The sequence below is a fragment of the Strongylocentrotus purpuratus genome, unplaced genomic scaffold, assembly GCF_000002235.5.
Source record: "Strongylocentrotus purpuratus isolate Spur 01 unplaced genomic scaffold, Spur_5.0 spur5_scaffold_3, whole genome shotgun sequence".
NCBI classification, from domain to species: Eukaryota; Metazoa; Echinodermata; class Echinoidea; order Camarodonta; family Strongylocentrotidae; genus Strongylocentrotus; species Strongylocentrotus purpuratus.
This window is the reverse complement of record NW_022145609.1, coordinates 5,723,371-5,866,838: the sequence shown is the minus strand read 5'-3', so window position 1 is coordinate 5,866,838 and position 143,468 is coordinate 5,723,371. Positions and strand designations below refer to the sequence as shown.

Below are 143,468 nucleotides of genomic sequence, written 5' to 3'. Positions count from 1 at the left end.
ATTTCAAGTTGGGCCCCCCTAAGAAATCCTGAATCCGCGCCGATACCCACCCCCCCCAAAAAAAAAAAAAAATCCCAAGGCTCCCCTGTAGTTTTTTCTACATTGCTCCCCCCCCCCCGCAAAAGGTCCCTATTTTCTCATTGTTTTACATCAACAACAACAACAACAATAATATTTATTTTAAAACTCCAAAATTGGTTGTTTTTATAAATAATAATATCTGCCCGGCAAAATATTTGAAGTATGTAGATTAAGATCATCAGACTTTATACACTGATGAGGTGTATTGGGTTCTCTTCACTTGTCTCTTTCTGGCTCTCTTCTCTTTCTTCTCTCTCTCTCTCTCTCTCATTGGGACTGAAAAAGTATTGAATGTAATAATGTTTGATAAATAGATAAACAGGATTCCTGTCCTTCTTTTACTTCGTAAATAATACTTTACCTGCTTACAAGTTAATTGCAAGCTCATTGTATAGATCAATTAAGAGAATAGCAATAAATATGGACTTTGAGTGAGATCAAAATGGGTTTGACATCAGTTTTCTTTTCAAGATTAAAAAAAAAGCAACAGCTGGGTGTCGAACCCGATACCTTCCAGTTACCAGGCGATTGCCTACCACTAGACTAAAGTGTCACATTGCTAATCTCCATGTTTTTTTTCTTCATACTTATACTTATTGTTGTAGATGTAGCAAAAGAAAAAAAACGCAACAGCTGGGGGTTCGAACCCAATACCTTCCAGTTACCAGCGATTGCCTACCCACTAGACTAAAGTGTCACATTGCTAATCTCCATGTTTTTTTTTCATACTATACTTATTGTTGTAGATGTAGCAAAAGAAAAAAACGCAACAGCTGGGGGTCGAACCCGATACCTTCCAGTTATCAGACGATTGCCTACCACTAGACTAAAGTGTCACATTGCTAATCTTCATGTATTCTTCATACTTACACTAATTGTTGTAGATGTAGCAAAAGATGTTTTCTGACTAATTCAGAGAGTCGCTTGTTAAAGAAAGAGTATTACATGCTATTTTTTCTTGTTGAGGGGGGGGGGTGTCCCCCTTAAAAAAGAGATGACAAGTCAATATTATAGAGTGAAGAAAAAAAATAACATGGGTTATATAAGGAGAAACTGAGACTCGAACCGAGTACATTGCATTGTGAAGTGATCACTTTATCCACAAGACCATTTGGCCTCACCGTGATAACTGTTCGCTTTTGTTGTAACACTTTCTGCATGCTAATGACTTTACAAAATGAGCCGATTTACTGATTTGACGCTTTCGGGATGCATTATTATCATCATTTTTGTAGTCCGATGTTGTCAAGATTGCCCGTATTTTTTTTCTTTCAGTTACTGATATTACTGATATAATAGTGAGGTTTTATGTTTATTTCATTTAATTTGCAACCTGCTGACTTAAACTTAAAGTGATATGACAAGAGGCCACTGCCCTCACATAGTATAATGAATAGAACACGGGTCTATTCAATTCAGTATATGCTACGAATTCTATAACAGGGCACCAATGAATAGGAAGCTTGGCTATTCGATTCTGTTTTCAATAGCTTGCACCTGCAATTTTTGAATAGTTACGTAACAAACTACTCAGCTCTTTCTGACATGGCATCAATAATATTAGTGAATTGAAAACAACCTGACCCTCCCTTCATTGAGTGACTTTTGTTTGGTCAAATGCGAGGATTACCAAAGAGGTGGTAATAATAGCATTCCTGACATTGCAACAATGACCGCGTTATTTTGATGCATTGTCCCTAACCTACCGAAGAGGCTCTTTGTCCTTGTCTGGGAGGACAAGCACTTTAGACTGGGCTGTAGTCTCATTTAAAGAAAGGAAAACAATTCGGGACAGTTCAAAATAATGCTTGGAAATGGAAATTCAAATGATACCGTTTTAAAAACCAGAAAGATATGGTTTGAGGACAAGAAGCAGGATGTAATTCATTGCTCGGCAATCTTGACTGTATTTAAAACAGAGCATCCAATATACCTGATATTTAATAGTACGTACAATGTCAATTAAATAAAATAACTAAATAAACAAACAAATAATGACCTCTTTAGCCAAGACTGTGGATTTTTATGTTGAGCACTAAATGATCTGCTCGGTCATACAGGCTAGGTGGGGGAATGCTTTCAATAGACTAAATTTGAAAGGCCCTTTGTATCACTTCGTGCAAAATGACATAGGGCGCTTCTAATAAATTTATACGAGAAGTAAACCCTGTTCATCATTGTTTTCGTGTTGCAAAGTTGTTTACAGACTGAAAATGGGATAGTACGGGACTGTAGAGAGTGAATATAGCTAGGAAATTATAATTGCAAATGTAAAACAACGTTGTAAACCTAGCAATAAGAGGCTCTGAATGCAGTTTTTAAATGGACATGGCTTTGGGGCTACCCGCTACGCCGCCAGGCTACGCTGTCGATTGCCAGCTAGCTGTCGATTGCCAGCTAGCTGTCGATTGCCAGCTAGCTGTCGATTGCCAGCTAGCTGTCGATTGCCAGCTAGCTGTCGATTGCCAGCTAGCTGTCGATTGCCAGCTAGCTGTCGATTGCCAGCTAGCTGTCGATTGCCAGCTAGCTGTCGATTGCCAGCTAGCTGTCGATTGCCAGCTAGCTGTCGATTGCCAGCTAGCTGTCGATTGCCAGCTAGCTGTCGATTGCGGGGGGGGGGGGGGGGGGGGTGATTTTTCAAATTTCGAGGGCCAAACAAAAAAATAGTGCTCTCTACCCCCCCCCCCCCCCACCCCCCCCCCTCACCCTTCCCTCTACATGACTTGAGTGAAATATCGGCCGGCACGATTTTTTTTTATTTCAGCACATTAAATTTCAAATTAATTTCAAGTTTGGGCCCCCCTAAGAAATCCTGAATCCGCGCCGATACCACCCCCCCCCCCCAAAAAAAAAAAAAAAATCCCAAGGGTCCCCTGTAGTTTTTTTCTACATTGCTCCCCCCCCCCCCCGCAAAAGGTCCCTATTTTCTCATTGTTTTACATCAACAACAACAACAACAATAATATTATTTAAACTCCAAAATTGGTTTGTTTTTATAAATAATAATATCTGCCCGGCAAAATATTTGAAAGTATGTAGATTAAGATCATCAGACTTTATTACACTGATGAGGTGTATTGGGTCTCTTCACTTGTCTCTTTCTGGCTCTCTTTCTCTTTCTCTCTTCTCTCTCTCTCTCTCATGGGACTGAAAAAGTATTGAATGTAATAATGTTTGATAAATAGATAAAAACAGGATTCCTGTCCTTCTTGTACTTCGTAAATATAATACTTTACCTTGCTTACAAGTTAATTGCAAGCTCATTGTATAGATCAATTAAGAGAATAGCAATAAATATGGACTTTGAGTGAGATCAAAATGGGTTTGACATCAGTTTTTCTTTTTCAAAGATTAAAAAAAAAGCAACAGCTGGGTGTCGAAAACCGATACCTTCCAGTTACCAGGCGATTGCCTACCACTAGACTAAAGTGTCACATTGCTAATCTCCATGTTTTTTTTTCTTCATACTTATACTTATTGTTTGTAGATGTAGCAAAAGAAAAAAACGCAACAGCTGGGGGTCGAACCCAACCTTCCAGTTACCAGGCGATTGCCTACCCACTAGACTAAAGTGTCACATTGCTAATCTCCATGTTTTTTTTCATACTTATACTTATTGTTGTAGATGTAGCAAAAGAAAAAAACGCAACAGCTGGGGGTCGAACCCGATACCTTCCAGTTATCAGACGATTGCCTACCCACTAGACTAAAGTGTCACATTGCTAATCTTCATGTATTCTTCATACTTACACTAATTGTTGTAGATGTAGCAAAAGATGTTTTTCTGACTAATTCAGAGAGTCGCTTGTTAAAGAAAGAGTATTACATGCTATTTTCTTTGTTGAGGGGGGGGGGGGTGTCCCCTTTAAAAAAGAGATGACAAGTCAATATTATAGAGTGAAGAAAAAAAAATAACATGGGTTTATATAAAGGAGAAACTGAGACTCGAACCGAGTACATTGCATTGTGAAGTGATCACTTTTATCCACAAGACCATTTTGCCTCACCGTGATAACTGGTTCGCTTTTTGTTGTTAACACTTTCTGCATGCTAATGACTTTACAAAATGAGCCGATTTACTGATTTGACGCTTTCGGGATGCATTATTATCATCATTTTTGTAGTCCGATGTTGTCAAGATTGCCCGTATTTTTTTTCTTTCAGTTACTGATATTACTGATATAATAGTGAGGTTTTATGTTTATTTCATTTAATTTGCAAACTGCTGACTTAAACTTAAAGTGATATGACAAGAGGCCACTGCCCTCACATAGTATAATGAATAGAACACGGGTCTTTCAATTCAGTATATGCTACGAATTCTATAACAGGGCACCAATGAATAGGGAAGCTTGGCTATTCGATTCTGTTTTCAATAGCTTGCACCTGCAATTTTGAATAGTTACGTAACAAACTACTCAGCTCTTTCTGACATGGCATCAATAATATTAGTGAATTGAAAACAAACCTGACCCTCCCTTCATTGAGTGACTTTTGTTTGGTCAAATGCGAGGATTACCAAAGAGGTGGTAATAATAGCATTCCTGACATTGCAACAATGACCGCGTTATTTTGATGCATTGTCCCTAAACCTACCGAAGAGGCTCTTTGTCCTTGTCTGGGAGGACAAGCACTTTAGACTGGGGCTGTAGTCTGATTTAAAGAAAGGAAAACAATTTCGGGACAGTTCAAAATAATGCTTGGAAATGGAAATTCAAATGATACCGTTTAAAAACCAGAAAGATATGGTTTGAGGACAAGAAGCAGGATGTAATTCATTGCTCGGCAATCTTGACTGTATTTAAAACAGAGCATCCAATATACCTGATATTTAATAGTACTGTACAATGTCAATTAAATAAAATAACTAAATAAACAAACAAATAATGGACCTCTTTAGCCAAGACTGTGGATTTTTATTGTTGAGCACTAAATGATTCTGCTCGGTCATACAGGCTAGGTGGGGGAATGCTTTCAATAGACTTAAATTTGAAAGGCCCTTTGTATCACTTCGTGCAAAATGACATAGGGCGTTCTAATAAATTTATACGAGAAGTAAAACCCTGTTCATCATTGTTTTGTGTTGCAAAGTTGTTTACAGACTGAAAAAGGGATAGTACGGGACTGTAGAGAGTGAATATAGTAGGAAATTATAATTGCAAATGTAAAACAACGTTGTAAACCTAGCAATAAGAGGCTCTTGAATGCAGTTTTTAAATGGACATGGCTTTGGGGCTACCCGCTACCGCCGCCGGCTACGCTGTCGATTGCCAGCTAGCTGTCGATTGCCAGCTAGCTGTCGATTGCCAGCTAGCTGTCGATGCCAGCTAGCTGTCGATTGCCAGCTAGCTGTCGATTGCCAGCTAGAGCTGTCGATTGCCAGCTAGCTGTCGATTGCCAGCTAGCTGTCGATTGCCAGCTAGCTGTCGATTGCCAGCTAGCTGTCGATTGCCAGCTAGCTGTCGATTGCCAGCTAGCTGTCGATTGCCAGCTAGCTGTCGATTGCCAGCTAGCTGTCGATTGCCAGCTAGCTGTCGATTGAGGGGGGGGGGGGGGGGGGGGGGTGATTTTTCAAATTTTCGAGGGCCAAACAAAAAAATAGTGCTCTCTACCCCCCCCCCCCCCCCCCCCCCCCCCTCACCCTTCCCCTCTACCACTGAGTGAAATATCGGCCGGCACGATTTTTTTTTATTTCAGCACATTAAATTTCAAATTAATTTCAAGTTGGGCCCCCCTAAGAAATCCTGAATCCGCGCCGATACCACCCCCCCCCCCCCAAAAAAAAAAAAAAATCCCAAGGCTCCCCTGTAGTTTTTTTCTACATTGCTCCCCCCCCCCCGCAAAAGGTCCTATTTTCTCATTGTTTTACATCAACAACAACAACAACAATAATATTATTTTAAAACTCCAAAATTGGTTTGTTTTTATAAATAATAATATCTGCCCGGCAAAATATTTGAAGTATGTAGATTAAGATCATCAGACTTTATTACACTGATGAGGTGTATTGGGTCTCTTCACTTGTCTCTTTCTGGCTCTCTTTCTCTTTCTCTCTCTCTCTCTCTCTCTCATTGGGACTGAAAAAGTATTGAATGTAATAATGTTTGATAAATAGATAAAACAGGATTCCTGTCCTTCTTGTACTTCGTAAATATAATACTTTACCTTGCTTACAAGTTAATTGCAAGCTCATTGTATAGATCAATTAAGAGAATAGCAATAAATATGGACTTTGAGTGAGATCAAAATGGGTTTGACATCAGTTTTCTTTTTCAAAGATTAAAAAAAAAGCAACAGCTGGGTGTCGAACCCGATACCTTCCAGTTACCAGGCGATTGCCTACCCACTAGACTAAAGTGTCACATTGCTAATCTCCATTTTTTTTTCTTCATACTTATACTTATTGTTGTAGATGTAGCAAAAGAAAAAAACGCAACAGCTGGGGGTCGAACCCAATACCTTCCAGTTACCAGGCGATTGCCTACCCACTAGACTAAAGTGTCACATTGCTAATCTCCATGTTTTTTTTCATACTTATACTTATTGTTGTAGATGTAGCAAAAGAAAAAAACGCAACAGCTGGGGGTCGAACCCGATACCTTCCAGTTATCAGACGATTGCCTACCCACTAGACTAAAGTGTCACATTGCTAATCTTCATGTATTCTTCATACTTACACTAATTGTTGTAGATGTAGCAAAAGATGTTTTCTGACTAATTCAGAGAGTCGCTTGTTAAAGAAAGAGTATTACATGCTATTTTTTCTTTGTTGAGGGGGGGGGGGGTGTCCCCTTTAAAAAGAGATGACAAGTCAATATTATGGAGTGAAGAAAAAAAATAACATGGGTTTATATAAAGGAGAAACTGAGACTCGAACCGAGTACATTGCATTGTGAAGTGATCACTTTATCCACAAGACCATTTTGCCTCACCGTGATAACTGGTTCGCTTTTTGTTGTTAACACTTTCTGCATGCTAATGACTTTACAAAATGTGCCGATTTACTGATTTGACGCTTTCGGGATGCATTATTATCATCATTTTTGTAGTCCGATGTTGTCAAGATTGCCCGTATTTTTTTTCTTTCAGTTACTGATATTACTGATATAATAGTGAGGTTTTATGTTTATTTCATTTAATTTGCAAACTGCTGACTTAAACTTAAAGTGATATGACAAGAGGCCACTGCCCTCACATAGTATAATGAATAGAACACGGGTCTATTCAATTCAGTATATGCTACGAATTCTATAACAGGGCACCAATGAATAGGGAAGCTTGGCTATTCGATTCTGTTTTCAATAGCTTGCACCTGCAATTTTTGAATAGTTACGTAACAAACTACTCAGCTCTTTCTGACATGGCATCAATAATATTAGTGAATTGAAAACAAACCTGACCCTCCCTTCATTGAGTGACTTTTGTTTGGTCAAATGCGAGGATTACCAAAGAGGTGGTAATAATAGCATTCCTGACATTGCAACAATGACCGCGTTATTTTGATGCATTGTCCCTAAACCTACCGAAGAGGCTCTTTGTCCTTGTCTGGGAGGACAAGCACTTTAGACTGGGGCTGTAGTCTGATTTAAAGAAAGGAAAACAATTTCGGGACAGTTCAAAATAATGCTTGGAAATGGAAATTCAAATGATACCGTTTTAAAAACCAGAAAGATATGGTTTGAGGACAAGAAGCAGGATGTAATTCATTGCTCGGCAATCTTGACTGTATTTAAAACAGAGCATCCAATATACCTGATATTTAATAGTACTGTACAATGTCAATTAAATAAAATAACTAAATAAACAAACAAATAATGGACCTCTTTAGCCAAGACTGTGGATTTTTATTGTTGAGCACTAAATGATTCTGCTCGGTCATACAGGCTAGGTGGGGGAATGCTTTCAATAGACTTAAATTTGAAAGGCCCTTTGTATCACTTCGTGCAAAATGACATAGGGCTTCTAATAAATTTATACGAGAAGTAAAACCCTGTTCATCATTGTTTTCGTGTTGCAAAGTTGTTTACAGACTGAAAAAGGGATAGTACGGACTGTAGAGAGTGAATATAACTAGGAAATTATAATTGCAAATGTAAAACAACGTTGTAAACCTAGCAATAAGAGGCTCTTGAATGCAGTTTTTTAATGGACATGGCTTTGGGGCTACCGCTACGCCGCCAGGCTACGCTGTCGATTGCCAGCTAGCTGTCGATTGCCAGCTAGCTGTCGATTGCCAGCTAGCTGTCGATTGCCAGTAGCTGTCGATTGCCAGCTAGCTGTCGATTGCCAGCTAGCTGTCGATTGCCAGCTAGCTGTCGATTGCCAGCTAGCTGTCGATTGCCAGCTAGCTGTCGATTGCCAGCTAGCTGTCGATTGCCAGCTAGCTGTCGATTGCCAGCTAGCTGTCGATTGCCAGCTAGCTGTCGATTGCCAGCTAGCTGTCGATTGCCAGCTAGCTGTCGATTGCCAGCTAGCTGTCGATTGCCAGCTAGCTGTCGATGCCAGCTAGCTGTCGATTGCGGGGGGGGGGGGTGATTTTTCAAATTTTCGAGGGCCAAACACAAAAAAATAGTGCTCTCTACCCCCCCCCCACCCCCCCCCCCCCCCTCACCCTTCCCCCTCTACCACTGAGTGAAATATCGGCGGCACGATTTTTTTTTATTTCAGCACATTAAATTTCAAATTGATTTCAAGTTTGGGCCCCCCTAAGAAATCCTGAATCCGCGCCGATACACACCCCCCCCCCCAAAAAAAAAAAAAAAAAAATCCCAAGGCTCCCCTGTAGTTTTTTTCTACATTGCTCCCCCCCCCCCCCGCAAAAGGTCCCTATTTTCTCATTGTTTTACATCAACAACAACAACAACAATAATATTTATTTAAAACTCCAAAATTGGTTTGTTTTTATAAATAATAATATCTGCCCGGCAAAATATTTGAAGTATGTAGATTAAGATCATCAGACTTTATTACACTGATGAGGTGTATTGGGTTCTCTTCACTTGTCTCTTTCTGGCTCTCTTTCTCTTTCTCTCTCTCTCTCTCTCTCTCATTGGGACTGAAAAAGTATTGAATGTAATAATGTTTGATAAATAGATAAAACAGGATTCCTGTCCTTCTTGTACTTCGTAAATATAATACTTTACCTTGCTTACAAGTTAATTGCAAGCTCATTGTATAGATCAATTAAGAGAATAGCAATAAATATGGACTTTGAGTGAGATCAAAATGGGTTTGACATCAGTTTTTCTTTTTCAAAGATTAAAAAAAAAGCAACAGCTGGGTGTCGAACCCGATACCTTCCAGTTACCAGGCGATTGCCTACCCACTAGACTAAAGTGTCACATTGCTAATCTCCATGTTTTTTTTCTTCATACTTATACTTATTGTTGTAGATGTAGCAAAAGAAAAAAACGCAACAGCTGGGGTCGAACCCAATACCTTCCAGTTACCAGGCGATTGCCTACCCACTAGACTAAAGTGTCACATTGCTAATCTCCATGTTTTTTTTCATACTTATACTTATTGTTGTAGATGTAGCAAAAGAAAAAAACGCAACAGCTGGGGGTCGAACCCGATACCTTCCAGTTATCAGACGATTGCCTACCCACTAGACTAAAGTGTCACATTGCTAATCTTCATGTATTCTTCATACTTACACTAATTGTTGTAGATGTAGCAAAAGATGTTTTCTGACTAATTCAGAGAGTCGCTTGTTAAAGAAAGAGTATTACATGCTATTTTTTCTTTGTTGAGGGGGGGGGGTGTCCCCTTTAAAAAAGAGATGACAAGTCAATATTATAGAGTGAAGAAAAAAAAATAACATGGGTTTATATAAAGGAGAAACTGAGACTCGAACCGAGTACATTGCATTGTGAAGTGATCACTTTTATCCACAAGACCATTTTGCCTCACCGTGATAACTGGTTCGCTTTTTGTTGTTAACACTTTCTGCATGCTAATGACTTTACAAAATGTGCCGATTTACTGATTTGACGCTTTCGGGATGCATTATTATCATCATTTTTGTAGTCCGATGTTGTCAAGATTGCCCGTATTTTTTTTCTTTCAGTTACTGATATTACTGATATAATAGTGAGGTTTTATGTTTATTTCATTTAATTTGCAAACTGCTGACTTAAACTTAAAGTGATATGACAAGAGGCCACTGCCCTCACATAGTATAATGAATAGAACACGGGTCTATTCAATTCAGTATATGCTACGAATTCTATAACAGGGCACCAATGAATAGGGAAGCTTGGCTATTCGATTCTGTTTTCAATAGCTTGCACCTGCAATTTTTGAATAGTTACGTAACAAACTACTCAGCTCTTTCTGACATGGCATCAATAATATTAGTGAATTGAAAACAAACCTGACCCTCCCTTCATTGAGTGACTTTTGTTTGGTCAAATGCGAGGATTACCAAAGAGGTGGTAATAATAGCATTCCTGACATTGCAACAATGACCGCGTTATTTTGATGCATTGTCCCTAAACCTACCGAAGAGGCTCTTTGTCCTTGTCTGGGAGGACAAGCACTTTAGACTGGGGCTGTAGTCTCATTTAAAGAAAGGAAAACAATTTCGGGACAGTTCAAAATAATGCTTGGAAATGGAAATTCAAATGATACCGTTTTAAAAACCAGAAAGATATGGTTTGAGGACAAGAAGCAGGATGTAATTCATTGCTCGGCAATCTTGACTGTATTTAAAACAGAGCATCCAATATACCTGATATTTAATAGTACTGTACAATGTCAATTAAATAAAATAACTAAATAAACAAACAAATAATGGACCTCTTTAGCCAAGACTGTGGATTTTTATTGTTGAGCACTAAATGATTCTGCTCGGTCATACAGGCTAGGTGGGGGAATGCTTTCAATAGACTTAAATTTGAAAGGCCCTTTGTATCACTTCGTGCAAAATGACATAGGGCACTTCTAATAAATTTATACGAGAAGTAAAACCCTGTTCATCATTGTTTTCGTGTTGCAAAGTTGTTTACAGACTGAAAAAGGGATAGTACGGGACTGTAGAGAGTGAATATAGCTAGGAAATTATAATTGCAAATGTAAAACAACGTTGTAAACCTAGCAATAAGAGGCTCTTGAATGCAGTTTTTAAATGGACATGGCTTTGGGCTACCCGCTACCGCCGCCAGGCTACGCTGTCGATTGCCAGCTAGCTGTCGATTGCCAGCTAGCTGTCGATTGCCAGCTAGCTGTCTGATTGCCAGCTAGCTGTCGATTGCCAGCTAGCTGTCGATTGCCAGCTAGCTGTCGATTGCCAGCTAGCTGTCGATTGCCAGCTAGCTGTCGATTGCCAGCTAGCTGTCGATTGCCAGCTAGCTGTCGATTGCCAGCTAGCTGTCGATTGCCAGCTAGCTGTCGATTGCCAGCTAGCTGTCGATTGCCAGCTAGCTGTCGATTGCCAGCTAGCTGTCGATTGCCAGCTAGCTGTCGATTGCCAGCTAGCTGTCGATTGCCAGCTAGCTGTCGATTGCCAGCTAGCTGTCGATTGCCAGCTAGCTGTCGATTGCGGGGGGGGGGGGGGTGATTTTTCAAATTTTCGAGGGCCAAACAAAAAAATAGTGCTCTCTACCCCCCCCCCCCACCCCCCCCCCCCCCTCACCCTTCCCCCTCTACCACTGAGTGAAATATCGGCCGGCACGATTTTTTTTATTTCAGCACATTAAATTTCAAATTGATTTCAAGTTTGGGCCCCCCTAAGAAATCCTGAATCCGCGCCGATACCCACCCCCCCCCCCAAAAAAAAAAAAAAAAATCCCAAGGCTCCCCTGTAGTTTTTTTCTACATTGCTCCCCCCCCCCCGCAAAAGGTCCCTATTTTCTCATTGTTTTACATCAACAACAACAACAACAATAATATTTATTTTAAAACTCCAAAATTGGTTTGTTTTTATAAATAATAATATCTGCCCGGCAAAATATTTGAAGTATGTAGATTAAGATCATCAGACTTTATTACACTGATGAGGTGTATTGGGTTCTCTTCACTTGTCTCTTTCTGGCTCTCTTTCTCTTTCTCTCTCTCTCTCTCTCTCTCATTGGGACTGAAAAAGTATTGAATGTAATAATGTTTGATAAATAGATAAAACAGGATTCCTGTCCTTCTTGTACTTCGTAAATATAATACTTTACCTTGCTTACAAGTTAATTGCAAGCTCATTGTATAGATCAATTAAGAGAATAGCAATAAATATGGACTTTGAGTGAGATCAAAATGGGTTTGACATCAGTTTTCTTTTTCAAAGATTAAAAAAAAAGCAACAGCTGGGTGTCGAACCCGATACCTTCCAGTTACCAGGCGATTGCCTACCCACTAGACTAAAGTGTCACATTGCTAATCTCCATGTTTTTTTTCTTCATACTTATACTTATTGTTGTAGATGTAGCAAAGAAAAAAAACGCAACAGCTGGGGGTCGAACCCAATACCTTCCAGTTACCAGGCGATTGCCTACCCACTAGACTAAAGTGTCGCATTGCTAATCTCCATGTTTTTTTTTCATACTTATACTTATTGTTGTAGATGTAGCAAAAGAAAAAAACGCAACAGCTGGGGGTCGAACCCGATACCTTCCAGTTATCAGACGATTGCCTACCCACTAGACTAAAGTGTCACATTGCTAATCTTCATGTATTCTTCATACTTACACTAATTGTTGTAGATGTAGCAAAAGATGTTTTCTGACTAATTCAGAGAGTCGCTTGTTAAAGAAAGAGTATTACATGCTATTTTTTCTTTGTTGAGGGGGGGGGGGTGTCCCCTTTAAAAAAGAGATGACAAGTCAATATTATAGAGTGAAGAAAAAAAAATAACATGGGTTTATATAAAGGAGAAACTGAGACTCGAACCGAGTACATTGCATTGTGAAGTGATCACTTTTATCCACAAGACCATTTTGCCTCACCGTGATAACTGGTTCGCTTTTTGTTGTTAACACTTTCTGCATGCTAATGACTTTACAAAATGAGCCGATTTACTGATTTGACGCTTTCGGGATGCATTATTATCATCATTTTTGTAGTCCGATGTTGTCAAGATTGCCCGTATTTTTTTTCTTTCAGTTACTGATATTACTGATATAATAGTGAGGTTTTATGTTTATTTCATTTAATTTGCAAACTGCTGACTTAAACTTAAAGTGATATGACAAGAGGCCACTGCCCTCACATAGTATAATGAATAGAACACGGGTCTATTCAATTCAGTATATGCTACGAATTCTATAACAGGGCACCAATGAATAGGGAAGCTTGGCTATTCGATTCTGTTTTCAATAGCTTGCACCTGCAATTTTTGAATAGTTACGTAACAAACTACTCAGCTCTTTCTGACATGGCATCAATAATATTAGTGAATTGAAAACAAACCTGACCCTCCCTTCATTGAGTGACTTTTGTTTGGTCAAATGCGAGGATTACCAAAGAGGTGGTAATAATAGCATTCCTGACATTGCAACAATGACCGCGTTATTTTGATGCATTGTCCCTAAACCTACCGAAGAGGCTCTTTGTCCTTGTCTGGGAGGACAAGCACTTTAGACTGGGGCTGTAGTCTCATTTAAGAAAGGAAAACAATTTCGGGACAGTTCAAAATAATGCTTGGAAATGGAAATTCAAATGATACCGTTTTAAAAACCAGAAAGATATGGTTTGAGGACAAGAAGCAGGATGTAATTCATTGCTCGGCAATCTTGACTGTATTTAAAACAGAGCATCCAATATACCTGATATTTAATAGTACTGTACAATGTCAATTAAATAAAATAACTAAATAAACAAACAAATAATGGACCTCTTTAGCCAAGACTGTGGATTTTTATTGTTGAGCACTAAATGATTCTGCTCGGTCATACAGGCTAGGTGGGGGAATGCTTTCAATAGACTTAAATTTGAAAGGCCCTTTGTATCACTTCGTGCAAAATGACATAGGGCGCTTCTAATAAATTTATACGAGAAGTAAAACCCTGTTCATCATTGTTTTCGTGTTGCAAAGTTGTTTACAGACTGAAAAAGGGATAGTACGGGACTGTAGAGAGTGAATATAGCTAGGAAATTATAATTGCAAATGTAAAACATCGTTGTAAACCTAGCAATAAGAGGCTCTTGAATGCAGTTTTTAAATGGACATGGCTTTGGGCTACCCGCTACCGCCGCCAGGCTACGCTGTCGATTGCCAGCTAGCTGTCGATTGCCAGCTAGCTGTCGATTGCCAGCTAGCTGTCGATTGCCAGCTAGCTGTCGATTGCCAGCTAGCTGTCGATTGCCAGCTAGCTGTCGATTGCCAGCTAGCTGTCGATTGCCAGCTAGCTGTCGATTGCCAGCTAGCTGTCGATTGCCAGCTAGCTGTCGATTGCCAGCTAGCTGTCGATTGCCAGCTAGCTGTCGATTGCCAGCTAGCTGTCGATTGCCAGCTAGCTGTCGATTGCCAGCTAGCTGTCGATTGCCAGCTAGCTGTCGATTGCCAGCTAGCTGTCGATTGCGGGGGGGGGGGGGGGTGATTTTTCAAATTTTCGAGGGCCAAACAAAAAAATAGTGCTCTCTACCCCCCCCCCCCCCCCCCCACCCCCCTCACCCTTCCCCCTCTACCACTGAGTGAAATATCGGCCGGCACGATTTTTTTTTATTTCAGCACATTAAATTTCAAATTAATTTCAAGTTTGGGCCCCCCTAAGAAATCCTGAATCCGCGCCGATACCCACCCCCCCCCCAAAAAAAAAAAAAAAATCCCAAGGCTCCCCTGTAGTTTTTTTTCTACATTGCTCCCCCCCCCCCCCGCAAAAGGTCCCTATTTTCTCATTGTTTTACATCAACAACAACAACAACAATAATATTTATTTAAAACTCCAAAATTGGTTTGTTTTTATAAATAATAATATCTGCCCGGCAAAATATTTGAAGTATGTAGATTAAGATCATCAGACTTTATTACACTGATGAGGTGTATTGGGTTCTCTTCACTTGTCTCTTTCTGGCTCTCTTTCTCTTTCTCTCTCTCTCTCTCTCTCTCATTGGGACTGAAAAAGTATTGAATGTAATAATGTTTGATAAATAGATAAAACAGGATTCCTGTCCTTCTTGTACTTCGTAAATATAATACTTTACCTTGCTTACAAGTTAATTGCAAGCTCATTGTATAGATCAATTAAGAGAATAGCAATAAATATGGACTTTGAGTGAGATCAAAATGGGTTTGACATCAGTTTTTCTTTTTCAAAGATTAAAAAAAAAGCAACAGCTGGGTGTCGAACCCGATACCTTCCAGTTACCAGGCGATTGCCTACCCACTAGACTAAAGTGTCACATTGCTAATCTCCATGTTTTTTTTCTTCATACTTATACTTATTGTTGTAGATGTAGCAAAAGAAAAAAACGCAACAGCTGGGGGTCGAACCCAATACCTTCCAGTTACCAGGCGATTGCCTACCCACTAGACTAAAGTGTCACATTGCTAATCTCCATGTTTTTTTTTCATACTTATACTTATTGTTGTAGATGTAGCAAAAGAAAAAAACGCAACAGCTGGGGGTCGAACCCGATACCTTCCAGTTATCAGACGATTGCCTACCCACTAGACTAAAGTGTCACATTGCTAATCTTCATGTATTCTTCATACTTACACTAATTGTTGTAGATGTAGCAAAAGATGTTTTCTGACTAATTCAGAGAGTCGCTTGTTAAAGAAAGAGTATTACATGCTATTTTTTCTTTGTTGAGGGGGGGGGGTGTCCCCTTTAAAAAAGAGATGACAAGTCAATATTATAGAGTGAAGAAAAAAAATAACATGGGTTTATATAAAGGAGAAACTGAGACTCGAACCGAGTACATTGCATTGTGAAGTGATCACTTTTATCCACAAGACCATTTTGCCTCACCGTGATAACTGGTTCGCTTTTTGTTGTTAACACTTTCTGCATGCTAATGACTTTACAAAATGAGCCGATTTACTGATTTGACGCTTTCGGGATGCATTATTATCATCATTTTTGTAGTCCGATGTTGTCAAGATTGCCCGTATTTTTTTTCTTTCAGTTACTGATATTACTGATATAATAGTGAGGTTTTATGTTTATTTCATTTAATTTGCAAACTGCTGACTTAAACTTAAAGTGATATGACAAGAGGCCACTGCCCTCACATAGTATAATGAATAGAACACGGGTCTATTCAATTCAGTATATGCTACGAATTCTATAACAGGGCACCAATGAATAGGGAAGCTTGGCTATTCGATTCTGTTTTCAATAGCTTGCACCTGCAATTTTTGAATAGTTACGTAACAAACTACTCAGCTCTTTCTGACATGGCATCAATAATATTAGTGAATTGAAAACAAACCTGACCCTCCCTTCATTGAGTGACTTTTGTTTGGTCAAATGCGAGGATTACCAAAGAGGTGGTAATAATAGCATTCCTGACATTGCAACAATGACCGCGTTATTTTGATGCATTGTCCCTAAACCTACCGAAGAGGCTCTTTGTCCTTGTCTGGGAGGACAAGCACTTTAGACTGGGGCTGTAGTCTCATTTAAAGAAAGGAAAACAATTTCGGGACAGTTCAAAATAATGCTTGGAAATGGAAATTCAAATGATACCGTTTTAAAAACCAGAAAGATATGGTTTGAGGACAAGAAGCAGGATGTAATTCATTGCTCGGCAATCTTGACTGTATTTAAAACAGAGCATCCAATATACCTGATATTTAATAGTACTGTACAATGTCAATTAAATAAAATAACTAAATAAACAAACAAATAATGGACCTCTTTAGCCAAGACTGTGGATTTTTATTGTTGAGCACTAAATGATTCTGCTCGGTCATACAGGCTAGGTGGGGAATGCTTTCAATAGACTTAAATTTGAAAGGCCCTTTGTATCACTTCGTGCAAAATGACATAGGGCGCTTCTAATAAATTTATACGAGAAGTAAAACCCTGTTCATCATTGTTTTCGTGTTGCAAAGTTGTTTACAGACTGAAAAAGGGATAGTACGGGACTGTAGAGAGTGAATATAGCTAGGAAATTATAATTGCAAATGTAAAACAACGTTGTAAACCTAGCAATAAGAGGCTCTTGAATGCAGTTTTTAAATGGACATGGCTTTGGGGCTACCCGCTACCGCCGCCAGCTAGCTGTCGATTGCCAGCTAGCTGTCGATTGCCAGCTAGCTGTCGATTGCCAGCTAGCTGTCGATTGCGGGGGGGGGGGGTGATTTTTCAAATTTTCGAGGGCCAAACAAAAAAAATAGTGCTCTCTCCCCCCCCCCCCCCCCCCCCCACCCCCCCCCCCCTCACCCTTCCCCCTCTACCACTGAGTGAAATATCGGCCGGCACGATTTTTTTTTATTTCAGCACATTAAATTTCAAATTAATTTCAAGTTTGGGCCCCCCTAAGAAATCCTGAATCCGCGCCGATACCCACCCCCCCCCCCCCCAAAAAAAAAAAAATCCCAAGGCTCCCCTGTAGTTTTTTTCTACATTGCTCCCCCCCCCCCCGCAAAAGGTCCCTATTTTCTCATTGTTTTACATCAACAACAACAACAACAATAATATTTATTTTAAAACTCCAAAATTGGTTTGTTTTTATAAATAATAATATCTGCCCGGCAAAATATTTGAAGTATGTAGATTAAGATCATCAGACTTTATTACACTGATGAGGTGTATTGGGTTCTCTTCACTTGTCTCTTTCTGGCTCTCTTTCTCTTTCTCTCTCTCTCTCTCTCTCTCATTGGGACTGAAAAAGTATTGAATGTAATAATGTTTGATAAATAGATAAAACAGGATTCCTGTCCTTCTTGTACTTCGTAAATATAATACTTTACCTTGCTTACAAGTTAATTGCAAGCTCATTGTATAGATCAATTAAGAGAATAGCAATAAATATGGACTTTGAGTGAGATCAAAATGGGTTTGACATCAGTTTTTCTTTTTCAAAGATTAAAAAAAAGCAACAGCTGGGTGTCGAACCCGATACCTTCCAGTTACCAGGCGATTGCCTACCCACTAGACTAAAGTGTCACATTGCTAATCTCCATGTTTTTTTTCTTCATACTTATACTTATTGTTGTAGATGTAGCAAAAGAAAAAAACGCAACAGCTGGGGGTCGAACCAATACCTTCCAGTTACCAGGCGATTGCCTACCCACTAGACTAAAGTGTCACATTGCTAATCTCCATGTTTTTTTTTCATACTTATACTTATTGTTGTAGATGTAGCAAAAGAAAAAAACGCAACAGCTGGGGGTCGAACCCGATACCTTCCAGTTATCAGACGATTGCCTACCCACTAGACTAAAGTGTCACATTGCTAATCTTCATGTATTCTTCATACTTACACTAATTGTTGTAGATGTAGCAAAAGATGTTTTCTGACTAATTCAGAGAGTCGCTTGTTAAAGAAAGAGTATTACATGCTATTTTTTCTTTGTTGAGGGGGGGGGGTGTCCCTTTAAAAAAGAGATGACAAGTCAATATTATAGAGTGAAGAAAAAAAAATAACATGGGTTTATATAAAGGAGAAACTGAGACTCGAACCGAGTACATTGCATTGTGAAGTGATCACTTTTATCCACAAGACCATTTTGCCTCACCGTGATAACTGGTTCGCTTTTTGTTGTTAACACTTTCTGCATGCTAATGACTTTACAAAATGAGCCGATTTACTGATTTGACGCTTTCGGGATGCATTATTATCATCATTTTTGTAGTCCGATGTTGTCAAGATTGCCCGTATTTTTTTTCTTTCAGTTACTGATATTACTGATATAATAGTGAGGTTTTATGTTTATTTCATTTAATTTGCAAACTGCTGACTTAAACTTAAAGTGATATGACAAGAGGCCACTGCCCTCACATAGTATAATGAATAGAACACGGGTCTATTCAATTCAGTATATGCTACGAATTCTATAACAGGGCACCAATGAATAGGGAAGCTTGGCTATTCGATTCTGTTTTCAATAGCTTGCACCTGCAATTTTTGAATAGTTACGTAACAAACTACTCAGCTCTTTCTGACATGGCATCAATAATATTAGTGAATTGAAAACAAACCTGACCCTCCCTTCATTGAGTGACTTTTGTTTGGTCAAATGCGAGGATTACCAAAGAGGTGGTAATAATAGCATTCCTGACATTGCAACAATGACCGCGTTATTTTGATGCATTGTCCCTAAACCTACCGAAGAGGCTCTTTGTCCTTGTCTGGGAGGACAAGCACTTTAGACTGGGGCTGTAGTCTCATTTAAAGAAAGGAAAACAATTTCGGGACAGTTCAAAATAATGCTTGGAAATGGAAATTCAAATGATACCGTTTTAAAAACCAGAAAGATATGGTTTGAGGACAAGAAGCAGGATGTAATTCATTGCTCGGCAATCTTGACTGTATTTAAAACAGAGCATCCAATATACCTGATATTTAATAGTACTGTACAATGTCAATTAAATAAAATAACTAAATAAACAAACAAATAATGGACCTCTTTAGCCAAGACTGTGGATTTTTATTGTTGAGCACTAAATGATTCTGCTCGGTCATACAGGCTAGGTGGGGGAATGCTTTCAATAGACTTAAATTTGAAAGGCCCTTTGTATCACTTCGTGCAAAATGACATAGGGCGCTTCTAATAAATTTATACGAGAAGTAAAACCCTGTTCATCATTGTTTTCGTGTTGCAAAGTTGTTTACAGACTGAAAAAGGGATAGTACGGGACTGTAGAGAGTGAATATAGCTAGGAAATTATAATTTCAAATGTAAAACAACGTTGTAAACCTAGCAATAAGAGGCTCTTGAATGCAGTTTTTAAATGGACATGGCTTTGGGATTGCCAGCTAGCTGTCGATTGCCAGCTAGCTGTCGATTGCGGGGGGGGGGGGGGGTGATTTTTCAAATTTTCGAGGGCCAAACAAAAAAAATAGTGCTCTCTACCCCCCCCCCCCCCCCCCCCCCCCCCCCCACCCTTCCCCCTCTACCACTGAGTGAAATATCGGCCGGCACGATTTTTTTTTATTTCAGCACATTAAATTTCAAATTGATTTCAAGTTTGGGCCCCCCTAAGAAATCCTGAATCCGCGCCGATACCCACCCCCCCCCCAAAAAAAAAAAAAAAATCCCAAGGCTCCCCTGTAGTTTTTTTCTACATTGCTCCCCCCCCCCCCCCCCGCGAAAGGTCCCTATTTTCTCATTGTTTTACATCAACAACAACAACAACAATAATATTTATTATAAAACTCCAAAATTGGTTTGTTTTATAAATAATAATATCTGCCCGGCAAAATATTTGAAGTAAGTATGTAGATTAAGATCATCAGACTTTATTACACTGATGAGGTGTATTGGGTTCTCTTCACTTGTCTCTTTCTGGCTCTCTTTCTCTTTCTCTCTCTCTCTCCCTCTCTCATTGGGACTGAAAAAGTATTGAATGTAATAATGTTTGATAAATAGATAAAACAGGATTCCTGTCCTTCTTGTACTTCGTAAATATAATACTTTACCTTGCTTACAAGTTAATTGCAAGCTCATTGTATAGATCAATTAAGAGAATAGCAATAAATATGGACTTTGAGTGAGATCAAAATGGGTTTGACATCAGTTTTTCTTTTTCAAAGATTAAAAAAAAAACAACAGCTGGGTGTCGAACCCGATACCTTCCAGTTACCAGGCGATTGCCTACCCACTAGACTAAAGTGTCACATTGCTAATCTCCATGTTTTTTTTCTTCATACTTATACTTATTGTTGTAGATGTAGCAAAAGAAAAAAACGCAACAGCTGGGGGTCGAACCCAATACCTTCCAGTTACCAGGCGATTGCCTACCCACTAGACTAAAGTGTCACATTGCTAATCTCCATGTTTTTTTTTCATACTTATACTTATTGTTGTAGATGTAGCAAAAGAAAAAAACGCAACAGCTGGGGGTCGAACCCGATACCTTCCAGTTATCAGACGATTGCCTACCCACTAGACTAAAGTGTCACATTGCTAATCTTCATGTATTCTTCATACTTACACTAATTGTTGTAGATGTAGCAAAAGATGTTTTCTGACTAATTCAGAGAGTCGCTTGTTAAAGAAAGAGTATTACATGCTATTTTTTCTTTGTTGAGGGGGGGGGTGTCCCCTTTAAAAAAGGAGATGGACACGTCAATATTATGGGTAAAGAAAAAAAATAAAAAAAATAACATGAGGTATAAAGAAAAAGCTGGGAGTCGAACCTGAGTACATACATACATTGCGTTGTGAAGCGATCAGTCTTATCCACAAGACCACTTTGCCTCACTGCTACTAACTGGTTCGCTTCTTGGTCTTATAGCACTTTTTGCATGTTAATGACTTTAATATGTTGATTTACTGATTTAACGATTTCGGGATGCATAATTATTCATACTTTTGCAGTCCGATGTTGTCAAGATTGCCCGTAAATGTTTTTTTTTCAGTTACTGATATTTCTGATATAATAGTGAGGTTTTATGTTATTTTCATTTATTTTGCAAACTGCTGACTTAAACTTCAAGTGATATGAAAATAGGCCACTGCCCTGACATAGCATAATGACCAGAACACGGATCTATTCCATTTAGGATATGCTACGAATTCTATAACAGGGCACCAATGAATAGGGAAGCTTGGCTATTCGATTCCGTGTTCAATAGCTTGCACCGGCAATGTTTGAATAGTTACGTAACAAATTATTCAGCTCTTTCTGACATGGCATCAATTAATGAATTGAAGAAAGAAAAAAAAACCCGACCCTCCCTTCATTGACGGAATATTTTTGTCAATTGCGAGGATTACATAAGAGGTAATAATAGCAGTCCTGACATTGCAACAGTGACCGCATTATGTTGATGTATTGTCCATAAAGGTACTGAGGAGGTCTTTCTCCTTGTCTGCATGGAGGACACGCACTTTGAATATCCCCATAGAAAGATGACGTAATGGTATCGAAATATAAGAAAGGAAAACAACTTCAGTTCAAGACAGTTCAAAATAATGCTGGGAAATGGAAATTAAAATGATACCGTTTTAAAAACCAGTTAGATATGGTTTTGAACAAGAAGCATGAGATAATTCATTGCTCGGCAATCTGGACTGTATTTGAAACAGAGCATCCAATATTCCTGATATTTAATAGTATACTGTAAATGAAAAATATAACTAAAAAAAATAATAATAATGGACCTCTTTACCCAAGGCTGTGTGTCTTTGTCGAGCACAAAATGATTCTGCTCGGGTATGCAGGCCAGTTGTTACCCATATTGGGCTTGAATAGACTTGATTATTGAAAGACCCTTTGTTTCACCTCGCGAAGTTTGGGCACTTTAATATAAGAAGTAAAACCTTGCCCATCATTGAATTCATGTTGTAAAGTTGTTTACAGACTGGAAAAGGATAGCATGGGAGTGTAGAGAGTGAATAAAAGGAAGAAAGTAGTACTGAAAATGTAAAAAACTTGTTTACCCTGGCAATAAGGGACTCTTGAATGTAGTTTAAAAATTGGACATGGCTTTGGGGCTAACGCTACCGGCCGCCGGCTACGCTGACGACCGCCGGCTACGCTGACGACCGCCGGCTACGCTGACGACCGCCAGCTAGCTGACGACCCCCCCCCCCCTACAAAAAAAAAAAACCCAAAGGGGCTCCCTATTATTTTTTTCTACACTGATCCCCCTCAACATAGGCCCTTTTTTTTTTCTTTTTCTTAAAAAAATATACTAGCTGGGGATTGAACCTGATACTTCTCACTTACTAGGCGGTCGCCTATCCATGAGACCACTATGGCTCACTGCGATTACCTGGTTCACTTTTAGTTGTTATCACTGTGCTTTTAGTTGGTAGTACTTTTAGCTATCCGACGACAGGCGCAGCTACCCCTTAAAGGCAGGCGCGGATCCAGGGGGGCCGAGGGGGCTTTGCCCCCTCCCCACCCCCCGCAAAAAAAACAAAAAAGAGGTAGAAAGAGAGAGAAAAGGAAAAGAAGGGAAAGAGGAGAGAAAGGGAAAGAAAGAAGAAGAAGAAGACGAAAAAGGGGGAAAAGAAGCAGATCGGGGGGGGGGGGGAAGGGCCTTGCCTCCCATTTGTAAACTCCCCCCCCCCCCTCCCCCGCTAAAAAAATAAAAGAGAAGGACGGAAAGGGAAAGAAAAAAGGAAAAGAGGAGATAAAGGGAAGGATAGAAAAAAAAGGACGAAGAAAAGAAAAGAGCGGGATATCAGTTGCAATTTTCCCGCCAACAAGTTGTAGTTCGGGGGCGGCCAAAAGGCCCTTGCCCCCCCCCCCCCCTCACCCACGCCCCCCCCCCACCCCGAAAGGGGGTAAGGAAGGACAAGGGAAAAGGGAGAGCTAAAAGGGAACAAAAAAGAGGAAGAAGGAAAGAAAAAGGGTTTAAAGAAGGGAGAACACCTGCGAATAATCCCGCCAACAACGTGTAGAACGGGGGGGGGGGGGGCGAAGGGGAAGGCCTCCTCCAGCAAACTTAAAACAGATAGGTAAAGATCAGTGTCGATTTTTTACGCCAACAAGGTGTAGATCGGGTTAAGAAAAGAAAAGGGGCCCTTTTTTTCCTCTCTCTCTCTCATGATCTTGTTTTTGCGGGGGGGGGGGGTCATTTATTAAGGCCCCTTATGATTTAGTTACCTACATTTGAGCAAGTGTAGGAGGGGAGTGGTGCCTTGGTTGTATCTATACTGTTAAGAGGCCCTATATAAGTTTGAATGAGGCTGACGTTGGACATGGGTCCCGGTAAGAGGACACTATTTTTTTTTTTTTTTTTTTGGGGGGGGGGGGGGTCAAGAAATTTTTCAATTTGACATTTTCCTCCGTTGGGGGGGGGGGGGATAAAGTCACCTTTTTATGTCAGCCATTGGCATATTTTTTTTTTTTTTTTTTTTTTTTTTTAAACATCATTTTTAATATTTTTTTGTTGCCGGGGGCACGTTCCTGTTTTTAAGTACATTTTGGGCGAATTAAGGCCTGATTTTAACATATTTTTTTGGCCGGGGGGGGGGGGCACGTGCCCCCTGTGCCCCCTCCTGGATCCGCCACTGTTAAAAACCTTATCCATGTGCAACGCACTTGGTCTTAAGCTACTACCACACAAGTTATTTTGTATTTACATTTTTCTTTCATTTTGAAAAAATGGACATACAAAAATATAATGAAATTCATCACCAATATCTGTTGGTGTACAGAGTGGGCATTGCAAATCATCTACTACATTTGCATCAAATCTACCTTTATAATAATAATAATAATAAATTACATTTATATAGCGCTTAATACAAAGTTATTAAATGGTAATCTATGTGTTCTGCATCTAAATTTACTTAAAGTTATTGCTTCCTTCTGACATAATATCTGCAGGTACTATTCATAAACCAACTCATTCTTAAACATCCTATAGTTCGTGCAAATACGATTTGACCAGGTAGCTGCGCTCCATTCCTGAATAGACATGTCAGAAAGCCTGGTTTTCATAGTATTCATAATCCAGGCAGCACTATATCCTTCTCCTTGAGCTCGCCAGACGTTCCCAAGTCCTGCATAGTCAAAACTGTCTGCAAGAAACTCGACCCATTGTGACTTTATATTAACTAAACTTTGTCCTTCACTTTGCAACTGCAACAGAAACTTAAAAAGAATCAATGAATACTTTGATTGCTTTCCTTTAACTAATCTAACCCAATATCCAATCATCCTGCACTTAATTTTATCGAGTATTTTACCACGTCCAGTTTCACCATAAACCATGCAGTCAGGTGTACACTTATTTACAAACAATATCGTTCTCAAAAATTTTCTTTGGAAAACTTCAAGTTGATCTATACACTCATAGCCCCAGACCTCAGCACCATATAATAGAATTGGCAAAACTAAGTGATCAAATAAATGACATTGTGTATCAACAGATAAATGCAACCTTTTTGCCTTTACTAACATACTATACATTGCCTTTCGAGCTTGTGTGACCTGTTTAGCAATTGCTTTTTTAAAGTTACCATTATAACAAACACCGCGGACACGGCGGACTAGAGTCCTAAATATACAAAGTCATAAACAACTTCCACCATCATAAACAAATTCTGGAATTCTTATCAGCGAAAATTTACCGTCAGGATGTACGCCCTCTAGAGTCCTTATATAGATCTCTATTAGGGTTCAGTTTTACTAGATCCTAGTTTTTAGTTGCCGTGGCCGAGAAATTAATCTAGGAGGATCCGGGAGCATATTCCTCGTTTCAGGTAAGAAAATCACTTTGTCATTTTTTAAACGATGAGAAATAACGTCATGTGGAACCATGAGCTCCTTTGAAACTATCTTCCCTTTTTCTTAGTTTGCTCGATCGAGTTATGGTCGGCCACCTCGGCAGGATTCCCGGGCCAGCGCCGCTCCGCGCCGGAGCTGGGCTCCACGCCACGGCCACGGCAGTCTCTGCTGCTTACCTTATTAACTTTACTCTTTACTTTAGTGACGGCTTTACTGCTTTGAATTGAAGGCTTTACTGCTTTGAATTGACGGCTTTACTGCTTTGAATTGACCTAGGCCTAAGTTACGCTTGACAAGCACAAAGTACGATAATACGCCAACGGCGGACTAGAGTAAAGGAGCCGGTAATCGGCCAGCTCCAGTTTTCGGCCGATTGGTTGGATGCAAGGTAAAATCCCTCTAAAATACATCGCATAATAGCATAACACATATCCCACACATACCATACGATGCCAGTGTCACTGAAGAACCACATTTGCAATGAAAAATATATCCTAAAATATCACATTTTAGCGATGTAATCGGCGGTCCCGCTACCCAAATCTGAAAATCGAGTAGTCTATCTTACGCGTGTCTGTAAGAAATATGGGTACCATAAAATGAGCTTTATTTCAAGTATTTTTCAGATTTAGAGCCCGATTTTGTGCTAGTTGCAAGCTCAAAAGTATCTCATCGCATGTATTAAATCAATGCAGCCGCGCACCGCAACGCGCACACGATATCTCTGTCTAATTCAGATTCCAATATCCGATCACCGCAGTACTAGTTTTCGGCCTGGCGAGCTCCGGGGAGCTCCGGCGTGGGATATCTGCTCCGCCCGCTAGTGCTATAGATTAGCGCGGAAACGCACGGCGCGTGCGCGCGCTTCCTATTGACTTTGTACATGCTGCCGAAAACTGGTATGCTATGCCGAAAACTGACTCCGAAACAGTGAAAATTGAAAGGAATATTGTCATGGCAATTCGTGATTTTTTTCTGGGATTCTTGTTTTGTTTAAATAATAATAATATTTGCTTCATGATTTGAACAAAAAATGATAATAAATAGGAAGTAAAGTGTCCAAAAAATAGGATTTTGTCTTAAGTGGCCGAAAACCGGCTCCTTTACTCTACTGGAAGAAGAAGAAGAAGAAGAGAAATTGCTTGGTGATTTATGAAATATGATGGCATATGATTATTGATTGCATTTGCGTTTGGTGGAGAGCCATGTTAAAAAAAAAACAGTATTATTGTCGTGATGTAGACTCTACTTACTTGTGCCTGCGTCGCGCCTACGCTCTGGGTTTATTTCTTAGCCCGCTCTTCTTAGTCTTGCCTTGGTTTGGTCCCTGGCCTTTCCAATTAAGACTCGGTCAGTAAGTTAACCCAAAATTTGCCATCCATGTGTTCTTGATGATTAATGAACTAGATCTAGATCTAAGTCTGACTCTGAGATGTGATATCCATCAGAAAAAAAATTCACTCTGGCTCTCTTACGAGAATTTGCTTTGTTGATAATCATGATCCGATAGACTAGATCTAGAAATCTATATACGAAAAAGGCTGGGTTTTTTACATCACATTCTCGAGTGACATGTATGAATCTCAAATCTTGAATGTTGACAGGGTAAGATATTAACAACCATTACTGTTCTTTTACCATTACACAGTGCACCATAGTTTGCATCCATCCAAATACAAGTTGCTCATATCAAACATGGTCATGAGAGGAAGGACATTCATCCTCATTACCTGTGTCCTTGGAGAGTTATTTGGCTTGGCTCTCTTCCTCAAAGGATTCTTCCCCTTGAAGGCTGCAATCCCTGGACATGCCACTTTCAGGAACCTCCCCGGCGAGCCAACGGCTGCAAGTGACAATTGGAAGAGGAAGGACTACGACACCGAGAGCTTCGGGGAGGACTTCCTCCAGGCTGCAGTGGACTTGAACGAAGCAGAAGAAGATGGAGAAGACCTCAATATTGAATTGGCACCACCAGTCCGTCCAACGTTTGGCAAGATAGTCATTATGCTGATCGATGGCTTGAGAGCTGATTTTGTCATAGGAGAAAGAGGTCCTGATTTGATGCCTTACACAAGAGGTTTGATAGACAAAGGAGAGACAAAGAGCTTTGTAGCCAAGGCCCATGTTCCTACTGTGACCATGCCTAGGATTAAGGTATGCACAGTATCATATTTTAAACCTGATGATACAAATGTTGTTTTGGAAGTGAAAACTCTTTTTGCCAAATCTTATGTCGACACCTACATGTAGACATTTTATTTAAAATCAGTATGTGTGTGCATAATTGGGTTTTTACAGTTGTGTATCGATCAGATATGATTATTAACATCTGGGGACCGACCTTTAACATCACCATCTGAAAGATGTGACTCAGTCTCTAATCAGGGTCCGTCTGAGTCGGTTTGTAGGTAAAGACAGAGAGCTGTCCATACCATGGCATTACTGCTAGACCAACACACATCTCCTTATCTCCCTAGTGATTTTCTAAACCAGTTTTCAAATTTAGATCACAGATATTCAGAGGCAATTATAACTATGCTTGTTAGGTATATGAAGCATTCATTTGTAGAAGGAAAGGTCCTAGGTTCAATCCATCTTTTTTAATAATTCAAAATCAGATGAAGGAATATAGTTACTTCATTCAATATCTATGTGGTGTGCCTTATTGCTTATCCAACAGGGCATCACGACTGGGACCGTTCCTGGGTTTATTGACTTTGTGATCAACCTGGATTCCAAAGCTCTTCAAGAGGACAACATTATCCTTCAGATGTACCTGAGTCAGAAGAGGATTCATCTCTATGGCGATGATACATGGATGAGAATGTTCCCGGGCCAGTTTCACAAGACGGACGGAACCACATCCTTCTTTGTGACTGATTACACTGAGGTAACATGGAGAAATTGTTAGCGTGAGAGTGAGAATTGGAATAAGATGGTCGGACAGAGAAAGGTATATCATATTTTAAAAAAACGTTGAGAGATTTATAGGAAGATTCATAGAGAGAAAAAGGGACAGACAGAGATTTAGGGGGCAGAAATTAAGGATTCAATTCAATTCAAAGTAGCAATTAGTATTTCTTCAAAAATATTTGTCATATTTGACAAACTGCTCAAATTGTTTGTAGTTAATAACCCAAACATTATTTTGGAAAGAAGAAGGCTTGAATTCTTTTAAGCATCAATTTGCGTTGTGTATACCAGAATGGAAGAGAGGAAAGGGTGAGAAAGGGATAAAGAACTTGAAATAAAGAGATAGGAAGTGTATGATGAAGACCTGTTTACTTTGTATAAAGAAATCTTTGAAATATATAGTTATGTTAGATATGTATTGAATGTTGTAATGATGTTTTACGATTTCAGAATAGATTTTAAAATTTCTCTGTTATGGTTTAAATGTCAATACTGTGTTCTTTGTATTATAAAAAATATAGAAAATACTTCATTTTACTATTTTACAAATAGTCTAGATTATCAAAATGCACTGCTTTGACATGACATGTATATGTATATCTCCCAAGGTTGACAATAATGTGACCCGCAACGTGGAGCCTGCCCTCAAGAACTCCTCTGACTGGGATGCCATCATCCTTCACTACCTTGGTCTGGATCACATTGGTCATCTGGGTGGACCTTACAGTCCTCTGGTCAAGCCAAAGCTACGAGAGATGGACAACATTCTCAAGAAAATTCATCAAACTTTGCTGAAGCAGGTGGGGTGACTATATATAATCAGTTGTCTTTTATTTATTGTTTGAGATAGCAAAACTCATTGTATGCCATTAAGTTGTATTTAAGCCATGCTGATGTTTGTTCACTATGGTTGGGGAGATAACTTTTATCATTATATTGAATCAGAAAATTATGTAGGTAGCAAAATGAAGTAGCAAGTAAAGGCTCACTTGGACTACAAGAAGCATCATTTGAAAACCATTGTTTTGAACATACATGTATGTAGGACCATAATAATTAAGGCCTTTAGCTATTACACATCCATTGACTAGGCTACATGACATTGCAATGTTAGCGAGAAGTGGGATAACACTTTGAAATGTATAAACATTGGAAGTTCTGCCATTTGCATACAAAGCTTTTTTTCATGCAACTTCAGTCTACTTATTACTTTTAATACTGCCACACTATTTTGTACATTGACAAACACTTATGACAAGGGTTGAAATACTTCAGAAGCACAAACAGGTGCTTCCAGCCAATACAAAGTGCAATTAGTATTACAATTTCTTTATTATTGCAGTTATTGGTAATGACTTCTGTTCTTGTACCTGACTCTTTCACAATTTCTATTCTCGCCGATCATTTTTACAGGATGATGAGAATTCCCTGCCCTCGTTGCTCGTCCTCTGTGGTGACCATGGAATGAGTGAAGCAGGTAGCCATGGAGGAGCATCAAGGGGCGAAGTTCTCACCCCCTTGGTCTTCATCAGCTCTGCATACTCTGGAGGCAAAGGTACAATCAGTCAAAACATACACAGAAAGATGGGAGGCATTTAGTTGTACATGGAAAGTTGGAAATAAAGCCAAACCTGTGTACAAAAACAATCAAATAATACAATTAGTGGTCTTTAACCAGAAGAATTTTATTTACTGGACCCTTTTAGCTCCTTTAATGCAGTACTACAGTTGTCAAAGAGATTCACCACTCAAGGAAAACAAAATTTAATCTTTGTAGACAGGTAGCCCTTGTATGAAGCTGGTTCGGTTTAAACAGGTTTGAATAACAAATTGAATTTTGCTCCGAGATTCAGAACTTTGCATTCTTCTGGAAAATAATGCTAATAGAGGTTCCCTAAACATTTTAATTTTGAAAGGAACATTATGATAGAAAAAAATGAATTCTTAAGGCGAACAAAAGTGAAGAAGAAGGAAAGCTCTTTGTGACTTGTTTGAGCATTTCATGTAATGAAAATTTATGAAAGAGCAATGCATATTACAAGGTGATCCACAATCCAGATCTATGATCCTATCTGGATTTTCAGTTGGAAGAGTACAAATTTTGGTGTCTTTTTTATTTTACTTGAAAAGTAGATGTTTTAAGCATCTTATGCACATCAGTATCGTGCGCAACTGGCAATGAAATCTTCTTGAAGGGTAACATATTTTTTCTCGTAAATTGTCTTCTCTCTCTCTCTACTTCAGGTATGAAGGCAACTATTCTCGATGTCCTGCAAATAGACATGGCGCCGACCCTCTCCCTCCTCCTGGGCCATCCCATCCCTCAGAACAGCCTTGGTTGCGCAATACCACAGGTCCTCAATGGTAGCCTGGCCATGCGTGAACAACTGAGGGCGCTGCAGCTCAATGGATACCAGCTCATGGCCGTACATCAGAAAAACGCAGGCAAAAGTGATGAAGGTGAGGATAGGAATAGGAACAAGGGCAGTTTTTATAAAAGTGTTCAGGTTTAATCCTAACGAAGTGGGTAGAGTTCTTTTAGGCCACCGATTTACGGAGCACTAAATGTTGACCATAATTGTCTAACTTAATGAACAAATTAAAAATGTGTCTTGGAATAATTTTCTCATTTTCATCATCAAGTAGATCTGCTGCATCTTGCACCTCATGAATAACCTTATCAATTAAATATTATTATTATTATTATTATCAAAATGAAATATTTGAACACTAAAGACTTACCATGTAATAAGTTTGTAATTTTCATTCAAAAGCTCTTTTTTGTAATTTTGAATACAAGAGTTGTGACTTAAGCCAATACAATGTTAGATTATGTGCCATTTGACTGAATTTCTTTACATTTTTTATGCACAGATGCCAAACTAAAGCTGATGCAGGCTGTGAGACTCCACAGTAGGTGGCTGAATACAGAGACATCTCTCACTTCTCAGAATCAGTTGAACATAGGTGAGAGGGCCGTGGAGCAGTATGTGGTAGCTCTGCATACCATGAGAGATAGGATCACCAGCACGCTCTCTCAGTATGACATGCATGCTATGGCATCAGGAATGCTGCTACTCTGGATGGTAAGAATGGTGATCATTTTCTAGGATTAAGGATTACTGATACATAGCACAAGTTATAAATTAGATGGGATATACCACCCCACCCATTGATATATGGACATTACCTTGGTCCTATTATGACAAATTCTTTGGTGTAAAGAATTAAGTTTAGATTGGAGAGGGTAGAATCACACTTTTTACAGTGACAGGAATTTTGTATTATCCTTCCCAATAGCCTGTTGCTAGATTCAACCTAGTCTCTCCCAGCAATTCTCTAGGGCAGTTAAGTTAAGTGAGAAGTGCCTTCCAGAAATGTTTGACCCATCATCTTATCAGCTAACTGAATCTCTCTCAAAAAAAGACCAAATATAATTTAAAGGAATTTAATACCCACCCTCTTTGCAGGTCTTCATTTTGCTTGTTCTTGAGATGGGCTCCTCCCAAGCCAACCGGCCCAGCTCCCATCTCACCAACGCAGCCGCAGCCATCCTCGTCTGTTGCCTAGTAACAAGTGTCATCCAGATCGGGATGTGTAGTGGCCTTGGTGGAGAGAACAGGGATGTCCTCTGCTCAGGATCCAGCACATCTCTATTTCTTTTCTTGATGTTTGTGATGATCTGTGGATTCTGCATGATGGTGTTGGCATTAACTCCTCTCAACGCTTACGCCCATTTCATTGAAACAATCAAGGTAGGTTTTTGTGTGATGTCCAGTCTAAATGTCTGATGGTTCGTTTATATATGATGTGGGAAATTGGGGTGGTGTTAATGGTCTACCTTAGCATTTTTTATGCCTCTGCTGAGTCTGCCTCAAAGGTGGTGCTGGAGGCATTGTTTTACACTGAAACAAATGACAAGTGGGGATAAAAAAAGTTGCTGCGTGCAACAAAGCTCCTGCGCTTACTGACTATCTGTGTGTTATAAGATACAGTAATGCGAAGGGGATTATGTTTAATACGTCATAAAAAACACACACACAGTGGTTTACCTCGTCATATTGAATGAGCCTATAGTGACTTTGATATAAAGGGTACCTGTCTATAAAGGTCACTCACATGGACTCATCTGAGAAGAATTGGTATTGTATAATTTGTCTTCGTAAACGACCTTTTAACAGTGACCACTTCTGCTTTCCTTAGTGGACAAATTCATCTCTACCTGTGTTCAGATTATTCACATATGGGTCAAACGTTCAAAATATCACTCAGAAACTATGGCATTTATTGGTGATTGCACACTTGTAACATCACATATGTTTGGTCTGTTTCATTTTACCAGAACCCTGCTTTAACCATCACAGAAGTAAGCCTGATAGGAGGCAGTCTTCTCCACACCTACAGCCTTGCCTCCAGCAGTTTTGTCGAGGAGGAGCACCAGACTTGGTACTTCAACACCATGACCCTAATGCTGGGCGTGTGTCTGTCCTGCTGTCTGTCCTGTAACATGAGACTAAGCAGCATTGCCTTCCTGTGCACATGTCTGATGAGGGTGCTGAGAGCATGGAATCAGACTGGTGTGGAGTGGGCCAATCTAACAGACATAGGAGACTGGTTTGTCAGGTAGGCTATGTGATAGTGGTATAAAGATGGTAGCATACGATTGGTATAGATATCAACAAATTGTATACATCATAAAATGTCTCGCCGCCTTCAGGCTGTTGAAAAGAAGTTATAATTATTTGAAAGGAGCATTGAAATAAGTTTTTTGTCTCTCTCTTCTTTAACCTAAGATAAGAATGAAGAACTATTGTTATATCAATTGAATTTGGAATTCTACCCAGAGCTTGAATTCATTTTCCCTCATGTTTTGTATTTAGTGGGTCGGAGTAAACCATATATCCAGTAACAATTCTGTTGTTCCCTTTTCAGCATGTTTAAAAAAATTTGATTTTTAAAGTCTATTTACAATTCCAAACATTGAGCTCATGTAATTTCAGGTCAGGGCCCCATTTCATAAAACTTGCAATCAATAACAAATGCTAGATTTCCATGACAAATTTGCTCTTAACCAATCAAATGCCACAATTTCAGTAGCTTATAACAGTTATTGAAACTTGTCAGTGATAACAAATTTTATGAAACAGAGCCTATGTCTTTGTCTTTATTTAAAGCGATTGTTTGATTTTTCTCCTAGGCCTGAAAATATATCCTACCTCTCAGCTCTGCTACCAGTGTGCCTGGCCATCATCTATGTCACAATGGTTCTGGATAGAAGAAAGCATATACCCTTCATGATTGTATCATTCATTGGTACAGTGCTGTACAGGAATGCAATAGGAGCCATCGTCCTACCAGTCACTATTCCATCGTCTCCCAAGTAAGCTGTTTTCTATACTCCTCCACCTCTAAATATGAGAGAAATAACAATACCGAGATGAATATGGAATATAATAAAACCTTAACAGGGGGATGAGAAAAAGTGATTGATTTTCATACTTGTATCTTGTGAAGTTTCAGCCCAATTAAATTTAGACAAATTCATTTAGAAGGGAGGAGTCTATAAAGTTAACCTTGAATTAATGTAATGGAATAGCATTTAATGAGAAGCAAACAATCTGAATAGTTTACCCTGCTCTACATGTACAGCATCAACAAACTAACATATAAAGAAAAAAATTGAATTTAAAAAATAAGTTGAATCGTGTACACTGAAGAGCACACCTCAGATTTCCTCTAGATACATTTATCTGAATGGGAAGTAGACATATACACCGTACAAATACATTGAGATGGACAAATAATTCCATTAATTATCAGAGATTTGTGAATGTTCTTCATGTTTCACTCGTGTCTTACCAGGGGAATCCTAGAAGCCTGGTTCACCTATGCTACCATCATCATCTCCCTCCTTGCCACAGCATTCAAGTGCGTCCGGGCCATCAGAGCAGGCCCATCATCTCTCCCTTTCCCAGATGGGACCATGGAGAATGGGACTGCATCACCCCATCATCACCCTGGAGGCGTTGCAGGCATCATCTTGGAGGACTTCCACTCTTCCCTGCTGATGCTGGTCGCTCTCATCCTGAGGCCTCATAACGGTGCAGTGGTGGCCATCTTGGTATTGCTGCAGTACTGTCTTCATAGGCATCTGTTACCATGGTTACAGTGGAAGGTGTGGGTCGTGACCCTGGTGCATGTGTGGATGGGACAGGCTGCTTTTTATGCTCAGGTACTTTTTTGCTGTAACAAATATTGTAACCCTTTTATTTATGACTTGCACGTATTTGTGAATTTCTGTGACATGTGTTATATGACAAGTGAAAGCAGACACGATGGCACAAGTGTAAACATTGCTTACAGAGTTAGGGAAGAACTTAAGCCCCAATTTTCGTAAAATATAATGTGAATGAACTTTGATTGTATTTTATTATCAAACCTCATCAATTCTTAATAATGATTACGATTTATATTTTTTTGTAGGGATTCTTTATTATCAAACCTCATCAATTCTTAATGATGAATTACAATTTATATTTTTCTGTAGGGATTCTTTATTGCATCATGCCATAGTTGGACATTTCGAATACATAGTTATTTGTCACGCAGTATGCTTCATGAAATTATCTTGTTTATGTTTTGTCTGTAGGGTAATTCTAACAATGCAGCTAGCATGGATATATCAGCTGGCTATGTTGGTTTGGATGGGTATAACCTCATCCTAGCTGGATCTCTCACTCTCATCTCAACCTATGCTGGTCCATTGCTCTGGTTCACCAAGCTAGCTGGTTATCTTACTACACATCATATACAGAGGTCAGTAAACTGATGGAGGCTAGAACTCAGGCATAAGATTGCCCTAGCGATCTGGGAATAGTTGGATATTTTTTTTTTTTTTAAAGGGGGGGGGGGGGGGGGGGTTGGAGGGCACCAAGCTCTGCCAGCAACTTGTGCAACCACAATTTTTGAACTGTAGAAACAAAAATCATTTATTCAAGAAAAAAAAGCAGCCAGCCTGCTCGTTGAATGATGTACCTAAAATATACAGGCCTGTGTATAGGAATCATAGACTTACAAACTTGATAGATATTGCAAATTAGCTGGTTTCTTAACCACTTTTAATATATAGTTTACTGAAAAAACAGGAAGATTGGTTGTTCAACCTTTTCAAGCCCACTGTATTTTGAAGGGGTATGTTGATAGAGCAGACGATATCTCCCTCCTCCTCCCCTCACTTTGATTGTATTCAAATTGCGTGCATCAAGCAGAATGGAAAGACCTTTGGTTGGGTCACTTGTAATTATGATTCATGTAAGTTGTAAAATTGTTATTTGACATAAAATATTTCCACTGGTAATAAAACCCCTTACTTTCCCCGTCATTTCAAAACAGATTCTCCAGTGCCGTCGAGGAGTCTTGCTTTACTCTGGCCCTCAGCCGTGGCCTACCCATCGCAGCCTACACAGTCCTTGCCACCATTCAGCGCTACCATCTCTTTGTATGGAGTGTATTCTCCCCCAAGCTTCTCTACGATGGGGTCCATACAAGCTTGGTGTGTGGTCTGATCCTACTTGTGTTGGCTCTCAGCTGGACCTACGACCGGGTGTCTAGACCACAGAAAGAGGAGCTTTATTCCAGATAACAAAGTTATTCAGAAGATTCTATTTATTGAAAATTTATCATTCAAAAAGATTGTTATTCAGCGCTATCATCTGTCCATATGGAGTGTATTCTCTTCCAAGCTTCTCTACCATAGGGTCCATACAAGCTTGGTATGTGGTCTGCTCCTACTGGCTCTAGCCGTCAGCTGGATCTACGTCAGGGTGGGTGTGTTGAGACAACGTCAAGAGGAGCTTTATTCCAGATAACAAAGTTATTCAGAATACGCTATTTATTTAAAATTTATCATTCCGAAAGATTCAAATGTAAATATTAGAATGATATGCATATATTTAAAAATTCTAAGAATCTTTGGTGCTTAAAATTGTTTTAAGACTTTCCTTTTTCTTGTTCTGTGCAGTCAGCTCTTTGCAAATGCAGACGCATGTACATTAGGTGAACAGAGAGAAAAACCTCTACAAGGTTTCTAGATGTGTGAGAAGTCTCGTGAATTGATATTACACCATGACATGGTGAGTCTATTGTGCAATATATGACTGAAATGGAGGAAACTGTTGGCCCATTCATACGTACCTCGACTTGAAAAGAATCTTACAATGAAAGAGATTGAATAAAGAAACAGAAAAGAGACTGTGGCACTTAATATCCAATGATTTATCAGCTCATTCACCACATCAAATACTCATCTGTTTTCTCTCCATTTAATTTCTGGTATCCATGAATCAGTAGTGGAGTCATGATTTCGCTTGTTTTTCCTTGTTAATATGAAAACTTTAAAATCTCCTCTTTGCTCTTGTTAATATGTTTTTTATGGTTTTATATTTTCTGTAAACATTTAATGAACCTTTACTCAAACTCTGTTTTTTTTTAAATCACCGTACAATCTCATTCATATACAACAATTAGTGGTTAGGGGATAAAGGACTTGCCAAACAGTAAACACCATTGTCAACATCAATTGGATGTTAAGCAGTAACCATAGTTTTTTATTCACCCACAATCACATGGTATCTTTTATGTGGCAAAAAGTTCCATTATCCATTATTTTGAATTCCTTTCCAAAACAATACTTGCCACTGTTATTCACATCTATGTTATTTGTACTTTTCTACAACGATACCATCTTGAAGGTCATATGTGTATGTTGAGTGTTTTAATTCAGAATGAAGTGCCTTGATGATATTTACAATTTATTTATTGGTGCTGCAATCATAATATGCCATTTACCGGTATGTCTTTTCACCAATAATTACCTTTCAATATTGCTGGGCTTTCTGTGGAAGATTTTAGTTGCAATAGTATTCCATGTTACAGAATTTGATTTGTTTTGCTATTATTGTCTACTGGTAAGTAAGTGCATATATTTGTTTACTGTTATTTGTATACAAGTTTAATACTGATGGAAATCGCAGTCACATTTTTATATGCTCCTCAGACTTATGATAAATAAATTTGATTTTATGTATTTATGTTTTATACTAGTTCGATTTGATTTTGAAATGTCATGGTTCATACTATAAGATAGAAAGGTTTGTAGAGGGACCGTTCTCCGTCCTGGAGAATCATTCTGAATTAGTGGTCAAAACTGCTAATTGATCCTAGTCCATGCTTTTAACCTCTGCAAATTCCTTCTTTTTTTTTTTTTACTTCTTCTCCTTCTGTTAGTTTTTCCTTCATCAATTAGACATTTCTACTCACCATTCCCACTATTTTATCATGTGGCTCATGATTAAGGGTTAGCTTCAATTATTTTGTCAAAATGCAGATGGTGCATATAGATTTTTTTGCTCACTTCTTTGTACTGCAATATGACTGAAATTGTGTATACAGTCTATATGTGATGATAGAATTTATTATCCTTTGAAATAATGATTTTAAATAAAAAGGTTATGATGACATTTATTGAGTATCTTCTTGTTCATTTAATGTATTGAAAATCAAGGCTCAAGATCTTAAAAATGAGATTGAGGGTGGGGGGGGGGGGGGGGTGATTAGAGTTTGATTGAAAGAGATGAAAGAATAAGTGGATGGAACATACAACAGAGGAAAACTAATGAAACAAAGTATGGCATTGTAGAAAAATTGAGAGGATTGCACATTAAAAGGAGAATTGAGGAGAGTAGGAGAGATGAATAGGAGGGGGATAGACAGTTTACAGGAATTGAGACAGTGGAAAGAGAATGTGGAGGGGTATTGTAATAGTAAAAAAAGAAAAATGATTGAGGGTAGTAATTGGAGGAATTAGAGACGGGCAGATGAGAAAATCACAACTTGAAAATGTACATTATCAATGGCATTTCTGTCTCCTATCTGTATGAAAGTATAACTCTTTGCTGTATCTTACTTTCTCTGTTTCTCCCACATATTCTCTTCCTTTCCTCTCTTAACCTCTGTTTCACCCTAGTATCTGTTAATACCTGTGATGCACGTTCACTTTATATGCACTCTCTCATCTAAAGCATTTGGATGTGTTGCAGTGAAGAATATCATTACATTATACGAGACAAAGGTGTATATTTTGCACGTATATGGTTTTATTACACCTCTTGTACAATATATCAGCATCACTAATACACACTTTAAGATGTACAAATGACAAGTTCTGCCAACAAAATAAATACGAATCAATTAGATTGTTTTAAAAAATCCTCAGCTCTACATATAAGCACCTTACACAGTAATCTGAAAATGAGACATGAACACACATAATTCTCTTCTGAACATTGTATTTGTGAAAAGAACCATGACGAGTTTTCTTTTGCAGTTGGTATTAAAATACTATGGAACTCTTTCACTCAAGGACTCTTTAACTATCTGAAGATTTTTTTTACCGATCGTATTACAGCCCATGCCAAGAATTACAATAAAAAGGAAATAAAGTGATTTATATTCATCCTTGGATATACAAGTAGAAGATACCAACAAAGCTGGTATTACGTTTCTGGGAGTTGCTCAACGGTTTTTATAAATATTGTGGATTTGTGCATGTTAGTAATCTACCTTTAATAACAAATATGAGCCAGTTTGAAGCTAAAGATTATCAGAATTTAAAAGAGAGCATGTTAACCTTTCTCTATTTGTTTCTTGTTTGCATAAGGGGGATGCAAAAGATACCTGCAAAGTCAAATACTTTTATAAACCCTTTCTCACCGTATTTTTATTGTAATGTTTCCAATGCTTTCTTCATAGCCTCAATAAGATAAATGGTACTTTAGACAGGGAATGTGAAACAAGGAGAATGTAGAATAATTATATCAATTTTTCCTTTCAATACTCATGTTACATTCAACATAATGTAGACCAAGAGGGAAATTAACAAAAAGGACTTAGTATACTGAATAGCCTTAACAATATTATATATTTAAGACACAAAGAATTGCCCTAACATAGCATGACATACATGTACATACTAAGATGTGGAATTCTTGAATACACAAGCATTTCAGTACAGACATTTTTAATAAGGGTCTCATGATCCTTTTAGAAAGAAACTAAAGACATGAACTAAAAGAGATAACAAATAATAAAACCTGTCTGTTTGCAGGCTCAGTGATCAATACAAGGCCATCAACAGTGTACTATAAACTATGCCATTAATCTCATCACTAAGAATTGGTATATATTGCAGGAGAGAGGATTCTCAAATTTGAGAATTATCAGGTATTCCCCATAAAAAGTCCTCCTTTCTCAACATTAATCATATTTGAAAATAAATAAATCTATGAATGTGTCACATCATCACATGTCCATTTTTTGTATTCATGTGTATAAATAAAAAGAGAAAATGAAGTGCAAGAAGTTTCCTTGTTAATTACAAGTCACTATTTATGTCACACAAACATATTTTGTTCCAGATTGTTTTGTATGATTTTGAGATGTGACCATGCCATCAGCTTTCACAATACACATTATTAGCAGAGAGCAAGACGGACATTGACTCATATCCTTTATCTTCATCACCTTGAAGCAGCACTTACACTGGAAGAAGAAAGGAGAATTTACGCCCTTCAAAGATGCAGCACTAGCCCACCAGTCCACCCTTATAGTGCAAGCATGTTACAGCCCTAATAAATGGAGCACGAATTGATCCGTCCAAGATCCTGGGCAGATTGACAAAATGGACCAACTGGGTAGTGTTCTCAATGAGATTTAGTCACTGGCGCTTGGCAGGGAAACCATCCTCTCGTCCCACATACTCATTTCTGTGTCCAGTTGACCTGATGCCATCTCACTCATCCCAAGGGCTCATGTCAGTGTCAATAGCAACGCAGTTATACGCAGCATACCTCAGCTTCTCCTCTGTGATTTTTGCACTGTAAAAACAGAAAAAAAGGATAAATAAAGGGAAGATGTGTCAACATCCAACACCTCACCCATAAACAAAATGGAATCACTTGACAATAGAACCATTTTCCTATCAAATCATCCTTTATCAAGCTGGCTGTCAATTTTGTCCACATAACAATATTGTAACTTTCAACAATAAGCGAGTTCGTAAATAGCTCTCGAACGCATGACCCCAAAATATCCACAGATCTTTTACACGATGGATATACGTCTCATGTGTGTATTTTAGAATAATCACTGCCAAAGGGATGGAGGTGCTTCATGAATGCCTTTTGTTTGCCTCTTGAGAAGAATACTTCCACCTGTGTATCAGATAAATGTACTGTTGGAGCATAAATGAATACTGATTACATAACTTTCATGAGCACGATCCGAGTATTCGTCTCAATGGTTTTACAATTTGGGTACGAATGACCTTTATCTGCCCATGCGCAAATCCTAATTACGAACTCGCTTATAGGATAAGCAACAGTGTAGAATACCCTTCCTCGGATTCGAGAAATAATGTGCCAGTAAGTCTTGATAATATTTGTAAATAAACTTTATAATGATGACACTAATATGATTCAAACATAGAGAGATAAAGAAAGGGAGAGGGAGAGGGAGAAAGAGAGAGAGGGAGGGAGGGAGAGAGAGAGAGAGAGAGAGAGAGAGAGAGAGAGAGAGAGAGAGAGGGGGGGGTTTAGAGAGGAAGCATGGTAAAGGCAGATACAAAATATAAAATGAGAGTACCTACAACATTTGCATACCGGAATACCTTTCTAGACAATGTATGTTATGATCATGATGAGGAGAGAAAACTTACCTGGAATACACTGGTAAGAACAATGTGTTGGAACATGTGGATGACTCTGGCAGGGCATCAACTTTGTCTCTGAAAAAAATTAACAAAAAAAATACCAGATGGTAGTTCAATAGTTACACTTTACGATTTGGCAGAGAGAGAAAGGGAGAGAGAGAACGATGGCAGGGAGAGAGAAAAAAATGTTTTTGTCTTTATCAAATGCCACTTTCTCATCCTGATCTAACCATGCACGATACACATATCATTACAGACTAATAGAATTAGAGAAAAGGAAGGCACTGTACTAAATACTCACCCTCTATCTGGGCAGATGTAGAGAGGAGCAGGAAGGCGTCTCCTACCAGTCACAAACCTCAGAAAACGACTTCTATCCTCTGTGCAGGTCAAAGGTCAAAGGTAAAGGACAAGAATTTAAATGAAAACAAAAAATTATGATATAAGAATGTTTGACTTGTAGCGAGACTGCGCTACTTATAGCTACTTGGGCCCTCTATTAAGCCAACAATGCCTAAGCGGTCCCTGTTGATCCCCCATGATCCCCTTTTTCATATGTTAAATGAGAGCAGATTTCATGAGATAACCACCTGCCAGTGATCTTACGGGGCGATCTAATCCCTCCTGGCCAAACTAGTACAGATAGGCATTAAGTTAATTCTGCATATTGCAATGCAGTTCAATGCAAAAGAATTCAAACTTGCTCATAATCTTAGTATTCATATCATCTGAGCAATTTAAGCAATTTGAGCAATTTTGCTGACAGAAAATTGCGAGTAGCCCTCTTTCCGTTACACATGTGTGCTAGAAAAAGTGCAGCAATAGCTTTGTCACTTACCATGGGTGAATTTAGTGAGTGCTTCCCAAAGGTACTTGACTCTGATGTCAGACTCCTCGATGTCTTCATAGAATGCTGGAGAAAAAGGGGAAAAAATTCTTGATTTATATAAATTCTGAAGTTCTGAAGTTCTGAATACTAATTACTCTGAAAATACAATATAGAATGATTACACTTTGCACTTGATGAAGATTACCATATTATTATTATCATTAAGTATTTGGCGCCACCTGTGCCTGGGGGCAAAAAGTGAACTGAATCACTGTCACCCTCTGGTCTCTCCTCTCCTCTCCTCTTTAGACTGCATAGAGCTATACTAACATCACAGTTGCTATCTAAAATAATAACTCAAGGACATTCAATCGTTTTTAAGATAGGGATTACACATTATTGAACAAAGTTGCAAAATCATGTTAGAAATGTTTATTCTTTAGTATAGCTTGATACACAGATATGGCTCGTTTGTTACCTTTACATTTCCTTGTCCTCCTTGGAGTAAAAGTTTGAGAGAGACAGCACCACACAAATGCCTATTAACAATTATAAACAATCCAACTGATTACTTACTTGTTTTCTTCAAGTCCTCCACGGTGATCATAGGGTCACCACAGATCTTCCTCTCAAGCTCCTGCCAGGTCAAGAGGTCAAGGACAGCTTGAGGGATGACCTTCAGAAGTCCTTGTCTCAGAGACTCTACCTACACAGATATATACAGAACACAGAGCCATATACATGGTATAAGAATAATTATCAGGCATGCATGCATACCTATGATATGTAGAAGATATGCATAGTAAAATACCATAGTCACGCCCACCACCAATTAAAATTAAAACTGATTTCGAACCAGCCAATATTTGGCCATTCAAGGTAATGTAATGTTTTATTTGGTTGGTTGTAAGTTTGAAATGGGAAGGACAGTCCATGATGACATGATAATGTTTTTTTCCTCCAGTTTTAGCATTCACCTTCTCTTGATATGAATTTGGACTTTACAAATTCATAATAAGAACCCAGTAATTAAAAACTAGATAAACATTTTGTTAAAATAATCTACCAACGTGAGTGTTGAACAGGCACCAAAAATAGATTTTTATTACTCTGTACCTGCTCTGTGCATTCAGCCATTCTAGCCTTCTTCACCAGCCTGCAGTACTCCTGCCTGTCATCATAGAGTACATGTGTATCAGTGCAGCCATCCTTGAGTGGTACAATAGTCTGGTCACTAAGACTAGTGGTGTAAGTCAGCTCACCGGCGAATGAAGCCTCAAAGGTTTCTCTGTCCATAGATTCAATTAGTTCTATCATCTTCACCTATGTTTAAAAAAACAAAAATATGTATAGTACATGTATATCTTTAAAGTGACTCAGTAACATTGTTGAAAGTTATGCAAAATAAAAAATTGCATAATTTTTGTAAGAAATGTTACTTTTTATATTCCTTCTACTGTACTAACCCTCTGACATGCAAACGACCCTGAAAAAATTCTCAAACCACAAAGATATCTATGGTTTTCTTTGAAGGTGTCACTGTGCAACACCCTCTAACAGTAATTAACAGTAAATTCTCCCAACCATTTTTTAATTTTCCCATCGGTTTTCAATGAAAAAAAGGACATAAAACAGGCTATTAAAAAAATCTGTCAACACTGAAATGTCTGGAATGGTATACAGAGCCAATTCATTGCTTTGTGACAATTTACATTCACCTAAAATGTAATTAAATTGTAATAACATAGTTGGGAGAATTAAGGAATCGATCAGATCAGTCTTTACCAATTTATATCATTAATAATGGTCCGTTTCCACTCAAACTTTCAGATTATCTTTAATTGTACATCTAGCAATGAAGTCACTACCTTAGCACTACTTTCTCTCATCTGAACAATGTTACCAAGTCCCTTTAATCATCATACATGTACATGGACATGCTATAACAGAGGGCAATAATATACACTGTACAACTATTCACTGCTTTGAGGAGTGATGGTTAAAACTATCGCTCCAAGGTGATCCTGATACCAGGGCCCCGTCTTATAAAAAGTTTATATTAATCGCAACTTATTTACGATTGATTTCAATCGCAACTATGTACATGAGAGATAGTAGACCGCAAACTTGAGATTGATAGGAGGACTTATGATTGATCTTTATAAGACAGGGCCAAGAAAACCTATGCTATCAATAGAAAATATAGCAGAACATTCAAATTCTCAAAAATCAAAGAGGAAATCTCCTCCAAAAGCATGGAAATAGTAACAGGGCTTAAATTAATCCAAGGCCATGGCCGTGGATGTCCTTTGATTGGCCCTAAAGCCCCTCTCATTGGCCTTGGAGATTTTTTTGTGCGCTTTTCAATTCTTCCTATTTGTGCTGTAATATAGGAATGTGCCCTACAGAAAAGTGGCCTTGCCCTCAACATATTGAAATTTAAGGCCTGTAGTAAGATGTGTGAGAAGGACAAATGCTGATGTCCACAATATTAGCTGAAAAGGATTAAATCTGTCCATTTGTTTGCGTTTCACAATGTCAAAATCTATTGATTAACAAGATGTCTATCAAGTGTGATATATTAAACTGATATGATAGATGATGACTTACACAAGCTGCATCCACAGTCTTGAAGTCTCTAGACCAGGTCACATGTTCATAACCCATCAGCTTCCATACAAATGCTGGTAGAGACAGAACCTGATAGAGTCAAACAAAATATGTATCTTTAATTAGTTTCTAGTGGTAAAAAGGCAGTTCAGTTGCCCACTAAAGATGTAATTCTAGCCATTTCTGTATAAGTTATTATTAATGTCACATAAAAACAAGACCACAGCTGTTTAGTCTAGACAGAACTTTTTTTATGTCGCTTCTATCTTATTTCTTTCCATATTTAATATATGATCTGTCAATAACTGATACATATCACACATCTAGACTTCTAATATGGTCACATGACAATGATCAAGTCAATATTATATGTTATATCAATTGATATCAAAAGCAACTATTACAGAAGAGAAAGGAGACTGCAAACTTGCGATTGACAAGAGCTGCAATCGATTTTGATTAATCCAACTCTTTATTAGATGGTGCCCTGATCAACAATTCAGATTAAGACAAATTTAACTTCTACAGAGCCACAAAGCTCTGCAAGAAAAATGGGGGGGGGGGGGGGGAGGGCAATGGGGAGTTTGATACAATTAAAAAAATCCTTACCAGATGTTCTCTACTTCTGAGACAAGCTCCCATCAACATCCCAATCCACTCATACTTGGCAAACTGCCGGCAGGATGGGTTTGGTAAGTACACATCTCGGTTGATGTTGGAATCATCATTGTTCTGCATCCAAATAGAATTAAGAAAATGTGAAAATTATACATCTATAAATATTTCTCTCTTTTAATGACGGAGATGAGTGATACTGAGGGTCTATGAATGTAAATCTAATCACAAAACAGAGTATGTGATATAAAGTCCAATATTTTAATACTATTACTGAGGAAGAGGCAGCAAATAAATGTGAAATATAATTATAGGGGCTGAGTTTTATCCTTAAAGTTTCGAACTGGCATACATGCAGCTCTTCCTCTAATATAAATTAAGTACTATCAAAAAGAAAATTTTGCAGCCAGATATTTTGGGAGCTGTAGATGATGGCTGTCTTGCGGGCAGAAATGGTTGTTATCCAACTGTCTTAAAGTATGAAACTCTCAATGAATCGTCATATATATTACTCTACGGATTCATCAGTTTAAAATTACGTAGATGACATTCTGCATTGGTTGTATGAGCTGTAATGAACACGATGCCCAAAAGATACATGAAAAATAAAATAAAAAGCCATTGACACATACCTGATTGGGTGATCTGATAAAGAATGGTAGAGGGATAGGATCATCTTTCCCTGTTGGACAAAGCTCTTCTGCTAAATCAGCAAGGCTGTCACGGAATCCTCCTCCTAGATACACAGACATAACAAGAAAAGAATAATATCTGTGAGGTAACATGATAGGAATATAGCAAAAATCTTGCTTTCTTTATTCAGATATTTATTATTATGATACTTCATCTTGTCTGTGTGGAGCCAGAAGGGCATTAATTATGTGTAAAAGTATACACCCTTCTAACTTCGAACAATACACTTTTCAAATACACCTTGCTGCAAATATTCACACTGATGATATATAGAACATCTCCCCCCCCCCCAAGTATCAATTCACAAACTTTCTTCTTAACTCTTATCGTGCCAAGAACACTGTTCTGTGCATGCGCTGGCGTGCCACGCACACATAATCGGGTTTCTGTTGACTTGCCATGCACACATAAACTCTCATTCGCTCGCGTGCCACGGACACATTTTCGTGCATAAGTACACAAGCTAATTGTTTATGCCTATTGTGCGATGCGCATTGCGTGCACGCATGAATGCTTACTGTATTTGTGGAGGGGGTTATTGTTGATTTGATTTTGCGTGCTTCACATATACCGTTACATTGAATTTTCCTGAGAAAATTGCGATATTTTATCATCAAATTTGTCAGTTTTGATCATGGCCCCTCAGATTGTGTGCGGGAAATGAGACAACGGATTGGTTTGACAACTCACTGATAGTGCTTATTTACTTTACCAAAATTACAGACTCATGAAATGATATTGGTATCAACAGAAAGAGGGTTAAATTTCTTACAACTTTAACGTACAGTTCTTTTTTATACAATATACAGATGAGATGTTATAGTGGATCAAACATAGTAACAATTTAAACTACACGCACTTGAACCAACCCTAAATTAACTTGGCACACAGGAGATTAGTAGCGGGCACAATAGGGATTAGCACTGTGGCACTGGGTGAATTGCATAGGGGCAGCTTAAGAGTTAAAGTAAAACCAGCTGTTAAAAAAATAAACTTCCTGTTGCAAGTGTAACAATAAATGCAACACATAGGCTATTGGCTGCAAGTGCTCACAGTGCCACTTACATTTCTTAGTAATTGGCCACGTTCCCGATGTTTTTTCCTGCGTTACATTTCTAAGAAAAAAGGTGGAAACCAGTGGGAATGTAGAATTTTGTTCATGCCTGCAAAAAAAAAGAAATCTGAAAACAAGTTTTTGGCCCTACCACAACCATATTAAAATAGGCTCTAATGTTCTATTTAAAACCTTACCTTGGTCGATGATCCCTTCTGATAGAAACTTGCACTCCCACCATTGATCATACTGCTGAGGCCATCTGAAATCTAAAGGCTTCTCAAACTTGTCCTTCGGTTTCAGTCCTTCATACATCTGTTAGAAAATATAAAAGGGGCATAAATAGTCTCTCTACTCCCATTGTTTAAAATCTAAGCAAAACATGTGACATGAATAACAGAAGGGTCAATCCAGCAATCTTCTAAAAACAGGCAAATGGTGATAATTTGTATCATAAAGGGAATGTTTGATTACTGGTACCTTGAAATATATAAATGTATTCATGGTTATGTCTGATCTACTGAGATCTTCCAATTGTTAATAGCATCTTGGATGGGGAAGAAGGAGTTCAACTCTGGGATATGAGCTCCCAAGACAACTGCTTATAGAAGAAGTGGTAATGATAAAATTTGTGGGCCATACCTCAAAAAGATTTGTAATTGATCCAAACTAATTGATATTCACTTTAATCTAATATCAATCATATCTACAAACATAAAAAACAGGAGACTATGATTTTGGAACTGATTGGATGACTTGACTGATTTTGATCAAAAGCAGCTCTTTGTATGACTGGACATATGCATTTACATCAGAAAGATTTCCTTGGATTTGAGGTTTTAAACTTGGTTTCTTGTTTCATGTTGGTTCAAAGACCCTCATCCTAACCTCTTTGCTTTGGTGATAAGTAAAGCATACCTGAGAGAAGATAGAATTCTTGCCGGAGGGGTCCTTAAAGGGGTCTATCCTATGATCAGCAGCACTGCGTCGGTTGATGTATAGCCTTGGCATCCGAGAGGGTCTCCTGTACATGTATGACGAGTATGAGAAAGAAAAGGTTAACCCATTGCCTAAGGAACTGGATGGCTCCTGTATTAAACCTTTGGTAATGAGAGTACTTCAGTACTTAATGGGTTAAAGTATGAGATAGGAAGTGGTCACATAATAAAGGGGTTGAAAAGGAGCCATGGCTGTCTACAGAGTACATATTTTATGATGGCAATAATATCAAAATGTGGACAAGCTCTCCAAAGGCAAAATAAGTAATATGGCCATTCTGTACATATGAAAAGAATGGATAGGAAGTTCAGCACATTTCTGAGCTGAAGTTATGGATGACAGATACACATGTTTATCTTTCATAAAGGTTTCATATGGAAAAAAAATTCACAGGAAAAATTCCAAAGGGCTGCAGAAGAAAGATCGACTGCCTCCATAGAAATTTCATTTCCTCTACCGGTAAACAAAATCTGAAACAAAATTCTTTGATAAACGGATATTTCACACAGAACAATTTACATTTATACTATTGAGAAAAAGAAAAAAACATTTACAAAGTCTAGACGGGAATTTGAACTTTGTTTAATATTTCATGATTACACAAATCATACATGTATGTCATTCATGAAGTCTGGTATTTAGAAGGTAAAATAATACCATTGCCTACCCTGTTTCTGATTGGCTAAGGAAGTGATGGATGAGACCATTTCGTTTCTTAGAGAGTGGCAAGAACTGACGAACGACCTCTAGAGAACGGAAAGACCCCACGGAATACTCCCAAGCTGGTACGATGAAATGAACCGCACTGTCCAGCAACTTGATGAACCTGAAAGGAAATCAAATCATACACATATGATTATAATCTAGAAGCACAAAACTAATGCATCTATGCAAACTTTGGATCCATATCTTTTAATTTGATAAATTGATAATTTTTATACATTGATAAAACTAGAAAGAAAATATATGAATGAATTAGAATTTATGCTCAATATCAAAGCTGATAAGAATTAAACAAAAAATGAATAAATAATCTAACTCTCAAGCGTTCAAAGGTCTTAGAGGAAATGACATTGCTTCAGTGACTTTGCGCACAAATAAATCCCAAATTAATACAGAAAATTGAAAAAATTACATTCAACAGAACTGATATTGACTCTGTCTATTATGTGTTTTATTTCTACATTTTGTTTGGGTATAATTAATATCAGGAAATATACAGATATTAATCATAACAGGTACTAGAATATAAAATAGCATTTGAATAAGAGATATTGGAATCATGTACAGCTCGTAGACAAGTGAGAATGTTATCGTATTCTTACCTTTGCAAGATGAGTGCCCTCTGGTATAACTTCTCCTTATCTACATGTTCTAACCTTGGATACCTAAATGGAAATGAGTATAGAGATGTAAGAATTACTTTGTAATGGACCGGATGGCATAGGATCACTCAGAAAAGACTCTTACTACTGCCAATATACCAACTTTATAACACATGTTACTTTCCATTTCGTATGATGACATTAAGTTGCTTATCAGATGCATTGAGGAGGCAGCAGTATTGAGCAATTTGTGTTCATGATAGATTTTCATGACAAGTTTGCCATGGTGATCTTTGTTTTAACAATTCTCCATATAATTGTTGTTGCTGTTGTTGTTTGGTTTGTACTTCTACAATGTATATATATCTTATGCTACGGTCACAAAGGTTTGTACGAACGATAATTTCGTACGAATCTCCCTGGTTTTCCATTGTCTTCCCGAGTTTCCATTGTCTGAAAATCGTTTGTACGGTTGTTCGTAGCAGTTCGTAATGGCATTTGTGACCGAGGCTTTAATAACAAAAGAAAACTAGATGGAATTTTGACTGCGCGCAGTCGAAAATGATGCCTCCGCCATAGAGCAATTTAAACAAGTTTGGAGTTTAAATCTCCAGTGGTTCTTGAGATATCATGATAACAATCTCAATGTATGGAATTTCATAAGTTGACCTCTGTGACCCTTGACCTTTGACCTACGTGCTCCAAAATCTAATCAGATTGTCTTCCTATGGTGATACACACTATCTTTAAGTTTGAAGTTTAAATCTCCAGTGGTTCTTGAGATATTATGATATGGTGATACATACTATCATTAAATTTGAAGTGAAAATTCTCCAGTGGTTCTTGAGATATCGCGATAACGATCTCAATGTATGGAATTTCATAAGTTGACCTCTGTGACCCTTGACCTTTGACCTACGTGCTCCAAAATCTAATCAGATTGTCTTCCTATGGTGATACACACTATCATTAAGTTTGAAGTTTAAATCTCCAGTGGTTCTTGAGATATTATGATAACAATCTCAATGTATGGAATTTCATAAGTTGACCTCTGTGACCCTTAACCTTTGACCTACGTGCTCCAAAATCTAATCAGATCGTCTTCCTATGGTGATACATACTATCCTTAAGTTTGAAGTTTTTACATCTCCAGTGGTTCTTGAGATATCATGATAACAATCTCAATGTATGGAATTTCATAAGTTGACCTCTATGACCCTTGACCTTTGACCTACGTGCTCCAAAATGTAATCAGATTGTTTTCCTATAGTGATACACACTATCACTAAGTTTGAAGTTTAAATCTCCAGTGGTTCTTGAGATATCATGATAACAATCTCAATGTATGGAATTTCATAAGTTGACCTCTGTGACCCTTGACCTTTGACATACGTGCTCCAAAATCTAATCAGATCGTCTTCCTATGGTGATACATACTATCCTTAAGTTTGAAGTTTAAATCTCAAATGGTTCTTGAGATATCAAGCTAACAAACTCAATACAAGGAATTTCATAAGTTGACCTCTGTGACCTGTGACCTTTGACCTACGTACTCCAAAATCTAATCAGATCGTCTTCCTATGGTGATAAATACTATTCCCGAGTCTTAAGTTTAAATCTTAACTGGTTCTTGAGATATTGTGATAACGGTCAAACGGGACGGACGTACGGACGGACGTACGGACGGACAACCCGAAAACATGATGCCTCCGGCACCACCTTCGGTGGCGGAGGCATAAAAATGTTTTATTGAACAAAACTTACAAGGATAAAAATGGATTACCTAACAATATACATCATACCTGAATGGACAATTGATACAATTCAACCACTGCATCTATAAAAGTGAAAAGGGGTATTAATTACCTTACAAGTTCTTTCTTGTCAAACAGGTCTATATTGAGTCCTAGATCTCTCTCTTTGAGGGATTTGATCTTGATTCCATGTATCCTCGTATCAACACCATCATCTATTTGTAAAGAAGAAGAGTAATTCATAGAGACATCTTGTCCCAAATAACCATAACATATATCACAGATTAGATTATGATTCTGTACTGAAATAAAAGCAATCTTTTCTTATCAGGGATGAGACAGAAATTCCCCAAAAGAAGGAAGATTAAATAGGGGTCCGGGGGCAATGCCCCTGGAGGGGGTTACGGGTTAGGGTTAGAGTTAGGGTAAGGGTTAGGGCTAGGGTTAGAAGGAAGAAAAAAAAGTTCTTGAAATCTTACAAATCAGTGGATATCCGCCATCCGCTAATGGGCGGAGGAATCTCATCCCTGCTTATAGTCAGACAAATATTCTGGTATTAAATAGTGGAATACTGTTTCTACACATTTCAAGTCTTTCATCAAATGAAAATCTGCCAAGTAATTAAAGAAAATAAAATTTAAGTAAACAAATGAAAAATTTACCACTTGATCAATAAAGTAATTATCCAGGAAGAGAATAGACCACTCACCCTTGCACGTCTTTATCCTAATTTCCACGGTGGAGTAGAACTGTGTCATGTCCTCTAGAATACAGATGTCTCCTGAATACGTCCTGTAAGGTAAATGAGGATAAAAAGGTATGTTTGATATAAATGCACTCCAATGAAAGTGCTCGTATCATATATCGATTCAAGTAGCCTACTTGCATCTGTGTTATCATTTTTCAATAATGTTTTTAATTTCAATCACAATCATGGAAAAATGTGGTCCAATGATCACAGATTATCAATTTCAAATGGAGGAATTTCAAGTGGAGGAGAGTAGAATACAAGAGATTTGGAAGGAGTTCATACGTGTAGTCTGTACCTCTTCTCAGCTTTGATGAACTCAGATGCAGATACAGTATATCAAAGTATAAATGCATTGCTAGATAATTTGATTGACTTACTGTTCAATGGTATGGTCACTGAGCTTGACGAGATGCTCTCTATCCCCAGCCATCACTACTACATGGGTAGGCATGTAGTTATCATCATGGGCATTCACTGTGATGAACAGCTTCCTGAAACGAATCAAAGCACGGACAGTAAGCGACAGATTTAATAACAATTAACCCCTTCCTCTGTTTACTTCATTATTACAGTAATAAAACCAGAGAAAATGTAGATGTCACCTGTATCTTATTCATGTTTGAAATGATCGATAGACAGTCAATGTAACAAAAAGAATATGCACAGGTGCAAAATGTTCAGGCTTAAACAATGTCAGCCATTGGACTGTTATTTGTTGAACAAGGAAAAAACAAACAAACAGAAATCAAGAAATGTTATTATTTCTTCGTCTTTCTTGTACAGTTGCTACATTCTAGGTCAATACTTAAGAACAGAAGCTGTAGTTATTCCATTACATTCAATCTTGTCTTTACATATATCTACAATGGTGAGTTTGAACTAAAAACTACCAATTACTGAAAGTAAGAGCATTATCTTACTTGATAATGGTGCCTCTCCTCATACCCAGTCGAATCCAATGTTGACCTTGCCTACCATCACTCTCCCAGTACGTGGTAGTATCACCGTCTGTCAGGCACGATGCACTCTCATCATCCTGGGGGCGGCAAACAGGAGTAATATCAATATTTCTCAGGATTCATTTAGGTCCAAAGTGTTATGTCTTATACAATACCGACTGCATCAAAGATTTTAGTATGTCTGATTATTGTATGAAGTTAACAGCCCAGTAAAGATTGAATCAGATGAAATATCACCAATAGAGATTACTTCTTACATTTTTTTTTAATTGTTTTAAATATTTCAGAATACTTGGAAAAATATGGGGGAAAATGACCAATACCTTGGACTTGACATAAAAACACAACATAACAAGAGTCTTTACAACCGAGAGAGGTATGACACTTTTCTAATAGTAATAGAAATGGAGAATTCAAGTCTCTTCTGAAACAGTCATGCAAGATTGTTTCCCATCATTATACACACATCAAGTTACATAGAATTCTTTATCCAGCTAATTGCGAATTTGTTCACATAATCATGCACATTCTTGGCCGACTTAACCTCATGAAATTTACAGTACCCATTTTAGGGAAATAACCCCTTCAGATAACACCAACATCATTACATGAACAACTACCCTTGGAACCTTACCACCAGACCAAGATCTCTTCTTTACCTTTCACATGATATTGAATTATTTACAATAGTCTGGTCATCAATATGTGTGAGACTGTTAGGAGATAGCTGTCTAGGGACCAACTGCCCTAGTTTGATGACTCTTTTGGGTAATAGGTGTCCTTGACTCCTTCTAGCCACTCACCCAGCTTGATGATACATCCACAGACTCCACATACTGCTTCACACTTCCCAGCTTCTCGTTCTCATGATCCGTGTGTTCCCCAAGGAACTTTGCTAGCTCCTCATCACATTCAAGGCTCCAGTTAGGAGGGACGCTCCTTAGGTCCTCCACACCTTCCCTATGGGCTGGTCTCACCTCGGGTAGCTTCCCAATACGCAGGCTATAGCTCACTTCTATTACCTCCTCCCAGCTAAAATACAGACAAAAGAAAATGTTATTTCATTTCTACTCAGATTTATTTCAATTATATTTATGCAACATCCTCATAGGAAGTGGGTATTGATAATGTCATGATTTCAAAAACAGCGACAGTACCGATTTAAATAATGATTTGAGCACAAGTTTTGCTTTAAAAATGGTGACTGGTTTAACATGTGACCTGTACCATATTGAACATCTACATGTATCCATAACAGATTTGGTAAATGTTTGGGTTACAGGCCTTTTGAGTCAGATTTATAGTTATGGTTACAGTGAGTCCAAATAAACAACTTTTTGTTGTTGTTGCTATAATGTACCATCTTCAGCATGAGATTGTGAATTAAGAGAACCTTCATTTCTACTTATCAATTACATGTACATGTACCGGTATATAGTTTGAATCTGACTCCCCTCCTTATACTTTGCTAATTAATTTTAAAAAATATCAAATTTGTCTATTCATTTTTCAAAGGGCTCATTAACTTCTGTAACCCTCCCCACTATTTTTCTCCTCTCTTTTCCTTTGTACTTACTCATCAATTCGTTTGACAGTCTTTCCGAAAAGACTCGATGGACTAGCTATGTTTGATTCCACTGGTTGGAGTGACGGAGGATCGTCTTGGCTTGCCTTACTGTCATACAGCAGCACCCAACCTTCAACTGGACTCTGTAAAGAATGTTGGAGAAAACAAAAAAGTACAGAATTTTCCAAAAGTCTGGGACATTCAGATTTTTCTTTCGCAAAGGGCACCAATTACAGGTTTCTTTAATTCTTAAAGTGAGAAGGTAAATAAAAAGTATCTCAATGAACCTGTTAAAGGTAAAGACCAGTTTTGGAAACGCCCCCCCCCCCCCCTCAAAAAATGAAATGGAAGTTCTTATTACCAACCATGTGAAAGAATATGTTTTGACTAATACGTGATACAAATTTTGCTGAAAAACCGCCTACTAATTGATATATTTGGTAAATTATTATATATATCTGGACCAGATAGATATCGCGCACGTGTCAGGTAATTCCACATACATCTTTCTGTGTACAGTGCTTGTAACTTACGAAGCTAAGACTGGGCCAAATTTCTTATCATTTTGATGATTCCAGAACCTTGCAGTAGACCTACACACAAATACTTATATGCTAGATGATCAACCTTTTCTGATCGATTCCACGTTTCTTTCACAATGCAATCGCATGAACAGAACTGGTCTTTATCTTTAAAGTAAAAATTACAATACACAACTAAAATTTCAAATAAGTCTACGAGTAAGTACATGTAGACTAGTAGTACTAGTAGACCTAAGCACTAATTATATATATTTTTTGGCTCAACCGAGAGGGGGGGGGGGGGGGGGGGGAGGGATGAACACTCCTTTTTTTTTTATCCTCAACAACCACCTCCTCCCCCTTGAGAAAAAACAACATTTTACTCTTTTTTTTCTTGCTGGGGGGGGGGGGGGGGAGGGGCGGCCATATAAAAAACACAGATAAAGGGTGTCTTTAAAATTCTAAAACAAATACCTTTTAAATGGCGCTTGTTCAGAAGCCTATCAAAAATTTGACCCGTAACTCCGTGAGATACCCTACTAAAACATACCCCAAATAAAGTAAATATTCATTAAATGTCCAAATAAAGATCCCAAGTTAAAATTTTATTTTTATTTTGGCATAAAAAGTGTCCTCTTACCCCCCCCCCCCCCTGCTTATTCAGCGGCTGGCTGAGTCGATGCGAAATTTTCGGCCCGATTTAAAAATGTTAAAACCCCCCCCCCCCTTGAAAAAATCCTGCGTACGCGCCTGCAAGTGCATACCGATTGTGGGTTTGCCTGTGTGAAGTTATCCACCGTTATGTCTCTGATCCTCATTACGGTAGATAACTTTACACAGGCGCCCGCAACCCACCATCGGTATGCACTTGTATTGTGCAGCGGTTTGCCGTGAAACCTGTGAAAAAGTGTAGGCCTAATCAACGTTTTTCCGAAAAATAGTCTAGATTCTAGATCTAGATCTAGAGTCTAGACCCTAGGCCTACTCCAAAAATAACAAGAATATTGACACGAAACAGGCAATAAACACAAGGAGTTTTAACTCATTATCTTTATTTGGACATTTAATGAATATTTATTCATTTTGGGTATGTATATGTTTTAGTAAGTTTTCTCGGAGATCATTATCTCCACACCGGAGTTACGGGTCAAATTTTGGATAGGCTTATAGACTAAACAAGCGCCCCTTAAGGCTTAAATTCGCCCTTGTCCCCCTTACCTTAGGCCCTAGACTATTCAATTCCTTAATCCATTTTTGCTTATTTAATGTGTGAAATACCATCTAGGGGTCTATGTTTTACCTCGAATTTTAGCCATTGTCCTTGAGAATTGCACATGGCCAATCCAGCAACATACAGCTTGTTTTCATTTTCATTTTCTGCTGTTAAGGTGGTGATGCATTCACCCTGCCTGTCTGGATTTTTGTAAACATTTAATCGCGTCGACGTCTGGGAAAGTTTGAACTCGAGTCCACTCGGCACGTAACACAGTGCTTCTGGAAGCCGTTTTGCGTCACGGAAGCATTCAATACACTCTTGGAGACATCTTATCCGAGCTAATGTTGCCCTGGTTTGTGTATATACCGGAGAAAACATCCTAAAATCCCAAGTCAAAAGACAAAACAGTGATCTTTCAAGACGCTTCCCAGGCCCAGATCCCAGTCACTTGACGTCAGGCCAGCGCCAGGCCAAATGATCAAATGAATTTTACACTAAAACTAGAGACTAAATTTTAGTTGAAAGTGTCTACCTAGGGCCTATGGTGTATTCAAAGTTGAACCATTGTGCTCATGCTGTAAAACTTGGCTGTATGTACAGTACACCACGGTTAAATTAAACCATAGTCTTCATTATCCAATCTATTCGAAATAAAACATAAGTAAAATAGTAAGTCATATGTGCTTTAAAATAGATTTATTGTTAAGCTCGTCAATACTTTGTGAGCTTGTCAAATCAAAGTAAGTTAAAACGTACTTAAAGGATCAAGATCTATTGGAAAAGGTCCAGCAACGTGCTACGCGACTCATCCCAGATGTGAAGCATCTAAGCTATGAAGAAAGACTTAAGACACTCAAACTACCATCACTAGAGTACCGTAGACAGAGGGCTGATCTTCTTCAAATATACAAGATCATGCATGGATTGGAGGCAGTAGAGAGGAATGACATATTTGAAATCATCAAAGAATCCAGAACAAGGGGACACAGGCTCAAAATAAGGAAGCCCCGCTGCAAATCTAAGATGAGGCAGATGTCATTTTCAGTGCGGAGCATTAATAACTGGAATAACCTTCCTGAAATTGCCATAAATGCCTCATCAATCAATAAATTCAAGTCAGAACTTGAAAATCATTGGAAGCACCATCCGCTGAAATACCACCCATACCAACGCGAATCCAATGCAGTAAAGAGGGGCACATAAGCTGAAGCTTCAAGCCTCGACACCAAAGTAAACCAAAGTAAGTAAGTAAAACAATTACGTATAAACAGAGTCACCTAGCAAGTAGCAGATATATGTGGTTCATGTTATTATTATCATTTTATTTCATTTCTTTATTTAATCCGGGATTTAATCATTTGAACGCAATTACAGATGATTTCCCGAGCTACTTGAATAGTTTGTATGTCAAAATCTACAGTACATTGCATGTTTTTCTTTTCTTAGGGTGAAAATGAAGGGGGGGGGGAGATCTACCAATTTGTCCCTATACTTCATTGATTTAATACCAATCTCAGATTTGAGAAAGCAATTAAATCTGTTATGTGTTATTGGGCTTTCAAGTTCAAAAGGGGGGGGGGGGTAGTGAGTACTAATTTTTTTTCCTTCATTTTGCCCTGAAAATATAACAAACGCGCCGACCGATATTTGTGTGTATACTACTTATTTAAACACCCCCCTCTAAATTTTTCTGTTTTTTGTTTTTAGCCAGGGCCAGGGGGGGGGGGGGTCGGGTGTGGGGGCGGGGCCAATATTTTTTTTTTTTGTACAAAAGGAAAGTAACATTACCATCTTTTTTTTAATCTGTTTTTTGCCAGGGGGTCCGGGCCCGTCGGGCCGCACCCTGCGCCCCCCCCCCCCCCCCCACCTCACCGTGGATCCGTGCCTGCTAAATATGGGAGTATTAGTTTTCGGAATAGAGAGAGAAACTCGACAGAGATTTTTATTAATGACAAAAGATACTCAAAGATACCATACTATTAGAATACAAGATAGTCGGAATCTTCTACAAGGGTCTGGTGGGGAATGGAAAAGCCTAATTAATTTGCAATAGTTTCCAATATTTTGGTTTCATAATGAGTAATATATACATCCAAGAGCCCCCAACGAATGGAAAGGTAATATCATAAACATTAAGAATATATTTTGAATTCATTTTGAGCATTTGTATGAAATTGGGTCTGTTCTGAGCTGTGTGATGGATATTGATGTGTAGTCCCATACCTGTCTAATTGTGTAACGCCGACTAACGTCGGTATACAATGCGTCCCAGAAAAAACGAAACCGAGAATTATCGATGTTTTATCATAACTTAATCACAATTATAATTAATAAATGACACATATTTGTTAAGCTTAGATCCTCCTCTTTCATTTGATGCAACTTATATGATGCATATTTCACGCATGACATGAGTGATTAAAAACAATTTGAAGAGGGCACCCAAAAGTCATTTGGCGGGCGGTATCTGAATTTCAAAGAGAAAATCACATTTCTAGAAAGTTCTTCTTTTGCCCTTTCATATGACAACTCAATCAGGAAAAATGAATCAGGAATAACAAAGTTCTGTTTGTTTAAGTAATGCTTGCATTTCCATAATTTGATTAAACAAATTCGTTTTCACTGGCTGCCTGCTGTAGCAAGAAACAGAGTTGACTGTCACTTAACTCCGTTTCGTTGCCGATCAGCCATGCATCAAGTCTTTCTTTGAGCAGAGCACGGCTGATCGTCAACGAAAGGGAGTTAAGTGTTTTGTCAACTCTGTTCATTGCACTCCAGCAAAGCATAGAGAGTCATAATCATAGACCAATAGGGATAATAATACAAAAAAAAATTGGAAGAGCCACTTTATTCCTTGTGTTATCTATTGTTTTTAATAATTTCTCATGTTATGTATGGATTTCTTTGTTTTTTTAACTTGTGTATTTTATTGTTTTTGTTGTTGTATTTGATTTCTTACTATATTTTGAATCCCAAAATAAACACCTTCACTTTAAACAAGACCAAATCGGTCTAACCAATGTTTGATCTCTTTTTTTGAAAAATGAGATTTCCATATGTTTTGCACACAAATCAAGATAATGATTGATTTTTGGGCTGACATGCAAAGACAAAAGGTCATGTGACTTTGTAACGGTAGGTCCGATTTTCAAAGAAAAAGAATCAAAAGATGCGCAAGACTCAAAAGAAAAAAAGTCTGCGCAAGATTCTTTTGCATAAAAAAATGATCACAAAAAATGTACAGGGGGCTTCTAAAGCCCCCCCCCCCCCCCCCTCCCCGGCTATATAGGGTTAAGTGGCAACAAAAAGCACTCCCTTAATACACGACACATCTAAAGGAGTTTGATTTTTAAAAAGTTCAATTTTGAAACACAACTGATTATTCTAAGCTCTGCTTAGCATTTCGCTGCAAACATTTTTTCTCCAATACTGTTTGATCAGGTTCTCCTGAAGACATCATGTGGGGATTTGGACATAGAGCTGTGGACCAAGGAGGCGCCCAAGGCATGCAGGAACTTTATCCAGCTCTGCATGGAGGGCTACTACGATGGCACCATCTTCCATCGCATCATCAGGAACTTCATGGCTCAGGGAGGGGACCCTACAGGGACAGGTGAAGGAGGAGAGTCAATCTATGGTCACCCTTTCAGAGTGAGTTACAAAAAGTAGTGGTGGTGGTGGTGATAGTAGTGGTAGCGATAGAGGTGGTGGTAGTGGTGGTGGTGTTGGTGTTGGTGTTGGTGGTGGTGGTGATGGTGGTATTGGTAGTATTGGTAGTAGTAGTAGTAATAGAAGTAGTAGTAGTTGTTGTAGTAGTAGTAGTAGTAGTAGTAGTAGTTGTAGTGGTTGTGGTGGTAGTGAGAGGTAGTGGTAGTGGTGGTAGTGGTAGTATTAGTAGTAGTAGTAGTAGTATAAGTAGCAGTAGTAATCATCATCTGCATCATCATCTTCATCATAATCATAATAATGATAAAATGATAACCACAACAACAAAAACAATAAGAATAGTAATAATAATATTATTTATAAGTGCTTTACATGTTACAAGTAATAACATTTATCTATCATATTTATTTTCATATACGGTAGATGCACACTACTTTTTTTTCAAATGATCAAAATCCAAAGAGGTCAAATTAAAATTTCAATCAAGCTTTGATTTATTCACCCTTTTCTTTTACCCACCCTTTTCTTTTACCCATAGGATGAATTTCACTCCAGGTTGAGATTTGTGAGGAGGGGCCTAATTGCTATGGCTAATGCTGGTCCCCATGACAACAGCAGCCAATTCTTCATTACTCTCGGTCCCTGCGAGCATATACAGGGCAAGCACACCATATTTGGCAAGGTATGGGGACATGAGTTTTTATTTTTAGCAGATTTTGTTGCTTCCATTGATCATATTTCTTGACTGAAACAGAGATGAAATATTTTCATTAATGCCTACATAAGTTTAGGTAGCAGTTTCATTGATTAAATTTGAAGGATAAAAAATTGGAGTTTTGATGCTATGGTTCTTTGTCAACTCATTGCCTACAGGAACCGGGCGGTTATTTTATTAAGCCTATGGAAATTAAGCTTAAGTGTGAATTCAGTAGGTTGCATTTTTTGATTGGGCATAGCTATCTTCCATTTTAGTAAACTGCAAATGCATATATCTGCTTTACTTTCAGGAGTATTACGCATGCGGTACGCTATTCCAATTCGTGGCTGGGTTTAATATTCATGACAAAAAATTGAGGTTAAGAATACCCGGTACACAACACAAAGTTTTTAAAAAAACATTTATTTTAGATTTCAATTTTAGAAAACAATTCTGAAATCCATTTGGTAGTTGTCGTCACTTCAGTTATTATATGTATCTAGCCTATTATTATAAAGTCTTGCAGCGGTTGACGAAAATAAACAAGTGAAAAAGAAATAATGAAACAACCGTAGGAGATACAAAACATATGAATATCATGAATAACGAATATCATGAATATCAGTATCATCCATTGATCTGATTAGCAAGTCTTTGAATTAATTTGTTTCTTTGCTTTACTGGGATATTGCAGCATACTGTCAAAAGAAACTTAATAACGAAATAAAAGAACGAATGATCTAATTATTTTTCATACAAGATTTGCTGTTCTTTCATTCTACTTTATTAGATTGAAGGCAATACCCTATACAATGCTGTCAAGCTAGGTGAAGTAGACATTGGAGCAGATGACAGACCAGTCTATCCACCCAAGATTAAATCCACCCAGGTAAACAAAACATTTTTTTAAATAATTATATTTGCTTACGTCTAACACTTACTTTATCAGAAGTCTCTAAGTGCTCTACAATAAGGCAGCATAATTACCCTCAGCAGTGCAGCTGTTACGCGCGCTGCGTTTCAAGGAATAAATTCCTCCAAGGTACCCATTTACTTCACCTGGGTGGAGTGTGGCAAATGTAGATCAATGTCTTGTCAAAGGAAATTTGTGCCGCGGCGGGACTCGAACCGTGGACCTTGTGATCGACAGTCTGGTGACGTATCCACTCGACCACGACACCTCTAGAGAGAATACTTCCCTTTACCGGTACATTCATTCTCATCACCATTATTTAGTTCAGTCGGCATTTTCCTCTTTCGAGGAGTTACTGATATTTATTATGCTTAAATACTTTCAGGCATTTTATTAATTCCCAATCATGCATATATGTTCATTAATTACTGGATGCCCTAGGAATGTTTTATGTGAGGACACTTTTTTCAAAAAGTGCGCCATTGATCGGATATTTTACTGTAATTACTGAGACTTTTATATCCACTCTTTTAGTTTAGGCAACATCCCTCACCATAATTGAAATGAGAGCTTGAAAAGGACGAAAAGGTTTGTTTACTCTTGATTTTATTTTGTCAGGTCCTTGCCAATCCATTTGATGACATCATTCCTCGTCAGCTGAAGAAGAAACAAGAGAAGGAAGAAAAGAAGTCTAAAAGTAAATCAAAGGCAACAAAGTAAGTCTGGAGAATATATAATTTCTGTCCTGTGTTTACATTTTCAAAAAGATGTAATAGGAAAAAATAAATTGGTATAATTATTGCTTCAGTACTCACTATTTGATGTTTTTCTCAGGCCATTGAGTAAAAAGGTTGACAATTAGCATTATATTGCCCTATTTGTATTATGACGACCATATGTGGTCATTAATTAGAATTGTGAGCCTGCTTTTATTTGAGGACATAGAGTATGGTTAGTAGAGGATGATAACAAAGCAGAATGCTTGAACACTTTGATAATCTGGAACTGAAACTATTCATTCCTTCTGACTGTTATTGGAATTCTATAATGTTCTCATTTGGGAAGGAAGCTGAGGAGAATGAGGATACCGGTTTAAAAAAGAGTAACCACAAAGTGATTTTGTTTGAAAGCAACACAAATTTCTACAAATTTCTTCCTTCTGTCCATTATCAGAAACTTCACCCTACTATCGTTTGCAGACAAAGCAGAAGATTGTGAAGAAGATGAAGTTGTAGCTAGCCAGTCTCTAATATAGACGCAATTCAATTCTTCTGTCTATCATCATTTGGAGAAGAGCTGATGAAAAAGTTTCATTGTGTGAAAATGAAACCATTTATTCCTTCTGTCTGTCATCAGAAAGTTCTTTCAATTAATCCTTCTCTCTATCATCAGATACCTCAGTTTCCTCCCAACTGGAGTAGAAGCAAAGGAGGATAACCAGGCAGAACATATGAAAAAAACCATTCATCTTGTGAAAATGAAACCCTTTATTTCTTCTGTCTATCATCAGAAACTTCAGCCTACTTTCATTTGGAGAAGAGGCGGAGGAGGATGAGGAGGAAACTGTGATCGCCAGCTCGTCTATGAAGAACAAGAGCAAGAGTATGCATGACTTGGTCAAGGATCCCAAGCTTAGCTCAACCCCAGCTGTAGAGATAGAGAAGTAAGTATCAACAGGAATATAGGAGTTGTAAAGTAGTTGTGTTGTATTTATATTTATTAGAAAATGTAATTCACATGGTACACAAATATTTTGTTTTACAATATAGGCATAATAATTATTACAAATATGGAGGGGAAAAAATTATTTGAAAGATACTTGGAAACAATATAAATAATTGAATATGTATGTTTTTATGCATAACTTCAAATTAGATTAAATGTTCAGAAAATGACAAACGGTAATTCATATAAAGTCTTTTGTGTTGATAATTAACTTATGTATTGCATTAATTATGGCAAATGATATATGGGTAAATCTAGTAGCAATAATTATTCAGAAATTACAATGTAACTTTTTGGGGGTCCAGTTTGAATTGTCAAAAATTCATTCTCTGGTTGTTGCTATATTCATTTTATATCCCCTATTAATATCACAAGGTTGGGGTTTAGAAATTGCTTCTTTGCATTGTTTTGAAGCAAGAAGACCATTGATGCGCATTAAAGCTCAAACGTGAATCCATAAGTTTCTTGTATCTGTAATAATAATAATAATAGTGTTCAATTCTTATATAGCGCATATTACAAAATTGTCTCTATGCGCTTAGATACGAGAGAGAGAGAGAGAGAGAGAGAGAGAGAGAAGAGAGAAAAGACATGAAGAATATTGAGCTTTCACTGTTTAGCAATTACAATTATCAAATCAATTACAAAATTCACATGTTTACTATATAAATTTAAATTTAAAACTGGCATGATCGAAACAGACATGTTTTTAAGTCGGATTTAAACTGATGTAGTGAAGGACAACGTTTTAGAGACTCTGGAAGATTGTTCCATAGTTCTGGTATGGCATACTGGAAAGCACGGACTATCCCGATTAAAGAAATGTTGTCGTCAGTCATAAATTTGAAAGTACATATAAATGAAGTGTTACGTACCACATTTTTGCACCAGTTATCTTTATGGTATCCATCAAGAAGAAAAAATGTCATACTCACCCTCTGAGGTATTAGACCTGTGCCATCATTTCTCTTGATTTAACCATTCCCAGAAATGTCTGTTTATTTCTCATAATTATCCCCATTTTATATTTCTTTTACTACTGACATTTTCAGAGAGGAGAAACCGTCAGATGAGGAGAATGATGAAGATGACGAGGAGGGTGAAGAAGAGGAGTATGAGAGGAATATAAGAGAGAAGAAGAAAGAAATGGCGGACAAGATTCGATCCAAACTCATTAAGGAGACAAAGAAGTCAAAGGAGACGGTAAAGGACTCACCGAAGGAAGAGAAACCATTGTCAAGAAAGCAAGTCAGATTCTTTTGTGTTTGTAGTAAATAATGATAATAAAAATTTGGATTATATAGCGCTTTAAAGCCCATCTGTACTCGTGTACAGGAGGGGATTAGACGACCCTGCAAGGTCACTGGACAGGTGGTTATCTCATCAAATCAACTCTCAATTAACATAAGAAAAAGAGGATCATAGGGGACCAATGGTCACTGATTATGCATTGTTTGTTATATAGAGGGCGCAAGTAGCTATAAGTAGTGCAGTGGGGCTTTAATACGGAATACCGTCTTTAAGTGCTTTACAGATATTATTACCCTGGTCATCGTATGCATTCACACACAATGTGCACCATCTCCACTCCCTGGGGAGTATTCCTACCATATGGTCACTGTGAGGGCATAGGCAATTACTAACAAAAATGCTTTTGTCATCCTACCTGGTCTTCATTTCTCTCCTGGGTATTGAGTGGCAAATGTAGATTAATGCCTTGCCAAAGGACATAAGTGCCGTGTCGGCGATCGAACCCACGACCTTTTGAATTTTAAGTCAAGTGCTTAAATCACTCGACTACGAAACTTCTAAATAGGTACCTGGTAGGAATTTATTTCTGGAATACTTGTAATGCTTTAGGACAGCTGGGCTGAAGCCAGGGTAATAATAGTCATTTGTCGGCTCTTTGATTTATCCCTCTGGGATGTATATTTGATAATGATAATAATTAGGATATTGTATCATATAACTTCTATTTCAAATCACACAAGGAAGAAAAATGTAGATAAATAAAGTATAAAAAATGAAATTCTCAGAGCCAGACTTGCATTAAACTTGTGTCTTAAAAGAGTTTATTTTTAGATGCATTTTCTTAATTTGAATGAAATGAAATGATAGCATGTTTTGGTCTTATTTTGCTTTCTGCAGGGAAGAGCTGCAAGAAGAGTCGAGAAAACTGAAGGAAGAATTAAGAGAAGGGAGAAAACGGAAGCTAAAACAGGAATCACAGCAAGAACAGGCAAAAGTAGAACAGGAAGAAGAAACCAAAGAAGGTAGGATTTGGAAGTCATTGATAGCATCATCAATGCATTGACAGTAATCATTTTGTCCATCCAGTCTGTGGTGTTTGGGTTGATGTAGTAGTTTAGGGCGATGCGGGTTATGTTATATTACTTGTATAGACTGCATATGATTTGCTTTTGTTTTATCATGAGGAAAAATTAGGTTCTCACATTTCCGCTTTTCTTATCAGGTTGGGATCTGCATGTAATGTATGAGTCAATTATATGATATGTATGATGCTGGAAGTCTTCCAAGAGCCGGAAACTAATTTTCATATTGAATTTAGCTTTTTAAGTGTTTTTCAACTGCATCTCTGTGTGTTAAATCAACAGAAAGCTATTAAGTTTCAAATTACACAGTGGGAAGTATATGTTTTTCTAATCATGTGAAAAGATAATATATCTATTTGAACAAACTAGAGATACTTTCTTTTTCATGTATTTTGAAATTCTTCAATTTATTTTTACCTAAATATTATCAGACCTAGTCATTTGTTTTTGTAATCTCAAGTCAATTTGTGAAGTGACTTATATTTGATATATTAATCAGAGAACAGAATGATATTAACAAAGAACATTAGGTCAAAGAAAAGCAAGGATTGACTCTACTTAAGGTATTATCTGATATTGTAGAGGTGTCGTGGTCAAGTGGATACGTCACTGGACTGTGGATCACAAAGTCACTAATGTCCTTTGGCCCAGGTGATATAAACGGGTAAATTGAAATGCTAGAGCGCCGTAATGCTACAGCTGGGGTAATAATTGCGGAGTGCCAGGAGTGTCAAGTCTGATAGACATGAGAGCTATACAAGAACCTATTATTATTATTTATATAACCCTACCGTTTAGTTGGTGTATTCATTAAATGTTAGATAAATCATTTATCTTTTTTCCCCTTCAAATTGCTCTATACTCAATTGATAGATGGTACGTTTTAGGATTTAGAGAAAGCAGAGTTAAATATCAAAGTAAATAAGACATTCAGAGCTGGGAAGTTATACTGATTGTAAGTACAGTCAAACCTGCTTTAGTGACCACCTGTCTACAAAGACCACATTTTTTGTTTCCCTTGAAAATGGTTTCTCATTGAAACATGTACTAAAGGAACCTGTCTAAAAGACCACTTTTTTGGTTTCCCTTGGGCAGTCACTATAGACAGGTTTGACTGTATTTCATACTCAAAAATTCATACTAAACCTGGGTAAGGAGGGGCATACTTTGATGGGATACCTAGGGTAAAGATCGCTTCATTTGATTATTATTTTCAGAGGAAACTTCAGGCCAGGGAGATGAACTGGAAGAGTTTCATGCTCAGAAGAAGAAGTTTAAGGCCAAGAAGAAGACGATGACCAAGAAAGGCTCTACAAGGGAACAAGAGGCGAGTGTAGAGAAAAATTGAACTTCATGTAGAACTTATTTAGTAAACTTATATTATTTAAAACATTGTATTCATTCATTTACACTTATGTGATGGATAATGGCATGCCTTTTTCAACAGAAGGTGACTTTCAAAGGAGTCTGCAATCCACTCATTTGACCTTTATATCTTAATATGTGCTTTTAATAATGCCATCACTATAGTTTACAATAATTATTTATCATTGATTTTTTTTGTGCATGTATGTGTTGTATCATAGTGGAATTCAATCATTCAATTTTTATTTGATTTGATTTGATATCTTGTAAAGATGAATATTGAAGTGGGAAATGGCAGGGGAGGGGGGACAGATTGGTAGTGATGAAAATATGGCATCGTTGGTGAGGAGCATGCCTAAACTCCTTGAATATAATTTGATCTCGGTATAGCACACTTTTTCTATAGACAATAACCCAATTGCCTCCGCAGTAGTATTCAATGGCTCAAGAATTCAGTGACGTTGCCGGGGGAATGCAATTCAGCGTTGGGTCATAGGAATGAGAAATCAAACATTTGTCTGAAATGAGAAGGGCTGGGGTGAAAACTGTTAGTTATTGTAACACATTCAAAATAAATGCTATTGATTGCAACTCAACTTTCTTGCAATGCCCTACTAGTCTCTTAAATGTCCCAGGATTTTGTTTGAATTACAGTTTTAACAACTAATTAAGTAAACTAGATCTAGCTTTTATCCTCCTCCCCCCCCCCCTCTCTCTCTTTCTCTCTTACTAATGGGGCCTTGCAAGAAAGTTGAGTTGCGATAAATTGCAAATTTGCAATTTTTAATCGCAAGACTTACGCTTGATTCAGGGGATTTGCAATTGATTGCTTTCTTGCAACGCCCCACAAGTCTAATAGGGAAGAGTTGTTGAGTGCAATGAATCCTTCAGTATGAACTTTAATTCTGTACACAAGACATCACACGTAAAGTTCATCGGCAATGATATAATAAATAATAAGCCTGAATTCACGTCAACAAGCATGTATGCCAAGAAATGCTTTTGCAGAAAGAGCAGTCACATTTACAGGCAAGTGCGGCCTTGAAATTTAATGTGCCAAATTTATTCTAGTAGGGAACAACTGTAGAGTATATTGACCCATTCAACATGAACTTGACCTTCCTGCCTTACACATCCTACAAAAACAACTTTATATCATTCACATCTGGCAATGTAATACAAGTACTCTTGAAAAAGCTTCAGTCATTTTGACATATGCCAAGAAATGCACAAGCAGGAAATATGGTTACATTTATCAGCAAGTGAATTGAACTTGAACTTGAACTCTAACTTGAATATGAACTTATCCCCTTTGTTTATCCTTGATAGGTCTTTATAATCTAGAAATGAAATGAATGTGGACTATAAATTAACAAGGCATAAATGAGACTGCCTTGAAGGGATGTTGGTTGGATCGATGGTTTATTTTATCTGACTGCTAAGAAAACTTTATAATGCAACCAGGGACCAGCGGCTTTAAGTTCTTTACAAGGGACTTGGTAATGAGGATTAATGCCTTATCAATTTGCACTAGCAAATCCACTTGGTTTTGAATACAGGTCCTGCCAGTTACGAGACCACTTCTCTACCACTGAGCTATTTTGCCTTTTCAAGAATTATATCTAAAGTCTCGAAGTATTATTTGATTTGACTTGATTTCTGGGGAACATAGAGCATGACAAACTAACATTCTAAATGATGAATTGGTAGTTATGTCTTTCTTTATCATGCTTTTGTATAGTACATTACTTACATGATTTTTATGTAATGTAGTTGATTGTGCATGGCCCTCATGTAAAACAGTGTTTTCACCACTGATGACGCGTCTGCGGTTAAATGAAACCGACTTAAATTAGAATAGAATGAAATTGATTTCATTCCTTTGCAGACATTGGCAATGTTGGCTAAGTTCCAGAATAAACTGCATTCGGCCATCTTGAATAAGAAACCAGAACCAGAGAAGGAGGATAAAGAGAAGGAAAATGAAGAGAAGGAAGAAGGTGAATACAGGGAAGGGGAAGAAGAGAAGAAGGAGGAAGGAGAGGAAGAGGAAGGAGAGAATTGGTAAGTTTATATCAATTGTATCACATGGTCAGCAACAACTTTAGAATCTCCTGATTGCATAATGAAGATGGTACAACCTGAGTAGGGCCCATATTAGGGCCACCTAATCATTCTCTAAAGAATATGTGGTGTAACTGCAAGCTACAGTTACATCTATCTTCACCATGGGAGCCTTTGAAGATGAAATGGAATATTTCATTTAATTTGCAGGCCATAGTTGATTTCCCAGTGAAAAATCTGAGTTTGGAGGTGAACATATATACGTTCCATGGGATGATGACAAGCTTGCAATTCTTGTTAAATGTAATGTAATGATGATAGTTGAAAAAAACATGTCATGCTTCTAGTACACTCTCCATCATTGAGTGTACATGTTTGCTCATAGCATCTAAAGAATGCAAATAAAATATTTAAAACAATGAGTATACAATGGGAAGCATTTGAGCTTACTACCTTGCAGAAAATAAAAAACAAAACAAAACATAACATAACAAGTTTTATTGCATGCCTGTGCTCTAATATACAATTCTCTATTTTCAGTGGCCTTCCTTCCCGACTGTACCTCTCATATTATCAGTTTGAACTTTAAAGCCAGAAGGGCATTAATTCTGTGTTGAAATAAATGTAGATGAGTTAATTAACATCTATATGGTTCCAAACATGATAAATTATTTTATTTTTAAGAATGAGACAGCTCTATGAAGAAAAAAAGTGATTTGTTTGTCTATTGTTTTCTTTTGTGTGCTGATGATCAACATCTTCCAATTCTAGAACTTCTTTGATCGTAAAATCAAAGTTTCCCACCCTCCCTCTCCTGTATCATGACAGGAACTCAGATTGAGATAGTGATTCTTTCACGGAGCGATTAGCTTGTCTGATTTCTCATGTAATTAGAAAGTAAAATCAGGTAATTAGGAACAGAATGTAGGTCAATAGGAACTCTTTGTCTGACTCAGGTTCCATCTGACCTCATTCTTTATGTCATCCAGGACAGCTTTACACCTGTCATGTGGAGTCCTGAAGGGTCATTCAGACACGGGGGTTAACCGCGCTAACATTTTGATTGCTTTCATTGCCTCTCTACACTGTCGCTCATTTGCCACATGTGCACTTTTGCACAAAACAATAGGCAAAAAGTATGTATTAACACCTGGGTAGAGAGTGGCAAGTGTAGATTAATATCTTGGCAAAGAATACTAGTGTCACACCTGGGCTTAAACCATTGACCTGTCACCTTTGCATCCCCAGTCAAGTATTTAATCCAGTTGACTACTTCCGGAATATTGCCTCTTGACTATCATTTAAATGCAAGATTTTGCTGTAGTTGTACTTTGAGTGGGTTTACCATGGTTCGTGTGAATGGGGTTAAGTCTTGGTTTTATTTTGTCTCTGTATTGCTCGATTGATTGATCGATTGATCGTCCCTTATGGGATGTGCTTCTTTGTCGTCTTAATGATGTGGCATGGTGCTGATCGATTATTTTTTCAACCATGTCGTGTAAAGAAAACAAGATATTTGTGTTTTCTTTTGTATCTTTATTCCTTAATGATTGCTTTGTCTCTCTTTCTTTTTGTTGAATACATTATGCTACTTTCAGTAAAGAACTCAAAATATCTGCAATCATTTCTTTGTTTTGTCATTCTTCCCATTCTAGGGACTGTCTTCATCAACATTCTCTAAAGAAAACAAAGTATCTGTCTTTCCTTGTCTTTTTTTAATGACTACATTAAACTACTTCCTCTGAAGAAAGCAAAATATTTGTTTTTTTCTTACCTCTTTTATTTCTCAATTGACCACACTTCATATCAGGTCCTTGTCTTGGCACCTGATCAAGTTTTTACAATGAGTAATGTACTTAATGGTCAAGAAGGCCTTGACATAGTTTGTCTTAGGTATTATTCTTTCCTTCATTCCCATGCCATCGTAATTTTAATTCCAGCTGTCATAGACGGAATCTTTTTTTCCCAGGAGTTGTTTTTGTTAGATCATCAAGGTTTCGTTGGTTTATGAAGTGGTTGACTGGTTGTCTATCATCTTTCAAACTCTGCTCTATTTATGTTTCTTGTTGTATCATTTGGGAGTTAGATTCTATGCTGTGTGTTGACAAGATACTCTTTTGATGAGAGGGGGGAGGGGGGCTCCAAGCATCTTTGCTATATCCACTACAGATAGAAGAACTGGGGGTGTTTCACAAAGATAGTTGAACTTATCTCTAAGTTGGACTAAATAATTATGGAAAGCATTTAGCATCTATGAAAATTTAATTTTGATTTTAAAAGGCATAACATTTTGATTCAAATCATTCATTTTTTCTATTATCAAGGAGATTTCATGTTCTTAATGTGGAATTCATAAAGAGTCTGAAATACTTGAATTTTCGCTTTTAAATATATTATATTTTAAGGCTACAAATGGCAGTCCTTAAGGTTTAAGTCGAACTTAGAGTTAAGTTTGACTTAGGATCTTTATGAAACATCCCCCTGATGCAATAACATTACCCTCCCCATCCAATCAATTATAGTGTCCCTATCATAATTTTCTTTATTACTATTATGATTTTCTTTATAAATCATTGAGATGGAAATATGTGCAATGAATGTCAGATCACATTTAAAGAAAGTGAATAGAGAGTTTTAGAGAATGCATCATTTCCATATGTCGGTCATGTGAATCATATCTGTTTAGTGCCAGATGGGTGTTAATATACATGTACTTTAACACAGAGTTGATGCCATTCTGGCTCTGAAACAGAGTCTATTGCTGTATTAAATGTAGATTTAAAACATTTCTTTCAAAGTAAAGATCTATGGCAAAGAACTAGCTGTTTGCAGTGAGAAAATAAACGAACTTTCTCATTTGTTCCAACACACAAAATGACTACAAAATGTACGACTCGGGAGAGTCTTTTCTCTTTCGAGGATCTATAATAATAATCATAATATATATAACGGGTGTTATCCTTGACTACGTCACAATCCACTGACCAAAACTGCCAAATTGAGATTCGTATAGACTTACTGATCTCATATTTGAAACATTCATAACTTTCTTATATTGGTATGATTTATTTCAAACTTCCGCCATTCTGTTTTGTTTTGTTTTTTCCTGCTTTCATAGTTATTACAAGGGTTAGATTTCCCTTAATTAGCTCTGTATGTATTGCTTGATCCATTCGTATCATATTTCAGATCATTGCATTAGGGATATGCCTGTAATTATCTGTTCCATTTAGGAAATATTTTGACACTTTCTCGTCAAATTAAGTTCTTCTATACTGACAGACATTGGGCTTGACCTTGGTTGACCGTCTTACCTGTATGATACCTGTCCAGTCCATGAATTGACCAGTCAGTCCTCATTAACTCACAGATGTTTCAGGGGAAACATAGTGGCAGACAGCGGAAATGCAGAACTTCTTGTAAACCGTGGGAAATGTCTGTGGGTTAATTGACTTGTCTAATTGATCAGGAAGAAAACCAAAATACCTGTATGCCCTCGGCGCAGCTATTTGAGATTTCAAAAGAAGGGGGAAAAAGGAAAAAAAGCTGAATCAAAAACAAAATGGAACAGATGGATTGTCTCAAATGCAAGATTTGTTTTCTAATGAAAAGAAAGTGAAGGAATACTATTATAGAGAAAGAGAAAGAACACCAAGGACTCATTTTGTACCAGAGTGAGATTTTAGTCCAAAGAATTACAGTAACTTCAAACAAATAAGGAATGTTGTACTATTAGTCAAGTTATTTGAGAACGATTGTGGTAAAAGAATCACTGAAAATGCCAATTTTGTGTGCATGCTCATCGAGATTGTTTGATATAGTAGGCTTAATGTAGCTTTCACTTGTGATGACTGTTACTTTATTATTGTCCATGTATGTTGTAGCTTATAAAAAGAGTCCAAAACAAAAGTACAACATTTTTCATTTATACCCGTATGTTTATTTTTAAGGTGATGAGGATGTGGAAACAATAATGATTGACACAATAGGGTTAATGAAAGAAACATTTCAGGGATAGGAAACCAACGTATTATGGTCACTGAAATAGAGTTCCGTCTATGTCAAAAAAGGAGTGGCTTACCGCTTTTTAGTGCCTACTCATCATCAACTCGAACATTCTTAACAATACCTAACCAAGGATACATTTCAAATCCCTAATTTACCAATTACCGTGTGTGCTGTGAAGGAATGAGGTAACTAACACCCTTTTGACCTTTCGCTGTAGTGCATTCTGTCCAATCTAACTTATAGAATCGCAATGAAAGAGAAATTGGACTTGATTTTTAATCCTTGTATTTGGAATCAAATTTCAGCGCGATTCTGCTCAGTCATTCCCACCTCACACCTATAAATACTCCTACACACATCCCTCTATTGGCACATCAAGAATCTTCGGTTGTGCCTTGCGCCCGAGACGGCCATATTTGTCTAATCCCGTCCGTCTGCTCCTAATTCTCGTCCGTCTCTAGAGGGGGTGCTCATTTCCCGTCGTATAACAAGTGGAGAGTGTTTCCTCTTCCACTGGTTGTGTTTTTGGGGTGGGAGATGGAGGGGATATCAGATGCATATTGACTCACTCTCATTGATTTGTTTTATCCATGTTTGTTGAGATGACTCGTAGAGACTGTCTCCTCACAGATGGTTTCGTTCAGGAGGAGTCATAATCCGCTCTGGATTTTCTTGTAAATTGCCCGATTGAGTGGCATACGTGCTAGGCGAAAAATTGCAGTTTTGCCAAGATTTTCACAATCTGTAATTCATAACTTGATGGATATAGTAACTGTAGTGTTGAATATTTTCTTTCAAATTTCCTCTCTTGATTGCTTTTTAGTAACAGCGTTTCTTATTGAAGCCCACTGCATACTGTATGATGAAACTGCGAAACGAGTTTGGAATAATGTGCTATATCATGAGATGATTGAGATCTTAAAATTCTTCTAATTTAGGTCATAATTCAGCCATGTGGATAGTTGTAGGTGCTAGTGTTTGTTGGCATCCCGGTCAGAAAAAAGGCTGATCAGCTGTACCAAGCCGGTCACATGAGTTCCTTAATTTGATGCTGATTTGGCATTTTTTTCTGACTAGAAGACCCTTGTCATTTATTTTACAAATTAGGAACCTCAATTGCAAATATTTTACATGGGTAAATTTTCACATCTCATGCCCCTTTAATTTATTGGACAAAGTTTCTCCGCTCTTTGCATCCAAGTCCCCTCTACCTTCCCCCTTTTCCCTGCCTCCCACAAAGTGATTAACCTTACTACTTCTGTAAACTCCTTGCTATGCCCCTGATCATTACATCATTTATTGCCTCTCAGGCTTGTGGTACCCCAGTACCCTCTACCTTTTCTCCATTTCTCTACCACCCACAAAAGTTATTCTCCCCTAACTACTATAAATCCTTGCTATGCCCCCGATTTTCACACTTCTCATTGCCCCTCATTGCACCCAAGTCCCCCCCCCCCCCCCCACCTTCTTCCATTTCCATGATTACTACAAATATTCATTACCCCTCCTATCTTTATAAATCCTTAGCATGCCACTTATTGTTACCTGCCTTGATCACCATGTTGGGCAAAGTTTCCCCTCTCATTGCAACCTTTCTGATTCCCCTGCCTCTCTCAAATCCTTGCCATACCCCTGATTGTTACACCTCCCCGTTGCCCCTCCCATTTCTTCTCCCAATGTACCTCTTCCTTCCCCCCATTCCCCTGCCTCCCAGATGTTATTACCCCTCCGACCTCTTTCTAATCCTTGCCATACCCCTGGTTGTTACACCTCCCATTGCCCCTCCCATTTCTTCTCCCAATGTACCTCTTCCTTCCCCCCATTCCCCTGCCTCCCAGATGTTATTACCCCTCCCACCTCTTTCCAATCCTTGCCATGCCCCTGGTTGTTACACCTCCCATTGCCCCTCCCATTCCTTCTCTCGTTGTACCTCTTCCTTCCCCTAATCCCCTGCCTCCCAGAAGTTATTACCCCTCCCACCTCTTTCAAATCCTTCCCATGCCCCTGGTTGTTACACCTCCCATTGCCCCTCCCATTGCTTCTCTTGATGTACCTCTTCCTTCCCCCATTTCTCTGCCTCCCAGATGTTATTACCCCTCCCACCTCTTTCCAATCCTCGCCGTACCCCTGATCATGACACCTGGATCTCTAGGGGTCCCCGCCCCGTCATGTTGTGGAAATTAAACATAGCCCTGCTCATGCAGCGCGAGCGATTCCACCAGAATACATCTTACCTCACGTCCTGAAACCAAACACCCCCGCTACGGATGACTTTTATAATGCCATGGCGACCAGCGGAACACTCTGGAGCGTGGGTGAATGAATGAATGGCAGAGATCTCATCCCGGTGCAGAGCCCCTGACAAAGAAGATTTAAGAACATAATGCAGGAGATTACCAGGTTGATTTGTGAGCGGATGGAGAGGGATCTGGGAAGATGAAATCGAAAGTGTCCTGTGACACTTATTAGCGGAAATAGTCTTAACCCCATCCCTACCATTGTCATCTGAAATGGATTGGATGGATTTGGGACTTTGAAATGTTCCCAAATTTAATCTGGTAAGTTGTCAAGTTATGAGATGAATATGAATCACAAGCAAGCTTGCCACATCAGGTATATTTAGTACTCTTCTGGACCAAATTAAAAAACAACTCAAATAGGGAAATAGACCTTTTTTCTTTGTTTATTTCAGGGTAAACAGTTCTTCAGAATTCTAAAATGCTGTTACCCATCAAAACCTCAAACAGTGCTCATTTCAGCTGTAGATTGATTCTTTTCTTATGTTGGAGGTATTGCCTCAAGGAAATTAACCTCTGCTTTTCAGAGTAAATGTTTACTTTGTTACCCCATTTTTTGTGAACACACCCCAGCTACCATCTTATTTTATACTAACATCCGAGTCTCTGTCCTGATTATTTATTCAATTTCACTTTGTAGTTTCTTCATGTCTGAACACACCCCCTAGCTACCATCTGATTGTGTACTAGCGTCTGAGGCATTGTCTAGAAGGCGGACGGGAGGATGTGAGATGTTGATTAATCTCTTCCTTCCTCTACCCTGTTCAGGTCGGTCCCAGGACAGCTCGTTTCCTTTATTGCTTTCCTACGGGGGCTAGCTAGCCAGCTCCGCAGGGCCACAGGGGCTGAAGATGTGTACACAAAGACCCTGGTGATATCAGTATGACAATGATTAAGTTATGCTTCACAGAATGATCTGATTGTCTCTGGTTATCTTACGATTGTCTCAGATTAAGGCTGGTGTGTCTTTTATTTTACTCATCTGTCAGAGCTTAAAGGTGGAGTACACATGTACTAGTAGTAACAATTGCTGACAAATTGCTTACAGGTTTTCAAGGTATGGCTATGATTGCAACCACTTATTTAATATGTAGTAAGTCAAACTTCACGAGATATGTAAGAAGGCTAAATACTTAATGCTTAAATAGAAATGGCAAATGCGTGCGACAAACGTCTTACACGTTTTCACTTAATGTAGCTCTGTGTTATGATATAGAGAAAAACGAAACGTATTACCCTTTATGTCATCATGAAGAAAAAACACAGCTGTTTATGGCTGCAAATCTGAACCTGGCTTTGTGGGAATGCCAAAATAATTCTGGATAAAAGGTGGAGGAGAAAAGAGGAAATAAGAAGAAAAGGAAGGAAAAGAAAAAGATGTTCTTGTACACTGTAGGAAAATCTTGAAATGGAAAACCAAGTAGGACAGAGAATCAATCAACTGTTTATTTAAAAGAGGAAAGATAAATAGATAAATATTGAGAATAAATTTAGAGAGGCAAGCACCTGTTTTTAATAGCTTAATTCCCAACGAGATGGTCTAAAATATCCTCCTGAAAAGCCTCCGTCATTAGATGCACTTATGCAGAGCTCTGGGTAGGTGTGATCAGTCAGGAATCTGTCATAATTCTCACTTAATCTTGTACTTCTAATCCCGCCGAAAAGACCATCTGAGAAACACTTAGAAATCTAGCTGCGTCATGGCAACTCGTCTCTGACCCTTTGACTGTATCCTGAAATACTAGCCGTTCCAGAAATGACTGGACTACCTGTAACTGGTCTGTTGTGTGATGTTTGTAGTTTTGTTTGAGCTCTGGTTCTCTTAATAACCATTCTAAACTACAGCAAATCGGCAAAATAGTACTGTTGTAATTGAGTACAGAGTTGAGTGAAATCTATCTCAAGTCGGCTATAAAAAAACCTGACTTGTCTTAATTTGAGTTCTTATAACACCAGCCATTCATGACTCAAGTATTTTCAAGTTAACTACATGTAAAGAAAAGCGATGACTGGAAATATTACTAAATTGGTTAGTGTGCTAAGAACTTCCAAATACACATGGATTGTGTAAGTCCTTTGTTTTTATCCCTGTGGTAAGATTCAAAGGTTTTGAGTTTTTGTTCTGATGGTACTCCTAAATTTGAAACTTTTGAAAATGTTTACTTTTATGCAAATAACTTGCAGTCATTAGTTTCCATCTCTTCTTTAAACTCTTTAAAAAAAACCTGAAGTGTAGCTACATGTTCTGAAGAAACCCGCACTGGAGGGTGACATTGTGTGTTGAGCCAATGTTTACCTTCAGATATAAATTCAAATTTCTTGAGTCTTTACCAGAACTCTGTTCATTTTCCTTGATTTATATTTCACTATATAGACTTTAAGCCATTTCTTAGCTGAAGAAAGTTTTTTATTTGAAAGTCAATAATGATGATATGGTCTTTTAGTAACTAACCTCACTCACTAATTACGATCAAAATAGCCGTAGCTGTAATGTAGAAGGGAAGTTGTAGGGTAAAGTTACCTGTCTCCTGGGAGAATCTTGAGGTATACATGCCCTCAGGTCATTCTACCTAGAGAGAGAATAGGCCTGTCTTCACTATCTCGAGATTGCCAAATATCTAGCTATTTGAACTATCCCGATCGCAAACTATCCAGCTAATTTGCGTCTTCATCAGACCGAAGTAGCAATTAGAAGGATATTTGGTCGGGATTGTCATCCCAAGATATCTTGTTATAGTTTGAAAAATATCCCACTATTTGGCGAAATATCCAGCTATTTGTCCTGTGCGTCTTCACCAAGACTCTCACTATGCACTATAAACGCTGAGCAAAATATCTCGAGCTAATTTCTCAAGGTCGAATTTCAAGTTTCGAGGTCGAATCTCGAGCTGATGAAGACGCGAGTTGTAACTTCGGGATTATATCCCAAATCAGAAATAGCGGGTTATTTGGCAATCTCGAGATGATGAAGACGCGCCTAGAGAGAATCATCACTCAACAGCTCATCTCATCCTCTACTATCAACTATGGACCTACTTGTACTTGTACCAACCAACTTAGCGTAGGACAACCCATCTAAAGAAGAGTTGTGATTGATCCAAGTAGACCAGTTCACAGATGATCAAAAGTTTTTGACTCTTCTATCCGAAGGTCTAGTAATAACGTATAGCATTTAAATGTCAGGAGTTATTGTATTCTACTTCATGATTTTTGAAGTATTGTTAGTGAGCACTCTTTGTCCAAAAAATAGGAAGAAGTTTATTTGCTTTGGACTACGGTTGATAGGTGATACATTGCATTGTACCCATTTTAAATCTAATTTTCTTGGAACTTTTCAAAGGGTACTGGAGTGCAGAGTCGTGACAGGTTACAGTTCAACAAATAACTACATCTGCAGTTGTACATGTCTTTGTCTTTTATTAAGTTGATATGGTACTATTGTTTTACCTTTTTTTTCTTATTACGGCATTCTGGAAATTCCAAGCAAGTAACAGGTAGCAGTGTGACTGAGGTATAATGGACTCACAGCTTTAAGATCAAAAGCACAGATGAGAAAATTGAGGATTTTTACATTTACCTAAGCCTAGTGCAATGGTACTCACTGCCTAGGTTTTGGAACCTGGATCTCTCAGATCCAAGGCCCTTTGCTCAGAACCACAGAACTCTCTCACATCCATGTGTGAGGTAAAGGGAGCCTGCACCTCGGGTTCATTAAAACGTGCATGTAATGTATGCCATAGGGGAATGGTGGTGGGAACCTTTTGAACTCTGGGCAATGACACATGAGTTTCTCCATGTGCAACAGTTTTCGTTTCTCTAGTCAGGGAGAAATAAAATAGAGAGAGAGAAAGAAACAGACAGACAGGGGAGGCAGCGAGAGAGAGAGAGAGAGAGAGAGAGAAAGAGAGGGAAGGGGGAAGGAGAGACAGAAAAAGAGAGAGAGAGGGGGAAGAAGAGAGAAGAGAGCAAGGAAGGGAGGGAGAGATAGGCAGATACAGGAGGCAAGTAGAGAGAGAAAGAGAGCGAGAGGGAGAGAGAGAAGGGTGTAAGGAAAGGAGGAAGGGAAAGAGAGACAGAGACGTAGGATGCAGGGAGGGAGGGAGAGGGAGAGAAAGATCTCATTAGGAAAGGATCTGTAGCACATGGATACAAAAGTTCATGCAGGTGGCTTAGTGTTGGATCCCATAGAGACACATGTTAATCAGACTCTCTTCCTAGCTCCCTTTGGATCAGATCGAGGAGTAAGTACGAGGGATGCTCGGGATACTAGTCTACACCCACAGACTTTTGAGAAGCATGACAGGGTCTGGATCAAAACTATAGTTTTGCAGAACTGAATTACTTGTAGATGTATCTTCAACCTTAATTGTATCTAGAAACCTAGAAGGGTGTCTTTTATTAGGGATGACACAAGAAGTGTTTGAAGAGTCTTTCTGCAGCCCCACCCACTCCATCTTTTGTCTTCTTCACTACCTGACACTTAATATTTATATCTTCTTTTTAATCCATTCTTGATTATCTTTCATTTCTTCTCATCTTCTATCTGTTTGTGCCCTAAATATGAAGATAACACCATTTAAGAACTCTGCCCTTCTCCATGCAAATACATTTTGTTTTTAGTGTGAATAAAAAGCTTTAATATCATGGCCCCATTCACCATTCGGAAGTGCAGTGAAGACCTTGATATGGATTATATTTACTTTTGTTTAGAGCATTGGCAGTAGATTTTGAGGAAATACTGCCATCTCTTGATCAATTATTGAAGCAAATGAAATGTTCCACTGTACATCTGATATGAACACTAAACTGCAATGTGTACTTGACAGGTCTTTTAGCTTTGTAATTATTCATGTAGTCATGTTTTCGTTTCAAAACCTCTCTTTTCTAACTTGTCCATTTTGGACCTGCCAGGTATTCAAATTTATTATTTCAATGGTCCTTAGCACAATAGTCCCACATGTATGCTAACATAGCTGTTTATCATTTATCCTCAGTCAGGGGGGTTAGGGTGAGGGTTTATGGTTAGAGTTTGATTCCTAGCTGCTAACATTGCATTATATGGAAATTATTAATTTTAATACAGGACCAATGTTATATGATGACCGGGGTAATAATATATCTATCTGCGCTTTGAGAGGGCCTTCGGTCCTGAAAAGCGCTATATAAGAACTAGCTATTATTATTATTATTATTATATGGGACCAGTGATGTGTAGAACAAGTGATTTATGGAACCAATGCTTTGTAGGACTGGTGATATGCAGGACCAGTGATGCATAGGACCAATGATATAAAGGACCTAGCTATAATGCATAGGACCAGTGGACTAATGATGCATAGGACCACTGATGTTCGGGACCCATAGTGTGTAGGACCAATATGGTGTGATTTTACCATTTCTGCTTTTGATAGTTGACACCTCTTTTGGTAATGTAGCTTTGCTTTATTTGTATTCATTTATCTTTATTTATTTGTATAATAAGTGAAAGCAACCGCTTAGAACCTGTTATTCCTGTATAGGGGTTAGCTTTCAAGTCAGTAGGTAACTTGTTAGGGTTGGATCTTTGTAGTACAGGAAGCTCATTCAGGAAATAGGTACTTGTAATAAGGCATTAGCCAAGATATTACAGAGAATGAAATAACTTGTTCCATTCATTTTATGTGTTACCATAACCTAATTCCTAACTGAAAGGGGATATCTTGTTTGGAGTGGGACTTAAATAGGTAGAGAGAGAAAAATATGCATGAATTAAATGATCTTATCATAAAACACACTTTGAGTCCTTGACAACAATACATGGAAACAAAGTTTAATCTGTCAAAATCGTGAGTTAGTTTTGATCTAATCGCCATACACATGTATATTTTGAGGTGTAGTTGTTGTTTGTAATGGTAGGAAATGACTATAATAGATTCGGCCACTCTGTTTGATCAGTGTTTCAGTATTTCCTTGTGAACTTTCATCGGCAACCCTTTCAAAGCCAAGTACGTCCAAAGCTTTGAGTATGCCAGTAGGTTCAGAATAAAGTAAAAGAGCATTTTTATCTGGATTGGTGTCATGGTTAGCCCCAAAATATGTGCTGATTATACCAACGATAAAAGTCATATTTTTAGGGAAAATGAGTGATTTGAATTATATTTCCAAAATATGACTGGAAGAGAGGTGCACATTGTGAAACAAAAATAGAATAATAATAACCCTTGCCCAATACTTCAGGCACAAAACCTTAGATTTTGCAAGGGAGCCCTCACGTAATAATGTATACATATTGACAGATTTTGGCAAGAGGGGGGGGGGGAGGTGTCTCGTATGCCTCCCCCCCCCCCCCCCCCCCCCTCCCTCTGATCAGCCACAGGGTTCAAACCTAAAGCAGCAGTTTAACAATGGAGAAAAATCTATTTGAAAATGAAAGTGTAGTTTAGTTGGAAAATGGAATACAATGGCGAAGGAGTACCCACTTCCTCGATGTAAATCATGCAACAAACTGTGATGAGCAGACCACAAAGGCTCAGATTTCTCAGTGCTCTTCACCGAATAGCATTAATTGTCAGAAGTGATGATCAGTTTCATGAAATTGTTGAAAAGTATCTTGGTTTACTGTGGTTAGCATGAATTCTATGCACCCTACAGAGGCATGATTAATGATGAATACCACTACCTAGGGGCTACATTTCATGTTTCGTTTTTGAAGGAAATCCTATGTACATGTAGTAACCATTTTTAGAATATTTCTGGTAATGTGTTATGTTACCTTTCACAACTCTTATAAACACCTTAATTCTGCAAATAATTTGAAAATTTCATTTGATGAATGTACAGTATGCTTTTTCTATGTCTCTAAGTGTAGGGAAACCACTAGTTAAGAGTTGAAAATTTCAGGATAGCTATGATCAAAGTGGTTACAAATTTACATTCATCTTTCCTATTCTAAGCAATCTTAGAGAGAGAGAGAGAGAGAGAGAGAGAGAGGGAGAATCTTCAATTGAAGATTAGTTTGTTTTTCAGTTTTACTTTCTTGATGTGCCTTCCATCACCAAACTCTCTGTCACTAATATATCCTTCACTAAACACTCCTAATTGAAAACAAAAATTACATCATACCTTTGTTCTCCCGAGAATACAAGCTCACCTATGTTTTTCACTCCTTTTGTTAGCATTGCTCTGACAACGGCTAAATAATTACCTCACAATGGATCTCTGAAGATTCTTATTTTAAGACGACTGAGATGCCCTTTCACAGTACAACTCTCCTGGGTGTGCCAATGTGCTGCGTGGTCGCTCTCAACGCCAAATCTAGGCTGAATTGCCCCGAAAGAATGAGGGCTCCCTCGTTGATGGATTTAAAGGAAGACGCTTCTCCTTTGTCAATCAGCTTGGAGTGATGGAGGGCCGGGCTAGCGCTGACAAACTCAGCTTAAGATTCCCGGTTCTATAATCTTAATCAATCCGACCCTCTAGGGTTATATTAGGTATACCTGTTATAGCAGTCACATGGTGAACTTTCACAATTAATCAATGGCTTTAAAGCAAATATATATATATATATTTTTAAGGATTTGAGAGAATGAAGGAACAATGCAAAAAAATGTAAATCCATTAAATTTATCTTGTTGAATGCTTTCTATAACTTTGATTCATTTATACTTTTTTTTGGCGGGGTCGGGGGTAGGAGGCACTAGAGCATCTTTCCAATATTTAGTGTCTTTTTTTTTTCTTCTTCTAATTTCAAGGAAGTGTAAGACCAATGGTGTGTTGCCTCATGATTGACCCTGTGTATTAAAGTAGAGAAACACAAAAGTACAGCTTTTAAAACTTTATGCAAATAAATTTACATACAAGAATGAAGAAAGTCCATAAACACCATATAAGGAGTCATATTGACATCAGACTCTACCAACTACGTAACAAGGACCAGCTATTACACTTTTAGGGCAAAAGTGCAAAAGCCCAAAGTATGGTAGCTTTCATCGAAGCTCAAGATCTTCTGTCAACACAGTGATTATATATAGTTACTTGGAATATTAGACTAGTATCGTGGATAGCGTTACATTCATCTTTCCATAAGTCAGACTATCCCTGGTTGGAATCTTTCGTTTTTCTTGATTGTTAGACTTGGAAATCCAACATCAGTTCACGTCATGAATATATATTCTTCTATATTTATCTTATTTTTTAAACTGGCACCAGTTGACCTCATGAAGTACATGTACTTTTTTATTCTCTCATTTTTCATTCTGTGTTTAAAAATAGATATATATATATTGTTGCTCCACCTAGCACCTGTAGGATATAGAAGGATACCTCCCCCCCCCCCCCCCCCCTCCCTGAGTTGGGTCTCTCTTTAAATTTGTTCTTACGTAACCTGTTCATAAAGAATACTTGTATATAATTAATAAACGTCTTTGTTTTCACGTTCAGCCATAATTGTAATGTATTGTATTTTGCATGTGGAGACTACTGATTTTGGGGATGAAGACATGTACCGTTATGTAATGCAATAATGCATATGAAGAAAACAGTTTTCTACAATTAAATATCCACTTTTGTGCATCTTTTACTTACAATGTAGAAACTGTGCTACATTACAATATTTACTCTATCAGGAGAAACAAACAATCATTTTATTGCTGAGATTCTGACCCCAAAATGGTTTACAAATTTCATCCCTTGGTAAAATATGTTTCGACCTCTGAAGTGCCTGGGTTTTGGTGAAGTCAATTGACATCCTATACATAATGTACACTGTAAGACCTTGATAAAGTAATATACCTTGACTGAAAGGTTCAGGGCCCGGGAATACCTAGGAATATTCATTCAGTTCCAGAAATCAGTTGTACAGTGTTATAGTTGGCACCTAGTGACTTGTGTACTATATACTGTTTGCAAGAGATTCCTTGCAAACTACAGTTCAGTGATGAAAAGGAAATGTGGCCTGGAAAGTCTTCTAATTTGGAAGTCATTAAAATGTTTGATGTTTAGTAATTAGTATACCGCATTTTAAAAACGCTCGTAATCTGCAAAGTATTACCCTGCGTTTGGGTGTTTACTTGCCCCGTTTTGCATTTCCTTACAACTTGCGTGTCATCATGAGAAAATACTTTCAAACACCAACAAAATGTTCCCACAGACAAACAATGAAACACAATTTTGAAGGGAAGGGTGTCATTACCCATGTTGGACTTTTTTAGTTCTTATCTATTTATCATACCTGTACTATGCAAATGAAGTATAAACATGAATGCATGACTTGTTTTACAGTTTGTTAGCCTTGTAATCAATTCTTTGCTGGAAGTTTGCGGAACAAACTTTTCTTGGAATTCAAATTAAAGTTTGCTCATTTGATAAACATGATGTGTAGGGGTACATGACTCTCTTTTTTTTTGGGGGGGGGGGCCCGGGGATGATGTCCTTGCCATGAATACATTAATATAACTCGTTACTTCATTAAATTATATCCAGTTGTTTCTTAATAATTTTAGCACCAACTAATTCTACAGTTTTCAAGTGAGTTTATTAAAAAAGGTATACATGCATTTGATTACCGGTACTGTCGTGTATGTGTATTTTAATCACTCTATTTTGTCTTGCTTTTTTTCCTTTCTTTTTTTCCTTTCTTTTTTTCTTTCTTTTTTAAAATTTCACTTAGGAGAGTCTCCATTATTTTTAAAAACAATACAGTTGTATATCTATGCAACATTTGAGTAAGTTTAGGCAATAAGATCAATAATCATCCGTTGTTAGCCAGAAAGATGTTAACTTACAATTTTAGTTAATACCTGTCTGTCTCTCGAAAGACAGCTTGTAATTAAGGGCACGTTGTAGTGACAATTAAGTATCAACCTATATCCAAAGAGCAGAAGCGAAGATGTACCAGTCAATGAACCCAACCAAAACACCTCTGTGTTGTTGTTTTCTATTTAGGGTCATAAGTTCATTGACCTCATGACCTTGACAGGTAGACAAGCCTAAGTTCTAGGTTAGGTCTGCTTCTCCTAACTGCAATTTCCTGATGCCATGTAGGACCATGGCCTTCTTAAGTCTACTAATTGATTTGCTGTCTGACAGCATAATTATCGAGTGTTACGACTCTGATTGATTTCAGGTGAGCAGTGAAAAAAATACTTTAAACATTTCAGGGGTTACTTTTCAAGCTTGCTTGCATGAAATTAACACTCTTTATTTTATTTTGCATTGAACTCTATGCAATTTTGGGGGCTCTTTTATGACTTTCAGGGGCTCTTTTTGGCATTTCGGGGGCTAATTTGCCCCGAGCCTCCGTGTATTTTTTCCCCTGCAGGTGAGAGAGAAGGGAGAGGGAGAACAGAACCACTTGAATTTTTGTTTGCAGGTAAAACTATTGTCTGTCGGAATGCTACAGGGGATGAACTCAACTTGCCATGCCTTGAGTCAGGATCGATGATTTTTGCTTTCTATTTGGTTGTTTTTTAATTGATTTAAATCACTGATCTTTATCCCTTTAAACAAAAATCATGATTTACATTTTTGATTTTGCTGACAATCCTTATTAAGATGATAGTGGCTTTGTACTTTCACATGAACTGTACTGCAGCTCTGCTTGTTTTGTAAAAAAGAACCACCACTTCAGAAGTGGAATGGTGCCAGTTATTCTTGATTTCAATACATTTTGTTTATTGTTATAGAAATTCTACTCTTTCATCCATCTTAAACACATCTTCTACAGGTCTCTTACACACCTTGGGGGTGTTTCACAAAGGCTAAGATCGACTTTAGTTAAACTTGAAGTATGGCAGGCCATTCATGCCACTGGTCGCTCTCACTATTGGTCTCTCAAGGGACGTCACAAATCTACAGAATTCAAATTTTTGGATACTTTATTATTGAATTTTTTTTAAATCTAAAGATCATAATTTATAATATAAGGTTCTTTCATCCAATTTTACATCTGGTTCAAGAATTTTTAAGGGCATAAATCGCCTGCCATAGTTCAACCTCAACTTGAGTTGATCTTAGTCTTTGTGAAACACCCCCCAGGTCTTTCTCTCTCTTTGTGTAAGACACAGATGGGCTTGTTCAATGCGTTATCTGCTCATTTTAATTTGTATTAAACGTAGATGTTAGTCAGATTAGCAAATTGTTGTACCTGTACGAGAAAGGCTTGACGTCATTATGGGGGCAAATGTTCCCCCATGGAACGCAGCATCACGAGACCACAATCGTTTGGCACCTACCCCATTACACCCAAGATTAATCGTTATCTCCAAACCCTAACAAAGCAACTGTGTAACATCGCTGTGCATTGGCTATCCATTTTCACTCGTTAGAACCGAAATGGAAGATGTCATTTGTGTTACTGACTTGTAAGGTTGAGAAGAGGGTTAAATGTACTTTCATGAATAAAAGTTACCTCTTATAGATAAGATATTCTGTGATTTATCTCAACAAAGGGACATGGGCATGATGGATGTGTGGGTATGATATCATCATCATCAAAAATATTTTGTATTTTGACCGTGACAGGTCACACAAGATAAAAGTTTGGAAACAACACAGGTGAATGAGATAGTGTCATGAACCGATGATCCAGAGTCGGGAGGAGGAAGAAGAATGTCCCTTTAATTTGGTACGCTGAGTTTGTTCAGTGAATTTGAAGAGGAAACTGGGTCGGGACAGCTTGTGGTGAAAGTTACACCACTCATCCTGTGGAAGGAAGTCTTCCCCTTGTGGTGCTTGTGAAATGAGAGCGTTTTTTTTTATAGTAACCTTACCTCAACCATTTTGCTTTTATTTAGCTTAGAACTGTGCTCGTGTGATGGAACTCAAGTTGAATGCACCTCAGTTTTGTGTAGAAAGAAAACAAGGAAAGAAAAACATAGCAGTATCGATGGCTTGATCTGCAGAGACAGTGAGATGAACTCGAAGAACTGCCTGAACCATACACGTGCTCCCCCATATATAGAACAGAAGTAGAAATTGAATGTTTTTGCTATCATGTTTAGCAGTAGGCATAACAAAAGTAGTTCCTGGCATGGAGAATGTTTTCACTGATTTCAGGTGGTGGAGTGTTTGATATGTCAAGCTTTTTTTTCCAGACATTTCATTGACCTTACATAGAACACAGAAATTTGCAGATTGAGAGTATGAATCATGGCCCAGAATTTTTGTCCTTGACCATGGTATTTCATCTATATTCTCTCTCCCAACCCAGGTGTAGGAATAAGTAGGAAGACTTAGGCCTGTCCTCATCAGACCAAAGTTGCAAAATAACCTGCTATTTTAACTAACAGAAAGATAAATCTTGGTCTTCTTTCCAATATAGCCTGCTATTTGGGAAAAAGTGGGCTAATTTGTGCTAGTTTGTGATGAGCGTATGGGTCTAGTGAAGACGCAATTTCAAGTCTGAAAATAGCGGTTATTTTGCAACTTCTGTCTGATTAAGACAGGCCTCTTGAATGCCATGAATCCTGTATCAGTCATGTGCTTTATCTCCAACAGATGATAACATGTACAAGTACAAGTGGATCTCCTTTTGTTAATTTGTTTTGGAGGGACTCAATAATATTATTTAATTGAGGATTAATTCTTTCTCATATGGCACTAAGTCATAACCCTGGTTTTGAACCTGATACCTACTGGTCACATGACCCCTGCTTTACCATTGAGCCATTGTACTTCACTTATTTACATGAACCAACAGAATTATCATTATCATAGTAATCATAATATTCTCTCTCTCTCTCTCTCTCTCTGTCTCTCTCTCTCTCTCCCTCCCTCCCTCCCTCCCTCTCTCTCCCTCTCTCTATCTCTCTCTCTCTCTTTCTCTCCCTCTCTCTCTCTCTCTCTCTCTCTCTCTCTCTCTCTCTCCCTCTTCTGTTTTCTTTGTTTCTGCAGGTTGGTACACAGTCTCCAGTTTGAGGACCATGATGGCAAGGTCAAGGATGCTAACATGAAAGATGCCGATACATTCTCCATCTACGATCCAAGGAATCCGATGAACAAGAGGAGAAGAGAGGACGGTAGTAAACAGAAGAAAAAAGAGAGAAGATGATAGTAAAAAGATGAAGAAAGATCTGATAAACTGTCACTGTGCTTCACGTTGTGTTTTTAATGCAAAAATTCAACAAGGAACCAGTAATATTGCTACTGAGACCCAGTGAAGAGAAGACAATAAACAGAAGAGAAGCAATAGAAAACAAGAGGGAAGAGAACAAATGAAGGTGAAGGATGCCAACATGAGAGATTCCCTCAGTATCTGTGGTTTAAGAAATCCGATGACCAAAACAAGAAGGGAGGATAGTAAATTTTAGAAGAAAGATAGAAGGTAATAGACAGAAGAGAAAAGCAAGTATTATAGTAAAAAGAAGGAAAACAGAGGAGAAACCATGGCTGTGCTTCTGAGATCTAGTGATGAAAAAACATTAAACAGAAGAGGATAGACAGAATATGATGGTAAAAAGAAGAGAAAGAGACAAGAAGTCGTCACTGTTCTTCACAGACTCTCTTTAAGAAAGCTTGAGGTTGCATTACCATGCCATTCTGAACGTTCTATTCGTTGAACCAACAATCGTGCTTCTGAGAACCACGAATGAGGGGAGCAGAAACAAAAGAGGAAAGGCCATGGTGATGATGATGCTGTGTTACCATTCAGTGAAAATTATCTTCATGTAGCATTGCAACTGCACCAGTATGCAAGTCTTTTCTGCTTGTTGGAGATGATAGCTTTAATCATCAAAAGCTCAATTTTAAGTAATAATGCAAGTGCACCAAGATGCAGATGTTGTTTTTGTTCACTGAATATGATAGTTGGAACCACCAAACACACTCAGCCTGTTCACTTCTGAATTCTCTCATTCCCATAGCCTCAATACAGGATCCAACCGGATCCCGTAGGCAATTAGTTAAGAAGTGTTGGGACGCACCAAGGTACAGACATTTCTAAAAGTTGGTCTTACATCGGTGCTTTCCCAGAGCCAATGAAGAGAGGCTGATTAGTAGAAGAAGAAAGAAGGACGATAGTGATTTCAACTATCGAATTACAAACATTTATTGATAAACAAAGTTGTTTCATTTACACTTTAATCTGATGTATATTGCAGTGGATAATGGATATAATGGTTGATGCCATAGCTCAACTTAACTGTTCTGTACTTGTATTTAAAAAAAATATAAAGAAGAATCCAGATGTAAATCATTACAGCATTCTGAGAGTCATAGAGAGAGCAACCAGTACAAAAGATAAGCCATCACATCATAATTGTGATAAAGCAACTTGCAACAAAATGTAGATGGAAGACGTGCTTTAGATATCTCATTCCAAGGTTTATGATACATTAGGCCAAATGCATGGAAATGGATGAAACAAGTTTTTTTCCCCCATTTTGTATTCATTTATTTATTTACCGTATATTTATTATTATTATTATTTTAATTTTTTTTTTTTTTTTTTTTTTTTTTTGGGGGGGGGGGGGGGGGGGGGGGGGGGGGGGGAGGGGGTGAGGGGTATGTTTTAACTTTAAAATTTCTAGTGTATTAAATACATTGGACAACTACAAAGTTATGTTAGGAGTGCCTCTGACTATTGTTTGTTTACCTTTAAGATCTGTTAAATTCAAAGTGCAAAGACAGCCCTAGTTTTCACTTTGAAATCTTTTGTAATTATTCTTTTTTTTAGCAGTACTAAGGAACCTGGGATGTCCCATTTTAACCACAATTTTCCTGTGAACTTGAAAAGAGAAATGTTTTATATTCATTATGGCCTTGAGAAATTGTCAGGAAATCTATCTGGCTTCTGGACGCTACTTTGGTAGTGGTGCCAATCGATCACTGTGAGAGAGGGTATGTAAGGGAAGGATTGGAAGAGAGAGAGAGAGAGCCAAGACAAAGATAGGAAGCTTTGAGAGAAACAGAGAGGAGAGAAGAAAGAAAGAAGAGACATAGAGGCAGATAGAAAGGGGGTAAGGATAGAGAAATGGAGGAAGGAATGAAGAGAGAGAGAGAGAGAGAGCAAAGATGACGATAGGAGGATTTGAGAGAAACGGAGACGAGAGAGGGTTGAAAGAAGAAACAGAGAGGCAGATAGATAGATAGAGAGTGGTTTTGGACGAAGAGAGAGAGAGAGATAGTAAAGTATTAAAAGCCAAGAGAAGCATGAAGGCTGAGGATAGTCTCACTTTCCTGGTCTCATACAGTATTATTCTAAATCTTAGCCATTTTGGGTTCCAAATTTTTTTGCCCAGTATTCAACAGGTTGAATAGTTATTGTCCATTTTGTGAAGTGTATTTCGATTCCCCAACTTTGCTGAATGTTTTTTAATGTTCAACTTTGTTTCTTTATAAAATGAAGTTAATGAACGCATGCTCTAATTACATACATTAAATCAATCTACTATTGTTTATCAAAAGCACCTGGCCCCCTATCTTAGAAGGAGTTGTGATATATCTGAATTACACACATACCCTCTAATCATTGGATCATGCAGTGACTTGAAATCGATTTTGATAAATTCTAGGCCCTGTCCTATAAAACATGATTGATCAAAATTTATTACAAGTCTTCTTATCAATCGTAAAGTCACAATTGCTGTATTTGTTATATCACAATATGCAGTTAGATGTGGCTTCAAGCTATGTAATAAATTGCTGCTCTGTGTATACATACATATGTATATATTTCTGTGCATTAAATGCTCATACATGTAAAATGACAAATTGTTGATGTGCATTGATATTTTATCGTTTTGTAGTTTTAGAAATGCACAAGGGTTATCTGGAATGTGAAGCTATAACAAAATACATGAGGTCTATTTGGAGCAAGAAGGACATTAACTTATATACTTTAACACAAGGTTATCGCCCAACTTGCTCTGAACATACAATATGTAAGAAGTAAAACACAGGTAATACAATGCTAAAAATGAGATTGAAGTGATTTTCATTTTAATTGGATGTGATTTCAATTGGGTTCATGTGAAATAAACAAAGAGCTTGAGATCTACACCTATTTGGGTATAGGGTGTGATGCTGAAGATGGGAATGTGTAGAGTAGGGATGAAGATGAAGATGACAAACTGAGGAAGGAAGATGATGATGGTGTTAGTATTGGTAGTAGCTGTCAAGGTGGTGGTTGTAATGGTGATGCTGTCAGCTTCAGTGATTGTGCTAGTTGCCAAAGATGTGATGATGGTAGTGAAGATGGTTCTGTTGTTCGGGTGATGGTATAGTGATATTAATGACAGGTGGTAGCTGTAGCGGTAGGTTGTTACTGTATTCTATGTACTGAAATAATGATGAAAAGCTAAGGCTATGCTCTACATAAAGTAAGCTTGGTACGAAAGTGAAGAAACGACGCAATCTCGAACGTTACAATATATTGTATATTTTATATTTCGGTGGTTTAAAATGTTATATTATAACAAATATTAAAGGGAAAATAAAATTTTAAAATAAAAAATGTATTAGGAAAGATTTGAATCAATCGCATTTTGAATAAATATAAGTTAACACTTTTTTCCTACATTGAACCTTTTAGTAGCATTAAATAGACACTTTTCATGATTGAAAACGTTCTTGTTTACATGTTGTAATCCAAACTTTTGCGCAATATGCCGTCCAAATCAAGGCACTTCCTGTCCAAAGCGACATTTGAATATCATTCTACTCTGACCATTACTGGTGTCCGTTTCCTGGTCAAGATTGACCACGATCAGACAGCATGATGCTTGTTTGGATAGCACGCTCTCCTTCTCGATTTAAAAAAAATGGGTAAAAGTCCATTTCGTTAAAGGTACACTTTGGTGGGGATAATTGAAGAAGAGCGCTATCTAGAGGTCCGATCTCACGTACCCGATAAGGAACATTTACTGTAATCATACCTGTAAATAAGGTCACCATTAACTTTGCCATCCAAAGTGCTCCTAGTGAAACGTTAGTGATGGTGTTAGTGGTGGTGGTGGTATTGTAGCTGGTGGTGGTTGTGATGATGATGGCAGTGGTGGATCCAGAGGGGCCCTCTCCCCCCTGGGAAAAAATGTGTAAAAACACGTGATTTTTTACCTTTGGGGGGGGGGGGGTGCAAATTTACAAATTTTCGAGGGCCAAAAAAAAATGTGATCACTACCCCCCCCCCCCCCCCCCCCCCCCCCCCCCCCCCCCCCCCCCCTGAGCGGAACAGATTGATTAACTGATGGGTGTATGAACATTGTGTGATTGATAGATATACAGATTTATTAAGTTAAATTGGGGATTTCAGTGATTTATTGATTTATGATTTTTTTGATTTTTTTTTAAATGCTCTGGATTCAGACATCTCGAAATTTGTACATATTAAAAATGCACACTGGAAGTTGCGTAATAAGCCTTGGGAGTCTGTCAAAATTAATGGCTTGATAAAATAGTAATACAAACTGAAAGAGGGGAAACATTCACAACTTGCCTATTTTGTTTTTTTCAAATACCCAAGGACATACATGACAGACAGGTGTGCCAACACTTGTAAACAAATATCATTTTTTGATTGTGAATAGGAATAAACAACTCTGAAGGAGAATCGATGTAAGTAGATCCTTTATGTCATCGCACAAACTTCTCGAAACGCGCCACAAGGGTTAATTACATTATATTGCATAATCCCTTAATATAACTGACTTCTTTTTTTTCATAACGATTGATGAATTAAATGGTTATTAGTACAAACATTCATGTTTACTCAAATCCTCCCACGCATTACGAGTGCCCTTCGTAGGGGGCTTAATATTGATGAATTGCCAGGAAGTGCGGCTTTCCCTTAAGCAGCCATTAAGGCTGGTAATTGCCCCTATCACCAGCCTCGTTCAATTAAAATCATAGACATAACTTCGATAATAGTTCACAGCATTGACGAATAGTCGGTGCGGTTGGTTACGTAATAATCGCTAATGAACGAAGTTGCGAAGACTTTCCCCGAGCCGGCGGCTTTCTGACAACTTGGTATCTATTAGCCCATTTCGCTGCTCATCTGCACTTTAAAGTTGTGACCGTTGTTTGTGTGAATAAATCAGATGATGAAAGGGAGCATCGAAGAAGTGTATGGCTGTTTGTGGAAGTGACTGGTGCCACGGGCAGTGTCCTCGTGTGACTCTGTTAAGATGGATGAGAACATGAAACATATGGTGCGAGAAAAGCATAAGATTTATAGCCACTGACGTGATCCAACCTTTTTTTTTCATGTTAGTTTTCTCAACTCATGACCTGAAACAAGATTCCCTTGAAGGAAAACACAGCAATACAAGTTAGCCAACCACAATGATTTTCGCCAGTTATTTTTCGTTGCACTAAATTTGTAACTGTTGACATCCATTTAGTTCATGTAATTCGAATGCGGAAATGCCTTAATCCAACATACCATTCTAAGTTTAGTAAAATACCACCAAAAAGACTTTATTAATGTCCTCAAAAAGAACTTTATGATTTTGTTTTCCTCTCGGTCTGCTGCGCTTACCTCCGCTTTCTTCATCTTAATCTCAGTTATGGTAAATGATTTCCTTTCTTTCTAGTAGAGCTAAGCATATCTTTTCAGTTACTGTAAAGATATTTGCTAGAAAAGGGTACGGAGTTTGCTTCGTTGTAGTCATTATGCCGGTACTCCAAATTTGAAGTAGCTTAATCATTAATCGCCGTCACTTTCTAAGATTTAAAACAAACAAAAATCTGAGACGGTAAGATCGCCCACTCCTCGTAAGCTAAATGTCAGTTGTCATAGTTTCATGAGTTGTTTGTATTGTGGCTAATTAAAATCTGCCATCGTAAATAATTGTCCTAGACACGTCTGTAGTCTAGGGCATTTTTGTCATTTGCCGACCGTTACATGGGTAGTAAGGTTCTTCGTTTCTTATTTTTAGAGCGATGAGGCTATTTTTAGCGCCAGCCCGTAGTTAATGTTGAAGGTTATTCGTACACAAGGTTTAACAAGGGAAATTGATCACTGTTAGTGTTCGAGAGAATGTTGATCGTCCACGAAATTGTGTGTGCATTGAAATTACGCCACTCCGCGACCCCCTGCAACGGAAACTATTGACCAATCACGGTAGACGTTGTGACGCGCCGTAGGTAGACGCGTGCATGAAAACACCCAGCTGTGCAGACGAAACTGTCATTTCGAAATTTCGCGACGCACTCTATCTATGTAAGATTAGTGGTCAGTGAGTTACATAAAAGAACAATAACAGAGGACCATGGAAAATACATACGAAGACATTGTAAGTTGTAACGCTGTATTGAAGTGATACAAATATGAATCCTAATTTGCAATAACTCATGCCAGCTTATTGACAGTTATAACTAGAAGGCCTGTACTTCGTTTTATGATCTTGGAAATAATGATTATGACAACGGGGTATTCAAATCTACAATGCATTGTGTTGTTACAACGGCTGACAAAGTTCTGCTATATTCATTGCCCTGGTAACGTTATGCCATAAAACATAAAATTTCTTTAAAAAAAGCATGGATCAAGTAAAACTAGAAACATGCTCAAATACCCCGTCAACGTTTTCGAATTTTAGCAGACTCATGTTTCTACGCCGCAGCGTTTATCGCTCATTTCGACAAATTATTACCAAATTATTATTAGCTAAGCTAAATCCATGAAGTCTCAATGGAACAGGAAAGTTGATTTAAACGAAAGATAAGTCTCAGCGTGGTACGCTGATTCGATAAATTGTGCCTTTTTTTAGTTCGCACTGACCCGTATGGCATGGCATTAATAAATAAGATGTAATAGATATAAGCACTGAACATATTTTGATGACTTAATCCATTTTCTGTTTTCGCTGCTTCATTCTTCAAGCATGTCAAGATTCACACCCTACAGGCGACCTACGATGCCTCTCTCTGTCTGTCTGCACAATTTGGATCTGTGTATGTGTGTGTACTGATGACATACATGTAGACCAGTTTGCTAACATATTCAAATTTAAGGATTTTTCTTTCCCGGTGACCAGCGTGACCTAGTGGCGAGGCATTCATTAGCCTATTATTAACAATACTTGGAATCCAGTACATTACTTGTTGCTATGACGGGCAAGCACAAAAAAGTCTTCATGTTGTCAAGAACAACTTTCTTTGAAAAATATGCATAAAATATGAATATGTTAGTAAACCGGTCTATTGTATAAACATTGGTATATAAGGTATGTTTATAATACATAATATTAGAAATTCCACCTACCGTTCTTTTTATTCTTGGTTTCTATGTCCCTCTCTCTCTCTCTCTCTCTGCAATTTGTCAGTGTGAAACTCTTTGTTAACTGTCTTTCTTCCTCACCACCTCTTCTCCACTCTCTCTCTCTCTTTCGCCCCCTCTCTCTTTGCTAGTATCTCTCTCTCTCTCTCTCTCTCTCTCTCTAGCTCCCCTCCCCTTCACTAGTCACCACACAAAGTTGATATCTTTAAGCCTGATGATAATTAGGAACGAATGATTACGTCTTCATTTCGTCACCAGGGTTCGTGCATATGCATTCAACTATTATGATAAATAATTTTGTCCCATATTGTGGTAGAATTTCAAATGTCAAGAGGTATATTACTCTGCGAACTCATGATCTTGTCATGTGCACGGTGACCAGGAGAAAAAAAAAACACGAATGCGTTTCCTAAATATTGTTAGAGATCCAGAGTACCTTTATAAAGTTTAAAAGCTGTGATTCTCTCTTTAAAAAAAAAAAATTGGCTATAAGGGAACAAACTGCTTATAAGGTAAGCTTTTTATTTCGTACTACCAAAATCATGCTTGTTTTGTTCAGAATAGTGCCCTAATAAGTATATTTCATTTATTTTACTCGCTTGTAGGGGGGGGGGGGCTATGGGGGCTGAAGCTCCCCTCACACCCGGATTCCCTTCTCCCAACAAAAAAATGATAATAATAAAACACACACACGAACTAAAAATTGTACTCTATTAAATACACTGTTGGTCATAATGGTGGAATAATTATTTTTACCCCAGTTTAGGGAAGGATTTTAAAAAATTATTTATTTCTAATAGATCTAGATAATGGCATACATTCTCAGATTTTATTGAATATTGATTTGCGAGTGTTTCTTTTGCGTGACTGCTAAATCATATGTGTGCTACTATGCTAATCAGCTAGGGAACCTACGTCCTTAAATCATAATTGACAGTAATGAGGATTAATGCCTCACAAAAGAGCACTTATATAGCTGATCGACACGATTTTTATCCTGGGGCCTCACAGTAACGAGGCCATTGCTTAGCCCCTGAATCATGACTGTACGCAGTGTTTGCTAGGGTACGCGGCCGCCCCCACAAATCCCCCAAAACGAAGAAAATGCAATAAATTGTCAAAAATTCATTGCAATTTCCCCCCGCCCCCAACAAGAAAAATTTCTCTGTGTGGCCATGCCCCAGGATAAAAATCGTGTCGATCAGCTATATATCAGTGCCCTTTTGTGAGGCATTAATCCTCATTACTGTCAATCATGACTTAAGGACGTAGGTCCCTTAGCTGATTAGCATAGTAACACACATAATGATGAAGCAGTCACGCAAAACAAATACTCGCAAATTAGTATTCAATAAAATCTGAGAATGTATGCCATCATCTAGATCTATTAGAAATAAATAATTTTTAAAAATCCTTCCCTAAACTGGGGTAAAAATAAATATTCCACCTTTATGACCAACAGTGTACATAGATAAATAAATGAAGAAAGAAAGAAAAAAGAATGAAAAAACGAGGAAAGAAAGAAAAAGAAAGATGAATGCTGTTTAGAGACCAACAATTTAAGAAATAAGTAAATTGATAGACGAAAAAAGGGTTTAGCCCAAAATGGAGATTTAAACTGGAATTTTTCATTTTAATCGCCTTTAATACAGAAACTGTATATTTGTTTTGATAGTTCATGATGTCCATTTTATTGAAGATGTTCTGGGATAGCTGAGTAACCTAATTAAACGACAATGATCATCAAACTTGTCTTCGCGCGTTCCGTTTGTTTAATAAGGGATGGCTCTGGTTTAACAAGGCAGTTGGGACGAAGACCCTTGATGGTTTGTGTTTGGGTCATCCTCGTATACCGTCCAGACGACACCTTAAATCAAATTTTGGTCAGGTCTTCATGGACTTTGACACAAGGAGTGACCGCCCAAAGAAGTATCAAGTTCCAAGGTAATTCTGACATCATTAAGGCCTTAAACTGCTGATATCCGCATCTCATTTCGAACTACCCTCTCCTATTAATTTTTGTCAATCTTTCTTGTGTTTTTTTTCAAGGAAGGAAGAATGTATGATTGAAGGTCAAGGAGCCGTCCAAGGCCTATATCGTTACTCGGATGAAGTCATATATTTGGCCTTGTTAATGTGTAGGTCGAGAAATGAGTGTCTTCTTTTGGTATTTTAATTTGTTTACAGCCCCACTGCACCACTTATAGCTAGTTGCGCCCTCTATATAGCAAACAATGCCTAATCGGTGCCTGTTGGTTCCCCATGATCCCTTTTTTCGTATGTTAATTGAAAGCTGATTTGATGAGATAACCACCTGTCAGTGACCTTGCAGGAAGGTCTAATCCCCCTTGCCAAACTAATGCAGACGGGCTTTAAATGAAATTCGACGCAGTTCCTACCATCATTATGTATTCAATGGAATGAAAACCTAACCTTAATTGTATATTTTGTTAATTTTAAATTGAAGTTAATCTCTTCACGAACATAATTAGTCATCTCGCAGTTCTAGATTTCTCAATTCTTCGATTGGTTACTTCTTTGTTTGCACAGCAGACTTTAACCTTGTTTTAATTTCTTGTGATAAATTACAAAAATGTGAACCAAAGTGTAACGTTATGTTTATAGAATTAAAAAGGAGAAAATGTACTCTAACATCTAGGAAAGCCAAAGGATCTTTACTAAATCACGCATCTGGTGTCGCCCACGTACGAACTACGTATAGTAGGAAGAAAACGCACTTTACCGGCCATTGACATTCGTATTTTTCCAATAAAGATGATCTTAAAGATACCATACTACGCCCTGTAAATTGTGACATTGATATCTATGTCTGAGGTGATCATGATGAAGCACAATTTGTGAAAGGTTATGGGATTTAGCACGCCATCAGGAATAAAGACGGTGATTTTTAAATGAGACAATCCAATATGGACGTGGAGGCGATCTTTATCACTTCCTTGTTGAGGTTAATGTACTTCTATAGTCTGAAAACTTTTTTTTAATTCCTCCTTTTCTAATTTTATTACATGTGATTTTGAATACTATCCAAATATTCACATCTAACAGTTCAATGATTGAAATAGATTCTTTTTTAAAGAAAAGTCCGGGAATTAATTATCATACAATTACGTGATAGGTTAGGGGTAGTTTTCAGGGGGAGGGGTAGCCGGCGGGGAAAGGTTAGGACGGTAGGCCTATGAATATCACATAATATCTTATCTAGTGATGCTAGAAGTTGGGGTTTAAAAACATGATGCTACTTTTTTTCGGGGAAATTTGGACTTAAACAGAGAACTATTATGATGAAAATTAAATATCATTATCATTCAGAAAACTTCAAATTCCTTTACGCTTTGGCGCTCTTAGATAATTCTTCAAATCATCACGTACGTTCTAAGATGACGAATCATCAGCTCCAAAAAAAATATGGTTTTGAGCAACTTTAAAGGTGAAGGTAATAACATTATAAAACAAAACAAACCTCAGACGAAATCATCTACGACCGAATGAACATTCCCAATAATGATGTCATCAACACGTGACAACGATAAGGTCTTTCTTGGTCTGTAGTTTGTTTCCATTTCTTTCTTACCGATTAGAATGTCGTCTGTCTGTTCTTTGTCTGACTTTCTATGTCTGTACTGCATGTTTTTTAATTATCCCTTCCTATCTCTAAAAAATTTCATTTTCCCCATTATTTCTGTCACACTCCCTTTATTCTTCTATTATCATTTTTCTCTACCCCTATCTCTATTTTTATTCCATTTCTAATGATGATGATGATTCTTTCTTCTAATCCATCTCTTTACTCCCCTCTCAATATCTTTTCAACAACACTGTCTCCTTCATTACCCCCCCCCCCCACCCCCACATACTTTGTCCCATCTCCCCCATCTCCCTGTCTCCCCTCTGTCCCTCTGTCCCTTTGTCCCTCTCTCTCTCTCTATCTCTCTCTCTCCCCTCTCTCTCTCTCTCTCTCTCTCTCTCTCTCTCTTTTCTTCTCGTTCTTTCCCCTCCTCCTCTCTTTATCGTTTCGATAATCATTTGCCATTATATATTTTATTTATATGGTCAGCGCAATTGTTGTCATTTACCAATTGGCCAATTACACAACTTTCATTATGCCAAATGAAGAACTTGAGCTAAAATCGATATCGAATTCATGAGCTGAAATACCATAGATGCAGTCCTTAGTCATGTTAGTCAATAACAGTGCGGTGCTTCACTCTAACTTAGGACGTCTGTTCTTGCCTTGTGATTCAGATGAGTCTGCGGCTATGAAGGTGACCTTGTGTATGTTTTACGAGGTAGATGCTCATCTCAAGGGGACAACAGACAAGATAATAACCCATTGTCATATATCATCCATTATGATGTCATCACACGAACATCCTCCGCCCTTGTTCTCGTATTCCCGTTGAGATGCTTGTCTCGCTCGGGTCACATGACGATTGCCAAAGGGATGGGTATACCGTTACAAATTATTTTGAGCTTGTGTTAGGATCGTCTGCGGAAGGGAAGCCTTCACCTTTATAGATCTATATATCTAAGGAGTTTGATTAACTAATTATGACATAACGTAATGGGGGATCTGTGACGTCGTAATATGTATTTATTTTTAAATGTTGTATAGCCTTTTTCCCCTATAAATTTACAGCTTAATTTCAATGAGAGGGTAATCATGACAATATGCCCAGACCTATGTGCCAAGAGAGGGAGAGAGGGGGGGGGGGAGATGGGGAGAGGAGTGGAAGAGAGAGGGGGAAGGTGTTAAGAAAAGCCACCTATCCCCTTAATCCAGGACTCTCTTTTTTTTTAGATAACTTTGATCATGATGTATAACTTATCTGTCATTCTTGAATATACACAGTACCCATTTACGTACTGATGACAATAAGTGTACTTTTTAGAATGGAATATATATCTCTTCTACACTACGCCATCTACCAGCGATATCAATTCGTAATAATTCAGTCCTCTTGTTGTAACAGTCTCAAAGCCGCGTATGAATTAACCTAACAGTATTCTGAATTATGTTGCACAACCATGTTTAGTAGCTTACATGATCACAACAATGCATGAATGTGGAGCAGGGTAATTGTGAATGATTCCATCACAATGTATAAACAGAAAGACAAATCAGTAAAGTGTTAGCAGCTGGCAATCGAGGGGAATTCGTTTCCCACCAATTTCCTGATTGCCACAACTTTCCAAAATGAAAGGGCAAATGAACTATCCGTGTAATCGACTGTTAGAATTTTTTTTTTTTGGTATAGATCGAACTTGTAAAAGATCTGATTATAACTTTTAACATTTCTTCTTGTTAAAATTCGATTAGTTTCACGAACATAGTTTAAGATTAGCTTACAGTGATGTATGTCAATTACAGAATGAAACTGGCTTACGCATTATACCCCAGTTTGAAAACCCAGTATCATAATTAATACCAGAAGATCGTGCCTTCCGACTTCCGCTGGTAATATTTCGGAAAAGAAAGCAAAAATGAGTAAAGAATGAGATAAAACTACATAACGTCACAGGCTTCGAAGTGCTCTTTAAAGCCCCATTGTACTACTTATAGCTACTTGCGCCCTCTATATATCAAACAATACCTATTCGGTGCCTATTGGTCCCCCATGATCCCCTTTTTCTTATGTTAATTGAGAGCTGATTTGATGAGATAACCACCTGTTAGTCACCTTGCAGGGTGGTCTAATTCCCCAGGCCAAACTAGTACAGACGGGCTTTAATGCAAAATATTCCATAATAATAAGTTTTCTCTATATTTTTCTACGCTCCTAGCATCACATTGAATACAGTGGAAGGTGTCTATAGGTAAATCGTAATGAGACGTGTGTTTACAAGTACTTGAAATACAAAATCCTCATGTGGGCCAACTATAGGGTCGGATTCCCCTGGAGGACGCCTTACACTTGAAAATATGCAAGGGGGTCGCCCCCACCTCCCTTTTAGAAAAACAAAATAGTGCATGATAATAATAATGATAAACTTTAAAACTATAAAATGCAACATTTCATGTTTCGGTGTCCTTTCTCGCATGAATTCATCACATCATTCTTATGACGTCAAAGACACCGACCTCAAAATCTTCCAGATGATGACCTTCTTATGACAAGACGTTTTTCCTTTTCGTCTCCGGTATATTCCATCATCACAAATATGGAAGTCATCTCTTCTTTTAATCCATGCGCCTTGTCAAGGTTACTGAAACATAGCCATTACTTCTGCTTGAACTATGCTTAAACCGATGACACCTCATTGGTCCTATGAAATCATGGGATCTTTGGTTCTATATCCCGCTGGTCCTTTTCGCATAGTGCGCCGGTAGAGTCAAGGAATAACGTTAAGAGCAAACCTATTTACCCCTAACTCATCCCTAACTCTAACACTTACCCAACCACCAAACGGCACTTAATACAGGGGAAATAGATACGTTGGAGTAGGACCAAAGATGTCTAAGACCGAAGGAGTATTATACCTGACAACAACACATTAGGAAGGAACAATCCAATCTGGAGGGAGAGGATTATAGTTATTTCTACATCTACAACTCATCAGTCACAGATATATAATCAGCTGAAGTTTCTAAAATATTCACAGGTTCAATTCCATGGTCATTATCGCCAAGGTGATAAACATTTTTAGTAACTATTTTATGACAGAACTATGACCATACAAGTTTTAGGCACCAATTGAAAACAAATCGTTTCAGTGCAGTAATCTACCGATAAAAGAAATGCGTTACATCATGCAAAAGCTCAAATTGAAAATAATTCATTTTATTAATTTCATTCAAAAGGAATTCTGCCGAATCATGTTGTCTTCATCGCCAGAGAAAGTTTGTTTTCCATCACTGTAACTTGTTGACAGACACATACTGATCACAAACCTGAGGTTACAATTACAAAGATCGCTTGAAAGAATTGGCCGTCGCCTTTTCCCAATTACAAATGATCATTGTTAATTGAGACCTTAATTTGGAGGTCTGAATATATCCCGGATGGAACGCACTTTTAATTTCCTCCGATATTAAGCTGAATCACTGATCGGGTGTAAAGTGCAAGTTGGAAGATTCAAATCTTTGGGAGGCATTATTTGAAACAAATGACGGACCGAGGCGCAAAGAGAACCTAAATTGTTTCAAGAGAAACATTGATTGTGAAGGAGGAGTCGCACTATTTGTCATGAGCTCAGCACTTTGAGTTTACTGAATCATTATTACTGGTTGACTTAAAACACATTGATACAATCCCTCCCTTGTCAAACTTGTTTTGCATCCGCAGATATCCGCAGAACATCAAAAGTGATTATTTTGACATGCTTTGTTCTTACTACCTACGCTGCATTCTCATTTCTTACACAGGAAATTTGCGTTGTCAAGATGAGCTCAGTAATTCGAATTTATTGACGGATGAAAATTGACACAAACATCAGTTTAGAAAAGATGGGATTATCTAGAGCTACAGGTATTTAAAATCAGCGCTAAAATCATCCAAATCATCGTTGTCCATAACCCAGATTCCCTGCCAAAATAACCAGTAGTTGTCTAGAGAAGACAGCGCCGTTCCCTCTTCTCCTCTTTCTTCGGGATCGAAGCGAACTGACGGGATATCAGCATGCTTTATCACTGAGGAGCAGTAAAATATGGGCAGTGGGAACTCGGTGGGATGTTTCTGGGTAGTGTTGACATTAACTCATCCCGGATTGGTGACGGGATATGGATCTAGTCTCTGGTGGCGAAGGACGATTGGTAAATTGGAAGCAGCCACATGCACTTTCAAAGGAGGAGGATGCGCTGCGTAAGGGTTCACGGTTTCACAAGGGAAATGAACTTGGAGAATAGTGAGTACGACCGATTTTAGGTTCGGTGTTAGGTGTTAGAGATGGTGAATAGTCGGTAATGGATACGACTGGTAGAAATAATTATGATAATAATATAGAATATTTAGGAGCGCTAAAAACAATAAGTACCATAGCGCTTACAAATACAAATTTATGAAAAGAGGACACAAATTTACAGTCTCACAGGAAGTAGATCACATAGATCACTGGGGGAAAGGTAAGTTTTGAGTAGTGATTTCAAGTTCGGTGTTAAATGGTGGTGCACTTTCCCAGGTGAGTACAGCTGATGCCAGGTTCAGTGTAAGGTGTACGAGATGGTGTAACATAACAATAACTGAAGAGATTCACTAATATGAAGAATTGGTCACAACACACAATGCCATGATTCTAACCTGCTAAAGCTGAGCGGAAGTGACAAGTTCGCGCACAATATTGTGAGTTCGGCCTCATAGTAGCATTACAAAGCATTACAAACAGTTTTATTCGAATCCTCACCCTTATCTCACTATCCCTGCTTTCATCACGAAAATCATACTTCACCTGTAATAAACAGCATTAACATCAAGTTAAATCATTTAAGAATTATTAATGGTATAGTTCATCGTTCAACCATTTTGGTATTTAAAAAAAAAAAATACCATTCAAACTATGAATTCCAATAAATGAAAGTGATCGAATCAACCGTTGATTAATATTGACAACCTCGGCTTGAATCTTGTTTTTGCCAAAAACACCTTTCTTCTGTTCCATCCACATAATAATATCAAGTCTACTTTCTTCTCCTGTTTATATTATTTTTCCGAACTAAATTTTGGCTCTTCCTTTACCAGCTGCATTATCCCCCTCTTACATCTCTGAGTGGCATCCAATGTTTGTTTAGTTAATGAGAAAATGAAGAAAAAATAGTCGGTAGCCATGCCAACGCATCTTGGCTTTGTGACAATCCGATAGAGTAACCCGCCTCTCTTCATTAAGCTAATTAATATCTCAATCTGTAGAGGCTTAAGTGGAAACACTCTTCAACAGTTCAAAGGGGTTACCAAGAATCTCATCTTGATGATGGAGTCTCAAACGTATAATTTCTCTCAGTTACCCTCATTAAACTTTTAATAAAAATCACATTTGTCATTTTATATCTTTCCATTGACAAGGAACGTACTGGTTGCTTTTTAAAATGATCAATAATGGTAATCGATTTGTTGTTGTCCGAGAGGTTAATGTTTTCCAGAGGAAGGATAGTTGATGATAGGGGCTGTTATCTAGTAAGGAAAAAATCAAACAATCTAGTCGTTTTATAAAGCCACACTCCACAGTCCCCACTATCAAAAATTCTCGGGGGGGGGGGGCTGGAGCCCAACATGAGGGTAACTATGTGTCTGACACACTATTTGTAAATATATGGCGCTGGCTTGGATTATGTTTGGCTAAATCACGATCATCCTCTACTGCATTATGTATGAATTGAGCAAAAATCAATCGAGTTCGGCCTACAATAATTGCGCTAAACTTGTCGGATAGATGATTACCCTCATGTTGGACATTTTAAAGAAGAAAACAACAACAACAGCCATTAGGCCTACAGTGTTGGTTGATTTAGATGATGACGGGGCCAAACGTGTCAGGGGCGGCAAAAAAAAAAAGCTGGGGGGGGGGGGGTACGTTGTGTACTGGTTAGTTTTCTACGGACATTATTATGCGGATGGTTATCCATGGAGGGTTTTTTCTTGTACATTTTGTCTACGTGCATGTTAAGTTGGCCACACAGGTATTTTTCCCCAGCGGCACCCAGTCTGGACGACATCTTACAACTTACATGAGGATAATAGAAGGTTGCAATCATCGTGAATGATAGAGCACTTTCGGTTCACACTTCCCGCATTACATGCCTTATCAACCCGCCTCTCCTCCTTCCAAAAAAGAAACATTTGTTTCCCATAATTCCGAAAAACATGTTGAGTCTGGTGGGTTTATTATGACAACATGAGCGCACCGTTTCCTACATGTGCAGCCACTTCACACATGGAAACGTTTTCGACCCTTTTTTTCCGAATGACTTTCACTTTGAATTGAGGAAATGTTGTTTGTCATCTGCATTTCATTTTTGTTTAGCAAAAGACGAGGGGGCGCTGGCAAGACGAACAGGACAAGAGATACCAAGGTGAGAGGGAAAATCGCCCCCGAGCATAATCACTTTAAGAAAGTAACAAACGTTTAGAAGAAACATAAATTGGCACTGTTTCATCGTTTCTCAGTGGCAGGTTACCAGGTGTTAATATAACTGATCACCATAGTAACCCGATAATTTGTTGATCTCGTTTCGCACCTTTTCCCAGATTGTTTTCTCATCCAACTTGTGAAAGACCGATAAACATGGCATAGAACTATAGGCTATAGACAATATTCCATCTCCCATTGATCTGCCTGATACTCTCGTTCTGATGTCTTACTTCCTTACCCCCGGGGGATTCGGGGAGGGGCAGACCTGTTGATGTACATGGGTGGGGGCACTCATTATACCCCTTCGTAATACTCATTACAATCCTCAAGAAACCTGAGAACTCTCTTCTTACACGGATGCAACCACACAATTTGGATGAATTAAGATGCAAGGTTCAAGCTGCAATTTCCCCATGGATCAGTTCAGTTTTTGTAAAATAAAATAAAGGTATAGTAACCCCCTTTTCCGGCTCGATGTTAACACGGTGTGGGCGATGATTCCCTAGACAGTTACTCTCTCTTTGATTGTATTGAAAGAAAAAAGAATATCCCGCCTCTTTTGATTGTCTGCAATTCAAGACGACTTCGTCTCAGGGAAGACCTTCAGTCTTTAGCTGAAAGAAAAGGGTTGGGATTAAATCATGCTTCACATGACGTCAGCAACGGTCGTGACAAAAAGAAGATTTCCTCTGATTTTTGTTCATATTTTCATTCCTTCATCTGTGGTTTTGCATGCATGCAGCTCATCTGATTTGTCGATGCGTTATGCAGTTTCCGTGATGAAAAGAATGAAACGAGTTACCTCGAGTTAAAAGCATTTTTAATTGTTCACTAATGGAATTGAGTGTCATAATGATGAGAGAGTGGTACAAGAAAAAGACCCTGACTGAGGTATTAATGAATTGGATGAATTTATAAAGAAAGAAAAAAGAAGGAAAGAAGTATGATGATAATGAGATGGTTGTTAAAATCATTCATTGACTTTGGGAAAAACGTTCGTTTTACTTTGAATGCCCCAAGTCCTTAGGAAGGTCTTATTTGCTTATAGTTTCTTTATCCAGTGATTGTGTGTGTTCGTGGGGGGGGGGGGGGGAGCATGCTTCGAGTCATACCCCAGTGTAAGAGAAATACTAAAAAGAAGGCTTTCGATTGGCGTCGTTGAATATATTTTAGTTCGAACAGTCAGGATTCGAAATTCATTATGGTACATCAAACGAAAAAAAAAAGAATGAGAAGAAAAAGGAGGAGGGTGGTTTATAAGAAATGTTACCAATATTAAATTGCAAATTGATTTAATGAATGTGTGTAATAGAGAATAGGGGATATAGGGGGTGTAGAAAATATGAGAGATCCAAAAAGAATGAAAGGAGAGAAGAAAAAAAGTAAAATGTAGAAATAGGAATGTGTCCTAGCTTCGCCAGCATTTTTAGGATTAATCTTCACTTTATGGAGGGATGCTCGGGTGGACGTGATGAACTACACAATTCCGTAAATTAACTCATTACTTCTAACCATGGTAACGGAAGACACAAACAGCACATGAAATGTTTTCTTTGAGCAAACCTCTCTACCCTCCTAGTTTCATTCTCACCTCGGATTGTTGAAAGATATTCTTCCGCAATGCACTCTGATATCGATACATGCAGGAAAGAAGGACTTTTAGAGAAACATACCGGCTTCAGTTAGCCTGTGAATTTGTCTTTATTACCATTATAAAGATGTTGTTTAACTCTTTAGCATATACATGTTGGAAAATTAATCCGAAACGTGAGGGGGGTGGGGATTATGCCTGGTCACTGGCGACCATAGTAAATAATATTATTTGGAATGATTTATCTGCTTATCTTGATATCTACATGTCTGTAGGTTTATTCATGCCGCAGTACAATCAGATTTCATTGTAAAAAAAGAACGATATTCCTTTGTGAACAGTGAAAACCTTCAGAAACTTTTCTGAAATTGTTAATCTTCACATTGCTATATTAATGAGCCATTCAACTACATACACGACCCTTTCAAAATGTTAAATGTATGTATTACCTTTAACATTTAAGAAACAAAAACTAATTGTCAGAAGGTACAGCGACACCGATCAAGTCTTGTAGTTTTCTTTTTTGAGTAAGAATTCGGTAAACATTGTTATTTACTTTTGGTATTAAACTTATACATGTAGCTTTTATCAACAAGCGATGATTGCAGAATATGTAAACCGTTTGAGGGTTCAAGTTTTTAATGATTTTTATTTTCCTTAAAATTTAGAAATTTGCCTTTGCTTTGACCTAAATACATTATTGTGAAATAATATAATCAACATCAAGCAAATAATAGAGTTGCTCCATTGACTCTTTGTAAAAATATATTTTATTTTTATCTAATGGATATAGTTTTTGGCTTTTGTCAACCTCCAACGGGGTCGAATTATATACGGGTAAAATTTTGCTATACAATCATTTTTTTTTAATTATTATTTTGTTCTGCAATTATATTTCTAATTTCATGATTTTCATAAGAATTATAGGCCTATGTTTGTTGCCACTAATCTTTTTACATGTAGAATTTGACATTTTCCCTTATATAATTCAGCATTTCCATTCTTTCTTAGAATCCAAAGATATTCGTCTCCAATCAGTGCATTTAGTCATGTACCTTGTCATTTAGTTTGCGTTCTTTACGAATGACGTCATCAAAACTTCTCAAAATGAATGAAGCCGTCTTTTCTCAAAATAGTAAAAGTGAAGGAGAGGGAAAAAATGTAAGAGGGCTGAAACAGTCAGCAATAAATGTGGCGGTGATGAAAACATCTTCGTTAGAGTGCGAAATATGATCTGGGTGATGTTTTAGGTTAAGCCTGCTCAATTTCAGCTCAATCTGGAACTATAAGGAAATACGAAAAGAGCCTAGAAAACTGTCATCGCTCACCGAGGCACGAAAAGGATGCTGGGAGTGGGTGTTTGTCGACGTCATTCGAGTCACGTGATAGCCGATGCCACGCTCCGATGCAACATTCATGTATCGTGTTATTGATATGAAAGCATTTGATATGAGCTCGTGTCCCGCTTCGAGAGAGAATGCGTTTATAATTCAAACGTTGACATCGTGTTCTAAATTAAAAGAATGTATTCATTGCCTTCCCTCAGTTGCCACACAAACAAATAACAACTGGAAAATATGTCTATATTATTAATGTATGATCGAGCTTCTATTTCAAGATGGCATTAGGCTGCTAGGAATACACAAATACAATAAAGACGTCAGAAATACTCATTCGATTTGTATACCATAGACTGATGACTACGCAGAATTGTCAAATATATAGAGCAAAGATTGCGCCTGTATTAATCTATTATGCATTGATTATGCGATATAAGTTTAGTAGATAGCAGTACACTACTACACACCTTGAATTCTTAGTATGTAATAGAGCAAAAGATTACCACCAAAATGATCAAATAATAATAATGATAGTAATAATAGTAATAATAATAATAATAAGGTATAAATAATTTGTATTGCGCCATCTATCTATAAAGGTAAACTATATTCCGAATAAATGCCATATTCGTGTGCCAATCATTGGTAATCAAATAGGATTTCAACTTGGACTTGACATTCTTTATTGATATTATAGTTTTGTCTTGAAGAAAATGAGAAATCACCTTAGCATCATAATTATACCCCCACAAGCTTTTAGGACTTCTGTATTTAGTACCATTAAAGTTATAGCAAACTCAATTTAAGACGAAATCAGAGCCAGATTTTGTCTTTGAAAATAGAAACGTGCTGGCAGCATCACCTTAGCATCTTTAATAGCCTCCCAAGTCTATACATCAAGCTCAGTCTAACAGGCAGGAAATCAACCGACTGGACCTACATTAACTACACATCCTCCCCTCTTCAACAAACCAACTTGAATCTACATTCTAGAAATTGCGGGAAACGTGAGCTGAAGCTTTGCATTCCCTCATTTTAAATCAAGCTAAATTAACGTTCTGGCTTTGCTCCGAGTTATACCCGTTCTTATGCACCTATAGAGGAAACTGCTTTCCAATTAGACTTTTGCGATGTCATTGAGCTGGAGAGAATAAAGGATATTTTGAGAAAGAAGTAAAAAGAGGTTTTATTTTAGGCGGAACGGAAAGGTTGGCCAAGCACGTGCTACAGTGTGAAAGATGAAGAAAACAAATAGAAAAGGGCAGTACTATTTTGAGCTTTGGATAATGAGATGCAAATACTTAAAACTCAATATTTTAATTGAAACAAAACAAGGAATCCGACGAGTATAGTGCATAATAACTTTAAAATAGCTTCCCCATACACCCTTTCATTTTAACGGATTAATTTCCGTTTTTATAGGTATAATATAGATTTATATCAATGAATGAATACATGATTGCATTTAGGCACTCATCGCTGCGTGTGAGAATTTTATAACAATGAATAATTACTTACATGATTGATAAGCCACGTTCTCTTGTTTGATTCGATTTTCCAACTGTTTATTTTTCTCTACATTTCTCCTCATCTTCGAACGTCTTCGGATGTCAACTTCTTTTTTCAACTAATGTCAACTAATATTTGAAGCGTCCTAAACCTGCTAAATTTTTCGAAAGAGAATGAGCCATAACACATTAAATTAATAATATAGATTTAAAGTGATTAATTTCGGTTTGGTAAATTAACGGGCAAAGATAACGGACAGCAGATTTTGGAAGTGGTAAGTGGGTGGAGAAAACCACAGGTGATGGTGCACGTTATCTTTCTTTGCCCTAATTCGAGCTTCAAGTAAGATCTCTTGTCAGACCAAGGTGGGCATTGGTCCAACTTTCAAGATCATTTAGTTGTCTTCTGCGGTCTCCCTGATGATATAAACTCATCTGCAATCACTTCACAGCTTGTAACTGGACCAGCGGCGGCGTAGCCAAGGTTCAAATGAACATCGATGGGGAGGGGAGGGGGAGGGGGTGGTAAGTTCGGGTACTTGTACTATATTCAGAGGGAAACCAAACTGGCTACATTTAATTCGAATGTTTGGACCAATTTAAAACAAAGTGAACGAAAATAAAGTGCTGCTTTGTGAATAGCTATCAAAGCATATTTGCCCGCTGTTTGAGACTAGATATTTTCCACCATTTATTTGTTCATAACTCAGCTATCACAAACTTTCTCCCGAGATGTCATGACTGTAGATTTTAACGTTCTAGGCTGTGTTTGCATGATTCGGTGAATATGCATCGTATAAGTAAGTAGGGTGTGGTCCTGGCTTGTCAAATGCTGAAAACATATGATGCGATAAGATCATCTGACATTGTGATCAAAATTAATATTCTCCAATAAAATAATGAAACACGATAACGGATCTGCCCGAGGGCGATTCATTTCGTCAAAGGTGTACTCTAACATTTTCTGTTTATAGTTCAAGGTGAATTCGTGAGTTTGGGCCAATTTCAAGAATATGTCCACATTATGATTCATTTTTTGGTGACGACAAGGCTCTCTTGGCCTAGAAGGACTTCGATGTATTTTACGTGGTGATGGACCTGGGATAGTGTGAATGTATAAGGAGGGGGAACAGAAAACTGGAATAGAAAGCTACAATGTATATTGAAATAATAAATAATGAAAATGTAAATTATTGATTGCAGTATAGAAGGAGTTGATCACGATGCTATATGAAAATTAATGTACTTTATGTTAGGAGAATCAGAGGAGGAGAGAGAGGGGAGAACAGAGAGAGAGAGAGAGAGAGATATGGGAAGGAAAGAAGGAAGAGGAAGAGCGAGAAAGAGAGAGGGAGGGAGAGAGAGAGAGAGAGAGAGAGAGAGAGAGAGAGAGATGGGAAGGATAGAGGAAAAGGCGGGAGAGAGCGGGAAAGAGAGAGAGAGGAGAGAGAGAGAGAGAGAGAGAGAGAGAGAGAGAGAGAGAAAGAGAGAGTTGAACGATATGCAGGAAGTCTACTGCAAACATAGAGCGATAGATGTTCGTCTCCCTGGTAACGTTACGTCATAGGGCATACAATCAAGCTAAAAGTTCACATGAGTGTGTTTCTTTTAAAACACCGTACCTGGAACCCGTAACGACGGTGAGCTTATTCTGCGTTTCTGACAACGCGAAAGAAAAACAGAACAAAAATATTCAAACCTTTAAAATAGTGCTTACATAAGCATAAGAAATAATTTGAAATGATAATTTGAAAGGATTTTATTTGTTGTTTTTTGCGAGATAATTAAATCACAATAGGTAGCGAGAAACATTCTTAAAAATTTCGTTCACTTGCAGTTATTGCATTTATATCTATTCAGCATCCATTGCGGCTTGGGTGAAAAAAGGTCTAAATTATATTTTTTAAACTGTTTGTCCAAAATGTTGATGAAAGAATTATCAGCGACAAATATTCCCAACCCCAGGTTGATAAGGTTATGAAATATGTCAATCTGAATGTAAATTTATTATTTTTATAGACATTTATTAACACATGACATAGGTCATAGGAAGAGTAATTCTATTGAGCTTTTGAGTTGACGGAAAAGAGAAATAAAAGGAGAAAATTCGTCATGACAAGGACAATAATTAATAGAGTCTGATCGATCTAAGCTCGAAGGCGGATATACCTACCCTAAGAGCTAGCTTGCTCTGATGGAATTCGTCTTAAACTAAATTACTTAAAATTGATCTCCCACCGAGTTCCCTATTGATAAAATCCGCGTGTGTGTATTTTAAAACCACTCTTGTTTTCTTTTTCTTTCAAAAACTGTTTTCTGCTTTAATTCAATGAAGAGGGAAGAGACCTGAGTTCATGGTCACGCGTTAAAACGGAGTAATAATTATCTTATAAAAATGTTGAGCAGAACCATAAGAGGCTTGTGATGGGGGCATCGAAGATATGTCCCCCCCCCCCCCCCTCCTCTTACCTATTCCCAACTTCACCCAGCGGTTCCCCATCTCCATTAATTTGATGTTACAAATTGCAGGGACAAGACATAATATCATTTGGGTTTTGGTTAGCTTCCAGAAGGAATATTTCTTTGAATTTGGTTTATGAAGCTACACACCCTTATCATTATGGAAAACGGAAAAGGTGCCAAATTATAAGTTTATTTCTGTATGTATACATCAAGTAATTATGACCTGGGATTTTGAGAAAATGGAAATTATGGAAAACGGACAATGGTGCCAAGTTATAAGTTTATTTCTATTTGTATATCTTTTAAAAAAAAGTTGACCCGGGATTATGAGCGGGGGATTTGAAACAAACAGCTTTTGTTGATTTGTCTGAAATCGCCAATTTATTTGGCCATTATCATTACTCAAATATTATTTAAGATGTTGGGGCAAATCTTCATGTTATAACCAACCGCAGTAATTAAATGATGGTATTAATCATGATAGTTGAGTTATATCGGCGCGTATACTGTCTACCAGTGGTTAATGTTTATACTTTAATATACACGCCATATTTCCTTGTACATTGTACAATCATTGCATATCTGCTCAATATGACCAGAGACTTGGAGCTTTGGGTGAGTAATTATATTTTTGGATATTAATATCGAGTTCTTGATACTGATACGGAACTAGAGTCAAATAACATAATTTAAGTAATCCAACAATTGGACGCAAATTGGACATGTTTCGGTGATGTATATTATGCATAACTGTTTCATGGTAATAAATACCAATAAATATAAAAACATGATCAATAGTGGTCTTCTGATTAAACGACACAAAAGTTTGTAATTCATACCACTTTCTTTCTGTTGGATAAGAGTTGAAGAAGAAAATATATTTTTGATATCGATGCGAGCGGGATATCAATTTTACCGTTCAAGTATTGATGATTGAAGGAAGAAAATACTGACAGCTCTCTACGTCATCTGAGATGAAACGTTTCCATTTTTAGATGAACTTCTAAATCAAGGATTCCATTGCTGAGCAGTCCACTGATTTTTTCCCCTAAACTTCGATATTTACTTTTAGCTTGTTAGGAGCTTTATCGCGACATCGTATCTTGAAGCGTAAAATATTTTCAACTAACACCCATGCAATAGTCTTAAATGAATGTATCCTTGGACTTAGTAGGATGCATCACACGACATTACGTCAGAATATCAGTCTCGCCATCAGTAAAATATATATAAGTTATTTTGGAAAATCAGTAGAGATGGCATACGAGACTAAAACTGTCTCGTTGAAATTGAATTATTTTCTTAAACCGTGATATCTTGTGAGGTAATGTTGTCTTTTAAGGAAAATTATTAAAACTAACTGTTGATTGAAGTAAATCTTTGACGTTCATTTTTTTGTGAAGTGGATAACGTTTGAATGTTTGACGACCTTGAAATCAGGTTAATATTTGATTTGCAAGCTCAAATTCATTCCCTGCGCCTTCCTTCTTATAACATTGCACCAACAAAAAATAGTATTGGGAGTTGAAAATGAGTTGAAAACGAAGAGAAACGAAACTATTGTGACGCCATAGCTCTCTGAGGGCCGTGGAAGGTGTGTACACTGTACACGCGTACATCCATTAACCCTTTTGAGCCCAGACCCTTGTAATGTGTATGAGCTTGAATGTACTTTTGACATGACTTTGGCAACGAAAGACTTAGCCGGGGACCTGATTGAATTTACGTCACCAAGTTGAATCGATGCCAGAATTGCCGTGAGTAGCTTGGAAAGAAGGGAGGTCTTAACAGACCAAAGAGAGAGAGAGATAGAGAGAGACAGAGAGAGAGAGAGACACAGAGAGACAGAGAGACAGAGAGAGAAGAGAGGGGGGTAAAGGGTATATAGGCATTGATAGGGGGTTCAGCAGGGGTTTCTGTTGATTGACACGCTGCCAATACCTTCCCGTCTGTCCTCCGTAAGATATACCCAGAAATTCATCCTAAATTTCGCGGGAGAAAAGGAAGGATGGACAGACATCATAGTAATTTCTTGTATACTTTCGCCTTGCAATACCAATGGAACACATTAAATAATATCATGGTTGGAGGCAATACACACTGGCGTAGTGTCGAGCGGATCCTACCCCCCCCCCCCCTCTCTCTCTCTCTCTCTCTCTCTCTCTCTCTCTCTCTCTTTGAGGGAGTTACATGTAGTCGATTAATGCGAGAACTCCAAGTCACCCCAATATTCTTCTAGAACCGCCCTCACCCGTTTGCAAGCCGAGAAAGAAATACTACCTTTGAAATAGATTCCCTAAATCGCTCTATGGTAATATTAGGTATTCAGCATGCCTAAAAAAAATGGGCGTGTTGCATGACGACATTCAAACACATGATGATAACATATGTTCTTTTTCTTTTTCGAATGAAAAGATATTATTATTTCATAGAATGTGCTATTACACTATAGACATTATTTTGGTTCATCCTTGAGCAAGAAATCGTGTTTGTTTTTCTCACTGTAGTAGATAAACTTAAAAACAGAAGATAAACACACACTCGCACAATGCAAAAAGTATGTTACATGTAGCATGAAAAACAAAATTTAGAATGGATGTCACGGACGTTACTTTGCCTATATCTGTTTGTCTATACATTATCACATCAATCTAATTTTATGCGAGTGTTTGATATTGCTATATAGGCCTACGATATAAGTCACTGTGCCACCTCCATTTTGAAAATGCTATTCACGGACCCAAGATCTATCAGAAGTCGACTATCTTGTTTTTTTTCTTCGCTGGCCCAAAACGTAGCAGACGACATGTCATTTCGACACTGGACACGGTTCAGCTACCCCCGTACGTCACGGGCAGCCCGCAGCGATTGATTGAAAACTTCAGTTCGTCTCAGCCACTTGTTTGTACTCGCCACTGAACCTGAAATCATCGGAAGGTTTCTGGGCACGCTGGACGGAGACCATCTTCGACGTTGCCTATCTTGGTGTCGAATTACGCCGATGACGGACAAGAAGAAGCTATTGAAAGGAAAAAGCCAATTCCGGAATCCATTAGAGATCATTATCATGAGCGACTGTCCAGTCTCAGGGGATGTCTGTCGTTGCCAATTCGCTGATCAATATTTTGAACACAGGGTTTAAAAAACACCTTGTTTTCGTCACATTCATTAAAAAAAAAAAAATTATCAATGGGGACGTGACATAAATTGTGATCGAAAAGGTCAGAACAAGCGACAAATTTTCGCCAGGTGTTCGTTACACCTGATTTCATTTCGTCATATAAACGACTCGGCCCTATCAAGTCACCTGGTACGAACTGATATCATAAACCGAGTCATTCGAGAGGAGGGGTACGAGTTAGGGTTCAAGTGCAAACGTAACAAGGTGACAGTGCTAAAAATAGTTCGTACATGCAAATGTCAAGAACTTGAACTTGCTTGCTGTACCAGTTTGATTTATGCGCGTTTCATCACGTTCATAATCATACTAAACGCTCTCGGAAACCTCTCAGTGAGACAATTGATTTTGATATGCAACTTTGAAAGAAATATTCATCCTACAGCAATGGATTATCATCTGTCATCTTCATGCTGTTCAAAACTGATCGTGGTCATACTAATTGTAGCTACTTTGCTGTTATGAAAGAATCGGCTTTCTTTCGCATAGGCTAACAAGGATAGGCCTACAAATGCAAAATAAAAAAATAATGGCAGATAAGACATGCTCCAAATCTTCATCAAGTATAAAGAACAAATTTGAATAAAACACAGTCTTTTTAAAACAATGAAACTTGGGGAGCAAGAAATGACGAACATTAATGACATGACTTTCCCGTTTTTGTTGTCGCTCAAATCGTGGGCGCCCATGGGAGAGAGCGTGGACAGCGCACGATAACGCACCTGTATCGCTTTACCCCCGCCGTCTACAACCGAAACTCACGTCGCATTTCATTAAAGTGTTAATCCAATACTTCTCCTCGTCTGCAGCTCAAAAAGACAATTGTTGCCGAAGAGCGAAAGAGGAAAGTGATGAGAGAAATAGAAAGACAGAAAGACAAGGGGAGGAGGATAGAAAATGGAGGATTAGGGTGACGTAAATGGTGACCGGAAGAGGGGAAATGGCAAAAAAGAGACACCGTTAAAAACCAGAGAAAGAAAATGATTTGTTGTCCGATTGACAGCAAACCGTAATATGAGACAACGAAATGAAATAAAAAATAAATTATAAGATGACAGACACAATAGAATCGTTTGCTTTTATCCTTACATTGTACCACAGAATAACAAGATTAATTGCAAGCGGGGGAAGAGTACTGACATACAACAGAGTAAGGTATATAGTATGGCGTTTAAAAAGAGATAAATGGGAACAACAGTTATTGAAGGAGAAGTACTAAAAAGTGTTTTTAGGTCTAGATCTCTTTTCATGATATACTCCAGTAGTGGGATTCACGATTGTCAAAGAGGGGGCCCGGAATCTTTTTTCCCCGAAACATGATTTTCGGTAATCTCGTCAACCCTCCGAGGCATATTTTAGTGGGCGGTTGGAGTAAAACATTATTATTGGGAGATTTTTTTTTTGTACACATTATCCACTCCCCCTTTTTCTTCAAAAGGGGAGGACTATTTCGTCATTCTGGATACGCCGACGATATTCATGTTAGGTATTGTATGTAGATGACATTAAAATAATAAAAATTAAAGAATAAAAATTCTGCTTATCTAAGAATGGAAAAGAAACAGAAGCAGTTTTGTTACTTTATAGCTTCCGCTAATATTGTCTCATTTCGGCTTTCTGTTTATTCTTGCAATTTACTCCGATGCGTGCAAGACGAACAACTTTAGTGCGTCTGTATTCGTTGCTAAACAGAACAAGATTCGTTTTCAAACCTCAGCAAATAAGGGGCTCTCGACGGATACCCAGAAATACATTAGTATGTCATAACAAAACAGAATACAACTTTCACATATCAAGCTATTTCTATAATTGTCCCTATTCGAGACATAGAGATCAAGATGGAGAAATCCCCTAATTTCTAAATTTGCATCAAAAGCAAAAGGGCACAATCCCTCGTAGAGAGTATGTTTATTCCCTCAGTAATTAGCATAGTTGGCAGATTTTTCGCTACCCTCGATCTTTTCTCCCTCCATCTCTCTCTGAAGAAGAAGAATGAAAAAAGTTAATTTTTTTCCCGACGAGTAAAGATGATGATGATTAACTTTCGATTCCCTAGTTCGTGTTATCTTGCATGTTGTTATCGTTGTGAAAGCTAGAAACTGAGAGACAATACTCCCTGCTCGGGAGATTAATCAACGGTCATCCAAAGGTAACGTGTAGAGCATGAACTTACCTCGCCACTTATAATATGCGAACGGCTCCCCCACCCCACCCCAACTACTTTGCCAATTGTTTCAGAAGATAGTGCATGTTTGTTAGTCAAGTTATCTGATTTTTTTTTCTATTTATCAATTCAAAGATATAACTAGTACCACATGTATTTCTGCAAGGAAGAACAAAAGGTATTAAAAAGTATGAAGCAACATTTCAAATAGGGATAAGAACAGTCCAAACTAACACTCGATCAGAAAGTCCTCTTGTTATAAAGGCACCTATTGCCACAAGAAATCATATACACAGTGTAATTCGTTTTCTCTACGTTTGTCATTAATATAATTAAGTTTTTAGTTTAGACACATTGAAAACCATTATGTACGAGGGTCTTTTTACGTTTTAAAAAGTTTTCATTGTAGTTTGTAAATACAATCGTTGAATATTCATTAAACTTATACAAATCCGTACCCCTTAAAAAATATATTGAACGCACACATTAATTTTTTACTACTTTCTTTGTAAATTGAATTGTTAAAGATTGTTCTTACTTATTTATGCACATTTCTTTATCATTATGAGAAAGCCGGCATGAGTCGATGAAGCAAAGTGTCGATTAATGTAAAAATGTGCATAATTTTATTTTACCTTGACCTCTTAATCCCGCCAAATTTAGTCGATACATTAATGCTCGAGTCATTCTGGTCGTCTGCACACTTTCAATTCGTTCAAAGCCAATCTATATTTGATCATGATAGCTGCTACCTTACAGAGTATTAACGTTGTATTACACACCATGGCATGCACCTCATACATGGTTTTGCATTTATTCAAACATACTCGATATATTTCATTGCGTTATTATATAGTGTACCTTGCATTTCTAGCAATAAAGATACAATATTTTAAAAAAAACGCAACATTAGTCCTGAGGAAGAAACTGAATATATAAAATGCAAACGCCTTGTAACAATTTTGAGCACAGTTCTTTCACGCTTGCATGCATTACGCTTGATTTGTAAAGCCAATAACACTTGGACTTTGCATTTGATATGCAAACTAAAAGGACGTCACTTAAAGCATTAACATGTGAAAAATTAAGCACACTTTACAGACCTATAAAACCACATTCTTTTTTTTTTTTTTTTTTTTTTTTTGTTCTCCATGACAAGGGTTTCTTTACAGAGTTTTGTTTGCATAAGAATGCTCACATAATCAAATAGAACGTGTATTTATAATAGGCCTATAATATATTCAATTTAACTGAATTGATAATTATCGTTCAATGAAAAGAATTCGTACAGAACAACTTAAGTTAATTATTAATTTTAAACATGCGCGTGAAATGTAAAACAAAAACGGGCACAATTTTTTTCTATCGAGACTGAGAATTGTGTGTCATAAAACATTAATTCATTTTATGAAACATAATGACTAGTAGTAGATACTGTACATGAAATATACTTTTCATAATTTCCTGCAAAAATGTTATTATCATGTTTTGATGTAAGTATACCTGGATAATAATAACGATGTCCCTACTCTTGAAAGTCGATGCGGTTAGGAAATTACTCAGCGAATGTGTATACATTAGTTTCGGCCATGTCTCGAAACTTCATCTGGTTAACCTGCCAACTTCGTTCATATTTCTTTCCTCTCCACATAGAGTATACCTGCTCCAAATTAATAGAATTAATGTTTCTTGTTTGCTTATACTCCAAGGGCTCACGTTCGTCTCATTTTTTTCCTTCTTCAATGTTTCAGTTTTAATGAGTAGAAAGTTCATCTTATTTTGTTTGCACGTGCTGTGTAGGCTGGGCGTGCCAGCTTGATTACGTCACATTGAGTTAGTCAAAGGGCATTAAGAAGTTCCTTAAACTTAATTAATTAGATTGGGCTGCTTTTTTCTGCTTTACTATAGTGCCAGAATGTTTTCTAATTTATCTATATATCACATTAATCTGTAATGAATAGTATCGATCAAAAAGTTCACGTTTGGGTCTAAAATAATCATTGCCGTTGTACTTTGTCATACCCGTTGCTTGACGTACGATTGCGTCAATGTCTGACTCACGCTTTGACGCACCATATCAGAGTACACAGTTACTGGCGCATGCGCCAATTGCTGCCCAACCATTTCGATTAGGGCAGTTAATAACGCAATCGAAATGACATTCTAACATTATTTCTTTTGGGGTTATCATGCTGTATAACCTAGAAATTGGCACGACCGCACCCAGACTTCAAATGTTATCGTTTATAGTAGTTGACCTCATTGTTTTGACGATCAGCTGTTTTATATTTACCGGATTACTTGTCTCAAAGAAATAAAGCTTATTTTGTCCTCATTGTCTGCATTGATCGTAATTGTGATTAGCAACTGAATATCTATTTGTTCTGCCATTCGTACATCCTGTACGCAGGACTACAATGCTTACCTGTTTAGTGAAAGGAAATCTCAAGAATAACGTTTCCGAAGATTCACAGACGATTCAAATTTTGGGTGCAAAAATAGACAGATTTACGCAATAGAATACGTAATTCAAAAACAAAAAGACACACTCCACCTCAATGCTACGTAATTCAACAGTTGTAGAAAAACGTATTTCTGTGTAGAGATGCGATTGACGGAGATGACGCTAGATTGTTATCAAAAAACACTTTCGATCCTCAGATGTCTTTTTTAAAAGCAAGAATGGGCTAGATCACGCCGAATGATCATCATTCATACGTATTTTCCTCCTTTGTGTGTCGTCAGAAACTCCTTATATGGGGTAACAGTAAGTCCGGGCATGTTTTTGTTTGAAATGTTCAACCATTTTGACAAATATCTTCCCATTTGGTGATACCGTATGGAATTGATTTTCTCAAGAAAGATTCGAAATGATAGTTAGTAGAATCGGGCGTGGTCAGTATATCCCCTCCCCATCCCCTTCCTCCCCATTTGTAAGTACAGAATTAGTCAAGAAACAAAAATCTTCTTGGGGAGAATGCAGTTACTTAACCAATGGTTTTGGCAGCTCAGGTACGTCTTCGCCCCCTATGATCATTATTTCTAAATACCCCTGCCCCCACTTAAAGTAATCGAAGTTTCACATTGGCCTGCGAGTAGAAATGTAATTGCTTAGACCGGATTGATCACTAGCCTCCAATCAATTGCAAGCTTACAAAATCTTATCTCTTTAGTACAGAGTTGCGATTGAAAATATCAAATTTCGATCGATTTGAATCAATCGCAACTGTTCATTAGACGAGGACCTGAAATATGTAAAAAAAAAAAAAAAAAAGAGTAAAGAGTTAATATGTCTTAAATGGAATATGTTGGGCCTTTTCTTCCAAGGAAACAGCATTTGAACTGTAAATGCTCTTTCTGAGGAAATTGAAAATACAAATATTTTCAAGTACGTGCATAATTAAATGCGCTAATCTATTTATTCATGTATCTACCTATCTATTCATTCATCTATCTAACCCGCCCATACACTTTCGTCGATCCATTTCAAAGAAACAATAACCAGGTTTAGAATAAGATCAGTCAACTTCAGCCATGATCGTAACATGAGAAGTTGAACCTCTCTCTCTCTCATCTCACAACTCTCAACTAACTCACATTCTTCATGCATGAATGTCCCGGGATGAAGGAGAAATAAGAGATCTCCTGCCCAGCTTTCGAATATCCATTCTAGTCATCATACCGAAAACAACAAAAAACTTGGGTGAGAAAAAAGGAGAAATTAATATAGCAGATTAGCTTATCAACACGACAATACTCGTTTGCGTCTCCTCGCTACGGGCACAGGTTTTGATCGGATCGGAAACCAATCGATGAATAACCGACGAACTACCGAAGTCTCCCGAGACCGCCTCGGCCTGACCGAGTTGAAGTTTTCCTTGCGAGAAATGGACAATTTCTTAACGAGGGACTCATCAAAGAAATCCGACTTCGCGCTCTTATCTTCCCAACAAAAGTAAGTGAAACCTCTGTGAAAGAGACAGATACTTGTAAGGATCAATTCCCAATTCCCTCCCTGGATTAATACGAGTTTCTGGAGTTCACACTTCGGGGTTTTACCCTAATTCTTTTAAAAACTGAAATAAGTCAACATTTTGTTGGATATGTTCGGGGGTAGAGGTGCGATTGCCCGAGGCTTTGTAATACATTGATCAACGATCGGCCACAGCTGTGTGTTATTACCATCCTGATACACTCAATTTTATCGGGTATGAAACCGTCTTCGACCGTTTTCGACCACAAAAAGCGGATTCTGGTTACAAGAATTGATGTTGATCGATGCCACCTGATTGTAGCCTTATTTGCATCCTTCATAGAGACTCCCATAAGGATACGCAAAATAAAAATAAAATAATGAAATATATATAAATCACCAGAGAGAAAGCAGAAGGAGAGGCAGGTATCACAACTAGGCTGATTAGAGACAAGACTTGTGCAACACTGCGATGCCTGGGGGAAGTGAAGGGTGCAACTTTGCACCCCTGAAGGTGCCTCTATACATATAGGCGCAGAATTGCACTCTGAACTGTACAATATCGGCACCCCTAAATACGAGCGCATAAGTTGCACCCGAGAAGAAGTTTGACAGTCTAGCGAAATTGACCCGCGAAATGCATTGATGATAATAATGATAACAATGATGATAATAATTCTTCTACTACTAATAATAATGATAATACTACTACTAATAATACTACTAATCATAATAATACTACTAATAATAATGGTAATAAATAATAATAATAATAATAATAATATATTTGTATACCGCAAATTGCAAATTGCCTCTAAGCGGTTTAGAAGAAAATAGTTGATAAGTAAAGGAAACAGAATTTGCATTACAAATTACATCAATGATATCATTAATAATAATGATAACAACAATTATAATACAATCAGTTCTTAGGCCATGAGATTACAATGGCATGGCGCCATCTTTAACATGGTCGAAGTCATGTCATTTTTTTTGCTGCGTTATCCAGTTACAGGAGCTGATTCAAGAAGGGACACAAGAAGGGGGCACAAAGCCGTAGAAAAAAAGTATGTGATTGAGGGGCGTTTTATAGTAAGTGCTTAAAGCATGGGTATTAGTTTCAAAAGCGGAAGGGGAATATGGGCCGCCTGTGCCCCTACTGCTACCAATCCCCTTTTGTTAATAATAGAAAACTTAGTTCTCTATCAATTCGGTTTGCTATGAGATTGTTTTCTTTTCTTGATAATTTATGCCTGTAGTTCTACTGAACAAAATAGTAATGTATTGATTAGAGGAAGATGAGACGCAATCTTGGATAAAGAGGTGTGCTTGAACAGGAATCAAGTTAGAAATCATTATGCTAAAAATTTTCAAGTATGATTGGACAGGTTGAAAGGTTCAATATTTTCAATGCAATTATGTTCAAACATATGTATAGTCATGCCTTTAATCTAACATTACATAATTATTGATGACAGATTTCGTTTCATAGTGCCTAACTTGAGTCTTAGTAATTGTTATATATAATTATGTTAACGAATAAAATATTTTTACCTACTGGTGTGGCTATTTGAAGACTAGATTTATTTGACTAAATAATTGAATTAATACTGAAACTTGGCAAAAAACGTTTGATCACTTTGAGTGACACATCTGCATATGAGGCTATTTATTTGTCATTGGATTTAATTCCATGTAAACTTTTCCTCTTTCCTAAACCAACATTGAGAGAGGAAATTATGAGAAGAGAGTGGGGGAAGTTACACGCCTGAAGTCTAGCAGGTAGCAGGAAAGAGACCTAACCTGGACGGGTGGGTAGCGGGGTGGCCTCGGCTTGGAGCACTCTGTGAGCCCGTGTGCGTCAAGACCCAGCGGGAGAGCTGATCTCTTGCGGCTACGCTAACATTTTCAGGGGAAGAGAGCTTAATTTTCTGGAAATTTCAAATTGCAAAGATAACGCACCGATAACCTTAATTGTCAGATCTCAAAGCGAGATATATATTCATTTGACGTGATCTTTCTGAATTATAAGAAACTTTGAGCGAGCAGATGTGAAACTGGCTATAGCACTTCATGTTGTACCTTTTCAATTTATAGCTGCTACAAAGTAAAGAAGCTAACAGTGTTAACCCTCTGGTAATTAAGTCTAGTAGGTTTCTATTATTTTGAAACCTGTTGACCCATTGATGGTATTGATGAGTTTGCGACTGAATAGCGGAGGTTATATTCCAGTGACTTTGTAAATACTATAGCCATGCTATAGCCATGCTAGCGGCGGAACCAGGGAAAGGGGTCGTCTCACACTTTTTCTACTATAGGGGCTACCCCTTCCAATACTTATTCTCGTTGAGGACGGGGTTTCTTTTTAGCTTGACAATAATTATGACAGGCATTATGACTGGTCAACAATTTCAAAATGATATTTTTCTTTCTCCTGCTTGATAACTACAATCTGCAACGGCCTGTACTGTATAGTAAATCCGCGATTGTACGTAAAACTTTTGAAGTATGATTGCCAATATTTTATATCGTGAATTAAATTTGTTTTGTCTCTCACATTCGAATAGATTTTACAATATTGTGTGGAACAGAATTAATGATTCAATTTTAGTCCATTACTCTCATTAGTTCAAAGTGGCAGGAACACATAGTTCCGATCCTCCGTAATCCACACTGACTACCAATACCTCAACGTGTACATTTTAATATTCTCCTCCTTGTCCGTAATGGTCACTGCCCGACATATATTTCAGAACCTATCATATCTAAGGTGCCCTCTTCCCGGTTTCGGGCTTCCACCCCTTCCTATCTCCAACTGGTGTCTGGTTCCCGCGTAAATACGCGCTACGGTGACGGAGCTCTTTCTGCATGTCGCCGCCCCTAAACTTTGGAATTGCCCGCCTCCCCATATCCAAATTGCTCAATCCCTACACACCTTCAAATCCATGTTAAAACCCACCTATTCAAATCCCTCTAAGCAATTCACCTTTGTTCTATCTATGCTTCTATTTAATTAGTAGTTCATATTATGTCATTGTTTTATATGTATTATCTAACTTTGTAATTTTGGTTCTGTTGTCCTAGCTCTTCATTGGGTAGAAGAACTATGCTTTATAAATCTTTACAAATCCAGTTTATTAATTATTATTATTACTATTTTTTACCTAATGGTTGCTATAGGACAACGGCATCATGGCGCCTAGAAACACAGTACTATGCGCGTTAAAAGGTCTCTTTGTATGCGGTCTTTATTCTCTTTCGCTGAAGTCTGCTCGTAGTCAACTGGGTGGGCTTCTTTTTTGTACGATCAGGTTGTTCATGCTGGTCCCCTAGCCCCCCGCAGTTGAGTTAAAGGTAAAGACCAGTATTGGAAACGCCCCAATTTCAAAAAATGAAATGGAAGCTCTCATTTCCAATCATGTAAAAGAATATGTTTTGACTAATACATGATGATAAAAAAATTGCCGGGAAACAGCCTACTAATTCATATATTTGGTAAATTTGTTTCTCTCATGGTCTGTGAGAGATATAGGGTAGTCCCATATACATCTTTCTGTGTATAGTGCTTGTAACTTTACAAAGAAAGGGCCAAATTTCTTATCATTTTGATGGTACCATAATTTTTTATTTAAATAATCTTTACATTTTTCCTATTCATTTATTTTACATGAAGAATACCTGATGTACGAACTCAAGTATGTATAAAGTTTAAGTCCCAAAATACTTGAGATCTAGTTCCTAAATTTCCCATCTATTCTTGCTTTATTGCGCTTGCATAATATTATTATGGTCCCTTGTTTTTACACATTTAACACGCAAGTTGAGTTGAACCATTTCAGCTCCTATATCCGGTCAGTGCCGTACACAGATTATTTTTAATGGCTCTGCGCTTCCTTCAAAACATAATATTCACCTTTATACCTGATTATTGCAGACATTACTTTGACGAAAGATGGTTCAATGAGAATTATAATTTAATGTCATAACATCTCCACCATTTTGGATTGTAGCTACTCGTCAAGGTGATTTGTGGTTGCTCGTCCGAAAATGGACTGTCGAATTATGTCATCGGGCTACTTAAATTACAGTTGAAAAGAAGTTATCGAAATTATCAAATTATGCACAAGTTTGCTGTAGAAGGGCAGAAGACGCTATGAAAAAGTAGATTGAAATAATTATATGATTTTTTTTATAAGAACATGCCAATGATCTGATCTTTTAGAAATCATTCATGAATAAAATTTCACCAGCTTACAACATTACCATAATTTTGTTTCTTTGTTTGTTTGTATTTGTTTTCCAATCATTCAACTTATAAATTTACAACGAAATTTACTTTACCAATATGCATGCATATGGGGAGAGGTACACTACATTTTAAGGGGAGGAAAGTGCAAGAAATGGAACGAAAGAGTTGATATCGAGAATGAGGGATGGAGAGAGAGAGAGAGAGAGAGAGAGAGAGAGAGAGAGATGGAGGGAGGGAGAGAGAGAGAGAGAGAGAGAGATGGAGGGAGAGAGAGAGAGAGAGAGAGAGAGAGAGAAGAGAGAGGGGAGAAGAAAAAAGGGAGAAAGAAATAAAGAGAGTAATGGAAGTGAAAGAATCCCCTTCCACCGTCCCCTCCCCTGCAATTCAGTTGCCTTGTCCGTAAATCGGCAAAATGTAGATAGCCTACCTTTCATTTTTGTTGATAAACATGTTACTTTTTACCATTTTTGTTACATGTTTCATACATTTTATCCAGGTTATCATTTGACCTCTAACCTGACCGAAGATCAAAATCAATTCCAAGAAAAAATGTTGGAAGAAGGCGGTTGGTTCATCCCAAATGTTTCTGTTTTCCTCCGCTCCTTCCCAAGAGAAACAGGGGCATGTCGGAATGTACGTTGGTTCAAATACGGGGGCAAACAAACTACAAATTCGCCGACATTATAATTTTGTTTTTTGTATTTGCATTTATTCAGACATTCAGTAAAAACCAAACATGTCTGAGGATGAACCCGTACAGGGCTGCATCCCCGATAAAAATGATAAATAAATATAACAAGTTACATGATCAGAAAAACAAGATTGGAAACATAGAAATACATCGATAACATAGTTAAGGAGGTAAAAGGTGACTAAAAACACGCAACCAAACTTTAAAGCATGTAAACAAGTTAAACTGCCGACATCAACATTATATGAAATAAATCATTGAAGAGTTGAGTATCAAAGTGCACGAATTGTCATGTGTATTATTTCAGACAGATTATGGGTAGATGAATGGATAACTGGCTGTATGAATACAATATAAGAGAATATATAATATTATAATTCAAATAAGAGGAATTATGTAATTACTTATATCAATATATACCTATAATATGAAGAGGGATCTTTAGTGAGGATTTGAAAGGTGAGAGTTGGGCTATGTGTTACAATTGCATGGGAGTATTCTCTTGATACGTAAAAAAATACATTGTCAAATCATATAGCAGCTTGAGAAAGCAAAATGTAATAAGGTATTAATCAAATAAAACAATATATTTAAACAAAAAAAGACAAATAAAAAATCTTGTCAGAAGTGGGATTCGAACCCACGCCTCCATTCAGAGACCAGAACACTCCTAGTTATCCTCATGTGTACGGGATAAGGTAATTAACCTTGAGTCTGGCGCCTTAGACCGCTCGGCCATCCTGACAATACGGAAAGCTCGGTGGACCATTAAAACTATGTACAAAATACCCGGATGACTACACGTTGCGCCACGGTAAGGAAAATTGCGTCATTTACAAAAGTTGCGTTTGTTTCTATACAAGCGCATTGAGACTATTTGCAAGTCTGGCTAGGGGGGAGGGGTAGGGATCATGTTATTGTAGCCCCTGGATCTAACTTTAATCTGTTTCTTCAATACATTCAGTTGTATTTACGGGGTACGAGTGAATGAGTTCTGCTTCCTCTATCAAAGAGTCATGACCCAACCATCTGTTTTACGTTTCTATCTTAGAAATAATGATGAATTACTAGAGTTTGGGGATTTCTCGCTATTTGAGACCCTGGAAGTGCCCGAGTGAGTGCATGATGGGAGGTACAGGGTTAAGGGGTGGGGCGGAGAAAGAGTTTAAAAACGAGATTAACAGAGGGGCAAAGATAAAATGTATAAAGTAGGTCAATGTGAATATGTTACTCTGTTCATGTATTCCATCGTATAAATAGGGTGGGCTTTGTGTACAAACCAAAATTTGTGATAAGAAATAAAGAATTCCACTTCTAATGAATTGAGGGCTGTAGAAAATGATCATAACTTCGAACAAATTATTACACAGTTGGTACAATCATCTCTTCTCTACTCTTCTGTTGAGTATTTTATACCAATTTTTCGTGCATTGCATATACATGGTATATAATGTTTGAGTTAAAATGTTATCTGCCTGTCTGGCTTGTCTGTCTATCTGTCTGTCTGTATGTATTATGTCTAGATCCATCTCATCTCTCTCCCCCTCCCCCCCCCCTCTCTCTCCCTTTCTCTCTCTTCCTCTCTCTCTCTCTCTCTCTCTCTCTCACACACACTCTCTGTCCTCTTTCTTCCTCTCTTTCTCTCTCGTTCACCCTCCGGGTCCCCTTCTCTCGGTCTCTTTTTAAATCTTAATCCCCCCCCCCCCCCTCTCTCTCTCTCTCTCTCTCTCTCTCCTCCTCCTCCTCCTCCTCCTCCTCCTCCTCCTTCTCCACCTACTTTCATTTGTACCAGTATTCTCTACTAGTCTTAAGCCACTGTAGTCGGGGCGCGTGCCGAGCCAAGCGATGCAGACGTGTCTCGTGTCGAGCGCACTCCCATCACGCCCCTCCCGGCTACCCGCCCGCCCGCCCGCCTCCCACGGTGTCAATGCTCTTGAACTCTAGAGTTTGTCGGAGAAAAAGCCAGTCTACCAATGAAATTATCGTCCTGATTTCTACGATACAAAGTTTATCTCTCTTTCTCTCTTTTCTTTGTAAACACTCATACAAAAATTCCAGAAAATCGCTCAGTTAGAAAGTAGGTCTACCCTGTCAAACTGTCTAGCAATTTCTTTTGGGGGAGGGAGAGGGGGGTTCACAATGAGCTAAACAATTCTTTGGATATTAAAAGCAGTGAATTAGCCACCGGTATAAAAAAATTGAACACATTTGCAATCCGCAATACTATTTTAGTCGCTAGTAACTCTTCGCATAGTTATACCGTGTGAGTCAAAAAAAATTACACTTAGAAAATTTCTAATTATTTTAAAAATCATATATGAACATTAAATTATTATACATTTTATGAAAGAGTGTTTTATCCCAAATCATATGGAATCATTTTTGTGTGGTATGTGTACACAAAAATATACCAAATGATTTTGGATATAACACTCTTTCACAAGATGTATAATAATTTACTGTTCATAGATGATTTTTTAAATAATTAGCAATTTTCTAGGTGTAAACTTTTTTTTGACTCACACTGTATACAACTATCATTACGCATCAAAGATCAGAAAATCGTGGTTTATCTGATTATGGAGAGATCATTGACCTTTTCCATAGGTTTCAGGTTAAGATTTAGACTAAGGGGCCCTCTCATTTTTTTGCAATCAATTCTTCAGTAGTTTTGTGGGAAGGATATAGGAAACTAATACGATTAAACTGTTCAACGCGAAAGGAAATATAATTATATACGGTATATTTAATTTTTATAACAATTTATTCGTGTGCGGAGCATCATTATTTCTCCTAATTTTTGTATATATTCGAACTCCGAGCAGAAATGTCTTATATAATATATGTATTTGTATAATGTGTAAATTGCACAGCACAAATATGTGACGGTCGAACAATAATTCAGGTGACATTGTTGTCATGGCAACGACTCTCTGTGGATGAAGGGGTGTGCTGTAGAAGCAATCAGCAAAAAGCGTTGACTCTGAGTGTTTTAAGTCGAAGAAAGTGAGGGGCACACATGTCTTTTACTCTTTAGATTGCGGTTCCCTATCATCATTTTCCTCCCCCAACACACCCTTCTATCATCAGCATCATTATCGTCGTGCAAAAGAAAAAAGAAAAAATACCGTTATCATAAGTCGTTATCTATATTTCCATTACAACTTCTCTTCTTACACCTGTGAAGGCATCTTCCTCATCATCACTACCAACGCCACCATCACTACCGATAACGTCATCATCATCTCCACCACCATCATTACCATCATCCTCACTATCTTCGTCATCACCATCATCATCACCATCATCATCATCATCATCACCATCATCATCATCATCATCATCATGTCAATCACCCTTCTCCTCCTCCTTCTCATCATCTTGATTATCACTACCACCACTACCATCACCCCCACCACCATGATCATCATCATCATCACCACCATCATCATCACCACCGCCACCATCACCACCACCTCAACTACCGCCACCATTACCATTAACGTCATCCTCATCATCGTCATCATAATTATTAGTGATATCTTCAACCTCAATAATCATGACATTAATCCTCTTAACAGCGTAACCTCAAGATTTCCAGCCACATTAAAACAAACAAACAAACAAAACAAAACAAACAAACATTTTAAAAATGCCTCTTTCCATCCTTACAATATACTCTCAAATATCATTCCTCTTTGGTGCGACTCTCTTAATGGTTTCACGTGTGTGTCTTCATCTCGCCATACATCGTTGTCATCATTGTAGTCGTTGAATTCCTCACCGTACTCGTACTATAATCAAACAAAACTATATTAAATGATGATATTATGAGGTTGTGCCCAGGGCATGCTGAGTTCCTGACATTATCACAAACCTAAGAGAAAATTCTTTTTTTTATGCCTCCCTCTCATCAATGACTGTCTGTTGTGATAATGATGTTACCACATGAAACACGACCAATGCAGGTTTCAGTTTGCGGTGAGGTAAAATGATTATATCTGTGAATTGAATAAAAACATAATGTAATTACTGTAGTGCAAGATTTGCATCGTCATCATCATCTTCATTATCACCACCACCACCACCGCCACCACCACCACCACCACCACCACTTCCACTCCCACTCCCACTCCTACTCCCAACACCACAACCATTACCATCACCACTACTAGAATCATCATCGTCATAATACTAAAGAAAATTGAATTTATATAGCGCCTTTTCCGAGGCGCTATTATCATCATCATTATCATCATCATGTTATGAGACACATCTTTGAAAGCGATCATATTCTTGTTATTTTCCCCCTTTATTGTAAAAGTTAATCAATTGATGGATGGTGAGGATTATTCATTTATTTACTGCCCTATATTTCCATCATCTTCAAGCCCACCATGACTTTCTAATTCAAGAATGCTGCGTCAAGTAAAATCCACAACCTGTATAGTCATATTGGGATGGAAAATGTATTTCTAATCCTCACCATCCATCATTTGATTAGCTCTTAGAAGAAAGACAGAGAGAAAATGACGTATGCCCAGTATTTGATTGCTTTCAAAGATGTTATCTCAACCCAAGTTCATGAAATACCTCTGCTTACTCACTTTAAAAATCACTCACTTTCAAAATAAATAAAACAAAATCTTTATTTTTGGAGTCGCGTGCCACATTCAACCCTCTTATAAATCATTCACTGTCGGCGGGTCAGAATATATGAATTTTCCACATGTTCTTATCGTTATAATGGTCGTAAATATACCATAAGACTTATCTTGGTTAATGATTTTGTTGATTTCATTCAAATTAATATTGATATCCTTGTGGTTAGCCTCTAATGATTAAAACCTTATTCTCAGACAGGCCTACTTTCTGCTGTGGAATGAATAGGCCTACATGAGCTCGATTGATAGAAATTGGACGCCTTCACTGCCTGGTTTATTTCGCTCTGAGGCTACTACACAAACGTGACAAAAGTGAACGTTAGTTCCTGTTCATTCGGGTGCGATTACCTCAAAATCTGAAATCATCTTCGAAAACGGTTTTCAAAATGTTACTTTCTAATCAGAGCTCTTTACTCAAAGTCATTACTGTATTGGGAAAGTGTAATATTAAAGTTAACGCACTACGCATGACGTTTACAAATTCTTGCAAATTCAAATGGGGGAGTCGTGCAAAGTTGAAGAACGTCGTCAAAAAATCAATTTCCAAAACTATCTAATATATTTATTTCGAACCTTTTCTAAAATAAAATGTTAATTTTCAAACACCGAAGTGTTTGCTTGTTGCAAATTGCTCTATCGAGAGCATCCTTGTCGGTAAAGTAAGTCCGACGGCTTCCATTAAAATGATGCCGCAAAGAATACACCAACCCCCCCCCCCCCCCCCCCGGCTCAAAATTATGTCATCCGAATATTCCAGAATATTTTGCGGCACACGAACTCGTGAAACAGTAATCACTCAACATGATCGAGTAATGGGACTGTGCGTTAGAGAAGAACATATGGATGTAATAAGGAAGGAAAAGAAAACATATCAAACAAGGAACGAGAGAAACGCCGATTATCATATTTTGTTGGTAGCTGTTTATATTGACTCTTACATTTTCCCTTTATACGCCAGCTCATTTATGTTACATCATTGCGTAAAAGTCATTGTTGGCAATAATACCCAACAAAAAACCCTACGCTTTGTAACTAAGGAGAAGAAGGAACAACAAATCTGGAGAGTATATTTTGTAGTTTTTTCTATTTCTTACCTTTTCTCTTTAGAACTCCTATATTTTTCATGTTTGTTACATTGTTTCAAATTATCGGCAAATAATTATCTCAACTTATACTTCCTACTCTCAGTGCGGAGCCAGAGAAGAACGAACATTATATTGATATATATTTGTTTGACCTCTAGGGCTCATCGTGTGAGCGGTCATGTCCTCATGTGACCCCCGGTGCCCTGGCCACGCGACCTCCCTCACCAGATGGCGACACTCATCGACACACGCGCCACAAAACGTTTCCACAGCCACCCCCAACAAAATGTCAACTCGTATTCCGTTGTGCTCGGTTGGTATGTACGCACTATGCAGTCTAAGCGGGTACACACATGCGAGTGGGCATATTTCTATACACCAAATGAAATCAGTGACAGTGAGAACTGCGCGTTAAGCAGACTCTTTAATCCATCGGCATCTAACCTCAATACCAATACAGTTTTTGATTAGACACAATTGGGCTAATATACGAAACAATTATTTCCACTCTCAAACCGCTACTATACCACTCCCCTCTTTTATTGGGGATGTGATTTAGAACAGTTGTGACGAGTTCCATATTTGATGTATGCTATGAAACTGAGGTTAGAGACTTGCATTAGGAGAACGTGATAACTGGTCTTTGTTAATGTTTTTGTTGAAAGCCTTGATTTCGAATTCACTATTGCTGAATCAGTCTGTGTATCAATATATCGTCGCCTGACAATACTCTTTAATGAGAACAGTCTGGATTAACAATTAACGTTGGAATAATAAGGAACTAATGTGATTGAATTAGACGTTTGGTTGCATATCTCAATTTAAATGGAATTATGCTTCTTGGCAGTTCCAATCCAATCCAAAAGATATTTGATATAGCGCCTTTTCCTTGCAGTTACAAAGCTGCACACATGCAACTTGAAATAAAAGAGGATACACTAAACCACCCGGATGTTGAACTCGTTTGAAATTTAATAATTATGTTCTAGAATATTCTATTTTACATCTGATATTTCAACGAGCCTCACCAAGCATGCAAACATGCTTATGGTCAGCTAGGCCTTAAAGGCATCGTTCAACAATGTTAAATCTGAGATGCACGGCCCTACCTGTTATCAGTGTCTGTAATATGGTGTAATCCTCAAAAAAGTAAAATCTTTGAGTGACCGGTTTTACCATACTCGTTTTCCCAATAGACTTAAGTGTTATGAAAACCGTTAGGAAAACACAAAATGAAATTTCGATTTTCAATCATAAATATCTTGATAATCAGACAGGCGATCGGCCTGTAAAAGTCATGGGGTTCGTAATTATCATTGCAGCATGAGCTAAATCTAGGATTTTGTTTCAGAATCTGAGACAAAGTTACCCAATCCCTTTAATTGATTTCATATCATCAATTGTTTACAATGTTATATATGAATGCTAATTTACAATGTGTGGTTATAAAAAAGATTGACAAGGATATCAATACCTTTTATTATTTTTTTAATTAATTTTTCAGTGGATTCAACGGACTTGCTAAAACCATCTGGAAAATGAAAAGCGATCTCGAATCAAAGCTCAAGAGCATTTCAAAAAAGAAAGCGGTCATATTGAAAAGCAAAATGATAGCAACATCATACATGGCATACAACACAGCATGATGAGGAATTAGGTCACACCATGGTCCAACTATAATCATATCTTTGTCACAATCATGCAGCAAATTATTTCCGTGTTTCTCTCACGTCTCAATTAGGCGGTCTGAGCATGGACCTACCACAAACCATGGTCTGAGTGAGGCAGACAACATTTCCACACTGAATCCGATATTTTTTATTCTTAAAGGCATCATTTTAACAATCTGAGATGCATGGCCCTACGTGTTATCCGTGTCTGTGATATGGTGTAATATTGAAGCCCTAAAAAAATTGCGCTTCGAAATGATCATGAAGTGCCTCAAAAAAGTAAAAATCTTTGAGTGACCGGTTTTTACCATACTCATTTTCCCCAATAGACTGTAGTGTTATAAAAACAAAAAATGAAATTTCGATTTCCAATCATAGATATCTTGATAATCAGACAGGCGATCGGCTTGTAAAAGTCATGGGATTCCTGACTGACCTAAAGGTTTATAATTACGATTCCAGCATGATCTAAATCCAGGATTTTTTTTCAGAATATGAGGCAATTACCGAGCCACTTTAAAAGTTGTAATCACAAAGTGATATTTGGGTGAAATACAACGTCTTTCCATGAAGGACATGAAGTTTATATAGGGCATCACGGAATGCTGTGATAATGCTGCAAAATGAGACTTGATCACGAAATGCTGTGGTAATAGTTTAAAATGAAAGTGTGTCAGAAATACTGAGATGATGATTACAAATGAAAGTTTATCAAGAAATATCGAGACCAAATTATTTATTTTAAAGAAATCTACCACAAGACACCTGTTGACTACTTACCATATGCACTTTCATTTTCAAGAATCTCGGTTACGAGATAACGCTTTAGAGCAATGCATGTTACCAGTGAGCCTGAGTTTGCTACGATGTTCTCCATACAACCCTCCCCCTCCTCCTCTCCCCCCCCCCCTCTCGTCCTCCTCTTTGTCATAGAACCCCATATATTTTACACTTTTATCTCTTTTTAAATGCTCGTAACAAATTTGATATCTAAATTTTCTTCGAGCGAATGTTCATTAAATAATGATTTAGATGTTATCAGGCAATATCTATCAAAAACAGGAAAATGGGTTTTGGGTGTATAACGACTGGGATAATTGTTTTTGCTATAATTATTAGTATGATCCCAGCAAAATGTTTCAGGATATTTATCAGTTAAAGTGAGGGACCCTGTCTCCAGATTGTATGACAATGATCACACTTTCAAAATATATGTAGTTTAATATTGTTTTGTTGTCAATTAGTGTTATTCAAATAAACGTCAATGCAAAATACCCTCAATTTGAAATGAAAATTCAAAGGAACTGAATCAACAAGTGGTTTCACTTTTCCACTTTTCCTAGCTGTGACTACATTCTTATTTCCCTACTCCTCTCTCTCGAGGGTCTTTATAACCATGTCTATTTCTCATTATTATAATATCAGGATATTTCCTTACAATCATCATCAAGCTTATCGCCCCCCCCCCCCCTCAAAAAAGGGGGGAGGAGGAAAAAATGTTATCTCGAGGAGCAGACGGCTGAATGTTCATCTTCAATGACCACCTTGCAGTCTCAATCAGTCGAACCATTCTCTCTCATCTCTCTCTCTATCTCCCTCTCCCTCTCTCTCTTTCTCCCGACATCATTGTTGGACAAGAGGAATGACAGATAAACATGATTGAGGGATGAGAGGGGAAAAAAAACAGGGGAGAAATTTGCGGTTGGTTGGGGAGATGATATTTTTTGCCCAAATATGGTCACGATTGGAGAGTAACATCTCACTAACAGCTCCAACTGTTGTGGCGTCATTACGATATATGTTTTACTTGTAAGGGCCCCAGAGAAACAGAAGGGCTTTAGACCATTTTGGGGGAAAAATAATCTGTAATCCCAGCACTGAGATGCCTTAAGTGTTGCTCATTACATTATATCTATAGGTAAGAGGAGTTGTATTAAAGGTAAAGACCAGTATTGGAAACACCCCAATTTCAAAAAATGAAATGGAAGGTCTCATTACCAATCATGTGAAAGAATATGTTTTGACTAATACATGATGATACAAAATTTGCCGGGAAACCGCCTACTAATTCATATATTTGGTAAATTTGTTTCTCTCATGGACTGTGAGAGATATAGGGTAGTCCCATATACATCTTTCTGTGTATAGTGCTTGTTACTTTACGAAGAATGGGCCAAATTTCTTATCATTTTGATGATTCCAGAACCTTGTAGATGCTAGATGCTAGATGATCAACCTTTTCTGATCGATTCCGCAACGTTTCTTTCACAATGCAATCGCATGACCATAACTGATCTTTACCTTTAACTGCATTCCCTTTTAAAATTAAGATATAAGGAAATGAAACGATTCAAATGTACTTTTCACTTTCAGCCAAACTGTAAAGTTTTTACAATTCAATCATTCAAAACACTATTTCCATTATGAATCATGATATTTGAAAGTTATTCATTTATCTTCATTATCGAAAAATATATTCCTCTGGTACTGCTTTATCTTTACATGATTATTCCGATAGAAAATACGAAAGATACGGCGATTCCAAGAAAGAGTATTTTACATATCCCATCCCACGAAAATGTTTTTAAAAATACCAAACCATACATTCTAAGAAGAATATATCACAGTAGTGGTCGAGAATTTGAAAATGATCCGTATAAAACGTAAAGAAAGGGGAAATGTGCAATGGAACAGGAATTTTACATTTTAATGATATCACTTTAAAATTTGATTATGTATATCAGAAGGAAAAATAGCCATGCCTAATTAATTCTGTAATAACGGATGAAAAAATGTTATCTTATATCATTCTTCGTCTTTTGAAATTTAACAACCTTACTTTTTAAATGAATAAAATGTTCTAATTTGTATTCAATGGAGAGATTAAATTGCTGATGATTTCATATTCAACAGGTGGCAAGGATGAAAGAAGAAGGTTTTCTTTAGAATTAATATCACGTCCTTTTGCATCTCATATCTTCATATTTATGATAAACGAACCAGATTTGGAGCAAAGCGAATTCCATTGATAACGACGTGAGGGGACACAACCACCTGATGGAATGCCTCTATTTTCTTGTGATTTCGTTCACAGTTTCTTCCTTTTCATATTCTTAGCCTAATTCTTTGCCTTCCCTTCTTTGTCTTTTTTTTTCATTCGTTTATCAGTACGTTTTTCGTTCTGCTTTTCTTCTGCCTTTTCGTATATAATTTTAAAAGCTTGTTTTCTCTCAATAACTATAACAACATATTCTTCTTCCCGTTACTCCATCTTCATTTTCTATATTAATTTCTCCTGTCTTTATACTTTTTTGTGGGTAAATAAAGAGGAGAGTGACATGTTTTTCCCGATCTCAACACCACTGGATCACTGCTGGATGTGTTTGTGTATGACCATTCTTGTTTTTTTTATAATTTTTATCTCACTGTCCGTCACCTTTCCTCGCCATCTCATTTTGTCTGTTAGCGTTTCTAAGCCTGTCTGTCTGTCTGTCTGTATGCCTCTCTCTCTCTCTCTCTCTCTCTCTGTCTCTCTGTCTCTCTCTGTCTCTCTCCAGTCATCTCTCCATATCCATCCTTTCCTAAAGCGTTGTTGAATGTCTCCTCCCAGTGTCCGTAAGTTTGACATTCCATTATTCATACCCCCTCCCCATCAAGTCTACGCTCCCTACTAAGCTTCTAAATCAGAGAAAACACTGCAGTCTACATCCAAATAAGGAAACATTCGAGTTTGAGAGTGAAAATTTCTGAGAAAAAAATAAAATAATATACTTCTATCCGATTCTTTTTCTTCTCCAATTCCATTTATAATACAACTTTAAAATGCAGACAAATATAAACGTAATAAAACGTCTGTACTTTGTTTAGCTTTGGACGGAATACAAGTATGCCAACCACTTGCAAACAGGTGTCTGACGAGAAGAATCCTTTATCATCATGATCATCTGTATACTATAGGAGCTCAAAAGTGTCTAATACCAAATAAAGCCAGCTTTTTGAGGATAGGTATGGATGAGTCTCCAACTGAAACAAACCAGTTTCAGTCCACCTTCAGAAGCCCTGGAGAATTTAATATTCTTTTTATTATCATATTTTTTTAATACCTTTTTTTAAATTTACGTGATATATGAAATTATGAAAGACAACTCGCAGGCGTTTATCTGTTCTTCTTTTTTTGTCTCGTTTTCACCCCTCTCTCTCTCTCTCTCTCTCTCTCTCTCTCTCTCTCTCTCTGTCTCGTCCCCTCTCTCTCTCCCCCCCTCTCTTTCTCTCTCTCTCTCACTCTCTCTCTCTCTCTCTCTCTCTCAGTCTCTCTTAATTTGCGGCGCAAAAGATACATACACATTTTGGGAGGGTTTCTGCTGGGTGCAGATATCACTGATATAATTAATTGCTAAACCTTTCGAAATGTCTACGTGGCCCCAATCCTAGTACCTCCCCCTTCCCAGGGGCCTGTATTTGTGCCCCGTCTAGACCAAGACCCATACTATATAGATGAACATTTCATAATGAGATATAATATCAAAAGATGCGTTGATAAAACTTTCCAAATCCCGTCAGCATCCTTTATTTATGAAAAGGAAATGTCGGTTATACGTCGCAAGTTCAACAGTTAAAATTCTGTTTTGCCTCGAAACCGCAAGCCTTGCCATATAAAATTGCATTTCCCTGCTCTTCACAGCTGTGGTATTGATGAAAGTAAATTAATTTACAATATTCATAACTCCATTTGAAATCATGCTACATTGGTGTGCTCGTTCTTTTTAAAAATCTACGAAAGTGGATTAAAAATAAGTTTAGAATCTTTCTTTTAAACGTGTGGGTAAAATTTTGTTCGATATGTTCCAGCTTATGGATTAAATGACACTGGGTTCTGCGATTTTTTCAATTTTTTTAATTTCATTTATGTTTTTTTTAATTTATTTTATTTATTTATTTTATTTTGTATTTACTTATTTTATTTTTTATTTTTTTATTTTTATTTCTTTCTTTCTTTCTTTCTTTATTTATTTTTTATTTATTTTTATTTTTTTTATTTTTTATTTATTTTTATTTTATTTTTTTTTTTTTTGGGGGGGGGGGGGTGATCACAGACACTTATTCGCATGCTAGGATAATTATTCAAAATAAACGGGGTGCCAGCGACGTGGTGAATAATTTTCAGGGGTTATGAGTTTAAAAAAGAAGGTCATGGTTTCACTGCGGTGACATTAAAATGGACGATAGAACTTGTATCATTTTCGTTTTTTCGTTTTTTAAACAAAAACAAATAATCTGCAGCGGCGCCTTGAAGCAATACAAAATTTTGGGGGCGTGTGCTCCCATCATAGAGAGTGTTTAGTAGTATATATCTCTATGGCTCCCATATATTGTCTTCTATGCTACTGGAGGGCGCAAACAAGTCGTCCCAACCCACCCCCAAGTTTAGTTTAGTTTTTTCATTTATTCCTTCAATGATAGCTAAATATGTAAAGTGGTATGCTAAATGATAGCTTTAATGAGAAAAGCCTATCCTCATTTTTATCCCCTATAGATAGTCTCAGTTGCAGACTTTCAGACACAAATTGAGTCTGTCATTCCAACTTACCGCTGAGTAGCGACCATGGTTTAATGATTTAACAAGACTTACAATCAACTGCACCCAAGTTCTAAAATTTAATCCATTAAATTGTCATTCACCTCCCTCCATCAACAGGTCATCGTGTGGCATGACCCCGACCTGGGCTCTTCTTATTCCAAGAAACGCGTTTACTCAACAACAGCCTCTTGCAGACGACAAGAAGACGGTGAGAAGACGGTGGAGATGCTGCGATTAAATCGCCAATTTGGGCGATTTCTTGTGGAACAACCTGTTGTTCCAAGCGCTAGTAGTACTAGTCAGCTATAGTAGAGTGACTGGTTTTCTTAATTTTTTAAGACATAACATCAAACGTTTGTAGGTGTCCTCTTGTTATTCTATGGAAGAATGTGTCTACTTATTCCCTTTTTCAGTCCTACATTATAATTCATGACAATAAGTAAAAGATAAGCCGCTGCTTTGGTAGCAAACTAAAGAGTATTTGTTTCACATTTAGGGCCAGAGGCTTTCATCACAACACGCTTTAGGTATACGAACGGAAACGAAATTAAATCATTGTATACGGTGATTTGTGATTATTTTACATCTCCAAATAACAAATGATTGGGATTTGGGAAACAATCATGACACAAAGAGCAATGATTATTATACAATCATGAAGGAGTAAAAAAAAAATTATAAATAATTTCCCCTACCTTTCTCAGTCTCGGCTGAATTACTTGTCATTCATTCGTTGCTCTATTACTAAACCCTGACCTCCCATCAATGCAATAAATATATTTTACGAAATAAAATCGCCAATACACGTTTCCCCCTAAATCCAGCCAGGTGGCGTTTTCAGAATGACGAGTGGCTTGTTTTGGAAGTGATTACCGCGCAAGAGTAGTCTGTCGGCTCGTTCTGTCTGCGATCGACTCGTGTGGCCATGGCAATGATTGATAAACCACGTGGGCTACTGAGACCACCTGTTTGTTTACTTGTTTGTGATCGTCTGGACATGTTTACGGCGAAAATATAGGTCAACGGGTTAAATAGGAAAAGCAAGAAAAAATGCTTAGTTCAAACTAAATTGGAAAAGCGAAACGTAAAGGTATATTTCTGAGACTGAGGAAAAAGGTAGGATAGGGTATTCTTTATACGGTTTACATCGCTACATCGGTAAGAGCTAGCTAGAGGACCAGACTAAAAAGAAATCAAATTCTGCACATGGTGGTTTGTAATAATGTTATGATGAAGTGAGATAAGACATAATACTGACCAGAATCACGAGCTATGATATAGAGCGAAAGAAGATGTGGGCCATCGATCCGCATGCAGTGTAGACCTCATTACCCCTAGCATAAATCTCCCGGAAAAATGATCATGCATTTTAAATGTTATTCTTTCAATCTCTTTTTTAATATGCGGGTCTTCCTCCATTTTCGTATTGCTTGCCCGATTGCTTGGTTTCAGATCCAGTAAGGAGTAGTAAAGCAGGATCTTTTGATTTGGGGAGGGAATGGCCATCGCTTTACTGGCGAAGAAGCAATGCGATATATACAACGCAAAAAAATGTATTTTAAAATAAACATACACTGTATGAGAGATCTGGATTGATATACCGTCTTTAAGTCTAAGCGCTCTACATTATATTCTTATTACCCCGGTTATCAGATTCACTATGTACACGCTCTCCACTTGGGGAGTATTCCTACCATAACCCGTGAGGGCATATGGCAATTTTTATCACCAATGCTTTCGTCATCCTACCATGTTCCCATTCTCTCCTGGGTATGGAGCGGCAAATGTAGATCAATGTCTGGCCAAAGGACATACACATTTACATTATATCGCACAAGAGCTCACAAAATGGTTACTCGATCAGCACTAGAATATCATACTTCCCCCCCCAAAAAAAAAAAAAAAAAAAAAAAAAAAATCTTGTTTGGCAAATGGGTATTGTTCCGACGCCTCTGCAGCTGCTTGTGACGCTGTTATGTCATTATGTCCCAGTTTCTCCATTTTTTGACATTCTGGAGTCCCGTGAAGATGTTAATTTAGGTTCAGAACATCTTGCTTTTATCATCCCTGTAAATAGAATAAATTAGGTTTTCGGTTACTTGCCTCTACACGTCTCTCCACGAGTGGTAAATTCCCCACTTAGAACGGGTATCAAGCCGAATAAATAGGGTGCAATTGGTGGCACGTGGTAGTGATTTGGTCCTGTAATCGGGGTCCCATCGCGTTAACCCCTGGCCCTGATCTATGTGATGGTGTAAATAGCTCACCGGTACCCCGTCACATCGGCAGGCATGCTGGGGCGTTACATGGTATCTGACCACCATCTTCCGTCTTGAATCACATTGATCCCACTCGTTGCAATTGATGTTAGCAAGCTTGGGAACCAAAACCGGTACGTTTAGTATGCAAATATGTGTGGATTTGACGGATATGATATTTTATAACCTTATTGCTATAACAGCATTTCGCAGGAAAGCGGTATAGTCGCTACATGATTTTCTCCTAAGTTCCCAGGCCAATGCTATAGGAATTATAACGACCATCTTAACTTGCTCAGGAACTAAACCATAGTTCATACGAAATCTTCGGATTACAAAAACAGAAATCGACAATTTCGCTTCATAATTTGTGAGAAAAAGGGGTCCCTTTACCCAATCACTTACACTACGTTCACTAGGCATTAATAGATATTACAAATAATTGAATTCATTCAGTAGAACTCTATTACTACAGTCCTTTAGGGAAAGGTCAATTTTCAGTCAATTTTCAAAAAAGTATTACAATTAAATCATAATGGCAGAGTAATTGTGGGTCGCGCGATTTGCTCACAGTATTGCAGTAGAGCGATCGCTTCGGATTTTATTTAGATTTGGCGCCTTTTCCGCGCACTGGTCTTCCTTAAAAACAAAGGTCACAAATCATCAATATCGGTCAATCGCGAATGCAATAAATCTTGCTACGAGTCAAAAAACTTGCTACTTTTAATACTCCGTAAAATACGGACATCTAGCATTTGAACAGTTGCGTGTCCTAAATCGATCTAACTGATACCTCGTCTTAACCAATTTCGTTTTCTCTCTCAGTTGACTAAAATCGTGATTTGTTACCAATTCTTCGTGAAAGGTCAGGATCTTTGGCTGCCCACTGGACTACTTTACCGGCTAAAAAGTCGAGGCAAATTGATGGACACAAAAGACCTATCAAATCTACGACCTTCAGTTTAAAATGGATAATTTTCGTTGACAGCTTGGAGATATTTATAGGTGTTGATTCTGCAAGACAACAAGTATAAATCGTTTAACCTGCCAGAAACGTAGAGATATTAACATGGTTATAATACTGCTTAATTTTCGGTTTGACAATTTTGTTGAAAGGTCCCTCTGGATAATTAAGTTCTGATCTCAAATGTACCATTGTTCAGCTTGCAGGATGAAATATATAAATCATCTACCGATGCGTCGCTAGAATAGCTCATTGGCGTCGCTATAGAAGGGGGAGGGGGAGGTGGTGTTGCCCCCTCATTATCAATACTGTTTACATTGTATGCATCGGGACTTTTAAACTAATAAACATGCACGTAAATGTGCGAACCGTTAAAAAAAAAAAAAAAAAAATGTTTATTGATGGGATCGTCAGTAATTTTGTAAAGATTATTTTTTCTTATTCGCCTAAACTATCTTTCCTCCGCAAAGCCCATTTTCCGGACGAATACCTGCCCGGCGATGGTGGGTATAGTTGTCCCTACACGCTTTACATTGGCATACCCGTCTCTATTTTGTTTTAATACAATCATGTCAATAAAAATACACAACGAAGTGAAACCATTGAAAAACAACAAATGAAACTTGTATATCGCGAGGAGGAAAGTCTGTTTTATACATCATGATTTCCGTCTCAAATATATTTATAACTTCTATTGTGTATGTATATGCCCTTCAACTGTTTTTCAAGCTTTCTGCCACGTGCCTTTGAAATCTAGACCATTCCCCCAAATACTAAACTTTCGGGACTCGTGATTATTTGA

The 143,468-nt window shown here is 37.8% G+C and overlaps 3 protein-coding genes and 1 non-coding gene across 4 annotated transcripts; 2 read left to right on the top strand and 2 right to left on the bottom strand.

Annotated features, from left to right (window-relative positions):
- Nucleotides 1-25,239: 25,239 nt before the first annotated feature.
- On the top strand, nucleotides 25,240-37,804 carry LOC115928679 (GPI ethanolamine phosphate transferase 2-like). Its single transcript, XM_030996409.1, has 13 exons — nucleotides 25,240-25,348; nucleotides 27,022-27,527; nucleotides 28,054-28,263; nucleotides 28,895-29,086; nucleotides 29,700-29,841; nucleotides 30,531-30,746; nucleotides 31,161-31,372; nucleotides 31,757-32,041; nucleotides 32,629-32,909; nucleotides 33,484-33,666; nucleotides 34,149-34,518; nucleotides 34,936-35,102; nucleotides 35,679-37,804. The coding sequence occupies exons 2-13, from the start codon at nucleotides 27,069-27,071 to the stop codon at nucleotides 35,926-35,928; spliced, it is 2,967 nt and encodes a 988-aa protein (XP_030852269.1). The 5' UTR covers nucleotides 25,240-25,348; nucleotides 27,022-27,068; the 3' UTR covers nucleotides 35,929-37,804.
- Nucleotides 37,805-38,418: 614 nt separating this feature from the next.
- On the bottom strand, nucleotides 38,419-56,432 carry LOC762963 (E3 ubiquitin-protein ligase HECTD3). The gene is made up of 20 exons (XM_030996466.1): nucleotides 56,030-56,432; nucleotides 54,218-54,351; nucleotides 53,445-53,673; nucleotides 52,603-52,718; nucleotides 52,060-52,173; nucleotides 51,641-51,723; nucleotides 51,044-51,146; nucleotides 49,178-49,240; nucleotides 48,520-48,678; nucleotides 47,772-47,877; nucleotides 47,051-47,168; nucleotides 45,739-45,842; nucleotides 45,101-45,223; nucleotides 44,492-44,581; nucleotides 42,998-43,204; nucleotides 42,458-42,587; nucleotides 41,891-41,965; nucleotides 41,354-41,432; nucleotides 41,059-41,127; nucleotides 38,419-40,219 (listed from the first exon to the last, which is right to left on the bottom strand). Exons 1-20 carry the CDS (start codon nucleotides 56,321-56,323, stop codon nucleotides 40,135-40,137), a joined length of 2,481 nt encoding a protein of 826 aa, XP_030852326.1. The 5' UTR covers nucleotides 56,324-56,432; the 3' UTR covers nucleotides 38,419-40,134.
- Nucleotides 56,433-57,923: 1,491 nt separating this feature from the next.
- LOC583439 (spliceosome-associated protein CWC27 homolog) lies at nucleotides 57,924-89,412 on the top strand. Its single transcript, XM_011676984.2, has 11 exons — nucleotides 57,924-58,062; nucleotides 59,387-59,596; nucleotides 60,150-60,293; nucleotides 61,099-61,197; nucleotides 61,840-61,937; nucleotides 62,732-62,884; nucleotides 63,999-64,190; nucleotides 65,095-65,219; nucleotides 66,497-66,606; nucleotides 68,533-68,708; nucleotides 87,884-89,412. Exons 1-11 carry the CDS (start codon nucleotides 58,021-58,023, stop codon nucleotides 88,038-88,040), a joined length of 1,506 nt encoding a protein of 501 aa, XP_011675286.2. The 5' UTR covers nucleotides 57,924-58,020; the 3' UTR covers nucleotides 88,041-89,412.
- A 37,654-nt stretch (nucleotides 89,413-127,066) lies between these two features.
- Nucleotides 127,067-127,192, bottom strand: TRNAL-CAA. The gene is made up of 2 exons: nucleotides 127,155-127,192; nucleotides 127,067-127,112 (listed from the first exon to the last, which is right to left on the bottom strand). It is a non-coding gene; the product is annotated as a tRNA-Leu (tRNA).
- Nucleotides 127,193-143,468: the final 16,276 nt, after the last annotated feature.

What these genes read in the sequence shown, in the direction of transcription:
- LOC583439 (XM_011676984.2), top strand. Translation starts at nt 58,021, where the DNA reads ATGAGTAATATATACATCCAAGAGCCCCCAACGAATGGAAAG. An exon ending in AGCCCCCAACGAATGGAAAG is followed by an intron (nt 58,063 to 59,386) that starts GTAATATCATAA and finishes CTGTTTGATCAG; the next exon opens with GTTCTCCTGAAGACATCATG. An exon ending in CCAGCTGTAGAGATAGAGAA is followed by an intron (nt 62,885 to 63,998) that starts GTAAGTATCAAC and finishes TGACATTTTCAG; the next exon opens with AGAGGAGAAACCGTCAGATG.
- LOC762963 (XM_030996466.1), bottom strand. Translation starts at nt 56,323, where the DNA reads ATGTTTTCTCCGGTATATACACAAACCAGGGCAACATTAGCTCGGATA. An exon ending in AGGAGAGGCACCATTATCAA is followed by an intron (nt 52,174 to 52,602) that starts GTAAGATAATGC and finishes GATTCGTTTCAG; the next exon opens with GAAGCTGTTCATCACAGTGA. An exon ending in TTCTTACCAGTGTATTCCAG is followed by an intron (nt 40,220 to 41,058) that starts GTAAGTTTTCTC and finishes CTGTTTTTACAG; the next exon opens with TGCAAAAATCACAGAGGAGA.
- LOC115928679 (XM_030996409.1), top strand. Translation starts at nt 27,069, where the DNA reads ATGGTCATGAGAGGAAGGACATTCATCCTCATTACCTGTGTCCTTGGA. An exon ending in ACTATTCCATCGTCTCCCAA is followed by an intron (nt 33,667 to 34,148) that starts GTAAGCTGTTTT and finishes GTGTCTTACCAG; the next exon opens with GGGAATCCTAGAAGCCTGGT. An exon ending in ACTACACATCATATACAGAG is followed by an intron (nt 35,103 to 35,678) that starts GTCAGTAAACTG and finishes ATTTCAAAACAG; the next exon opens with ATTCTCCAGTGCCGTCGAGG.